This window comes from Triticum aestivum, chromosome 1B, assembly GCF_018294505.1.
Source record: "Triticum aestivum cultivar Chinese Spring chromosome 1B, IWGSC CS RefSeq v2.1, whole genome shotgun sequence".
NCBI lineage: Eukaryota > Viridiplantae > Streptophyta > Magnoliopsida > Poales > Poaceae > Triticum > Triticum aestivum.
Genome location: NC_057795.1, coordinates 463877116 through 464021294, shown reverse-complemented (window position 1 = coordinate 464021294; position 144179 = coordinate 463877116). Strand labels below are relative to the sequence as shown.

The window sequence follows — 144179 nt, the reverse complement described above, 5'->3', positions numbered from 1 at the left end:
GTTGACGCCGCATGCGGCGGCTCCAAGTTGTCGTAATCTGGATCGCAAGGAGCATCACACCCGGCTTAGTTGAGGATTTTTGTAGTTCTTAGTCTCCATGTGTTTCAGTTTTTCTCTCATTGATGGTTTAGTTTTTAGTCTCAGTTTCATACTTCTTAGTACCATTTTTAGAATTTTAGGATCAATTTTTACAATTTTAGTCCTTCATCCTCAGTACAAGTGTGAGACCTTCAGTTAAATTGTTCAATGTTCATTATTTCATTTTCAGTGTTAGTATTCATTTTTTAGTATAAGTGGTCAGTCAGTTATCAGACATTCAGTGTTAAGCATGTCTCAATTGTTGTAAGCATGTCTCCATTGTTAAGCATGTCTTGAGACGTTCATTGTTTTATATTTTAGTATCATTTCAGTCATCAGTCTATTTTTCTCTTCAGTAAGTCTCTCACTCTCAGTGTCCTTCTTTGTTGTCTCCCTATGTGTTCAATCTCTCTTTCTTCAGTTTTTAGTCTTCTCATTCTCTTTTCCCTTCTTCAGATTCATCACTGATTTTTTCAGTTCATTTGTTTTTCCTTTTTTTCCTTTTGATTTTTGTCGTGTTTTTTTCAACACGTCTCTATTTTTTCTCAGTACATGATGTATATGTTTAGTATAAGTGTTCAGACCTTCATCGTTTTAGTTTTTACTTCCATTTCAATTCATTAGTTTGTTTATCTTATTTCTTTATTTTATAATTCAGTGACCTTAGTTTCTTTCATCACTGATGGTTAAGTAGGTTAGTTATCATAGGTAGTGGAAGTCCCGTCAGCTATCATATCTATGCTTCTCTTATTTTGTTTTTATCAGTCTTCTCATTCTTCTTTCATATCAAATTATTATTTTACACATCACTTCCCAGTCTATCTTTTGCATTCATATTCTTGTTTCCTGCTAAAGCAGCTCTAGATAGGATTTCAATGCTGAGCTACTTTTGCATTGTTGTAGATAGGATTTCGACGCTTATCTACTGTGATAGCCTCTTTGTCTTGAGTACTCTTAGGCTATCTTTTATTCTTTTATTCAAGTTGTCTCTTTGTCCCTGAACTAGATCTATGGTGAATTGTATATTTTAGTTCAACTTAGTTTATCATTCCTTTGTCTGTTATTTTCTTTGTCATGGTTCACACTTCTTAGTCGTTTAGTATGTTATTTTTGCCCCTCAGTCATTCTGTGATAGACTCTTTATCTGTTACTTTCGTTCTTCAGTCACTCTTCTTAGTCCTTAAGTATGTTCTTATAGCCTCTCAGTTACCAAAGACAGACGGAAAATGTGTTCTGTAAGTTCCACCTAATTCGCTTGTTAGTTAGTTTTCTCGTATTTTTATGTCCTGTGTAGTAGTGAGTGCCTCTTTCATTCGCTTGTCTCTATAAGGTGGATATGAAGTTCAATTCAGCTCTACATGGAGAACAAGAATCCTTTTACATCCCTGTTTTCTGCAAATTCCATGCCTTGTCTGCAAGTTTTGTGATGGATGTCCTAGGTATATTCAGTCATTAGGTTTATTTACATGAGTTCTGCCAGCGGAAAGGTAAGGCGGCCTGTTCATTTTTTCCTATATAGCTACAAAATTTCTTTGAACATTTCAATAATACGGAACACATCAAGCTCATAGTTAGTTTATCTTTTTGTCTATGACATTTTTTTCAGCACTAACAAATCTCATTCAGCACACACGCACAAATGCGTGCCAAGTCTGCTTATCGGAAATTTCGGGAGATCATTTTAGCAGGAGACTTAGAGAGATCAGTGGAAACAATCTACACAAATACCCTTTCTTTTCTACTCCTGTTCTCTGTAGCTCTCTCTTATCGCTCTTTTGCTCATCCTTTTTTTGTTTGTTGCACAGATCATTCCATGTAATGCCAGGATTGGAGGCAATTTGTGCTTTGAGGCAAAAGAGCGGCCACATACGTTGTTGAGCTGAAGAAAGGGCTCACATCCATGGCGATAACTGGAAGAGCTTCACTGGGGTACGAGCTTTAAGAGGGATATTTGGTTCATTTCAACATGGATGGCCTGGTGCCAGCGAGGTTGACGAAGCCATGGAGTCTGCCGTGTTCACTAAGTCCATCGACATGAACGAACATGAGCTTTTCAAGTTTTTTTGTCCTTCTGACGTTCAGTCTTGTTACGTGAGGGTGCCTTTTGTTCACCGCATGACCAAGACTAACATCGATCAATAGACGATGTACATCACCCCTTTGTCAGATTATTTTGTTCATTTTTCCTTCATTATTTGTAGTAAATTTATTTTGTATTTAGCTTTTATATGTCTCCATATGTAGAGTTAAATAACTCCGTTTATCTCATTTTTCATGTGTTTTATACGTCCATACACAAGCAGCTATATATAGTCATCCTACTTTCGAATTCTTCATTTTATAGCTTTTCTTCACTGTCCATCTAATTTATTATTTTTGCGAAAACCATCTAATTGGGTTTTGTTTGAAAGAAAATTTATTTTCTTCATATGTGAAAACCATGAGGCACCTAGAAAATATCAAAAAAAAATTGAGACATAAATATCATAACAAGTGGCTTCTAGCTTGAACATCCGGCTTGGACTACACGTAGGAGTGAAGAGCTTTCAGTTAGGCTGTGTATGGACCAGAGTCCAGAGACCAACCGCAATCGGGTCCGGAAGATTTCCGTTCGAAGAAAACTGGCCCGTTAGTGCGTGGTGGCAGGGAGCTAGGCCGGTGAACACAATTTGACTGAGACCAGCGAACAAAATCAGTCACCTTTTTTGGCAGAGGAACTCAATACAAGCATTGACACGTGTTGTTGCACCATTGGAAGAAAAATTCGACTTGAAGTGAAATCAAAATCAGCCGTCTGATACTTAGTTCGAATATTATAGCTACAGCCGAGTTTATTAAGCCTTAGCAGGCCGAAAGAAATGCTCGCTGACGCATGCGAGCTTTAACGGATAGAGGCAACACGCTCATCACATTACACAGTAGAGAAGAGAACTCTTGGAATCACACCTACATGAATCACATGCTGACACTGGTACATGCCGGCGTTTTTCACTGCGCCGCGAGCCCAGCCGAGGCGCCGCTGGTGAACGGCCTCTGGCTGTTGCAGTCGAGGTTGCTCCCGTAGCCGACGCCGAGGACGTCGCAGTAGCGCTTGTAGAACCCGATCCGGTCGACCACCCGGGGGTCCTGCCCACGCCCGCACTCCAGCCCGCCGTTGATGATGTTGGTGATCACGCCGTACCCGGGCACCCGGCCCGCCGCGTTGTCCGCGCCCGTCGGCGTCCACCGCCCCGTGATCACCGCGTGCGACGACGGCTTGTTCGCCTGCGGGGTCATCCAGAACCACAGCGCCGTCTTGAACGCCACCACCGGGTCGGCCGCCACCAGGTCTGGGTTGTTGAGCAGGTCGACGCCGATCGCGCGCCCCGCCGGCCCGTAGTTGTAGTTGAAGGAGAGCTGCATGGGGCCGCGGCCGTAGTACCGCCTGCCGGGCGCGCACGGCCACTCCGGCCTCGGCTGGCAGTAGTCGGACGGCGGGTCGCGCTCCTGCTTGAAGCAGTAGCCCCACGAGAAGGGGCCGTCGGGCGCGGACGGCCACCCGCCGGTGGTCTCGTGGGAGGTCTGGCCCAGGAAGGCGGCCACCTCACGCTTCCGCGTCTCGACGCTCAGCCCCTCGGACGTGCCGGCGAAGGCCGGGAACGCGGCGGCCGCGGCGAGGAACGCATCGTAGGTGTAGAACCCGCGGGCCAGGCACGCCGCGTCGTTGCGGTGGAGGAGGAGCCGCTCGAAGAGGTCCCTGGGCACGATGGACGCCACGCCCTGGCCGCCGGGAGCGGGGCAGCCGCTGCACTGGCTCTGGCAGCCGGCTCCGCACCAGTCAGAGCCGCTGCCACAGAACCCGAAACGGCTGCAGCAGAGGCAGTTGGGGCACCTCGCGCCGCCAGCCTGCGAGCCGCAGGTCTGGGCACGAGCGGTCGTGGCGAGCGCCGCTGCCAGGACGGCCAGAATAGCCGTCGCCGCCGTGGCTATACCTAGACTCCGAGGAGCTCTCGGTGGCGACATGGTTTGGTGTTTGCTGCCGGATAAGGCGCGATGTGCCGTCCTTTTATAGACCGATTCTGGGGTCAAACGACGAGAAAGTCGTCGGCTGCTAGAGTTTTTACGTTTTATTTAGTGACATCTGAGCTCGACCCGCTTCTGCCGCGTGCCACCTTCATCGAACATGCAACATCACTTCCTGTGCTTAGTTTGATCCAAAGACTTTCCTTCGATTCGCAGCCTGAAATCTTATCTTATATATTAGTATAATGGCAGGACAAAAGTGTTAGCAGCCGGTCACGTGAGAGAACTGGTGATCCATCTAGTGTACTGTGTATCCTCCGGTCTTTTTACTCCGTGTATTATAGTTGTCAAGTTAAATTCAACAAAAATTGATCAAATTTATATAAAAAAGTATTAATATCTACAGCACCAAGCATATATACTATTGAACTACATTTCATAATGAATCTAAAGTTGATTTTATATTGTGTTGATATTTTTTTTATAAGTTTGATCAAGATAGAGATGTTTTGACTTCCTACGAAACTTATACCCGTACTAAAAATGACCAGGGGAAGTAGTATACTAAAGTTTATTAGGGGCTGCGATCAGGTTGCGTACAAAGCAGTTAACAACGCGGCCCTGTTTTTAGAGGATTTTTATTGAACCGATATGCCATGTAGAGGTGGTTCTCAGAAGCTCTCGTGTTGAGCGGAACTCAACGAGCGTCAGCCCACTAAGAGCAGCTCTAGCAGACTCCGCAAAAATACGACCTGCAAAACGCGTTTGCAGGTCGATGAAAATCGTTTTTGCGGATCAAAAACATACGCGGCCGAGCAGAACTTGTATCTAAACCTGCATAATTTTAAAAAATTGTTTCGCGGGAGAAATTGCACGAACAGAGTTCATCACATACTACATTGTTCATAGCATACTACATAGTTCATCACAAACTACAAGCATAATTATACTACATACTACGTTAAACTACTACTAGGGGGTCGGATCTGACGGCGGCGAGGTCGCGGCAACTGGACGACGCCGGAGAGAAGCCGGACGCTCAATCCTCCTCGCTGGAGCTGCAGAGATCGACATACTTCTCCGACTGCTCCTTGCGGATGCGGCGCCACTCTTCCGCCTTCTCGTTGGCGGCGACCGCCTGCCGCCACTCGAGGGCTTCGAGCTCCTCGGCGTGGCACCGGCGCTCCTCCTCCTCGCGCATGCTCCGCTCGGCGATGGCGGCGGCAACGGCGTCGAACTCCGTGACGTAGTCCTCAGGCCCGATGATTCCGCAGTGGCCGAGCGGAGCGGGCTCCTCGGGCTCCTCCTTCACCGGGACGAAGGCGAACAGTGTCGGCGGCTCTGGTTCGTCCTCCTCGTCCGACCACTCCCTCTTCACGGGGAGGAAGCCCGCGGCGGAGGAGGAGGAGGATCCGGCGTACGAAGAACGCGCGGAGGAGAACAACGCGCGCCGGCGGTCGTACTCCACCGTCTCGCGGCGGTCGAAGCTCGCCACCGGAGAAAGCCCGCGGTTGGTCCACTTCCGCGCGCCGCGCTTCCTCGCGCCGTCGGACCGGTCCTTTTTACTCCGCGTATTATAGTTATCAAACTCAACAAAATTTAATCAAATTTATATAAAAAAGTATTAACATCAACAACACTAGATATATATACGAAAGTACATTTTGTAATGAATCTAAAAATGTTGATTTGGTATTGTGTTGATATTTTTTTATAAGTTTGATCAAAGTTGAGATATTTTGACTCGAACAAAATTTATATGCACGCTAAAAATGACCGAAGGGAGTACTATACCACAATATATTAGGGGCCGCGAGCCAGTTTCCTACAAAGCCGTCAACAATGCGGCCCTGTATTTAGAGGATTTTTATAGAACCGATGTACCATTTAGAGGTGTTTCTCGTGAGTAAAGAGCTCACAAGCGCTTTTTTTAGAGAACGAGGATTACCCCAGTCTCTACATTTGGGCGATGCATACAGTCACTTTATTAATTATTCATAGAGACATCAGAAAATAATACAACGGGTAATTGGAAGTCATCATCTTAGCAACAATTGCCGCGACTCCTGTTCACTTGATAAAGGAGTGCCGATAGTCCGAGTCTAATACCAAACAGACATCACATCAAAGCCTAACATCGTCTAAAGTCGGAGGCCCCGTCAAGTCACATACTAGGTTTGGGGTACAAACTGATCTGACGCGCTCTCATGTGTCGTCGCCATCGTCTTCCACCAATCCATCTTGAAAGCAAAAAACTAAGGCACCGACCTTGCCGGGCCTCTCTGCCGTCGACGCCACCATGACGTCAGACAACATCCTCCTCTTGTGCGAGTCCATCTCTGCGCATCGGATGCCGAGTCTCCACTACGCCACGCCGCCGAGATCCACCGCCATCAATGTGTAAGATGAGGCACCGCTCCACCAAAGAAGCCGTCCACTTGTCCCTCGAGCCCGTGTACACCTCCAAGAATGACGCCCCCAGGGGGGGGGACGACACCAGAGCGCCGCCGTCATCCGATCTACTGATCTAGGGTTTCCCCCGGAGGTAGCAGATAGAGATCTGGAGCTTCTCCACGGGCGATGCCTTCAAGAAGGTAATGGCACAAAAGAGTTGCGTCGTCGCTGGTCTTGGCAACAAGCTCAGAACGAGGTTTTCACCCTGATCCGCTCGACAAACCTCCATCAAGCATCGTGTGCATGGGTCGCCACCGATCTAAGCCGCAGGGCAGCAAGCAAGCCGCATCAGCGAGGTCAGATCTGTCTGAGGGCCAGACCACTCATGGCGCCTACCCGTCCACCAGGCCCTCCATGCCGCCGCCGCCGATTCTAAGGTCAAATGGCACATCGTCGCATATCCAATCGCCGCCGCCGAATGCCACCATTGCCGCAAGGCCAGCCGCCGCGCCTGCAACCATCGTCGCCGGAGGCAGAGTCGGCCGATGTTGTCGCGGTTAAGGCAGGGACGCTTGCCGCGCTGTCAAGGCCAGATCGGTCACGCCTCCTCACGCCGCGGGGCTCCGCACCACCCCCGTGGTGCAGGAGAGAGGGAGGCCTCCGCCACCACCATCGGCCCCCAAGCTATAGGCCAGCGGCGTCCTTCGACGACGACAGAGGAAGGAAGGGAAGGAAGGAGAGCCCCCGGCGGCCGGGGTTTTGTCCCCGTTCGAGTCGCCCGAGAAGGGGCGACGCGGGGGCAAGTTATACCAGGAAGGCAAAGAACTATGCACCAGTTCACTGCACTGCAAGTGCAAAAAATTAAACTGACTGGGGCGCAACTATGGAGTGAACTGAGCCCAACTATAAATATCAGCTCCCAAAACTGCAAATATCACATTTCGTTACAGTATAATACTACTTTCTTTGTTCACAAATATAAGATGTTTTGAATATTTCAATATAGACTACGTACGGACCAAAATAAGTGAATGAACGCACTGAAATGTGTCTATGCATTCGATTCACAAAAATATTAGAACGGAGGGAGTAAATTTCAGTGGATACAAAAGCAGACTCCCAAATTGGGCTGCTACTTCAGGTTCTCATTAAACCAACTGGTCATGTCCACCATGGCTTGCTCGGCCCGCTCGACAGCAGTTGCGTCATCGCTGTTGTATCTCACAACCCATGGGACACACCAGAGTAGATCTTGACAAAGTGACGAAACTGTAGGCCCAAATATAATGTCAGGATGTTTCTCCAAAATAAATCATATCCGGATGAAAGGGTTCGAACGCTAGTTCTGCAATGATCTCCTACCGATAATGTGTTTCTCCAATCAATCCATAACCCAAAGTACTTTATGGCATCTTTCTCCGTTTTCCATCATGAACATACACTTTCAAGAAACACTAGGTCACTAGCATATGGATCTAAAATTCATTTGGTCATAAAGTAAAAAAAAGTGACTTCTAGTTGTTGAGGCTTGATGACTCTTAATATGAAACGGAGGGAGTACATGATTTGGGAAGAAGCACATGATGCCGTGGAAATTAGAAGGTGCACCTGCTACGGGTTGAAAATAATAAGATCTCACAGCATTCTGATGAGATACAGTGTGGCACCGGAACAGTTTCAAATTTAACAGCATGGTTTAGCCTTGGCCATATGACATGTTATAGACCTCCAGTAAATGGTTGAATTGAAGATCGGGTTGTTTGAAATGAAAACTTACCCCTGAGTCGGATGAAATCTGCTCGAACTGCTTAACCAATTCAGGTGGGGACATTTTTTTTAGAAAAGGAGGAACACCCCCGGCCTCTGCATCTGGACGATGCATACAACCATTTTATTAATTATTAACACAAGACCTTACAAAGTCATACAACAGTAAGACTAAAGCCACCGTCTAACCAACATCTGTCGCTACTCCTATCCAGTTGATGAAGGGCGCTGATAGTCTGGGCCTAATACCAAACAGACCTTGCAGCCAAACCTAGCATCTAAGACCCGAGGTCCCAACTAGAACGCCTGACGGGTATGGGCACCCACCAGTCCAGCGTGCTCCTCAACCAGGACGCCTGCCGGGTATGAGGCCGCCGCCGTCACCTGCCACCAATCCATCTTCAGAGTTGTACTGATGCATCTACCTTGCCCGGTCTAGCTGCCGCTAGAAAATGGGAGAGATTTTCACTTTCCGGCCTCTGCACCAACCAGGAATGCATATAACCATTTTTAGGATGAGTACCAAGATAAACATGATCCTCAGAATTTTTTTAATGAGTATCAAGATATTCTTGATGAGAGGTTACACCACACACCAAGCTTGATGCTCAATAAACGGAGGAAAACCCCTATGCATCACCTGTCAATTCTAGGAATTGAACTCATGTTGCTAGGTTGCACAACCGCATGCCCAACCACTAAGCCAAGGCTCTCTTTGCAATGGGGACATAAAGTCGGTTTCAGCTCTAAGTATGGCAATGGGTCATTTCGTCTCCGACATATAGCACATGTCATAATGTAAGAATTTGAAGTGTTTCAAATAGAACAACATTAGTGCATCTCTAAAATTTACCTTTTATATCATCAACACTAACAAAGGAAGGGTGCGACATAGCAGCTGCCTGTACCACATTAGCTTTCGCTAACTCGGCGACTAGTTTTGCTTATATGTGAAGAGAAGAAACACAATGTTCAGAAGGTTAAAACTTCAAATTTTGAGTTCAGATATAAAGAAACACAGCAGTGCTTAGCTTACCACCCCGGCAATAACCCGGAGCCGCAACACTAGACGCTCCTTGCTCCTTTAGCGCGGCTATTATTCGTTTTGCCTCTTCGAATTCCTTTTCCTGCATAAAGGAACAATTTATTCATTTATGTTAGATAGACTAACATCAGAAAGAAAAACATTTTGACAAAAGAAGAATCAAAATGAGACCTATGGGAGGACACTGCCCGATTTTATTCCTATGAGGTGAGGAGGCTCATTCCCCGACAGGTTAAGTGGGAAGTCTCCAATTTAGCCATCTGACTGGCCAAGACAAAGAGAGTTGTTTCTCCACTTTGGAGATCTTCTTATGTAGTCATCTCAAGCTGCCAAATGTTGTTAGGCTTGTATCTATTGCTTTTATCATCATTTCTCACCCTTGGTTTACTTTAGCTAAGACTGTGTGAATGTAGTACTACGGCCAGCAATGTCATCGATGTAAACACGTATGATTTCACAACATACACCTTAAACATAAACTAAAATTAGGTGGCCTGAAGTACCGAACATTTGCAAAAATAAAAGGAGCAAGGTTGCAGGGAATCGGGGGATAACGAACTGGGGCATGATCCTTTATCCACGTTGGAAATGGTCTATCGGTGTTTTCGTGTGAATATGGCTACCCGTGTAAGAAATTTGGCACCACAACCAAGTATCCAGATGAAGCGACTTTTCAGCTATCTTCCTTCATGAGGTAAGAAATTTCATCAGAATCTTCTTTTTCTTTTTTTAGGCAATCAGAATCCGTTCACTGGTGAGATGTGTTAATTGGTTGCAGTAAATTGTCGTAGCCCATCATAATAAAAGGGTAAAAAGATGGTAAAAACTAGTATATTCAAATTTAACAAGAGTGCCAAAGGCATGTACAACGGTACTATCTTAGAAGTGCCACATAGAATAAATGATGAGGTGGAGGAGAGAGAACTTGTAAGAAAATGTTGTCTTCTGTTATTTAAGAGAAGAGAAGAGATGATCTCTTAACACAATATGTCTCATCATGTTTTTAGAAATAGCTTGTCATTGAAAATAAGGCAAAGATATGACCCATTGTAGACACTTTTTTTCATCTCTAAATTATATGCAACATTTAAGATAAGACTATCTTATCGAGAAGGCCAATTTGGCTCCCGGGCTCAGCTGCACCCGCACTGACGAAAAAATTCAAAACAAATACTAGAAAAATTCAAAAAGTTTCAATTTTTTTGTGTGGTAGATAATTCGATGCGTGAGGTTTGCTGCAAAATTCAACTCGTTTGGACATTTGAGCATCTCTCGGCAAAGAAGACAAAATCAGGGTCTGTAAAAAAGTTTACTTTTCACGAACTGTTTTGACCCGATTTGTCTTTTTTGCCGAGAGCTGCTCAAATGTCCAAATGAGTTGAAATTTGCTACGGTCCTCATGCAACAAATTATCTACTACACAAAAAAAGGATTTTTTTTGAATTTTTTAGTATTTATTTTAAATTTTTTCTGAGCAGGAGCATCTGAGCCTGGGCTCAAACGCGGATTTTCGTATCTTATCAACCATTGTACATGCCCTAAAATCCCAGCCCAAAACATGTGAAGAACACTCCGGTGATATGCTATTTGCCCAGAGTACAGGTAAATGTATACCTCAGATTCGGCGCTTCGAACCCTGCAAGGGAGAGGCCAAGCGCTGTTAGTTAACCCTTAATAAGCCAAGCAGAGGAGAGGAGCATTTGGGAGCTCTGGTCGAGGGGGGGGGGGGTACGTATTACCTAAGATATCAGAGACGAGGATGACTGCGGCCTTGGACTCGATGGAGCCAGCGACGTACGCCGCGATCCCGCCGAAGTTGTCGTCAACGACCCTGCCCTTCCCGCCGGTGGGGTTCAGCATCGGCAGGTTCGCGCACACCGCGGGCTCACCATCCTCACTCAACGCCTGTCTCCTGGCGGCGAGGCTGCGTGGAGTTGGGCGTGGGAGACTGGCCGCGAAGCGACACTTTGGTGGGTGCGTATTTGTTTCGAACCTGCTGGCGTCGAGGCGGGGGTTTGTTGGGTGATTCCATTTGATGCGATGCGATGCTTCCTTCATCGTCGGAGTCAGATGCTTTCTTATCGCGGGTCTACCTTCTACCTGCCGCGGCAACATTTCCCGCGATGGCCCAACCCGTTTGCTTTATTTTGGGTCTATTTTATGTCCACTTTCTCAATTTCTATGTTTAGTCAAGACGTATCAGGTGAAAAAAAAGAAATCAAGGGGTAAGCTGCACGTCCGTCGGACAATGATCCTAGAAGATCAATCGCCCGGGCAGCAGTTCGATGGAGCCCCGAACAACCGTCCAATCCCTCGTCATGAGCCGTTGGGCCTTTGCAACAAGGTTCATGTTGCCCTCATTGCGGCCTTGTTGCAATCCACACCGAGCTGTTTTTCTTTCTATGATTGCAACTAAATCCTTAAATCCCCTTCTTTGCAACAAAGGTTCATGTTACGATCAAGGCTTCACAACACGAATCTTGTTGCAATCCTCGCTGAATTCTATCTTTTCCAACGACTGCAAACTAGATCCTCAAATCCCTTTCTTTGCAATAGGGTTCATGTTGCGCTCAGCCTGTGCAATTTGTCGCAATACATACCCTTCTTTTTTTTGCAACCGAGACTACATGGATGCATGAGGAGAGATGCGTTGCGTGCCATCTGATCTAACTCGGATCCCACGGCCACATGTCGATATGCACCCAATTATCAGTCGGTTGGCTCCAAGTGTTGCCATTATTTAAACGTATCTTGCACGCTTAACTTGTTTCTCGTGGCAGCACGTGAAACATGACATGCTCAACCCAAGTAATATCCTACAACCCCGGCACTAGAGCTTATACAACATAACTTGACTATCCATTCTTAATACTAGTGCGGCTTCCGCACGACTCCGTGATCTTGATCACCAAAAAGATTTATTTTTATGAAAAGGAGGATAGCCCCAGAGTGATGCATGCAACCTATTTATTGAATTAAAGTACAAAAACAAGAATTCAGGTCCAGTACTACCTCACAAACAGAGCTCAGAAATAATAATAAAATAAAAAGATGTCATAGTCGGTGAAAGAAATAGGCTACAATGACTAAACACCTAGCCTATTGTCAGCTCACCATCCAAATAGATTGAAGATAACCCGTACTACCGTTTTCTACCGGTTTCACCCAGTAACCAAAAGCTCACTGGAGTCCGCATGAGTGAGTAACAACCACGTACGGATCCAAGCAGTGATTCTGAAGATAACCTGCAAAAAGGTGTTAAATTTTTTCCGGTTAAAGATCATATCATTTCTACAGTTTCATATAGCCCAAAATAGTGCACATATCCCTATCAGAATATGCCCCTCAATATTTAAATCCACTTCATGTAGCCCATCCCAAATAATGTGTTGATGCTCGTAGAAGGATTCACGTTGAAGGCTATATGAAGAGTACGCCAAAGAAGTTTGGCCAACGGACAATCTAGAAAGAGGTTTGAATCGTCTCATCCTGGTCACATCTTCGCTTTAGCAAGTTATATTTTGTTAATATCACTCCCTTGTGTACAAACCACATGTAATGTGGGCATGTAAGGTTGATCCAGGCCGCTTCATCCCACAATACCGCTAAATCAAAATAAGACGTTGGTGGTAAGCAGTATGACTATCACCGCCCACAACTCTTTGTGTTCTACTCGTGCATATCATCTACGCATAGACCAGGCTCGGATGCCACTGTTGGGAAACGTTGCATGGAAAACAAAAAAAATTCTACACACACACGCAAGATCTATCCATGGAGATGCATAGCAACGAGGGGGATAGTGTGTCTACGTACCCTCGTAGATCGTAAGCGGAAGCGTTTGACAACGCGGTTGATGTAGTCGATCTTTCTTCGCGATCCAACCGATCGAGTACCGAATGTATGGCACCTCCGTGTTCAGCACACGTTCAGCTCGGTGACGTCTACGCCTTCTTGATCCAGGAAGACGGCGAGGTAGTGGATGAGTTCCGGCAGCACAACGGTGTGGTGACGGTGATGGTGAAGTTATCTCCGCAGGGCATCGCCTAAGCACTACGAAAATATGGTCGGGGGTGTAAACGATGGAGGGGGGTGCCGCACACGGCTAAGACAATGTTGTGTATTGTGCTAGGCGCCCCTCCCACGTATATATAGGTAGGGGATGGAGGGAGCAACCAGGAGGCGCCCCAAGTAGGCCGAATCCTACTTGGGGTCTTCCCCCAAGTGGCGCCCCCCTTCCTTATTTGGAGTACGGGAGGAAGGAATGAGGAGGTGCCCCCCCTCCTTTCCTTTCTCTCCTGAGGAGGGAAATGCATGAGGGGCCACCCCTCCCCTTTCCTTCCCCTAGGGCCGACTATCCAAGGGAAGGGCGCACCAGCCCCCTTGTGGGCTGGTCTACCCCCCCCTTTTGGCCCATAATGCCCATACATTTGCGGGGGTGCCCGGAACCCCTTCCCGTGACCCGATGAGTACCCGGTGCACTCCGAAACTATTCCGGTGTTCGAATACCATTGTCCTATATATCAATCTTTACCTCTCGGCCATTTCGAGACTCCTCGTCATGTCCGTGATCTCATCCGGGACTCCGAACAACATTCGGTCACTGTCGTGGAAATATCACGTCAGATGTCCTAGCAGAAGGACTTAGTCGTGGAGCCATCGCAATGAGGTTAGCTTGAAGGGGTTAAACCGGACAAGGGACACGAGAGTTATACTAGTTCAGCCCCTTCGATGAAGGTAAAAGCCTATGTCTAGTTTGTGATGGGATTATTGGGGTTTCGATGACCAAGGAGCAAACACGCTAGCCTGGGTCTCGAGTTGTTGTCTGTTGTCCCTGAACCGCCGCCGGGTCGTCCGTTTATATACACAGGTTGACGCCCGGCCGGTTTACAGAGTTCCGAGGCCGACTCATACAAGTGTTCGGCTCGGTCTCTTCCTTTCCCTAACTTACAATACAAGTATACCGCTATGGGCCCTAATCCGCCTCTGGGCTTGGGCCTCTATGTTTCATCAGTAAAGCGCCATCTTCTTGTCTTCATGGACTTCAGTATGGTTGAGCGTGAACCGGCCCCTCCTGGGCGGTTTATACTCTGTAGTTATATCCTCAACATTAGGCCCCAGATTGATTTGAACCTGTTCATGTCAATCTTCAACACTTAGACAAATTCCACGGGCATCTTCTGATGACTCCTGTAAACTGCCATGTTGCCGTTTCCCTGTAAATTTTGGTAAACCGTCGTGACATCATCTTCTGTCACTGTAGTAAATCGTCATGATGTCATCTTCTGCATAAAAGATACCCTTCATTAATTACATCCCGAAGATCAAGGGGATAGCTGCGCCCCCTTTTGCCGCTTCAGGCTCCTCGATTTTCGTGCCTGTCGTTTGTCCCCTTTTCTTTATAAATAGAGCCGGGGGTCTTTCCAGTTTCCCCCCTTGCCTCTCGTCTTCCTCCTCGCGACCCGAAGAACTTCAGCGCCGCAGCCGCCGCCGCCGGTCCTCGAATCTGCACCAACCTAGGCCGCTGCATCACCCTGTTCATACCAGAGCTCCTACGACACTCCTCCGCTGTGGCGTGGTCCTGGTAAGCTTCCTTCCCTTAACCCTAGATCTCCATTAGTACTTCGTGTTCTTCCCTGTTCATCGGCGTTCATCAATACTAGTTCATTTTTCCCTTGGCATCGCTGCTGAACCTTAGCTAGGCCCGATTGTTTTCCTTTGCAGCTAGATCCATAACCTTAGTCTGCCGCACCACAGCATCTTGTTGTTCCTGAAAAAACTTGGATCTTCTCTGTTCTTTGTAGCGCCATTGTAGGGTTCAGTAAAAGTTTCTTTTATTAACCTCGGTAGATCCAAAATTATACTACCATATTGTGAAACATGTTTCTGTAAACACTTAGTAGATTTCAGCTCTGCCTCTTCTGTTTAGGGGCGGTTTAACCTTTAGTAGTTAGTAATCCGTCGGATACCATTAGCCCTCACTTAAACCGCCATTCTGACTTCGATAGTAGTATCCGGTTCAACTTCCAAATTTGTTTCTTTTGAATTTCCCGGTTTAACACCGGTTGAGAGCATCTCGACATTGATCTTAAACCGGACTTTCGCATTTCTTTTACAGTTTATCCTCCAAAATGACTAGGTAATTCTCAGTTTGCAACTGGGCTCCCTCCTGGATCATAGAGACTCAAATTAATGGATACGTTGTAACTGGCGCTTTAGCCTCCAAGAATGTCCTTCATTGGCGAGTCCCTGGCCCTGAGTGCCCTCCTGAACCTCAAGACGGAGAAGTGATTGTATTTATGCAGCACTTAGACCGGGGATTCAGCCCTCCCGGATCAAAGTTCTTCCGGGATGTCCTTGCTAGTTTTCAACTCCATCCTCAGGACATTGGACCAAATTCTGTGTCCAACATATGCAACTTCCAAGTATTCTGCGAAGTTTACCTTCAAGAGGAACGAACCGTTGAGCTCTTTCGAGATTTCTTCCACTTAAACCGCCGCACTGAGTTCGCTGAAGGCCCCAATACTAAACTTGGTGGTGTGTCGATTCAGAAAAGAAAAGAAGTTGATTTTCCTCATGCCAAACATCACAGCCATTCGAAAGACTGGAATCTAAGCTGGTTCTATTGTCAAAACACTGCCCCTGCTGGATAAAATCCTTTACGGGGTTACCGTGCTCACCGGCTCAGCAATGGCCATCCACTGCCTCCAGGACTCACCGCCAAGGAACGACAGGCCTATGCACCTCAAATCGCCTAGCTCCGAGCTCTCCTAGCCAACTGGTGTTGACCTCATTCACTGTTGGGTTGCGTGGCGTGTCCTTCCTTTAAGTCGCCACCCCGGATTGTTGCATGAGTACACCGGAAATATCAAGGATCCTCAGCGGTTTAATAAGATAGAAATGACTGATGATGAAGTCACCGAATCTGTGAAGAAGATGCTAGACGAACCAATCGCTGCATGCAGCCAAACCGGGCTGGCCCCCTTTTACACCGCCAACAAACCGCCAGCGGTAAAGATTTTAACCTCGTGCTTTCTTTATCCGCCTCCGCTTTAACATTGCTCTAATAAACCTTTGTTTAATTTTTATAGGCCAATAGCTCCTTCTGGAAAAGGAAGGCTTTAGATAAACCGGCAAGGGCTCCTCGTGCCAAGAGCAAAGTCATAAAGAGAGCAGCCAAGAAGAAGACCGGCGAAACTGCTGATCCGCCCGAAGATATTGAAGATTCAGATCAAGAGGTAGAACTTGACTCCCTTGGCTCCTTTTTCATACACCTTATTAACAATGACTATTATCATGATGATGTGGAAGCCAGCCGCGCTGATCATGTTGAGGTAATCTCCCTTTCCTCCGGTTCAGATCATGTGCCGGTTCAGAAATTTTGTCGTGCAGTTCAGAAAGTAAAACACTCTCACCCACTTGCTCATTTGGATCCACAATTTTCTTTGAAGACACAGCAACAGGAAGGTCGCCGCACAACTCGGCACAGTGGCCAACAGGTCACCTCCTCCAGTTTGCCAGACACTCCACCCCGGAAGCGTCGTCCGGAGGTCTCTTCTTCTTTTAGTAAGCCTTGTCCCTTGGCTGGTTGCTTCCGGAACCCACTTAATCCATCTGACTCGAATTATCAGGTGTCCTCTAATTCCTCATCTGGCGGTTCATCAACCACTCAGCTGCCTCCCCTTAAAACCGTCCCCGAGTAAGTATACTGCCCTTTAACTTTTTCCTTCGTGTATCGGTTTACCATACTAATCTTCTGTTTTGATCTTATAGTGCCAAGGGCAGGTTGAGCAAGAAAGCCAAGACCAGTGAACCTTCTGGTGAAGTTGAACCGGAAAAGACTCCAGAAGATGCCGGTAGAGATACTGATGTTATTATGGATGACTCTGCCCCACCGGATCCAGCCACTGATGCTAATCCGCCGGAAGCTGACCCGGACATACATGTTGATACATCAAATCCACATGTCACACCTCCAAGTCCAGCTGCAGATCCGCTGAGTCCTGCTGCTAATCCGCCAAGCCCTGCTGCTAATCCGCCGAGCCCAGCCAAAGATAATGTCAATCCACCGAGCCCATCAAAAGGTGGTGATGATGTTATTATCACTGGCACTGCTTATACCGCCCTAGGCAGTCTAGTTGCTTTACCGAAACATACTGCCAATGACGAATTTGCTGCTATGGGCAAGGGGAAAGGGAAGACCAATTTATCAAGCTATGTTAATCTTTGTGCTCAGGATCTTCATTCTGGATTCTTGAATCGGCTTTACACAAGCCGAGATTATGAGGCCGGTTTGGTGAATCCAATGAAGGAACGCTATGAGGTAATCTTCCAAACACTCTCATCCTTTATTATGTACCTTCACTGTATTATAGCCCCCAAGGGCCAGTTTGTCTCGTGAAGACAAACCGAGACTTTAAAGATAAAGAACACTTCGACTGAGTAGCCCCCAAGGGCCGGTTTATCTCTTAAAGATAAACCAGGACTTTTATATTCCATACCGTATTTTGTTAACTTCCCTTGCCTGTGTATTTTCTTGATCAAACACACATTAGCCCCCAAGTGCCAAGATTAAAACTTGTATTGACCCTTGGGACTTCAAACAATTAGTAGCAAAGAAGCAATTCGCATTAGCCCCCAAGTGCCAAGTGTATAACTGGTTATATGCTTGGGAATTTTGATAAAATATTTACATGTTCTTCATCTGACTGTGGCAGGCTGATATAAATCATCAAGGCTCTCAAAATGCTGATCTTCAAGAGAACATCAAGTCCCAACAAGCAGAAACTTCCAAGTCCAAAGATGAGCTCAAAACCGCTTTTACAGCCATGGAACAACTTAAAGAAGGGTTCAAGAATGAGTGTGCCAGCTGGGAAACAGAGAAGACATCATTATTGAAGCGAGATGAGGATGCCGAGTCAGCTCTTAAACCGGTGGCGGAAGAACTAACTGGGTTGAAGCGCCAAGTAAATGCCATGACCTCTGTGATATTTGGTAAATACTGCTATCATAATTTCTTGAATAACCATCTATGAAATTTGCCGGTTTAACATCAAAATCTTAAACCGTTGTAGGTGGCCGTGTTGCTCATTTGGGCTCTGACATGCGGATGAAGCTGAAGGCAGCCTATACGTTGATAGAGCAACTGTATACTGGTGCCCAACGGGTCATCTATGCGGAAACCGACCCCAACATTGATCAAGAACACTCTAGCAAGGTTATCCATGATGCCAGCGTAGATAGAAGAGATGAAGCGATCCGCTGCCAGGGTTGGCGCTCTGTTGGCACTTACTCGAGCCAAAGCATGGATAGCTGACCTGGATCCAGTTGATATTGCCAAGGGCTTTCCTAGTGAGCAAGAAAACGGGGCAGAGTTTGACAATGAAGCCCTCAAAGTTCTGACAAAGGAGATGCGTCCCCTGGTGAGTCAATTGGCGGAAGAAGCTAACTTGACTGTTCACCGGTCCTTTTATGATGCGAACAACCAACGAATTGATACTGCTGTGAAGGAAGTGCAAAATCTTATCCCGCCATTCCGTAAGCACACTTACGCCCCTGACGTTGATCCGTCCGAACTTATAAGTGAAGAAGATGTCTTTCAAGCTATAACCTGGATTGAATGGACCACCGTTGACTTCCAGCAACTGGATGGAGAGGAGGAGGCTGAACCGACGCCAGATGATCCATCAACTTCACGTCAACATGGTGATGAATCTTGATCCGGCAATCGGGTTGATGTTTCATAAACTTTGTTCTTTGGAAAGAACAATTCCTTATTTTGGGCTTTAAAGCACCTTGTAATAGGCTAGTTTGAAATACTTTGATCTGCTGCCATCGTGCACTGAGATATGACTTTGTTTGATCCGCCATGATAATTGCAATACTTGCTTATGTACCATTATAACATTATGCTGTCCTTATAACTGCATAACAAAAAATCTGTCCGGGCGGTTTACCGCTGGACGGTCATAATGCCCAATACATAACCTGGTAGGTAACCAAGGTTGTAAAAATAGCAAAAAATAAATCATACCTGTGATATGAAATTATGCTGTTGGTTTACCAACTTATTTGTAGTAAGGGTGAATACCCAACTTTCATCATGTAATGTTGATATTGTAAGAAGTAAACCGGGTTGTGATGAACACCGGATGATCATACTGGCGACAGGTAGTCAAAGCCAGACCGGATTGAAAGATGTCGGTTCACCATTGATTATATGCTTGAACAGATGATAACTATAAGCCATACCGGGTTAAAAAACACCGGGTTGAGATGAAGACATATAGCCTGGCCGGATCAAGAGATGCCGGTTTACCTTAAAAGGTGACCGAATAAGGATAAAACTTGCAAAAAACAAAGCAAATAAAAACTTGTAGTCGAGGCTTTTCGAGGGCTGCCAGGCCCAAATTCGAGGCTTTTCGTGGGCTGCCAGGCCGCTGAGTTAAACCATTTGACAAAGCCTTTTAAGATGGGCCTCCAACTAACCAATCGTCGTTTTAACTTTGACAACTTCAGGGTCTCAATGAGAGTAACTGTCAAACGTTCGACGGGTCATGCCAGGATTACCTGGATAGGAGTGGCTTACTTGATGAAGGCAGCTTAACCCGGGGTTTTAGGTGAATACACCAGGCTTCCAAGCCGTGGGTCGATACCCGGTTAAAAGGGTCCTTTCAAACTCTTTGTTACTTTACATAGAGAGCCCCCAAGTAACTTTGTGAGCTGTGCACAATGGGTGCCTATGTTTGAGTCGTGCTTATAGCAACAGATCTCTCTTTGGCCCCTTGGGTGTGAAGCTCCCAAGCTGTATGATGGCACAATAGCCGGTTTAATGGACAAAACAGGTCATCGCTCTGGAAGCAGAAGCCCCCTTGTAACCAAAAAACATTGGAAGAACGAAAGAGGCCCTGCTTGTAGCAAGGATGCCGGTTTATTCTATTGATCATAATATATACATTATCATAATATGTACACAGGAAGAGCCTATAACTCAAGTGTAGTAAGGCCGAAGGAGAGCTATGTTCCACGGCTGCCGGGTCTCCTCCTCAGAAGTGCGTGAGTCTTCTCGAACGTCAATGAGGTAGTATGATCCATTGTGCAGATTCTTGCTGACCATAAAGGGTCCTTCCCAAGGTGGGGATAACTTGTGCATATTGGTCTGATCCTGGATGAGCCGGAGCACTAAGTCGCCTTCTTGAAAGGTTCTTGTCTTAACCCGGCGGCTATGATAACGCCGCAGGTCTTGCTGGTAAACCGCCGAACGAGCCAAAGCCATATCTCGCTTCTCATCTAACAGGTCCAGTGCTTCTTGACGTGCTTGCTTGTTGTCCGCTTCAACATAATTGGCAACTTGAGGCGAGTCATGACGAATATCACTGGGGAGTACCGCCTCTGCTCCGTAAACCATGAAGAAAGGCGTATAACTTGTAGACCGGTTTGGGGTGGTGTTTATGCTCCATAACATAGATGGTAGTTCTTCCACCCAGCAACCCGGCGTCCGCTTCAAAGGGACCATAAGCCGGGGCTTTATACCCTTTAGAATTCCCTGGTTAGCTTGTTCAGCTTGACCATTGGATTGGGGATGCGCCACAGATGCTACATCAAGCCGGATGTGTTCTCGTTGGCAAAACTCCTCCATCTCGCCTTTAGATAGGTTCGTGCCATTATCTGTGATAATGCTATGTGGAAAACTGAAACGGAAGATCACCTTTTTGATGAACTGAACTGCCGTGGCTGCATCACACTTGCTCACTGGCTCCGCTTCAACCCATTTAGTGAACTTGTTAACCGCCACCAACAGGTGGGTCTTCTTATCTTTTGATCGCTTGAAAGGCCCTACCATGTCAAGCCCCCAAGTTGCAAACGGCCAGGTGATAGGAATCATCCGTAGCTCCTGAGCTGGCACATGAGCTTGTCTTGAGAATTTTTGACAGTCGTCACACCGTCTGACCAAGTCCTCAGCATCAGCATGAGCTGTCAACCAATAGAAACTATGACGAAAAGCTTTAGCAACCAAGGATTTTGAACCGGCGTGATGTCAGGACCGGATTTTTGGGATATTAATTTCCCAGAAAATGGCCCTTGTGCTCACCAGCCCCAGGATTACTGTTAGCTGGCGAGACACCAACTGGATACAGAAACTCCAAGCAAAATACATAATATGTGGTACAAGACCATTCTGGCCTATGAGTACAACAATTGATTTCTAGTGGCTGATGGCGGAAGCGGTTTGTGGTTCATCTGCGTCTATGGAACTCCATTTTCCCACAGGAACAGCTGACCTGGATAACTCCTATCTTCGCGAGGCTGCTATCACCATTGCTTAGGTTCTTGGGCTGTCATCGCAACGCTCCTCTCCAAGCAAGAAATCTGGCCAAGACAATAGCCAGGGACAAGCCAGTGAGTACTTTGAATGTACTCACAAACATTATGAACACGGGTATAATATACAAATGATAATGATGCTCTAAAATATTCTATGATCACAATGTCAGTCACAAAATAAAATCCTTGATGCATGCACGAAGGTATTTACATATAACATGAATATGCAATAATGGAGTAGAAATAAAATGCACCGATCGGGTGTCTGAAGCGACGCCTCGAAAGGATAATGATATAAAGCATGCCTCAGTCAGGCGTCTAAGCGACACCACATAAAGGGCTTATAAAGTAAATAAATAACAAACATTCCACAATCGGGCGTCTGTGCGACACCACATAAAGGGCTTATAAAGTAAATCAATAACAAACATGCCACAGTCGGGCGTTTGTGCGACACCACATAAAGGGCTTATAAGTAATTTAAATGACAAGCAGGCCATAGTCGGGCGTCTGAGCGACACCACATAAAGGGCTTATAAGAGAATAATCACAGTGAATATCCAGGAGGTAGAACCGTCCCAGGGATACTCAATATTTCAAATAATATAAAGGGTTAGTCCATAACAATAATAATCTCAATCATCATAAGTCACAAGTCATGATCCATGTTCTAGTTTAGCAGTCTCTCCTCCGAAGACCGACACTAAGACCGACACTTGACCCATCCCAGACTATAGTCCTTAACCATGGACACGGCTATTCGAATAGATTTAATCTCTGCAGAGGGTGTACTCTCACTACAAGAAATATGTCAACTAGTGACCTTCTGTCAGTGACCCTGGAAGAATTGGTCATAGATCTATGACCATTTCAGACCAATTGGTCAAAAGCTGTTCGGGGTGCTCCAAACCCTAAACCATTGCGACCATTTTGGTCAGAAAGGTCGTAATTTCCTTACACAAAAAGGTCATAAAGCAAATAGCGCTAGTCCGCTGCCTTACTTCTAGTTGTTAATGACCAATATAGATGGTCATAGCCTTGTAAATTGTGGTGGGTTGCTATGACTAGGCACCACCTCATCAGTTTTGCCTATGTGTCATGTCCATGCGGCAGTTTTTGCCCTAGGTTGTGAAGCAACCTATATTTCTGTCATTCCCAAAATTCCCAAAAAAATCTCATAAATTCTTTGGGTCATATCTTCGTCAAATATGTAAAAACATTCCTTGCCTAGTTCAAAAATAATTCAAAAATATTAATTTTCCTATTTTGTTCAGAATAACAGTTTGTGAAGGAAGTACCACTTTGGCATGTCCAAATAGTATCCATTTTCTACAGTGCTTTCCTATGCCCAAATAATTGTCCTCCACCAAATGCCAGCTCAATACATTCATTATTTTGAGCCGAGCTTCAACATTCGTATTTATGTCCAGTGTGGTAGTTTGCAAAGCAAGTACCATCTAGGCTCCTCCTTTTGAGCTGAAAATTTGTGAAGACGGTCTTCTTAGTAACTGATCATCCTCATCCAAAACTCACGCCCATAAGCCATGTACATTTCCCGTACCGCTAATCAAACACTTGGCTGCTAATTCATGTTTGAGCATCGACCGGTCTCCTCGTGAGAATCTTATGTTGTAATTTTCTTCCTAGCACCTACCTGGGGAGTGCCCAACCCACTAGACATGCCTAGGCCGCCCAGAACACATGGCAATGCCACGGTCACGCGATGACCACGCGGCGGGCATGCGAGTTTACGCGCTCTAGAGTTGGAGCCCTCGGCCGCCGTCCAGACCTCGATGAATTGCCACCAAACCATGTATTTATGATTAAATAGGTACTTATGTAACTAGAAATGATTTTTGGAAAAAATAAATAGCAAACTATGAGGCAGCTGCAGTTTAAATTTGACCCGCTTCCAACTGAATCGGCGGAAATTTGTCTTTTTCACGAGAGGTGGATCAAAACTTTTTACACTCAACCATTTTGTCAATTGTGCATTAAATATGTCCTAGTATTTTATAAAAATGATTTGGTCCAATTTTGCAACAATTATTTTGGAGGTCCTTCACAAAAAAACCTCCTTTTGGGCACTCGAAAAATGGAAAATGGTTTTTTCGTCCAAAGAAAATGAAAACTTCCTTAGGCAACATTGTTTGTCATTCCAATATGCACCCTTGTGCACAATATGAGATCATTTGAACAAACTATGCCATGAATGTGGCTATAAGATTGATCATTTGGCTTGAAAGCTATTGATCTCCACACGTGATAGCTCGTTTCTGAGAACACTTTTTAAAAAAAATTGCCGCATTACAAGTTTATCATTTTTCCTGGAAACTTGGTCATATATAATGACACAATGCGAAGGTTTTCCAATTTTTTGATTTTTTTAATTTTTTATGCCCATTTCAAAATGCGGTCAAAACGGCGGGAATGACCGTTCCTAGCTAGTGGCTGAATCTTGTAATTTTTTTGGTGTTTCTCTGATTAAATAGATACTTATGTACCTAGAAATGATTTTTTGAAAAAGTAAAGAGCAAACTATGAGGGAGCTGCAGTTCAAATTTGACCCGCTTCCAACTGAATCGGCGGAAATTTGTCTTTTTCATCAAGGGTGGATCAAAACTTTTTACACCCAACCATTTGGTCAATTGTACATTAAATATGGCCTAGTATTTTAGAAAAATAATTTGGTCCAATTTTGCAATAATTATTTGGTAGGTTCTTCACAAAAAAACCTCATTTCGGGCACTCGAAAAATGGAAAATGGCTCTTTTGTGCAATGAAAGTGAAAACTCCCCAAATCAACATTGTTTGCCATTCCAATATGCACCCTTTTGCACGATATGAGATCATTTGAACAAACTATGCCATGAATGTGGCCATAAGATTGATCATTTGGCTTGAAAGCCATGAATCTTCACGCATGATAGCTCATTTCTGAGAACACTTTTTTAAAATAATTTCTGTATTACAAGTTTATCATTTTTCCTGGAAACTTGGTCATATATAAAGACACAATGCGAAATTTTTCCAATTTTTTGATTTTTTTGAATGTTTTATGCCCATTTCAAATGCGGTCAAAACGGCGGGAATGACCGTTCCTAGCTAGTGGCTAAATCTTGTAATTTTTTTGGTGTTTCTCTGATTAAATAGATACTTAGGTACCTACAAATGATTTTTGGAAAAAATAAAGAGCAAACTATGAGGTAGCTGCAGTTCAAATTTGACCCGCTTCCAGCTGAAACGGCGGAAATTTGTCTTTTTCACCAGAGGTGGATCAAACTTTTGACACCCAACCATTTGGTCAATTATGCATTAAATATGACCTAGTATTTTAGAAAATTGATTTGGTCCAATTTTGCAATAATTATTTGGTAGGTTCTTCACAAAAAACCTCATTTCGGGCACTCGAAAAATGGAAAATGGCTCTTTTGTGCAATGAAAGTGAAAACTCCCCAAATCAACATTTTTTGGTGTTTCTCTAATTAAATAGATACTTTTGTACCTAGAAATGATTTTTGAAAAAAATAAAGAGCAAACTACGAGGTAGCTGCAGTTCAAGTTTGACCCACTTCCAGCTGAATTGACGAAAATTTGTCTTTTTCACGAGAGGTGGATCGAAACTTTTGACACCCAACCATTTTGTCAATTGTGCATTAAATATGTCATAGTATTTTTTAAAAATGGTGTGGTCTAATTTTGCAACAAATATATGACAGGTCCTTAAAGAAACATGTTGGACACTCGAAAAATGGAAAATGATTTTTGTGTGCAATGCAAATGAAGACCACAATATCATCATTGTTTGAAATCCTAAGATACACATATCAACACAATATTGGGTCATTTAAACATACAACATGAAGCTAATATATTGAGTGTTTACTTGAAATAAGAGTGTAAAAAATATAAAAGAAACAAAAGAGAAACAACACAATTACATAAGCTAGACTCTGATTGGGGGAACCACGTGTCACACGGATCGATGACATGGCAGACATCCTACCATCCATTGCTGGCAATCCCACCATCCATCCATCCATCCATCCATCTGAGGAAACCCACCGCACCAAACCCTACCCAGATCCACTAACCTCTCCTCCCTTCCTTCCGCCCGCCCGCCGCCTCCTCGGTCCAGATCGACGACGCCACCCCTCTCTAACCCTACCATCCCCTCGCCGTGGGCGGCGCCCTCCCTCCCTCACCATCTCCTTCTCCCCTCCTCACGGACGCCTCCACCACGCCACAAACCCCGACGATGGCCTCGTGTAGATCCCATCCTGCTCCCGTCCTGATCACAGCGCGGATCCCATCCTCTAATCCCGTATAAGCTAGTGTAGCCACCCCACCTGCTCTCCTTTTCTCCGGGATCCATCCATCCACTAGGTTTCTGCGGCCAGATCCGCCACCCTATCCCTCCATGCGTCCAAGCCGGTGACGGGCGCGGTCGACGAGACCGGTGACCCATAGCTCTGCGCTCCGTACGCGTCCGACATCTACTCCTACCTCCGATCCATGGAGGTACGCGTCGTTCTTCCTCGGTCACATCGGTTTAATCAATTTCCTCGTTCGTCGCAAGGTTCTAATGAGCTGCGTGACTGCGTTACAGCTCCAGGCGAGACGGCGGCCGGCAGCAGATTACATCGAGAGGGTGCAGGTGGACGTCACCCCCAATTTGCGCAACATCCTCGTCGACTGGCTCGTCGAGGTCGCCGAGGAGTACAAGCTCGTCTCCGACACGCTCTACCTCACCGTCTCCTAAATCGACCGCTTCCTCTCGTCCAACTCCCTCAACCGTCAGAAGCTGCAGCTCCTCGGCGTCTCTGTCATGCTCATTGCCTCGTAAGCCCCCGTTTTATCCTCATTTCTGTGCCGAGTGTTCAGTTAAATCAAGATATGAGCCTGACTTCAGATCTGTTGTGTGGATCCAGTAAGTACGAGGAGATCAGCCCCCCAAATGTGGAGGACTTCTGCTACATCACTGACAACACCTACATGAAGCAGGAGGTGGTGTGTACTTCTCTTGCTTGCTTGGTTCATTTGTGAGATCTTGCAATTGGTCGACCCTAGATAGAATGCTGATCTGGGTTCTTGTGGGCATGTGCAGCTATTAAGATGGAGAGGGATATACTAAACAATCTCAAGTTTGAGATGGGCAATCCTACCGCTAAGACCTTCCTAAGGTATATCACAAACCAAATTATTCTGAATTGCCGTTGCCAACCCTGCTTGTTGCTACGAATGTGTTCCTAAGTCTTGTGTTCTGTTTGCTTCCTTCCCTATTTGCAGGATGTTCATCAAATCTGGCCAAGAAGAGAAGAAGGTAATGGTCCACTACTCTCATACTACCTTTGAGCCACACTGCTGTTAAATTGGTTGATGTTCATCATGTGCATCGTTGTCTCCTCTGCTCCGGGTTCTATTCACTAAATAACTTCCCATGTTAGTAAAATTACAGCATAAATAACTTCCCATGTAGTTCTTCTATTTTTAGTTTGGGTTCAAGTGATTGGTAGGCCTAGTGGCTGATGGTTTATGGGACTGACTACAACACGAAGGATGGAACATGGGTATGTGCAGCAGTTTTCATAACCGACCACACATTATCAGGGGCAGAATGCACTTAATTTTAATCAGTTCCACTGACACCTAGCAATCCCTTCTTCTTTTCAAGTCTGGAATGCATTTTTTACTTGAATTCAGTAGACCACATGTGCACACTTTTGCTGGCGTATGTACTGCTATCTATCTCATTTGGCTATCAAAATGTGCATGTCTTCATAGAAAAGAGATAACTGTGTACTATGTCTTGCTGCAAACTGAGGTTGATATCTCCCATTCGCAAACAAAAGAGAGGTTGATGTTTCCCATTAGTGTTCACTGTTGTTTGGTACTACATCTTAAGACTGTTTGCTTATTGCCTTCCTCTAAGCTTAATTTAATTGGAGCTGCGCCAATTTAGAAAGGCTTCCGCATCTCTGTCTACCACATCTGTGAAAGTGTGAATCATGTCTTTATGCAATACCTGATATGATAACATGACCTGAATTAGGACTATTGGCTCCTTTACTTGCTCTGGTTTGGTTAAGACTAATGATGCCATGGATGCACATTACTATTAAGTTTAAAAGTTCTGTTAAAACAAGGTGGAAGCATGTTCTTTCTAGCAAATGTTCTAGGCGCTGCCACACTTATATTTTAATTTTCTGTTATTTTCATTGTTGCTGCTCTGTATAACAAATGTACTGCTATCTATCTCATGGTGATCACTAAACTAAGGAGGCTTAACCTGATAATAACTTATTTTATGTTAATAGCCTATAATGTTGTCTTGGAGCTTATTGTCCAAAATAATACCTCTACTTTTTATGTCCTTTAGGACAACTCAAGCCCCTCCTCTCCTGTACATGAATGTGAGATGCTGCGCATGCAAGATCTGAGCCAAATGGCATATTGTAATCTTTTTATTGCTGGTTTTTATGTACGATGTCATGAAGATGTATGTTTGAAATGTTGCTTTGATAGCAAAATTGTATTCCTGTGTACATGCTGCTTTGACAGCAAAATTATGAAAATTTCTCAACAATATATATGTGAAAAATTGTATTCCTGTGTACTGCGCCTGAAAAGGCTACAGCCAACTGATGATGACAACTGGGACCCATCTGACTAGTGGACCCTTCTTTTTAGAAAAAAAAAAAGAAAAACTAAATTCGTTTAGACAGAAAGGCCACAACCCAACAATAAAAAGGCTGCAATATTGGGCTTGGCCCATGAACCCAACAAAAAATTGACAGACAAAAAAACACAAATAGGCTGAATTGTTGGGCTAGGCCCATGTAGAAAACCGAATTGGACCGGGCTGAATCTTGTGCCACATCAGTTTGCCATGCTGGATACCTACATGGCCTGGGGAGGTTGCTAGTGACCAAAACGCCACAGTAGGAATATTTTGGTCGTAAACGTCCACGACCTTCTCACAGAGAAGGTCGCTATAGTCAGTTAACGACCCCCAGCTTTTGACCTTCTGTTTTTGGTCAGAAAAAGGTCGCAAATGAAAAATAATGACCTTTTAGTGACCAATAGTCAAGGTCACAAGTTGACATATTTCTTGTAGTGTCTTTACCCACGAGTAACGCATTCCTTTAGTCCATCGGAACTAATTCCATCTACGGTCTTTTAATTGAAAACACACCTGACCCGCATACACCAGCTTAACTTACCGGTGTCTGGAATCACCCACGACACCTGTCAAACAAAACTCTTAGTGGGGAGGCTACAGCCTCGATTAGCATGGGATCAAATTTAGACCGCGGGCTACTAAGGGGTGCCCCCCTCTCAGTCCCAACCGGAAACACCCATGCCCCCGGACCAGGTGGCATGCCTACCGGATGCATCCGGTATCTTCCACCATGGCCTCTCTATACGGTGTGTGCTAGGAAGGGGTTGACAACTTACTGAACCGTACCCTACCTACGACAGGGACAAGTGGTAGTACGAAACAAGTATGGGGGTTACTGGAACAAGACTCAATCTATGGTCTACTCAGGAGGTTTAAGTATTCCCTGCATGATTAGCATAACAAATGTATTTTCAACCAACAGACAGAATCACCACTCATCATACCCCGTCATGCCATACCGGACGCAACCGTCTCGATGAGGAACTATGGACAAGCTCGTGTCTACCCAAGACAGAGGCTTTCCCGGCTTCCTTCCGGTATGCATGAAAAGCATACGAGGGTGATTACTATCACAACGTATCAAATTTCAGTAGCACGGAATCATCAATATGCACTTATGAGTATGTTCATATCATCACATAAAATAACGAAAACTCCGAGACAAGGAGTGTTGTAACCGTATTCAAACGACACACAAAAATATTATGCCAGAGTTCAGAATGCTTGCCTTCAAATTGTGGAGAGGCAGGGTGCATTCCAAAACTTTTGAAAGTTTTCTTCACTCTCCAAAAATCCTATTTAAAAATTTGAATTAATACATAGTTTCAAACCAATACAAAAAAGTTGTCTGAATTTTTTTCAAATAAATCTGAAAATAAACTAGACAAAATTTGAGAGAGGTAGGAAAAATAATCAACTCTTCTGCAGTAATATTTTAAAAGTTATAGCTAGTTAAAGTTTAGTCAAATTCTGTTTTTAAAATAAAACAGAAAAAGAAAAAAACATTTCGAATAGATACACGTAGGAGACGTACTTTGCGTTTACGCCTCCACTTACGCCAGCGTGGACCGCCCCGTGGTCACTGACAGTGGGTCCAGGGGGCCCGCTGGTCAGGTTTGACCGGTCGCCCCCGCCTCCTTCCTCCTCCGGCCGAACACGGGCGGGGCTCCGGCGATCAACGCCGGCGATTGGCGGCTCCTCGCGGGCTCCGGAGGGCAGGGATGGATCCGCCAGTCCAGGGCGGTCCTCCCGGTGGTCGCTAGGTTGGTGGGGGTGGAGGGAGTCACCGGCGGCGAGCTTCATGGTGGACGGCAGCTTCGGGTGAATTGGGGGTTTGGGCTACGGTGGCTCCCCGTCAAAGTTGAGTGGTTGGGCAGCTCCACTAGATCGAGACGAGTCGAATGGCGGTCCTGGAAGGGCAGGGGAAGCTCAGCTTGCAACGCACGGAGCCGGAGAGTGGCGGCGGCCGAACTGGCCGCAGGCGAGGAAGAAAGCTTCCCGCCGTCGATGGCTGGCTAGGGGATCATCAGAGGGATGGCCTGAGGTTGCCTGGGTGCCTAGTCGAGCCCGTGGGCTCCTTTATAGGCAGTTGAGGTCGGTTTCGAGGCAGTCGGAGATAAGATCGACGGTGAACCGCCGTTCTGTTGCAGCAGGGCGACGTGGCGGCGACGCGAGCTAGCGAACGGGCTTGCGAATGAGATCGAGCCGTTCCAGGGGCAGCTGGCATGCGCGTGTGGCTCGGGCGGCGTCGTCTAGGGCAGGAGGCTACTGTGGCCGGCCGCTAGTGGCCATGGCCGACCTGACGGCGGTGGAGCTCCAGGGGTGGCTCTGCGGCGAGGGAGGGGGCGGGCTTGTTGGCTGCGAGTGGGAAGGGGCCAGAACGGGCGCGGGGAGGCGGCAGTGGGACGCGGCGACTCGGTGCGCGCGCGTGCAAAACGTGCGCTCTGGGCGCGCCCAGAGCATGCACGCTACGTGTTCGGCAAAATGCCACGGCATGCGAGAGGGCTCCAAATCACATGAGCTTAAGCAGGTTGGGGCTATAGACTATGGTAGAGCCATTAGACATGCTGGTTAGGCAAAGCAAGCAGGTCCAATGTACAAACCAGAAACTATGTCAAAACTGACCATGCACACAAGGTGTTTGACAGAATGCCATGTGCATCTAGGCAACTCTTGGGGTGGCCAAAAGCTCCAGATCAGTGTCTCTTTAGATGATAGAGAGGGTGGCAATGTTAGTTTGGCAAGACTAGAAACTAGTTAGTGCAAGTTTTTGAGAAAACCATTTCTGGACAGAAACTAAAAGCTATCATTTCATGGACCAAAAATACTCCAATGGGTCCATTCTCCTGTACTTAAGGGTTTTGTAGGATGGTTTATAAGTAGGAAAAAGAATCATGGGTAAAAGGGCAAGTTAAAGTATGGTTACAGTAGAAAATGCCAAACTGGACCAGAGAGCAAAAGAGGATGATTTGCTCAAAATTTTCAAAGAACATTAGTGGGTTTTTGCACAAAGATGAATAATATACTCCTACTAACATCCCCTAATTTTGGTGGAAGTTTTAAAGAAATATTTAAATAGGTTGTAGTGCAAAAGTACCAACTGGACCAGATTTGAAAACTTGGGGTAAAGCTCAAAATCTCCAAATGACTAAAGGATATTTTTGCATAAAAGTGATTTAGGAACATCACATGACATCCCCAAATTTTGGTGGGATTTTTAAATGAATTTATCAAAGGGTTGTAGTGCAAAAGAGGCTCCAAAACTTATGAAAACCATTTTAGAGGAATAAAGCTCAGGGACAAATAATTGCAGAAATTATTCCACTGATAAAAGAAATGTTTTATTGAGAGAGTATATAAGTCCAACAATACTTTTGAAAGGTTTTTACTTGGGGTGAAAACTCCACAATATCAAAGAAAAGAGAGGTTCTTAAATCAAACAAAAATCCAGAAAATAAAAAATTTAATTTCCTCGCAAAATTTTGATAAACAAATCATGGTTAAATTTTTGGGGTGTTACACGTGATGACCACAGTCTCCTTCATGGATCTCACGTAAAATCTCACGGCCTTCTTCAGGAGAAACACAACGCTGGAATGCCCCAGAAATGCTGCAGTGGTGTAACTCGCCGTTGTGAACAACCATGGACTTGGACCGCCGGACGATCTGTCTGGCCAAAATTTCATCATCGGGTAACTCGCCCCGATTTATATACGCCAAGTATGGAACTGTCCAATCCAGAATGATATGTAAAGCGGCCACCAACTGTGCCTCTGATCAGGAACAATGAGGTCCTCCTCTATGGGCAGTTGAACTGACGGGTTATGCAAGACGTCAAAAAAGGTATTGGGCGGCAACAGTTTACACTAAGATCCTAGCCGGCTTAAAGCGTTAGCTGCCTCGTTTTTGCGCCGATCAATGTGCTCCACTTGATATCCCTTAAAGTAACCAGCGACAATATCCACCTCTTGTCGGTAAGCCGCCATGAGTGGATCCTTGGAATCCCAAGTACCTGAAACTTGCTGGGCTACCAAGTCTGAGTCTCCAAAGCATCATACACGGCTTAAGTTCATCTCCTTAGCCACCCGAAGACCATGGAGTAAAGCTTCATATTGAGCTATATTGTTAGTACAAGGGAACATTAAGCGAAGAACATAATGAATTTTATCACCTCGAGGGGAAGTAAGAACAACTCCAGCCCCCGAGCCCTCCAATTGCTTGGACCCGTCAAAGTGAATAGTCCAGTATGTACTGTCCGGTTTGTATTCTGGTGCCTTCAACACGGTCCAGTCGTTGATGAAATCCACAAGAGCCTGGGACTTGATGGCTGTGCAAGGCATATACTTCAAACCGTGTGGTCCGAGCTTAATAGCCCACTTAGCAACCCGGCCAGTTGCCTCCCTGTTCTGGATTATATCCCCCAAAGGAGCAGAACTGACCACTGTGATGTGATGACCTTGAAAGTACTGTTTAAGCTTTCGACTTGCCATGAACACCCCATACACCAGCTTCTGCCAATGCAGATACCTTTGCTTTGACTCAATGAGCACTTCGCTGATATAGTAAACCGGCCTTTGAACCGGGTACTCCTTCCCAGCCTCCTTGCGCTCCACCACAATGGCAACACTGACAGCCCGGGCATTAGCAGCCACATACAGCAGTAGTGGCTCTTTATCAATGGGAGCAGCAAGAACTGGCGGTTCAGCTAACTGCCGCTTCAAGTCCTCAAACGCCGCATCAGCTGCGTCACTCTAGACAAAGTTGTCGGTTTTCTTCAACATCCGATACAGAGGAATTGCCTTCTCTCCCAAACGGCTGATAAACCGGCTCAAAGCCGCAATACAACCTGCCAGTCGCTGAACATCATTGATACACGCCAGTTTAGCCAAGGATGTAATTGCCTTGATCTTTTCTGGATTAGCCTCAATGCCTCTGTTAGACACCAGAAAGCCTAAGAGCTTGCCTGCCGGAACACCAAAAACACACTTAGCCGGATTGAGCATCATTTTATAGACTCTCGGATTATCAAAGGTTTCTCGCAAATCAGATATGAGTGTCTCTGCTTTCCTGGACTTGACCACAATATCGTCCACATAAGCATGAACATTGCGCCCAATCTGAGTATGAAGACAATTCTGCACGCAATGTTGATAAGTTGCCTGGGCACTCTTGAGCCTAAAGGGCATGGATACATAGCAGAACGCTCCAAAGGGAGTAATGAAAGCTGTTTCTCCTGGTCCTTAATTGCCATCTTGATCTGATGATAACCAGAATAAGTATCCAGAAAACTCAAACGCTCACAACCCATCGTAGTATCAATGATTTTATCAATACAAGGGAGGGCGAAGGGATCAGCTGGGCAAGCTTTATTCAAATCTATGTAATCCACACACATATGTCAAGTGCCGTTTTTTTAAGCACTAGCACCGGATTATAGCCAACCACTCTGGGTGAAACACTTCAACAATAAAACCAGCAGCCAACAAACGGGCTACCTCTTCTCCAATGGCCTTGCATCATTCCTCGTTGAAGCGGCGAAGGAACTATTTGACCATTTTAAACTTGGGATCAATATTGAGAGTGTGCTCAGCGAGTTCCCTCGGTACACCTGGCATGTCAGAAGGCTTCCATGCAAAAATGTCCCGGTTCTCACGGATGAACTCGATGAGCGCGCTTTCCTATTTTGGATCCAGATTTGTGCTGATACTAAACTGCTTGGATGAATCGCCAGGAACGAAATCAACAAGTTTAGTTTCATCAGCCGGTTTGAACTTCAGGGTCGGATCATGTTCTGTAGAAGGCTTCTTCAAGGAAGTTATGTCTGTCGGATCAACATTGTCCTTATAGAACTTTAACTCCTCCGTTGCACAAACCGATTCAGCATATGCCGCATCTCCTTCCTCACACTCTAGAGCAATCTTATGGCTGCCATGAACTGTAATGGTCCCTTTGTGACCCGGCATCTTGAGCTGTAGATAAACATAACACGGCCTTGCCATGAACTTAGCATAAACCGGCTGTCCAAATAAAGCATGGTATGGACTTCTGATTTTGACCACTTCAAAGTTCAGTGTCTCGGACCTTGAGTCATGATCATCTCCAAAAACCACCTCCAGAGCTATCTTACCAATTGGGTAAGCCGATTTGCCAGGCACCACTCCATGAAAAACGGTGTTTGACGGTCTAAGATTCTTATCTGTCAACCCCATACGGTGGAAGGTTTCATAGTACAAGATATTTTATACTGCTCCCTCCATCCATGAGTACCTTGGTGAACTTATATCCTCCCACCTGAGGTGCAACCACCAAAGCCAGGTGACCCGGATTGTCAACCCGGGGCGGGTGATCCTCCCTGCTCTAGACAATAGGCTGCTCAGACCAACGTAGATAACGGGGCACCGCCGGTTCAACAGAGTTCACTGCTCTTTTATGGAGCTTCTGATCGACATGATACTGTCCACTGTTTAACTGCTTTGGGTTGCTCTGATAACCCGACTGCTGTTGACTCCCCTGATTACCCTGTTGATGATTACCACCTTGTTTGTTCTGATTGCCCTGATTATTCCGGAATCCTGAGCTTGAACCGCCACCACCGTAACCCGGCCCATGGAATCCTGGACCGGAACGGCCAGATGGACCCTGATCATACCGAAAAAGATCAGAATTTTTGAACTCCTTCATGATCTGGCAATCCTTCCAAAGGTGTGTGGCCGGAGCCTCCTTTGTCCCATGCTTCGGGCGGGGCTGGTTTAACAGGCGTTCCAGATTCATTCCTCCACCGCGCTGGGGCGGTTTACCCCTACGACGCTGCATATTACCCTGCACATTGGAGTTAGTGATACGTCCATTTTGCATCATGCTTTTATATCAATATTTATTGCATTATGGGCTGTTATTTCACGTTATGTCACAATACTTATGGCTATTCTCTCTTATTTTACAAGGTTTACATAAAGAGGGAGAATGCCGGCAGCTGGAATTCTGGGCTGGAAAAGGAGCAAATATTGAAGGCCTATTCTGTGCAACTCCAAAAGTCCTGAAACTCCACGGAATATATTAAAATAAATAAAGAAAAATCGTCGCCAAAGATGAAGGCCAGGGGGCCCACACACTGCTCACAAGGGTGCCCCCCTGGGGCATGCCCCTCTACCTCGTGGGCCCCCTAGTGGCTCTCCGACGCCCATCTTCTCCTATATGAAGTCTTTCGATGAGAAAAAAATAGAAGGCAACCTTTCGGGACGAGACTCCGCCGCCACGAGGCGGAACCTTGGTGGAACCAATCTAGGGCTCCGGCAGAGCCGTTCTGCCGGGGACACTTCCCTCTGGGAGGGGGAAATCATCACCATCGTCATCACCAACGCTCCTCTCATCGGGAGAGGGAAATCTCCATCAACATCTTCACCAGCACCATCTCATCTCCAAACCCTAGTTCATCTCTTATATCCAATTCTTGTCTCCAAGTCCAGGATTGGTGCTAGTAGGTTGCTAGTAGTGTTGATTACTCCTTATAGTTGATGCTAGTTGGTTTATTTGGTGGAAGATCATATGTTTAGATCCTTTATGCATATTATTACCCCTCTGATTATGAACGTGAATATGCTTTGTGAGTAGTTACGTTTGTTCCTGAGGACAAGGGATAAGTCTTGCTATTAGTAGTCATGTGAATTTGGTATTCGTTCGATATTTTGATAAGATGTATGTTGTCTAACCTCTAGTGGTGTTATGTGAACGTCGACTACATAATACTTCACCATTATTTGGGCCTAGAGGAAGGCATTGGGAAGTAATTAGTAGATGATGGGTTGCTAGAGTGACAAAAGCTTAAACCCTAGTTTATGCATTGCTTCGTAAGGGGCTGATTTGGATCCATATGTTTCATGCTATGGTTAGGTTTACCTTAATGCTTTTGTTGTAGTTGCGGATGCTTGCAATAGAGGTTAATCATAAGTGGGATGCTTGTTCAAGTAAGAACATCACCCAAGCACAGGTCCACCCACATATCAAATTATCAAAGTACCGAACGCGAATCATATGAGCGTGATGAAAACTAGCTTGACGATATTCCCATGTGTCCTCGGGAGCGCTTTTCCTATTATAAGAGTTTGTCCAGGCTTGTCCTTTGCTACAAAAAGGATTGGGCCACCTTGCTGCACTTTATTTACTTTTGTTACTTGTTGCTCGTTACAATTTATCTTATCACACAACTATCTGTTACCACTTATTTCAGTACTTGCAGAGAATACCTTGCTGAAAACCGCTTATCATTTCCTTCTGCTCCTCGTTGGGTTCGACACTCTTACTTATCGAAAGGACTACGATAGATCCCCTATACTTGTGGGTCATCAAGACTCTTTTATGGCGCCGTTGCCGGGGAGTGAAGCGCCTTTGGTAGGTGGAATTTGGTAAGGAAAAATTTATTTAGTGTGCTGAAATTTTCTGTTACTTGTTACTATGGAAAGTAATTCTCTGAGGGGCTTGTTTGGGGTATCTTCACCCCGTCTAGTAGAGCAAAGAGTTGCTCTTCAACCTACTAAACCTACCGAACCTATTGAAAATGAATCTCCTTTTGAGATTCCTTCGGGTATGATGGAAAAACTGCTAGCTAACACTTTTACAGGAGATGGAACAAAGCATCCTGATGAACATCTATGCTATGTGGATGATGTTTGTGGACTATTTAAGCTTGCAGGTATACCGGATGATGTTGTTAAGAAGAAGGCCTTCCCTTTATATTTGAAGGGATACGCATTGACATGGTATAGGCTATGTGATGATATGAGATCATGGAACTATAAAAGATTGAAATTGGAATTTCATCAAAAGTATTACCCTATGCATCTTGTTCATCATGATCGCAATTATATATATAAGTTTTGGCCTCGCGAAGGAGAAAGCATCGCTCAAGCTTGGGGGAGGCTTAAATCAATGTTATATTCATGCCCCAATCATGAGCTCCCAAGAGAAGTAATTATGCAAAGTTTTTATGCTCGGCTTTCTGATAACAATCGCACCATGCTCGATACTTCTTGTGCTCGCTCTTTTATGATGAAGACTATTGAATTTAAATGGAATTTATTGGATAGAATTAAACACAACTCTGAAGATTGGGACCTCGACGAAGGTAAGGAGTCAGGTATAGCACCTAAGTTTGATTGTGTTAAATCTTTTATGGATACCGATATTTTCTGTAAGTTTAGCACTAAATATGGACTTGACTCTGAGATAGTAGCTTCCTTCTGTGAATCTTTTGCTACTTATGTTGATCTCCCCAAGGAGAAGTGGTTTAAATATCATCCTCCCATAGAAGTAAAAGTAGCTGCACCTATTAAAGTTGAACAAAAGACTGTCACTTATAATGATCCTATTGTTCCTACTTCTTATGTTGAGAAACCACCTTTCCCTGTTAGAATGAAGGATCATGCTAAAGCTTCAACTGTTGTTCGTAAAAGCAATATTAGAACTTATACACCTCCTGAGCAAGTCAAAGTAGAACCTAATATTGCTATTGTTAAAGATCTCTTGTCTGATAATATTGATGGGCATGTTATTCAATTCCGCGGAGAAACTGCTAGAATTGCTAAACCTTGTGCTAGAGATAAACATAGACCCGTGGTAGGGGTGCCTGTTATTTCTGTTAAAATAGGAGATCATTGTTATCATGGGTTATGTGATATGGGTGCTAGTGCTAGTGTTATACCTATTACCTTGTATGAAGAAATTATGCATGATATTGCACCTGCTGAGTTAGAAGATATTGATGTTACAATTAAACTTGCCAATAGAGATACTATATCTGCAATGGGAATTGTTAGAGATGTTGAAGTCTTGTGTGGAAAAACCAAATATCCCGTTGATTTTCTTGTTCTTGGTTCTCCACAAGATAGCTTTTGTCCCATTATATTTGGTAGACCCTTCTTGAATACTGTTAATGCTAAGATAGACTGCGAAAATAATGTTGTTACTGTTGGCTTAGATGATATGGTTCATGAGTTTAATTTCTCTAAATTTAGTAAACAACATCGTGAGGAAGAATTGCCTAGTAAGGATGAAATTATTGGTCTTGCTTCTATTGCCGTACCTCCTAGTGATCCTTTAGAACATTATTTGCTAGACCATGAAAATGATATGTTCATGAATGAAAGAAGGGAAATAGATGAAGTATTCTTTAAACAGGAACCTATTCTGCAACACAATTTGCCTGTTGAAATCCTAGGGGATCCTCCTTCACCCAAGGGTGATCCCGTGTTTGAGCTTAAACCACTGCCTGATAATCTTAAATATGCTTATCTTGATGAAAAGAAAATATATCCTGTCATTATTAGTGCTAACCTTTCAGAGCATGAAGAAGAAAGATTATTAAAAACTCTGAAGAAGCACCGTGCCGCTATTGGATATACTCTGGATGATCTTAAGGGCATCAGTCCCACTCTATGTCAACATAAAATAAATTTGGAAGCGGATGCCAAACCAGTTCGTGATCCTCAACGACATTTGAATCCTAAAATGAAAGAAGTGGTAAGAAAAGAAATACTCAAGCTTCTGGAGGCAGGTATAATTTATCCCGTTGCTGATAGTCAATGGGTAAGTCCTGTCCATTGTGTCCCTAAGAAGGGAGGTATTACTGTTGTCCCTAATGATAAAGATGAATTGATTCCGCAAAGAATTATCACAGGTTATAGGGTGGTAATTGATTTCCGCAAATTAAATAAGGCTACTAAGAAAGATCATTACCCCTTACCTTTTATTGATCAAATGCTAGAAATATTATGCAAACATACACATTATTGCTTTCTAGATGGTTATTCTGGTTTCTCTCAAATACCTGTGTCGGCTAGAGATCAATCAAAGACTACTTTTACATGCCCTTTTGGTACTTTTTCTTATAGACGTATGCCTTTTGGTTTATGTAATGCACGTGCTACCTTTCAAAGATGCATGATGGCTATATTCTCTGACTTTTGCGAAAAGATTTGTCAGGTTTTCATGGACGACTTTTCCGTCTATGGTTCCTCTTTTGATGATTGCTTGAGCAATCTTGCTCGAGTTTTGCAGAGATGTGAAGAAACTAATCTTGTCTTGAATTGGGAAAAGTGCCACTTTATGGTTAATGAAGGTATTATCTTGGGGCACAAAGTTTCTGAAAGAGGTATTGAAGTTGATAAAGCCAAGGTTGATGCTATTGAAAAGATGCCATGTCCCAAGGACATCAAAGGTATAAGAAGCTTCCCTGGTCACGCCGGATTTTATAGGAGGTTCATTAAGGACTTGTCAAAAGTTTCTCGGCCTCTAACTAATTTATTACAAAAAGATGTACCATTTGTCTTTGACGATGATTGTGTAGAAGCATTTGAAATACTTAAGAAAGCATTAGTCTCTGCACCTGTTGTTCAGCCACCTAATTGGAATTTACCCTTCGAAATTATGTGTGATGCTAGTGATTATGCTGTAGGTGCTGTTCTGGGGCAAAGAGTTGATAAGAAATTAAATGTTATCCATTATGCTAGTAAGACTCTAGACAATCCTCAAAGAAATTATGCTACTACCGAAAAGGAACTTTTAGCAGTTGTGTTCGCTTGTGATAAATTCAGACCCTATATTGTTGATTCTAAAGTAACTATTCACACTGATCATGCTGCTATTAAATATCTTATGGAAAAGAAAGATGCAAAACCTAGACTTATTAGATGGGTTCTCTTGTTGCAAGAATTTGATTTGCATATTGTTGATAGAAAAGGAGCTGAGAACCCCATCACAGATAACTTATCTAGGTTAGAGAATGTTCTTGATGACCCACTACCTATTGATGATAGATTTCCTGATGAACAATTAAATGTCATAAGTACTTCTCGTAGCACTCCATGGTATGCTGATTATGCTAATTATATTGTTGCTAAGTTTATACCACCTAGCTTCACATACCAACAAAAGAAAAAGTTTTTCTATGACTTGCGACATTACTTTTGGGATGACCCACATCTTTATAAAGAAGGAGTAGATGGTGTTATTAGACGTGGTGTACCTAAGCATGAACAGGAACAGATCCTATGCAAGTGTCACTCTGAGGCTTATGGAGGACACCACGCTGGAGATAGAACTGCACATAAGGTATTGCAATCTGGTTTTTATTGGCCTACTCTCTTCAAGGATGCTCGTAAGTTTGTTCTGTCTTGCGATGAATGCCAAAGAATTGGTAATATTAGTAGACGTCAAGAAATGCCTATGAATTATTCACTTGTTATTGAACCATTTGATGTTTGGGGCTTTGATTATATGGGACCTTTTCCTGCCTCTAATGGATATACACATATTTTAGTTGTTGTTGATTACATTACTAAGTGGGTAGAAGCTATTCCAACTAGTAGTGCTGATCATAACACTTCTATTAAAATGCTTAAGGAAGTTATTTCTCCGAGGTTTGGAGTCCCTGGATATTTAATGACTGATGGTGGTTCACATTTTATTCATGGTGCTTTCTGTAAAATGCTTGCTAAATATGATGTCAATCATAGAATCGCATCTCCATATCACCCTCAGTCTAGTGGTCAAGTAGAATTGAGCAATAGAGAGCTCAAATTAATTTTGCAAAAGACTGTTAATAGGTCCAGAAAGAATTGGTCCAAGAAACTGGATGACGCATTGTGGGCCTATAGAACTGCATATAAGAATCCTATGGGTATGTCTCCATATAAATTGGTTTATGGAAAAGCATGTCACTTACCTCTCGAACTAGAACATAAGGCATATTGGGCTATTAAAGAGATCAACTATGATTTCAAACTTGCCGGTGAGAAGAGGTTATTTGATATTAGCTCACTTGATGAATGGAGAACCTAAGCCTATGAAAATGCCAAGTTGTTTAAAGAAAAAGTTAAAAGATGGCATGACAAAAGGATACAAAAGTGTGAGTTTAATGTAGGTGATTATGTATTGCTATACAACTCTCGTTTAAGATTTTTTGCAGGAAAACTTCTCTCCAAATGGGAAGGTCCCTCCGTTATCGAGGAGGTCTATCGTTCCGGTGCCATAAAAATCAACAACTTCGAAGGCACAAATCCGAAGGTGGTAAACGGTCAAAGGATCAAACACTATATCTCAGGTAATCCTATAAATGTTGAAACGAATATTATTGAAACCGTAACCCTGGAGGAATACATAAGGGACACCTTCCAGACCGTTCCAGACTCCAAAAAGGAATAGGTATGTGGTACGGTAAGTAAACCGACTCCAAAACAATTTTTAAGGCAATATTTCTCCGTTTTGGAATATTTAGAAAAATAGAAAAATAAGTGGCAGTCCGGGAAGGAGGCGAGGCCTTCATGAGGGTGGAGGGCGCGCCCTACCCCCCTGGGCGCGCCCCCCTACCTCGTGAGCACCTCGTGTGCCCTCCAGACTCCGTTTTCTTGCATGATACGTATTTTGGTCGGTAAAAATTCATTATATATTCTCCCGAAGGTTTTGACTCTCGTATCACGCAAATATCCTCTGTTTTTGTTTCGAGTTGTTGCTGCTGCAGATTAGAGCAAGTTGTCTTCTCAAGAGTCAGTCAGGGAGAGCCGGGTATCTAACTCGGCACCGGAACCAAGGGCAAACAGCGACGCTGACCACTTTGGGCCAGCAACAGAGGAAGAGATGGAGGCTGACCTGATGAGGGTAGATGCCATGGAAGGTGGACGACAAGCCTGCATCATCAACAACACCTCCATCACCTACGAGGAAATAATCACATGGGTATGGGCACTCCCCTTGGCAACTGCCAAGCTTGGGGGAGGTGCCCTGGTATCGTATCACCATCACAACTCCTATCTTTACCGTTTTTCTTAGTTCAATCCTTTTAGTAGTATCTTGATTTAGTAGAATAAAGTCATGGCATGATCTAGTTTTGAGTTTTGCTTTATGATCCTTCTTTGTAATCGAGTCCGTGCGCTATATAATAAAGATTAGTGTTGAGTCAGGGGCTTGATTATTTTGCCATGATCTTGGGTGAATAGAAGAAAAAGAATAAAAAGAATCAAAGAGTTCATATTGATCTTATTGAAAGTAATGACTTCACATAGAAAGAGTATGATGATTAAAAGTTGTTGAGAGTTGGCAAATATAGCTTTGGTCATCATTGCAATTAATAGGAAGTAATAAGGAAAGAGAGGTTTCACATATAGATATATTGTCATTGACATCTTTTATGATTGGGAGCACTCATTAAAATATGACATGCTAAAGAGTTGAGGTTGGACAAGGAAGACAACATAATAAGTTATGTTTTCTTATATCTAAGATAAAGTATGTTGTCATGGATCCTCTAACATGTTGAGCTTGCCTTCCCCCTCATGCTAGCCAAATTCTCAGCACCAAGTAGAAATACTACTTGTGCTTCCAAATAACCTTAAACCAGTTTTGCCATGAGAGTACACCATATATACCTATGGATTGAGTAAGATCCTTCAAGTAAGTTGTCATTGGTGCAAGCAATAAAAATTGCTCTCTAAATATGCATGACTTATTAGTGCAGAGAAAATAAGCTTTGTACGAACTTGTTGTGGACGTAATAAAAGCGACGGACTGCATAATAAAGGTCCACATACAAGGGGCAATATAAAGTGACGTTCTTTTGCATTAAGATTTTGTGCATCAACCCTAAACGCGCATGACAACCTCTGCTTCCCTCTGCGAAGGGCCTATCTTTTATTATTATCTTCTACCTTATGCAAGAGTCATGGTGATCTTCACCTTTCCTTTTTCATTTTATCCTTTGGCAAGCTCAGCATGTTGGAAAGAACATGATATATATATCTAATTGGATGTAGGGGAGGGTGAATTATTATTGTTGACATTACCCTTGAGGTAAAAGGTTGTGGGGCAAAATTATAAGCCCCTATCTTTCTCTGTGTCCGATTAAAACTCCGTAACCACAAGTATTGCGTGAGTGTTAGCAATTATGAAGGACTAAGTGATAGTTGAGTATGTGGACTTGCTTTTAAGCTCTAACATAGACTCTTTCCGATGTTATGATAAATAGCAATTGCTTCAATGACTGAGGTTATAATTTGTTGGTGCTCAATAAGGTTTCTGATTCATACTTTTGCTTTGTGAAAAGATCATCACTTGAACATAAGTAATCATATGACAAAATCTATATATGTTGCTGTTATGGAAATAATCATGATGCCTTCATGTTCGTATTTTATTTTTATCGACGCCTCTACCTCTAAACATGAGGACATATTTATTGTTATCGGCTTTTCGCTTGAGAACAAGCAAGGTCTAAGCTTGGGGGAGTTGAAACGTCCATTTTGCATCATGCTTTTATATCAATATTTATTGCATTATGGGCTGTTATTTCACGTTATGTCACAATACTTATGGCTATTCTCTCTTATTTTACAATGTTTACATAAAGAGGGAGAATGCCGGCAGCTAGAATTCTCGGCTGGAAAAGGAGCAAATATTGAAGGCCTATTTTGCACAACTCCAAAAGTCCTGAAACTCCACGGAATATCTTAAAATAAATAAAGAAAAATCGTCGCCAAAGATGAAGGCCAGGGGGCCCACACCCTGCTCACGAGGGTGGGGGGCGCCCCCCCCCCTAGGGTGCGCCCCCCTACATCGTGGGCCCCCTGGTGGCTCTCCGACGCCCATATTCTCCTATATGAAGTCTTTCAATGAGAAAAAAATAGAAGGCAACCTTTCGGGACGAGACTCCGCCGCCACGAGGCGGAACCTTGGCGGAACCAATCTAGGGCTCCGGCAGAGCTGTTCTGCCGGGGACACTTCCCTCCGGGAGGGGGAAATCATCACCATCGTCATCACCAACGCTCCTCTCATTGGGAGAGGGCAATCTCCATCAACATCTTCACCAGCACCATCTCATCTCCAAACCCTAGTTCATCTCTTGTATCCAATTCTTGTCTCCAAGTCCGGAATTGGTGCTAGTAGGTTGCTAGTAGTGTTGATTACTCCTTGTAGTTGATGCTAGTTGGTTTATTTGGTGGAAGATCATATGTTCAGATCCTTTATGCATATTATTACCCCTCTGATTATGAACATGAATATGCTTTGTGAGTAGTTACGTTTGTTCCTGAGGACAAGGGAGAAGTCTTGCTATTAGTAGTCATGTGAATTTGGTATTCATTCGATATTTTGATAAGATGTATGTTGTCTAACCTCTAGTGGTGTTATGTGAACGTCGACTACATAACACTTCACCATTATTTGGGCCTAGAGGAAGGCATTGGGAAGTAATAAGTAGATGATGGGTTGCTAGAGTGACAAAAGCTTAAACCCTAGTTTATGCGTTGCTTCGTAAGGGGCTGATTTGGATCCATATGTTTCATGCTATGGTTAGGTTTACCTTAATGCTTTTGTTGTAGTTGCGGATGCTTGAAATAGAGGTTAATCATAAGTGGGATGCTTGTTCAAGTAAGAACAGCACCCAAGCACCGGTCCACCCACATATCAAATTATCAAAGTACCGAACGCGAATCATATGAGCGTGATGAAAACTAGCTTGACGATATTCCCATGTGTCCTCGGGAGCGCTTTTCCTATTATAAGAGTTTGTCCAGGCTTGTCCTTTGCTACAAAAAGGATTGGGCCACCTTGCTGCACTTTATTTACTTTTGTTACTTGTTGCTCGTTATAATTTATCTTATCACAAAACTATCTGTTACCACTTATTTCAGTACTTGCAGAGAATACCTTGCTGAAAACCGCTTATCATTTCCTTCTGCTCCTCATTGGGTTCGACACTCTTACTTATCGAAAGGACTATGATAGATCCTCTATACTTGTGGGTCATCAGTTAGCCACAAAATTGGAATTATCCGCCTTACGCTTACCACTGTTTCCCTGGCTTGCCTGATTATGCTGTCCTTTTGAATCGGCATTCTTCTTTCCCTTCTCTTGTTTCTCTTCATCAGAATTAGGGTCCTTGTGCTATCAGAATCATCATACTTAACCAGAGCCGCCATAAGTGTTCCCATATCATTGCAGTGGCACTTGAGTCGTCCCAACTTCATTTTCAATGACTTAAACCGGCAATTACGCTCCAATGTTACGATCGCCGTGTCAGCATTGATACGGTCCGACGAATGCAAAACTTCTGAAACCCGGCGCACCCAATGAGTCGTTGACTCGTTCTCTCCTTAGACACATGCATCTAAATCCACAATGGACATAGGTTGTTTGCACGTATCTTTGAAGTTCGCTATGAACTTGGCCTTCAATTGGTCCCATGATCCGATGGAGTTGGCGGGCAAGCTTTTTAACCAAGTGCGGACCGTTCCTTCCAACATCATGGTGAAGTATTTTGCACATGCCGCTTCATCTACATCCAGCATCTCCGTTGCCATCTCATAACTTTCAACCCATGCCTCGGGGGGTTGATCAGCGGTGTAGTTAGGCACCTTGCGCGGCCCTTTGAAATCCTTGGGCAGCCGCACATTACGGAGAGCCGGGATGAGACATGGCACTCCCCTAGAGCTGAAGGCAAGCTCTGTCCCTCGCTCTATGGATGCTGTCGGCTGAACCGGGGCGGGTTGATGATGACCCGCGTATTGTGCTGCTAAAGCGGCCTCCCTTCGTGCTCTGCCAATATCCACTACGTCCTGAGCATTCCGACCACCATTCGCCGGATTAGCCCCTCGAGGCGCATCTCGACGCCGCGCACTGCTTGACACGGCCGGCTCGTCCATGTGCCTGCTATAACTCTTGCTCGGATGGGGGGTTGAGTGTATTCTGTCTCGGCTGTAGGAATAAGCCTGTTGCTAAACAACGGCGGTTTGAAGAAGATCCCTGGCTCGCCGAGTCTCGATCGCTGCTAAGGAATCACCCTCCATCGGAATAGCCGCCAAACATGACGCTGTTGCAATCATGTTGTCTAAAGGACTGGAAAAGTGACCCGACGGCGTTGTGACATACTATGGCGGGTTGTCCGTTCGTCAAGGCGGGTCCATCGCCCGTGGCTGATCCGGCGCCGCCCCCGGTGCCTCTGTCTGATTTACTCCTGCCGGATTGCTAGGCCCAGCTGCTGGTGTGCTGAAGAGATTCAGACCCTCGTAAATTTGCGGCAGTCGAGACCGGTACTTCCTTCTCATAACTTCGTTTGATGCATTCTGATCCAACGTAAGCCGGTAATTCTGCACTTGGATTTCCTGTGATCGGGCATCTAAAGCGGCCCGTTCTTCATCCATCCTGGCCTCCTCAACCGCCAAGTCCGCCTTGGCCTGAACTATCTGATCCTTAAACTTCTCAACATCCGCATTGTGCTGAACTTGAGTCTCCGGAGTTACCGCTGTGGTGAACAGTGCTGTCCAATCGTCCAGTAAACCGACAAGAACTTGAGCTGGCAGGCGCACCGGGCCTCCTACCGCGGCTACCGATCTGGAGACCATTGCTACTGTAGATGAAGATTGCACGGTGGGCTGCGTACCGGCCATGAAGATCGCGACCCAGTTTGGCGGTTCAAGGGGACCCGGAATACTGTCGCCATCGGAGTATCCCTCGAACCGGCCATCGTGCAATCGGTATAGCGACTCGGTTTCGCCAGTGGACGATTCACCATCTGAGAAGATGGCCGTCTCACCGTCGAACACCGATTCAGATGTCGCGGCATGGATGAATCCTATGAACGCACGCTTCATGGCAGGCTGAACCTGGGCAGGACTTGCACGCTGAGCCGTCTCGATGAGGTCGGTGGAGATGTCCGGCTCAGGGCCCGGTTCGCCGATCTTGCCGATGAAAACGTGAAATCCGCCAAAGGGGACCCGGTACCCGTACTCGATTGAGCCGGCCTCGGGGCCCCAGCCTGCGTCGTCGATGTAGAGCTTGCCGCGACGACTCTTGGTCATCCGGCCAACCACGTACCCTTTGAGTCCTTCAAAGCTGCTCTTCAAGAACTCGAAACCATCGTGCGATAGCCCCACGGTGGGCGCCAACTGCCGTGGAAATATCACGTCAGATGTCCTAGCAGAAGGACTTAGTCGTGGAGCCATCACAATGAGGTTAGCTTGAAGGGGTTAAACCGGACAAGGGACACGAGAGTTATACTAGTTCGGCCGCTTCGATGAAGGTAAAAGCCTACGTCTAGTTTGTGATGGGATTATTGGGGTTTCGATGACCAAGGAGCAAACATGCTAGCCTGGGTCTCGAGTTGTCGTCTGTTGTCCCTGAACCACCGCCGGGTCGTCCCTTTATATACACAGGTTGACGCCTGGCCGGTTTACAGAGTTCCGAGGCCGACTCATACAAGTGTTCGGCTCGGTCTCTTCCTTTCCCTAACTTACAATACAGGTATACAACTATGGCGGTTTACCGCTATGGGCCCTAATCTGCCTCTGGGCTTGGGCATCTAAGTTTCATCAGTAAAAGCGCCATCTTCTTGTCTTCATGGACTTCAGTATGGTTGAGCGTGAACCGGCCCCTCCTGGGCGGTTTATCTCTGTAGTTATATCCTCAACAGTCACCAAATCATATAACTCATATAACACTATATCGTCAACGAACATTAAGAGTGCGGACCCTACGGGTTTGAGAACTATGTAGACATGACCGAGACACCTCTCTGGTCAATAACCAATGCCGGAACCTGGATGCCCATGTTGGTTTCTATATATTCTACGAAGATCTTTATCGGTCGAACCGTTATGACAACATACGTAATTCCCTTTGTCAATCAGTATGTTACTTGCTCGAGGTTCGATCGTCGGTATCTCTATACCTAGTTCAATCTCGTTACCGGCAAGTCTCTTTACTCATTCCGTAATACATCATCTCGTAACTAACTCATTAGTCATTTGCTTGCAAGGCTTCTTATGATGCGTATTACCGAGAGGGCCCAGAGATACCTTTCCGATACTCGGAGTGACAAATCGTAATTTTGATCTATGCCAACTCAACAAACACCTTCAGAAATACCTGTAGAGCATCTATATGATCACCCAGTTATGTTGTGACGTTTGATAACACACAAGGCATTCTTCCGGTATTCGGGAGTTGCATAATCTCATAGTTGAAGGAATATGTATTTGACATGAAGAAAGCAATAACAATAAACTGAACGATCATTATGCTAAGCTAACAGATGAGTCTTGTCCATCACATCATTCTCCTAATGATGTGATCCCGTTATCCAATGACAACACATTGTCTATGGTTAGGAAATCTTAACCATCTTTGATCAACGAGCTACTTTAGTAGAGGCTTACTAGGGACATAGTATTTGTTTATGTATTCACACATCTCTACTATCAAAGGAGGATCTGCCATCGTCGTGATGGTTCGACCGTATCCCACCCCCTCGATGGCAGGCGGTAAAATAAATCGCTGGATCCCGCACGCACGAGAGAGCGGAAAACCACCCCCACGATCCCGCACATCGTGGCTCAATAAACCTCCCCACCTCTCCCCGAGACCTCGCTCCCTATCTCGTCTCTCTCCTGCCAAATTTTGTCACAGCCAGAGAGAGGAAGGAATGAAGCGGAGGCACCGAGGAGGAGGGGATCGCCTCGCTTGCTTCTGCTGACCATCGCCACCCCCACCGCTGTCGACACTGCGGTGGACGCGGTGAGCCCCAATCCGCGGGACACTGGGCGCGGCCACCCTGCCGCAGGGACAGGAAGAGCACAACCGCGAGTGCCAGCGACGGCTAGCTCCGGCATGCCCTGAACCTGGTCTCCGCCCCCAAGCGAGCTCCGATTCCACTACCGCATAATCCGCTCGAGTCGCTCCTGACGCCATGGTTTATTGTAGGTGGAGGTGGAGTATGTGCCGGAGAAGCCCGACCTCGGCACCGGCGACTCCCTCCCCGTCGGCGCCTTCACAGTCGTCCCTGCCCCCAGGCGAGCTCCAGTTCCTCGCCCCGTAATCTGCTGGAGCCGCGTCTAACGCCATGGCGGCGAGAGCATGGGCGATCGCGGAGGTGAGGACTAGCTCGGAATAGGGGTCCGCCACTATGAGGACCTTGCTGAACAACACTACTCGGGCCACCAGCAATGGCAGGTTGGGGATACCTGAGATGTGTCCTCTTGGCCTCGAGTAAAGATTTTGTGTGCTTGTTTGTTTTGCAATATAGTAGGCAGTGTTATTTCTTCATGTTATTAGTTGCCCATTTGAGACGTGAAAGAACAGCAGCGATGCACAACCCTACACAGCGCAAATCATTGTCATCATATCGGTCAAGTAGGCGCATCGGCGGCTGCTCCCCACCTCCACCATGGAATCAAATGGGTGCGGTCTTTTGCCCCTTTCCAAATTCTGAAACCTCCCACTTCTATGTATATGAACTTGTTCTTACTTGTTACTCCAATGTTTTTAATTAGTATCAGGGTGCAGCAGTTGTTCTATTCATTAGTTGGTCCATCTCCAACTTTATATTGGCCCTCATCTCCCACTTTTTCGATCACACAATGCAGCAGAATTTCTTTTCAGGCGAATCTTGCCAAACTGAAGTAATAAATTCAAGCCAAAGACTGTACTGGCAACAATTGTAAATTCAGAAAACATGAAGAAAATAAACTTGCCGATAATGCAATCAGAACAGAGAGTTATGGACACTTTACTTTTCGCGTTCTTCTGCACCATCAATTATCAGTTGTGATCACTCAGTTCACTAATATAGTTGCTTGTTGACCTTGGTCGCCGTTTCCAGTTTGCCCTGTCATCTTGCTCATAACAGTCAACTTTATTTCGCTTTTCAGCATCATGGATCATTCGATCCTTCTGCACACTCAATGAAAAGGGAGCTAGAGAGATGAAACTTCCTGCATTTTTTGTTTGTTCATGCATGTCTGTTTTTTCTTGCTATCATTGTCATGACAATGACTAGCTAGGATTTACTGATGTATTTTTCATCCATGTTAACCACTAACCCACAGCTTAGCTAGACAGAGTCAAACTCTGAATCTTGTTTGTAGTTCTTTTAGGACAAGTATTTAAATTTAAATGAAAAACACTATGAACTGGAGTTGTACTTAACTTTAAATTGACATGAAAAATGCTCTGAACTTGAGTTGTATGTAACTTTAAATTGACATGACATATGCACTATGAGGTGGAGTTGTACGTAACTTCAAATTGACATGACATATACACTTGTGGTGAAACATTTTCTCTAGGTACCACATTAATGTGTATGTGAATTCTATGTGATACTGTTGTGGCCCATGGAAAATCCGAATTACCGCTGGCTTCAATTGTGGTTCACTGACATATACAAAGTTAAATAACTCCGTTTATCTCATTTTTTTCATGTCTTTTATACGTCCTTACACAAGCAGCTATACATAGTCATCCTACTTTCGAATTCTTCATTTTATAGCTTTTCTTTATTGTCAATCTAAATATATTTTTTGGCGGAAACCATCTAATTGGGTTTTGTTTGAAAGAAAATTTATTTTCTTCATATGTGAAAACCATGAGGCACCTGGAGAATATCAAAAAAAAAATTGAGACATAAATATCAAAACAAGCGGCTTCTAGCTTGAACATCCGGCTTAGACTACACGTAGGAGTGGAGAGCTTTCAGTTAGGTTGTGTATGGACCAGAGTCCAGAGAGCAACTGCAATCGGGTTCGGAAGATTTCCGTTCGAAGAAAACTGGCCCGTTAGTGCGTGGTGGCAGGGAGCCGGGCCGATGGACACAATTTGACTGAGACCAACGAAGAAAAACAGTCACCTTTCTTTTACAGACAAACTTAATACAAGCACTGACACGTGTTGTTGCATCATTGGAAGAAAAATTCGACCTGAAGTGAAATCAAAATCAGCCGTCTGATACAGCCGAGTTTATTAAGCCTTAGCAGGCTGGAAGAAATGCTCGCTGACGCACGCGAGCTTTCACGGATCGAGGCAACACGCTCATCACATTACACAGTAGAGAAGAGAACTCCTGGAATCACACCTACATGAATCACATGCTGACACTGGTACATGCCGACGTCTTTTCACTGCGCCGCGAGCCCAGCCGAGGCGCCGCTGGTGAACGGCCTCTGGCTGTTGCAGTCGAGGTTGCTCCCGTAGCCGACGCCGAGGACGTCGCAGTAGCGCTTGTAGAACCCGATCCGGTCGACCACCCGGGGGTCCTGCCCACGCCCGCACTCCAGCCCGCCGTTGATGATGTTGGTGATCACGCCGTACCCGGGCACCCGGCCCGCCGCGTTGTCCGCGCCCGTCGGCGTCCACCGCCCCGTGATCACCGCGTGTGACGACGGCTTGTTCGCCTGCGGGGTCATCCAGAACCACAGCGCCGTCTTGAACGCCACCACCGGGTCGGCCGCCACCAGGTCTGGGTTGTTGAGCAGGTCGACGCCGATCGCGCGCCCCGCCGGCCCGTAGTTGTAGTTGAAGGAGAGCTGCATGGGGCCGCGGCCGTAGTACCGCCTGCCGGGCGCGCACGGCCACTCCGGCCTCGGCTGGCAGTAGTCGGACGGCGGGTCGCGCTCCTGCTTGAAGCAGTAGCCCCACGAGAAGGGGCCGTCGGGCGCGGACGGCCACCCGCCGGTGGTCTCGTGGGAGGTCTGGCCCAGGAAGGCGGCCACCTCACGCTTCCGCGTCTCGACGCTCAGCCCCTCGGACGTGCCGGCGAAGGCCGGGAACGCGGCGGCCGCGGCGAGGAACGCATCGTAGGTGTAGAACCCGCGGGCCAGGCACGCCGCGTCGTTGCGGTGGAGGAGGAGCCGCTCGAAGAGGTCCCTGGACACGATGGACGCCACGCCCTGGCCGCCGGGACCGGGAGGAGCGGGGCAGCCGCTGCACTGGCTCTGGCAGCCGGCTCCGCACCACTCAGAGCCGCTGCCGCAGAACCCGAAACGGCTGCAGCAGAGGCAGTTGGGGCACCTCGCGCCGCCAGCCTGTGAGCCGCAGGTCTGGGCACGAGCGGTCGTGGCGAGCGCCGCGGCCAGGACGGCCAGAATAGCCATCGCCGCCGTGGCTAGACCTAGACTCGGAGGAGCTCTCGGTGCCGACATGGTTTGGTGTTTGCTGCCGGATAAGGCGCGATGTGCCGTCCTTTTATTAACCAATTCTGGGGTCAAATGACGAGAAAAGTCGTCGGCTGCTAGAGTTTTTACGTTTTATTTAGTGACATGCGAGCTCGATCCGCTTCTGCCGCGTGCCACGTTCATCGAACATGCAACATCTCGTCCTGTGCTTACTTTGATTCAAAGACTTTTCTTCGATTCGCAGCCTGAAATCTTATCTTATATATTACGTATAATGGCGCAGGACAAAAGTGTTAGCAGCCGGTCACGTGAGCGAACTGGTGATCCATCTAGTGTAGTGTGTATGCTCTAGTTCTTTTTTACTTCGCGTATTATGTTTATGTCAAATCAAACTCAACAAAATTTGGTCAAATTTATATAGAAAATTATTAACGTCCGCAACACCAAATATATATACTATGAAACTACATTTCATAATAAATCTAAAAATGTTGATTTGGTATTGTGTTGATGTTTTTTCTATAAGTTTGATTAATGTAAAGATATTTTAACTTCGGATAAAACTTATTCGGAAACTAAAAAGAGCCAGAGGGAGGGAGTACTATACTACAGTTTATTAGGGGCTGCTTGCCTACAAAGCAGTTAACAATGCTGCCCTGTTTCTAGAGGATTTTTATTGAACCGGATTTTTATTGAACTGATGTGTCACAAGTGGCTCAGAAGCTCCCCTGTTGAGCAGAACTCAACGAGCGCCAGCCTAGTAAGGCAAAGAATAGTGCACCAGTTCACTGCACTGCAAGTCCAAAAAAAATGAACTCACTGGGGCGCAACTGTGCAGTGAACTGAGCGCAAGCATAAATATCAGCTCCCAAAACTGCAAATATCACATTTCGTCATTACAGTACAATACTATTTCCTCTGTTCACAAATATAAGATGTTTCAGATATTTCAATATAAACTACTTCCTCTGTTCACAAATATAAGATGTTTCAGATATTTCAATATAAACTACGTACGGACCAAAGTAAGTGAACAAACACGCTAAAAGGTGTCTATATACATTCGATTCACAAAAAAATTAGAATAGAGGGAGTACATTTCAGTGGATACAGAAGCAGACTCCCTAATTGGGGCTGCTACTTCAGGTTCTCGTTAAACCAGCTGGTCATGTCCACCATGGCTTGCTCGGCCCACTTGACAGAAGATGCGTGGTCATCGTTGTTGTATCTCACAGTCCACCCATGAGACACACCAGGGTAGATCTTGACAAAGTGACGAATCTGTAGGCCCAAATATAATGTCAGGTTGTTTCTCTAAAATAAATCATATTCGGATGAAAGGTTTCGAGCTCTACTTCTGCAATGATCTCCTACCGATATTGTGTTTCTCCAATCAGTCCACAACCTACAGTATTTTATGACATCTTTCTCCGTTTTCCATCATGAACACACACTTTCAAGAAACAGTAGGTCAGCAGCATAATAACACTAGGTCACTATTATATGAACCTAAAACAAGTTCATTTGGTCACTAGCATATGAACCTAAAGCTCTAGAGGCTTGATGGCTCTTAATATGAAACAGCGGGAGTACATGATTTGGGAAGAAGCATTTTTCTTTTTTTGAAAAAGAGGTTATCCCCGGCCTCTGCATCAGAAGAATGCATACGGCCATCTTATTAATAAGTAAAGGTTCAACAAAGTCTTCAGGTCTCAAGCAGGAAAAAATGCTCACAAAGAGCAAAAACACAAAAGAACAGGACAGCCACAACCGGCAGGCAAAAAGAAGATAGGAAACTAAACACCTGTCCTATTACATGACCGTCATCCAAACCGGTTGAAGATAGCTTGTGCTACCGTCTCCCACCAGATAGACCCAGTAACCATACGCTCCCTGGCATCCGTCGGAGTGAGTAGCGACCACATACGGATCAGTGTAGTGGCCCGAAAAAATAACCTGCAAGAAATGAATATGTGTTGTTATGTTAAAAAATAAACCATTCTTGTAGTTCCAAACTGCCCATAATAAAGCACATACTCATACACGGATATGTCTCATCGTTTCTGAATCTATTCCATCTAACCACATCCCAAATAACGTGTTGATAGTATTCGGAGGAGTAATATTAAATGCTATGTGGACAGACCGCCATAATTTTTTTCCGAAAAAGGCTTTGCCCCGCTTTATACATAAAGCACCAAACAACAGCACCCTGTACAAACTCACGCCCCTACCACACACACACACACCCAACGAAGGATACATAGGTACTGAGCACAGCAACACCAACCCAAGCACTACGCGAAGAGGTGAAGCCACATATGACAAACCGTGGGCTCCTAGGCGGCGCCTTTAGGAAGGGGACGACACCGGAGCGCCGCCGCTGCCCGATCCGAAGATTAGAGTTTCCCCTGGAGCAACACAATGGGCAAAGAGGGTCGCGACGACACCTTCAAGAAGGGAACGACCTTCGCCGCCGCCGGTCCGTCCGAAGATAAAGCAGGTTTTCACCCCGGCCACCATTCACCGCCACCGAACGCCACACCCCGGCTACCATGCTGTCCACACGGCCATGGCAACCGGGCAACACCAAGCCACGGGCTCTGCCCATGAGCACCACGGACCCACCACCAGGGTCGCCGCCCTGGCATCCAAGACCTTGACACCACCTCACCTGAGATCCGCCGCTACCCCAACCAAAGACACGAGCGGAAAGGACCCGTCTTTCGCAACCCTGGGCTGCCCCCAGTGCCGAGACCCGGTAGCAGGCCGGCCAAAACTGGCCTCCATCGCCTCGTCCTGCGGCACCGGGCGCGAGATGAGCACGGTCCTGCTGTCGGGCGCGAGACGAGCATGGTCCTGCTGCCGGGCTGATGTCTACTACGCAACCTTCTCCTTATAGACGTTGTTGGGCCTCCAAGTGCAGAGGTTTATAGGATAGTAGCAAATTTCCCACAAGTGGATGACCTAAGGTTTATCAATCTGTGGGAGGTGTAGGATGAAGATGGTCTCTCTCAAACAACCCTGCAACCAAATAACAAAGAGTCTCTTGTGTCCCTAATACACCCAATACAATGGTAAACTGTATAGGTGCACTAGTTCGGTGAAGAGATGGTGATATGATGACCCACAAGTGTAGGGGATCTATCATAGTCCTTTCGATAAGTAAGAGTGTCGAACCCAACGAGGAGCAGAAGGAAATGACAAGCGGTTTTCAGTAAGGTATTCTCTCCAAGCACTAAAATTATCGATAACAGATAGTTTTGTGATAAGGTAATTCGTAACGGGTAACAAGTAACAAAAGTAAATAAGGTGCAGCAAGATGGCCCAATCCTTTTTGTAGCAAAGGACAAGCCTGGACAAGTTCTTATATGAAGGAAAACGCTCCCGAGGACACATGGGAATTATTGTCAAGCTAGTTTTCATCACGCTCACATGATCCGCGTTCGTTACTTTGATAATTTGATATGTGGGTGGACCGGTGCTTGGGTACTACCCTTTCTTGGACAAGCATCCCACTTATGATTAACCCCTATTGCAAGCATCCGCAACTATAAAATAAGTATTAAGGTAAACCTAACCATAGCATGAAACATATGGATCCAAATCAGCCCCTTACGAAGCAACGCATAAACTAGGGTTTAAGCTTCTGTCACTCTAGCAACCCATCATCTACTTATTACTTCCCAATGCCTTCCTCTAGGCCCAAATAATGGTGAAGTTTCATGTAGTCGACGTTCACATAAAACCACTAGAGGAGAGACAACATACATCTCATCGAAATATCAAACGAATACCAAATTCACATGACTACTTATAGCCAGACTTCTCCTGTGTCCTCAGGAACAAACGTAACTACTCACAAATCATATTCATGTTCATAATCAGAGGGGTATTAATATGCATAAAGGATCTGAACATATGATCTTCCACCGAATAAACCAACTAGCATCAAGTACAAGGAGTAATCAACACTACTAGTAACCCACAAGTACCAATCTGAGGTTTTGGGACAAAGATTGGATACAAGAGATGAACTAGGGTTTGAGAGGAGATGGTGCTGGTGAAGATGTTGATGGAGATTGACCCCCTCCCGATGAGAGGATCGATTGTGATGACGATGGTGATGATTTCCCCCTCCCGGAGGGATGTTTCCCCGGCAGAACAGCTCCACCGGAGCCCTAGATTGGTTGCGCCAAGGTTCCGCCTCGTGGCGGCGGTGTCTCGTCCCGTAAGCTTGCTTATGATTTTTTCTAGGGTAAAAGACTTCATATAGCAGAAGATGGTCACCGGAGGGCTGCCAAGGGGCCCGCAAGGCAGGGGGCGCGCCCAGGGGGTAGGGCGCGCCCCCCACCCTCATGGCCATGGTGTGGGCCCCCTCTGGTACTTTCTTTGCCCAATGGGCGCCCTCACCCTCGTGGCCAGGGTGTGGGCCCCCTCTGGTACTTTATTCGCCCAATATTTTATATTAATTCCAAAAACAACTTTCGTGGAGTTTCAGGACTTTTGGAGTTGTGCAGAATAGGTCTCTAATATTTGCTCCTTTTCCAGCCCAGAATTCCAGCTGGCGGCATTCTTCCTCTTCATGTAAACCTTGTAAAATAAGAGAGAATAGGCATAAGTATTGTGACATAACGTGAAATAACATCCCATAATGCAATAAATATCGATATAAAAAGCATGATGCAAAATGGACGTATCAACTCCCCCAAGCTTAGACCTCGCTTGTCCTCAAGCGGAAGCTGAAATCGAAAAATATGTCACATGTTTAGAGATAGAGGTGTCGATAAAATAAAATACGGACATGAGGGCATCATGATCATCCTCATAATAGCAACATATATATATATATATATATATTGTCATATGATTTCTTATGCTCAAGTAATAATCTATCCACAATGTCAAGTATGAATCAGAAACTTCATTGAAAACTAACAAACTATAACCTCGGTCATTGAAGCAATTGTAATTTATCATAACATAGGAAAGAGTCAATATAAGAGCTTTTCAGCAAGTCCACATACTCAACTATCATTTAGTCTTCCACAATTGCTAACACTCATGCAATACTTATGGTTATGGATTTTTAATCAAACACAGAGAAAGATAGGGGCTTATAGTCTTGCCTCCCAACCTTTTACCTCAAGGGTAGTGTCAACAATAATAGTTCATGCTAACTTACATCCAATTGGGTATATATATCAGGATCTTTCCAACACAAGGTGCTTGCCAAAGGATAAAATGTAAAAGGAAGGGTGAAGATCACCATGACTCTTGCATAAGGTATAAGACAAAAGTAAAAGAGAGGCCCTTCGCAGAGGGGCAGAGGTTGTCATGTGCTTTTATGGTTGGATGCACGAAATCTTAATGCAAAAGAACGTCACTTTGTATTGCCACTTGTGATATGGACCTTATTATGCAGTCCGTCGCTTTTATTGCTTCCACATCACAAGATCATATAAAGCTTATTTTCTCCACATTAATAAGTCATACATATTTATAGAGCAACTTTTATTGCATGCAGCATGACAACTTACTTGAAGGATCTTACTCAAGCCATAGGTAGGTATGGTGGACTCTCATGGCAAAACTGGGTTTAAGAATATTTGAAAGCACAAGTAGTATCTCTACTTGGTGCAAATAATTTGGCTAGCATGGGAGGGAAAGGCAAGATCAACATGTTGGATGATCCATGACAATATAATTTATTTCAGATATAAGAAAACATAACCCATTACGTTGTCTTCCTTGTCAAACATCAACTCTTTAGCATGTCGTATTTTAGTGAGTGCTCACAATCATAAAAGATGTCCAATATAGTGTATTTATATGTGAGAACCTCTTTTTCTTTATTACTTCCTATTAATTGCAACGATGACCAAAACTATGTTTGTCAACTCTCAAAAACTTTTATTCATCATACTCTCAATATGTGAAGTCATTACTCTCCATAAGATCCATATGATCTCTTTATTTCTTTTTATTTTTTCTTTTATTCCCTCAAGATCATAGCAAGATAGCAAAGCCCTTGACTCAAGACTAATCTTTATTATATATAGCTCACGGACTCGATTACATAGAGGGATCATAAAGCAAAACTCAAAACTAAATCATACTAAAGCTTTATTCTACTAGATCAAGATATTACCAAAAGGATCAAACTAAATAAAACGGTAAAGATAGGAGTGTGATGGTGATACGATACCGGGGCACCTCCCCCATGCTTGGTAGTTGCCAGGGGGTGCCCATACCCATGTGATTATGTCTCCTTCTTCGGAGGTGGTGGTGTGATATTCTTGGCGATGATGCCCCTCAGGATACGATTCTCCTCCTCGAGCTTATTGACTTGCTGCTTGAGGTCCATTATTTCCTTGCGGAGCTTACCCGTGACGGCTAAAGCTCCTTTCACCCATGGATGTTGCATAGCTGCTGGAGAACAAGTGACACTCTTTTTCATATTTTTGTAAGAAAGAAATCTAACATTGGAAGGGATGAGCGAGTTTGGAATAGTTGAGCTATGTAGTCTCCCCATCGTGAATCCGGCTCGTAAACGAGAGGTAACTTCTTGATCTTCCTCCATGGCATCTATCCTTTTCAAGTCGGCCTCCATCTCCTCCTCCGTTGATGGCCCAAAGTGATAGGCATCGCTGTTTGCTCCTGGACCCGGTGTCGGATGAGACACCCGACACTCCCCGACTGACTCTTGAGAAGACATCTTGCTCTAAACCTGTTGCAGAAACAGCTCGAAACAAAAATAGAGGATATTGGCATGATACAATGGTCAAAACTTTTGGGAGATTATATAATGAATTTTTACCGACCAAAAGAAGTATCGTGCAAGAAAACGGAGTCCGGAGAGCACACGAGGTGCCCACGAGGTAGGGGTGCACGCCCTCCACCCTCGTGGATGCCTCGTGCCCTTCCCGGACTACTTCTTATTTTCCTATTTTCTTAAATATTCCAAAACAGAGAAAAAATTGCTATTATAACTGTTTTGGAGTCGGTTTACTTATCGTACCACATACCTATTCCTTTGCAGAGTCTGAGATGTTCTGGAAAGTGTCCCTTATGTATTGCTCCGGGGTTACGATTTCAATAACATTAGTTTCAACATTTATATGATTACCTGAGAGATAATGTTTGATTCTTTAACCGTTTACCACCTTCGGATTCGTGCCTTCGAAGTTGTTGATTTTTATGGCACCGGAACGATAGACCTCCTCGATAACGTAAGGGCCTTCCCATTTAGAGAGGATCTTTCCTGCAAAAAATCTTAAATGAGAGTTGAAAAGCAACACATAATCACCTACATTAAACTCATGCTTTTGTATCCTTTTGTCATGCCATCTTTTAACTTTTTCTTTAAACAGTTTGGCATTCTCATAGGCTTGGGTTCTCCATTCATCAAGTGAGCTAATGTCAAATAACCTCTTCTCATCGGCAAGTTTGAAATCATAATTGAGCTCTTTAATGGCCCAATATGCCTTATGTTCAAGTTAGAGAGGTAAGTGACATGCTTTTCCATAAACCATTTTATATGGAGACATACACATAGGATTCTTATATGCAGTTCTATAAGCCCATAATGCATCATCAAGTTTCTTGGACCAATTCTTTCTAGATCTATTAATAGTCTTTTGCAAAAGCAATTTAAGCTCTCTGTTACTCAGTTCTACTTGGCCACTAGACTGTGGGTGATACGGAGATGCAATTCTATGATTAACATCATACTTAGCAAGCATTTTACGAAAAGCACCATGAATAAAATGTGAACCACCATCAGTCATTAGGTATCTAGGGACTCCAAACCTCAAAAAAATAACTTCTTTAAGCATCTCACTACTAGTTGGAATAGCTTCTACCCACCTAGTAACGTAATCAACAACAACTAAAATATGTGTATACCCATTAGAGGAAGGAAACGGTCCCATATAATCAAAGCCCCAAAGATCAAATGCTTCAATAACAAGAGAATAATTCATAGGAATTTCTTGACGTCTACTAATATTACCAATTCTTTGACATTCATCACAAGACAAGACAAATTTACGGGCATCTTTGAAGAGAGTAGGCCAATAAAAACTAGATTGTAATACCTTATGAGCAGTTCTATCTCCAGCGTGGTGTCCTCCATAAGCCTTAGAGTGACACTTGCGTAGGATCTGTTCCTGTTCATGCTCAGGTACACAACTACTAATAACACCATCTACTCCTTCTTTATAAAGGTGTGGGTCATCCTAGAAGTAATGTCTTAAATCATAGAAGAACTTATTCTTTTGCTGGTATGTGAAACTAGGTGGTATGAATTTAGCAACAATGTAATTAGCATAATCAGCATACCATGGAGCAGTACGAGAAGCATTTATGATAGCTAATTGTTCATCAGGGAAGCTATCATCAATAGGTAGTGGGTCATCAAGAACATTCTCTAACCTAGACAAGTTGTCTGCAATGGGGTTCTCAGCTCCCTTTCTATCAATAATATGCAAACCAAATTCTTGTAGCAAGAGAACCCATCTAATAAGTCTAGGCTTAGCATCTTTCTTTTCCATAAGATATTTAATAGCAGCATGATCAGTGTGAACAATTACTTTAGAATCAACAATATAAGGTCTAAACTTATCACAAGCAAATACAACTGCTAAAAATTCCTTTTCAGTAGTAGCATAATTTCTCTGGGCACTGTCTAGAGTTTTACTAGCATATTGAATAGCATTTAGTGTCTTATCAACTCTTTGTCCTAGAACAGCACCTACAGCATAATCACTAGCATCACACATAATTTCAAAGGGTAAATTCCAATTAGGTGGCTGAACAATAGGTGCAGAAATCAAAGCTTTCTTAAGTATTTCAAATGCTTCTACACAATCATCATCGAAGACAAAAGGAATATCTTTTTGTAAGAGATTAGTCAGAGGCCTGAAAATTTTAGAGAAGTCCTTAATGAACTTCCTATAAAAACCGGCATGCCCAAGGAAACTTCTTATACCTTTGATGTCCTTAGGACACGACATCTTTTCAATAGCATCAACTTTAGCTTTGTCAACTTCAATACCTCTTTCAGAAATTTTATGCCCCAAGACAATACCTTCATTAACCATAAAGTGGCACTTCTCCCAATTCAATACAAGACTAGTATCTTTGCATCTCTACAAAACTCGATCAAGGTTGCTCAAGCAATCATCAAAAGAAGATCCATAAACGGAGAAATCATCCATGAAAAGCTCAACAATCTTTTCACAAAAGTCAGAGAATATAGCCATCATGCATCTTTGAAAGGTAGCAGGTGCATTACATAAACCAAAAGGTATAAGTGTATAGGCAAAAGTACCAAAAGGGCAAGTAAAAGTGGTATTTTCTTGATCCTCTACTGACACAGGTATTTGAGAGAAACCAGAGTAACCATCTAGAAAGCAAAAATGTGTATGTTTTGGATAATCTTTCTAGCATTTGATCAATAAAAGGCAAAGGGTAATGATCCTTTTTAGTAGCTTTATTTAATTTGCGGAAATCAATTACCATCCTATAACCTCTAGCAATTCTTTGCGGGATCAATTCATCTTTATCATTAGGAACGACGGTAATACCTCACTTCTTAGGGACACAATGGACAGGACTTACCCACTGACTATCAGCAACGGGATAAATTATGCCTGACTCCAGGAGCTTTAGTATTTCTTTTCTTACCACCTCTTTCATCTTAGGATTTAACCATCGTTGGCGATCAACAACTAGTTTGGCGTCTTTCTCCAATTTTATTTTGTGTTGGCATAGAGTGGGACTAATGCCATTAATATCATCAAGAGTATATCCAATAGCAGCACGGTGCTTCTTCAGAGTTTTCAATAATTTCTCCTCTTCCTGTTCTGAAAGGTTAGCACTAATAATAATAGGATATATCTTCTTTTCATCAAGATAAGCATATTAAGAGTATCAGGTAATGGTTTAAGCTCAAACACGAGATCACCCTTGGGTGGTGGAGGATTCCCTAGAATTTCAATAGGCAAGTTGTGTTTCAAAATAGGTCCCTGTTTAAAGAATACTTCATCTATCTCCCTTCTTTCATTCATAAACATATCATTTTCATGGTCCAGCAAATATTGATCTAAAGGATCATTAGGAGGCACGGCAATAGAAGCAAGACCAATAATTTCATCCATACTAGGCAATTCTTTATCATGGGGTTGTCTACGAAATTTAGCCAAATTAAATTCATGGGACATATCCCCCAAACCAATAGTAACAATATCCTTTTTGCAATATATCTTAGCATTAGCAGTATTCAAGAAGGGTCTACCAAATATGATGGGACAAAAGCTATATTGTGGGGAACCAAGAACAAGAAAATCAGCAGGATATTTAACTTTCCCACACAAGACTTCAACATCTCTAACAATCCCAACTGGTGAAATAGTATCTCTATTGGCAAGCTTAATTGTAACATCAATTTCTTCTATCTCAGTAGGTGCAGTATCATGCATAATTTCTTTGTATAAGGAATGAGGTATTGCACTAGCACTAGCACCCATATCACATAATCCATGGTAACAATGATCTCCTATTTTCACAGAAATAACAGGCATGCCTACAACAAGTCTATGTTTATTTTTAATATCCGGTATAGCAATTCTAGCAGCTTCATCACAGAAGTAAATAACATGCCCATCAATATTATCAGCCAAGAGATCTTTAACCATAGCAATACTAGGTTCAACTTTAATTCGCTCAGGTGGTGTAGGTGTTCTAGTATTACTCTTACGAACCACAGTTGAAGCTTTAGCATGATCCTTTATCCTAACAGGGAAAGGCGGTTTCTCAATATAGGTAGTAGGAACAATAGGATCATTATAAGTGATAGTCTTTTCTTCAACTTTAATAGGTGCAACTACTTTTACTTCAATGGGAGGATTATATTTAAACCACTTCTCCTTAGGGAGATCAACATGAGTAGCAAATGATTCACAGAAAGAAGCTACTATCTCGGAGTCAAGTCCATATTTAGTGCTAAATTCACGAAAAGCATCGGTATCCACAAAAGATTTAACACAATCAAACTTTGATGTTATACCTGACTCCTTACCTTCGTCGAGATCCCAGTATTCAGAGTTGCGTTTAATTCTTTCCAATAAATCCCATCTGAATTCAATAGTCTTCATCATAAAGGAACCAGTACAAGAAGTATCGAGCATGGATCGATGGTTGAGAGAAAGCCGAGCATAAAATTTTTGAATAATCATTTCTCTTGAGAGCTCATGATTGGGGCATGAATATAGCATTGACTTAATCCTCCCCCAAGCTTGAGTGATGCTTTCTCCTTCGCGAGGCCAAAAATTATATATATAATTACGATCACGATGAACAAGATGCATAGGATAAAACTTCTTGTGAAATTCCAATTTCAATCGGTTGTAGTTCCATGATCCCATTTCATCACATAGCCTATACCATGTCAATACCTCTCCCTTCAAAGATAGATGGAAGACCTTATTCTTAATAACATCGTCAGGCATACCTGCAAGCTTAAATAATCCACAAACTTCATCCACATAGATAAGGTGTAAATCGGGATGCAATGTTCCATCTCCTGCAAAGGGATTAGCTAGCATTTTCTCTACCATACCCGAAGGAATTTCAAAGTAAACATTTGCAGTAGGTTCAGTAGGTTGAGGAGCAACTCTTTGCTCTACTGGTCGAGGTGAAGATACCCCGAACAAGCCCCTCAAAGGATTATGTTCCATAGTAACAAGTGACAGTAAATTTCAGCACAATATATAAATTTTTCCTTACCAAGTTCCACTTACCAAAGGCGCTTCACTCCCTGGCAATGACGCTAGAAAAGAGTCTTGATGACCCAAAAGTGTAGGGGATCTATCGTAGTCCTTTCGATAAGTAAGAGTGTCGAACCCAACGAGGAGCAGAAGGAAATGACAAGCGGTTTTCAGTAAGGTATTCTCTCCAAGCAATGAAATTATCGATAATAGATAGATTTGTGATAAGGTAATTAGTAATGGGTAATAAGTAACAAAAGTAAATAAGGTGCAGCAAGATGGCCCAATCCTTTTTGTAGCAAAGGACAAGCCTGGACAAGTTCTTATATGAAGGAAAACGCTCCTAAGGACACATGGGAATTATCATCAAGCTAGTTTTCATCACGCTCATATGATTTGCGTTTGTTACTTTGATAATTTGATATGTGGGTGGACCGGTGCTTGGGTACTGCCCTTTCTTGGACAAGAATCCCACTTATAATTAACCCCTATTGCAAGCATCCGCAACTACAAAAGAAGTATTAAGGTAAACCTAACCATAGCATGAAACATATGGATCCAAATCAGCCCCTTACGAAGCAACGCATAAACTAGGGTTTAAGCTTCTATCACTCTAGCAACCCATCATCTACTTATTACCTCCCAATGCCTTCCTCTAGGCCCAAATAATGGTGAAGTGTCATGTAGTCGACGCTCACGTAACACCACTAGAGGAGAGACAACATACATCTCATCAAAATATCGAACGAATACCAAATTCACATGACTACTTATAGCCAGACTTCTCCCATCTCCTCAGAAACAAACGTAACTACTCACAAATCATATTCATGTTCATAATCAGAGGGGTATTAATATGCATAAAGGATCTGAACATATGATCTTCCACCAAATAAACCAACTAGCATCAACTAAAAGGAGTAATCAACACTACTAGTAACACACAGGTACCAATATGAGGTTTTGGGACAAAGATTGGATACAAGAGATGAACTAGGGTTTGAGAGGAGATGGTGCTGGTGAAGATGTTGATGGAGATTGACCCCCTCCCTGTGAGAGGATCGATGGTGATGACGATGGTGATGATTTTCCCCTCCCGGAGGGATGTTTCCCCGGCAGAATAGCTCCGTCGGAGCCCTAGATTGGTTCCGCTAGGGTGTGGGCCCCTCTGGTACTTTCTTCGCCCAATATTTTTTATTAATTCCAAAAACAACTTTTGTGGAGTTTCGGGACTTTTGGAGTTGTGCAGAATAGGTCTCTAATATTTTCTCCTTTTCCAGCCTAGAATTCCAGCTGCCGACATTCTCCCTCTTCATGTAAACCTTGTAAAATAAGAGAGAATAGGCATAAGTATTGTGACATAACGTGAAATAACAGCCCATAATGCAATAAATATCGATATAAAAGCATGATGCAAAATGGACGTATCATGATACTAGTGCAATATATGGATGATAGATATGAGCATTTGTAATCTGAATATATAAAAATAGCAAGGTAACAAGTGGTAAAAGTGAGCGTAAACAGTATTGCAATGCTAGGAAACAAGGCCTAAGGTTCATACTTTCACTAGTGCAAGTTCTCTCAACAATAATAACATAACTGGATCATATAACTATCTCTCAACATGCAACAAAGAGTCACTCCAAAGTCACTAATAGCGGAGAACATACGAAGAGATTATTGTAGGGTACGAAACCACCTCAAAGTTATCCTTTCTGATCGATCTATTCAAGAGTCTGTAGTAAAATAACATGAAGTTGTTCTTTCCGTTCGATCTATCATAGAGTTCGTACTAGAATAACACCTTAAGACACAAATCAGCCAAAACCCTAATGTCACCTAGATACTTCAATGTCACCTCAAGTATCCGTGGGTATGATTATATGATATGCATCACACAATCTCAGATTCATCTATTCAAACCAACACAAAGTACTTCGAAGAGTGCCCCAAAGTTTCTACCGGAGAGTCAAGACGAAAATGTGTGCCAACCCCTATGCATATGTTCACAATGTTACGGAACCCGCAAGTTGATCACCAAAACATACATCAAGTAGATCACGTGAATATCCCATTGTCACCACAGATAAGCACATGCAAGACATACATCAAGTGTTCTCAAATCCTTAAAGACTCAATCCGATAAGATAACTTCAAAGGGAAAACTCAATCCATTACAAGAGAGTAGATGGGGAGAAACATCATAAGATCCAACTCTAATAGAAAAGCTCGCTATACATCAAGATTGTACCACCTCAAGAACACGGGAGAGAGAGAGATCAAACACATGTTCTAGACGTTTCTGCATTTATAGGAATTTTTGGCATCGGGAATAAGTCGGGGAGGTCTCCGGACTGTCCACGAGACAGGGGGCGTGCCCAGGGGGGTGGGCGCGGCCCCAACCCTCGTGGGCAGCCCGGGACTCTTCTCGCCCAACTCTTTCACTCTAGGGGCTTCTTTTGGTCCAGAAAAAATCATCAAAAATTGGCACGCCAATTGGACTCCATTTAGTATTCCTTTTCTGTAAAACTCAAAAGCAAGGAGAAAATAGAAACTGGCACTAGGCTCTAGGTTAGTAGGTTAGTCCCAAAAATCATATAAAATAGCATATAAATGCATATAAAACATTCTAGATGGATAATATAATAGCATGGAACAATCAAAATTATAGATACGTTGGAGACGTATCAAGCATCCCCAAGCTTAATTCCTGCTCGTCCTCGAGTAGGTAAATGATAAAAACAGAATTTTTGATGTGGAATGCGACCTAACATAATTTTTAATGTAATTCTCTTTATTGTGGCATGAATGTTCAGATCCAAAAGATTCAAGATAAAAGTTTAATATTGACATAAAAATAGTAATACTTTAAGCATGCTAACCAAGCAGTTTATGTCTTATCAAAATAGCATAGCCAAAGAAAGCTTATCCCTACAAAATCATATAGTTTGGCCATGCTTCATTTTCGTCACACAAAATGCTCCCATCATGCACAACCCCGGTTTCAGCCAAGCAATTGGTTTATAATTTTTAACGCGCTTCAGCCTTTTCAACCCTCACGCAATACATGAGTGTAAGACATGGACATAGCACTATGGGTGGAGTAGAGTATGATGATAGGGATTATGTGAGAAAACAAAAAAGGAGAAAGTCTCACATTGACACAGCTAATCAATGGGCTATGGAGATGCCCATCAATTGATGTCAGTACGAGGAGTAGGGATTGCCATGCAATGGATGCACTAGAGCTATAAATGTATGAAAGCTCATCAAAAAGAAACTAAGTGGGTGTGCATCCAACTTGCCTGCTCACGAATACCTAGGGCATTTTGAGGAAGCCCATCATTGGAATATACAAGCCAAGTTCTATAATGAAAAATTCCCACTAGTATATGAAAGTGACAACATAGGAGACTCTCTATCATGAAGATCATGGTGTTACTTTGAAGCACAAGTGTGGTAAAAGGATAGTAGCATTGCCCCTTCTCTCTTTGCTCTCATTTTTTTGTTTGGACCTTTTCTCTTTTTTTATGGCCTCTTTTTATCTTTTTTTCCGTCCGGAGTCTCATTCCGACTTGTGGGGGAATCATAGTCTCCATCATCCTTTCCTCTGGGACAATGCTCTAATAGTGAAGATCATCACACTTTTATTTACTTATGACTCAAGAATTACAACTCGATACTTAGAACAAGATATGACTCTATATGAATGCATCTGGTGGTGTACCGGGATGTGCAATGAATCAAGAGTGACATGAATGAAAGAATTATGAATGGTGGCTTTGCCACAAATACGATGTCAACTACATGATCATGGAAAGCAATATGACAATGATGGAGCGTGTCATAATAAACGGAATGGTGAAAAGTTGCATGGCAATATATCTCGGAATGGCTATGGAAATGCCATAATAGGTAGGTATGGTGGCTGTTTTGAGGAAGATATAAGGAGGTTTATGTGTGATAGAGTGTATCATATCACGGGGTTTCGATGCACTGGCGAAGTTTGCACCAACTCTCAAGGTGAGAAAGGGCAATGCACGGTACCGTAGAGGCTAGCAAATTGCGGAAGGGTAAGAGTGCGTATAATCCATGGACTCACATTAGTCATAAAGAACTCATATACTTATTGCAAAAGTTTCTTAGCCCTCGAAGCAAAGTACTACTACGCATACTCCTAGGGGAAGGGTTGGTAGGAGTTAACCATCGCGTGATCCCGACCTCCACTCATAAGGAAGGTAATCAAAGAACACCACATGCTTCAAATTTGTCACACAACGTTCACAATACGTGCATGCTACGGGACTTGCCAACTTTAACACAATTATTTCTCAATTTCATAATTACCCAACTAGCATGACTCTAACATTACCACCTTTATATCTCAAAACAATCATAAAGAATCAAACTTTTCATAGTATTCAATGCACTTTATATAAAAGTTTTTATTATATCCCTCTTGGATGCCCATCATATTAGGACTAAATTCATAACCAAAGCAAATTACCATGATGTTTAGGACTCTCAAAATAATATAAGTGAAGCATGAGAGTTCATATATTTCGTCAAAATAAAATCACCACCGTGCTCTAAGAAGATATAAGTGAAGCACTAGAGCAAATGACAAACTACTCCGAAAGATATAAGTGAAGATCAATGAGTAGTCGAATAATTATGCAACTATGTGAAGACTCTCTAACATTTAAGAATTTCAGATCTTGGTATTTTATTCAAACAGCAAGCAAAACAAAATAAAATAAAATGACGCTCCAAGCAAAACACATATCATATGGTGAATAAAAATATAGCTCCAAGTAAAGTTACCGATGAACGAAGACGAAAGAGGGGATGACATCCGGGGCATACCCAAGCTTAGGCTCTTGGTTGTCCTTGAATATTACCTTGGGGTGCATTGGGCATCCCCAAGCTTAGGCTCTTGCCACTCCTTATTCCATAGTCCATCGAATCTTTACCCAAAACTTGAAAAGTTCACAACACAAAACTTAACAGAAAACTCGTAAGCTCCGTTAGTATAAGAAAATAAATCACTACTTAGGTAATATTATGAACTCATTATAAATTCATATTGGTGTAATATCTAATGTATTCCAACTTCTCTATGGTTCATACCCTCGGATATTACTCATAGATTCATCAAAATAAGCAAACAACACATAGAAAACACAATCTGTCAAAAACAGAACAGTCTATAGTAATATGTATCATCCGAATACTTCTGTAACTAAAACAATTCTGAAATAAATTTGTGGACCTTAGGAATTTGTCTATTAATCATATTAAAAAAGAATCAACCCAAAATCTCTCTCCAGTAAAAAATGGCAGCTAATCTCGTGAGCGCAAAAGTTTCTGTTTTTTACAGCAAGATCGCATAGACTTCACCCGAGTCTTCCCAAAGGTTCTACTTGGCACAAACACTAATTAAAACATAAAACCACATATAGACGGAGGCTAGATGAATTATTTATTACTAAACAGTAGCAAAAAGCAAAGAACAAAAATAAAATTGGGTTGCCTCCCAACAAGCGCTAACGTTTAACGCCCCTAGCTAGGCATGATGATTTCAATGACGCTCACATAAAAGATAAGAATTGAAACATAAAGAGAGCATCATGAATAATATGACTAGAACATTTAAGTTTAACCCACTTCCTATGCATAGGGATTTTTTGAGCAAACAATTTATGGGAACAATAATCAACTAGCATAGGAAGGATAAACAAGCATAACTTCAAAACTTTAAGCACATAAAGAGGAAACTTGATATTATTGGAATTCCTAGAAGCATAAATTCCTCCCTCATAACAATTTTTAGTAGCATCATGAATGAATTCAACAATATAACCATCACATAAAGCATTATTTTCATGATCTACAAGCATATAAAATTTACTACTCTCCACATAAGCAAATTTCTTCTCATGAATAGTAGTGGGAGCAAACTCAACAAAATAATTATCATGTGAGGCATAATCCAATTGAAAACTAAAATCATGATGACAAGTTTCATGGTTATCATTATCTTAATAGCATACAAGTCATCACAATAATCATCATAGATAGCAACTTTGTTCTCATAATCAATTGGAACCTCTTCCGAAATAGTGGATTCGTCACTAAACAAAGTCATGACCTATCCAAATCCACTTTCATAATTATCACAATAATATTCAACATCCTCCAAAATAGTGGGATCATTACTTACTAAAGTTGACACTCTTCGAAACCCATTTTCATCAATATAATCATCATAAATAGGAGGCATGCTTTCATCATAATAAATATTCTCATCAAAACTTGGGGGGCAAAAAATATCATCTTCATCAAACATAGCTTCCCCAAGCTTGTGGCTTTGCATATCATTAGCATCATGGATATTCAAGGAATTCATAATAACAACATTGCAATCATGCTCATCATTCAAAGATTTAGTGCCAAACAATTTATTGCATTCTTCTTCTAACACTTTGGCACAATTATCGGAAACCTTATTTTCACGAAAGACATTAAAGAGATGAAGCATATGAGGAAACCTAAATTCCATTTTTGTAGTTTTATTTTATAGACTAAACTAGTTATAAAACAAGAAACTAAAAGATTCTATTGCAAGATCTAAAGATATACCTTCAAGCACTAACCTCCCCTGGAAGGGCGCCAGAAAAGAGCTTGATGTCTACTACGCAACCTTCTCCTTGTAGACGTTGTTGGGCCTCCAAGTGCAGAGGTTTGTAGGACAGCATCAAATTTCCCTCAAGTGGATGGCCTAAGGTTTATCAATCCGTGGGAGCTGTAGGATGAAGATGGTCTCTCTCAAACAACCCTACAACCAAATAACAAAGAGTCTCTTGTGTCCCCAACACACCCAATACAATAGTAAGTTGTATAGGTGCACTAGTTTGGCGAAGAGATTGTGATACAAGTGCAATATGGATGGTAAATATGAGTATTTGTAATCTGAAAAAATATAAAAACAGCAAGGTAACAAGTGGTAAAAGTGAGCGTAAATAGTATTGCAATGCTAGGAAACAAGGCCTAAGGTTCATACTTTCACTAGTGCAAGTTCTCTCAACAATAATAACATAACTGGATCATATAACTATCCCTCAACATGCAACAAAGAGTCACTCCAATGTCACTAATAGCGGAGAACAAACGAAGAGATTATTGTAGGGTACGAAACCACCTCAAAGTTATCCTTTCTGATCGATCTATTCAAGAGTCCGTAATAAAATAACATGAAGCTATTCTTTCTGTTCGATCTATCATAGAGTTCATACTAGAATAACACCTTAAGACACAAATCAACCAAAACCCTAATGTCACCTAGATACTCCAATGTCACCTCAAGTATCCATGGGTATGATTATACGATATGCATCACACAATCTCAGATTCATCTATTCAAACCACCACAAAGTACTTCGAAGAGTGCCCCAAAGTTTCTACCGGAGAGTCAAGACAAAAATGTGTGCCAACCCCTATGCATAAGTTCACAATGTTACGGAACCCGCAAGTTGATCACCAAAACATACATCAAGTAGATCACGTGAATATCCCATTGTCACCACAGATAAGCACATGCAAGACATACATCAAGTGATCTCAAATCCATAAAGACTCAATCCGATAAGATAACTTCAAAGGGAAAACTCAATCCATTACAAGAGAGTAGAGGAGGAGAAACATCATAAGATCCAACTCTAATAGCAAAGCTCGCGATACATGAAAATCGTACCACCTCAAGAACACGAGAGAGAAAGATCAAACACATAGCTACTAGTACATACCCTCAGCCCCGAGGGTGAACTACTCCCTCGTGGTCATGGAGAGCGCCGGGATGATGAAGATGGCCACCGGTGAGGGATCCCCCCTCCGACAGGGTGCCGGAACAGGGTCCCGATTGGTTTTTATTGGCTATAGAGGCTTGCAGCGGCGGAACTCCCGATCTAGGTTATGTTCTGGAGGTTTCTGTATTTATAGGAATTTTTGGCGTCAGGAACAAGTCAGTGAGGTCTCCGGGCTGTCCATGAGATAGGGGGCGCGCCCAGGGGGGTGGGCGTGCCCCCCACCCTCGTGGGCAGCCCGAGACTCTTCTGGCCCAACTCTTTCACTCCATGGGCTTCTTTTGGTCCATAAAAAATCATCAAAAATTGGCACGTCAATTGGACTCCGCTTGGTACTCCTTTTCTGTAAAACTCAAAAACAAGGACAAAACAGAAACTAGCACTAGGCTCTAGGTTAGTAGGTTAGTCCCAAAAATCATATAAAATAGCATGTAAATGCATATAAAACATCCTAGATGGATAATATAATAGCATGGAACAATAAAAAATTATAGATACGTTGGAGACATATCACGGGCGCGAGACGAGCTCGGTCCTGCTGCTGGGCGCGAGACAAGGTCAGTCCTGCTGCCAAGCACGACACGAGCTCGGTCTTGCTGCCGGGTGTGAGACGAGTGATGGATCGCAGCTGGGGAGGGGCCATCCTTCGACGAAGGTCGCGTCCGGATAACAAGGAGAGAGCTCAAAGGTCGCAACGGGCAGCCTACAAACGAGCTGACACCAGAAATCCAGTCGCCGCCGCAACCGACCCGCCAAGGGTAGCAGCCACGGTGGGCCACTACCCACCCGGCGAGCTGCAAGAATCGGAGCCGCCGGGCATACACCGCCACACCACCACGCCGCTGCTACCTCCACCGAGCTGCGAGGAGGAAACAGCCAACCATGGCCCAGGCCAAACGCAGCCCGTGGCACCAAGGAACTCGGCCTGCAGCAAGAACACCACCCGCCGCCGCCATCCCAGTCCATCCCACCACCACCGCCACCACAACCGACCCCTACAAGCGAGATGGAGAGGCCAGTTGTGGCCAATGCCGCCCACAGCCCCCGCCGAAGGACGAGCCGCCGGAGCCGAATCCGGCCGGATCTGGCCCGGGCCGCCCCACGCGCCACCACCTGGAGAAGATGACCCACCACAGCCGCCGCGTGCCGTCCAGGCCCCAGGACACCGGAGCACCGCCGTCAGGCCGCGCCGCCACTGTCCCACGCTACTAGCACCGCGCCGTGGGGCCCACGGCCACCCGATGCCCCCGCGCCACGCGCTGTCCCGCGGCAGCAACCGACCACGCCGAGGGGGAGAGACTCCCCGCCGCCACCCACGCCGGCCGACCTTTGCCTGGCGGCGCGTCATGTCGGCAGTGGGTGAGGGAGCCCGGGAGGAGGGGACGGGGAGGAGGCAATTAGGGTTTCCCCCGAGGTCGCTCGCGGGAGCGGCTCGGGGGAGTCTCCGAAACTGATTTTTTATCTGAATTTTGAACGGGGGCCATATTTTTTTTGCCATTGGGCAATCAAGAAAGAGGTGTTTGATGGATTCATCATGATCACAGAAGATACATCTTCTAGATCCTATCGAGTTGCGTTTTGCCAAATTATCCTTAGTTAGAATGACTTGTTTATGGAAAACCCAAATAAACACTTTAATTTTTAGAGGCACTTTGACTTTCCAAACATGTTTCGATCGAAGTATAGAGCCAGTATTGATAATGTCCAAATACATGGACCTAACCAAAAACTCTCCATCCTTAATTAGTTTCCAGTGCAACTGATCTGGCTGTTGAGAAAGGTCAACGTCCATCAATCTTCTCACCAGATGGAGCCAAACTTCCCAATAGTTTCCCACTAACATCCTCCTGAAGTGAATATTTAGAGGGTTGGACTGTAATACAGTTTCAACGTAAGCATCTCTTCGTTGATGCCGTGGAAGTCCGAAGGCGCACCTGCTACAGGCTAAAAATAATAAAATCGCACAACATTCTGATGAGATACAGTTTGGCACCGGGATAGTTTCGAATTTAACAACTTGGTTTAGTCTTGGTCATATCACATGTTGTAGACTTTAAGATCGGGTTGTTCGAAATGAAAACTTACCCCTGAGTCAGACAAAATCTGCTCGAACTGCTTGACCAATTCAGGTGGGGACATAAAGTCTATTTCAGCTCCAAGTATGGCAATGGGGCATTTCGTCTCTGACATATAGCACATGTCGTAGTGTAAGAATTTGAAGTGTTTCAAATAGAAAAACATTAGTGCATCTCTGAAATTTACCTTTTATATTATCAACACTAACAAACCAAGGGTGCGACATAGCAGCTGCCTGGACCTCATTAGCTTTCGTTAACCAGCAACTAATTTTTTCTGATATGTGGAGAGAAGAAACACAATGCTTAGAAGGCTAAAACTTCAAAAATTTAGTTTAGATATAAAGAAACACACCAGTGCTTAGCTTACCACCCCAACAATAACCCGCAGCCCCAACACTCACTACAAAAGCAAGACACATCCGTGACATTTTGGGTCGAACGAATTTTTTTCTGTCATACATATGACACTTCTATGACGATAATTGTGACAAAACCCGGTATCATCATAGATGTGGTGGGCTCCTACTTCTATGACAAAAAATCATGACAGAAAATGGGCTTTTCGTCCTGGGCGGGCCGGAGACGCAGCTGCATGACATTCTTTGGGCCGTCCATGACGGAAAAAACCGTGGTAGAAGCGAGGGGGAGGAAAATTTTGGGGAGTTGCCGGTTATGGTGGGAGGTTGGGGGCCGAGCGATGCGCGTTTCTCTCGTACACGTATGTGCGTGTGTGCGAGGCGTTGGCTCTAGCTGAACCCGAGAGAGGCATTGGGCTCTAACTGAACCTGAGCGATTGCACTGCAGGCTACGCATTACTGAACCCGAGCGATCGATTCCTTCGCTACTGCTGCTAACTGAAGCTGATCGATGCTGCCTCTCTGGATGAACAGTGAGCGCTTGCGGGGGGGGTGGATGAACAGTGAGCGGTGGGAGTGGATGAACAGGACCCGTGGCGTTGCCTCTGGATGAACAGTACCCCGATCGATCGAGCCGGTTGGGGCTAATGAACAGGACCCCGTGGAGGGCTGGATGAACAGGACGACCCCGTGGAGGGCTGGATGAACAGTAGAAGGTGGAGGGTTGGATGAACAGTAGCCCGTGGAGGGGTGGTTGAACAGGAGACCCTGGAGAGGGGTGGTTGAACAGTAGCCGGTGGAGTAGCGAGCGATGGAGGCTGGATGAACAGGAGCCCGTGGATGAACAGTCGCAGGTGGAGGCTGGAGGAGGTCGACGGTGGATGAACAATAGCCCGTGGAGGCTGGAGGAGGTCAACGGTGGAGATGAACAGTATCCCGTGGAGTCCCGTTTTGTGGTACGCCACACCCCTCCCGATGAACAGGACCCCCGTTTCGACCGTAGGAGGTCTGTTTCCTCCGTTTTGCGGTACGCCACACCCCTCCCGATCAACAGGACCCCCGTTTCGACCGTAGGAGGTCTATTTCCTCCGTTTTGCGGTATGCCACACCCCTCCCGATCAACACGACCCCCGTTTCGACCGTAGGAGGTCCGTTTCCTCCGTTTTGCGGTACGCCACACCCCTCCCGATGAACAGGATCCCGTTTCTAACGTGGCCGGTCGAACACAAGGCCGTTTCCTCCGTTCTGCGGTACGCCAGGCCTCGTTTCCATCGCCTGTTCCGTCCAGGCCCTCCAGATGAACACGACCACGCATTTCGTTCCGACCTAGCCGGTTGGCTCCCCATGAACATGACAATGACGTTGTTTCTCTGTTCCGACCCAGCCAATGTACACGAGCCCTGGCCGTACGTATATATGCGCGAGTAGGCGTTCGAGACCCCGCCCGTATGTACACATACGCGGCTGTATTTTCTTTCTTGCACCCTGGATGCTGTACGTACGTGTACATGCTACATGCGCGCCTCTACTACGACACGTGCGCGCCTCTAAATCCACCAGTATGTACGTACACGTTCGCGACCAGAATGACAACGCTACGTACGCTTCGACCAGGTGGGTCTCGACTGTCAGGTAATTCCTTGCGTGCGAAGATGTAGCTGGTGGGTCCCAGTAGTCAGGGGGGCGAATCATTTTTTTTGCCCGGACGCACTTCCTTGCATGCGAATGTGTAGCTGGTGGGACCCAGCAGTCAGCTGGCGAATCGTTTTGTTTTTTTTCGGACGCACTTCCTTGCGTGCGAAGGTGTAGCTGGTAGGTCCCAGTAGTCAGGGGGGAAACGTTTCTTTTGCGAAATACGATGGCCTGTCCGGCAGGTCCCCGTTGTCAGGTGGAGGAATAATTATTTTGCGCGTAATAAGGAGGCACTTCCTTGCGGCCGCCATGGACCCAGCTGTCAGCCTCTCGACGTACAGTACTCTTCCGATGGAAGTCGGTCGTTGACCACATTGACCACGCCGCGCCAAGAGCACCAGGGCGGTTGACGACGGTGAGGCCTATGAAGGGGACAATGCGGAGCCGGGGAAGACGCGGCAGGGATGCCCACACGGAGAGGAGTACGACTGTACGAGGCTTTACTGGTTCGTCTGCCATCGCCGGAGAATAACAATAGGTGTGGGTCAGTAGAGGGATGGCTAGGCCAGCGATGGGAGTACGGTGGGGTGGTGAGGCCTGCGCGGCAGCACAGCCAGCCGCGGGAAGGAGGGAGCAGGCAGTCCCGCCGGCGCTTATTTGAGCGGCTAGAGCATGAAGAGCAAAGATTGAAGAAGCACGACAGCCGTTGGATGGACATCCAACAGTCACTACTCTCATGTGTTGACTAAGTTGACAGGGCGTTGCGTGTGCGTCAACCTTTTTTTTATGAAAGCATACACGTCAACCTGTAGTAGGCGCACAAGTCAGCCTCAAATCTGTGGAAAACAGCAGATAGCCCATCTGCCATTATTTCTAATAATGTACAACCCATTTGCTAATTCTTAAGAATTTTTTTGGAGCCCATCTTCTTTTTGTTAGCATTACACCCCATATTGTGGCCAAATGTTTTTAATCCAGAAATATCGATTCACATTCAAACTATTTTGAAAAATAATTTATATAAATATAAAATCCAAATAATTGTCCACGCATAAAAATCAATGGAATTTAAAATGTTGTAATGAAAAAAATTGAAACTAATTCCCGATTTGATGTGGTTTAAAAATGTACAACCCATTTCTGGGCAAACCGAATGAAACTCTCCTCATCTTGAAAGATTTGCAGCCCAGCAAGTCTGATAAAGCAAGTAGACCTTGTTTGGGTATTTCTTTTAAAAAATAGAACCGGGCTAGCCATTTTCAGCAAGAAAAAAACACAACTGGGCTCATGATGTGGTAAACATAAATAAAACCCTAGCTAGACGGGCCACGGCCCCCGCACAGCCCCGTTGTTACCCTGATCTGTCGCTAAAACTACTATAAATAACAATTGCTTGTTCCTCACAAAAAAAACTGCGCGACCTGCTGGGTCCCTGGTGTCAGCCGCTCGTAGTGTAATTCTCTCGTTTATTGACTATGTTGACAATGTCGTGAGCCCCAGATGTCCAACCATTAGGAGGAACCATATTTTTGGGCTTGTAATACAGAGGCACTGGCTTGTGTACTGCCATGACGCTGGTGGGTCCCTACTGTCATCCTCTCTACGTACAGTCATCTCCTTGTTCCTCTCGATTGTTGACAATGTTGACAACGCAAGAGGGCGGCGCACCACGCACGGCGAGCGAACCAAGGCCGCAAGGCAGAGGACGACGGCGAGGCCTCGGACGGAACGAACAGGAGCCGTGGAAGATGCACCGGTCCAGTCGCAGGCGGAGGGGAGTACGAGGGTTGACTAGTTCGGGTGCGGGAGTGTGTTGGGGCTGACGTCGCCAGAGAATAACAGGATGTGTGGGGGAATAGAGGGAGGGACTGGCCAACGTTGGAGGGTACATACGGTAGGGCGGCGGAGGCGCAGCCAGCCATGGGATGCAGGAGCAGGCGGAACCGATGGGGTGGTTCGGTTTGGGCGGCTGGAGGTAGAAGACAAGAGATAGAAGATACACGACAGATGTTGGATGTCAATCCAACGGCTGGTAGGCAGAATCGTTTGTTGACTGGCTAGGTTATTTCCTCGTGGGTCCCAAATGTCAGAATCCAAATCTGTCACGGTCATGCAACCTTTCCTATGAAAATTTACAGCCCATTTGATGTGCTAATTCGAAATAAGTTTGTGGGTGCTGGTGGGGGTTAATCACTTGGCTTCTGTAATGCACAGTGAGCTCAAGCAGCCGGCGAGAGTGATGTTATGTCCCTTGGTTGGGATTTGTTACAATATTTCACTCTAAATTAAACGAATGGCAAGCCATGCCTTGTTTCAAAGAAAATATGACCGTCACAGCCGAGTTGAGAAGGGCAGGAACATCTAACTCTAGCTTACAAACTATACAAAAGCACGAGGGTTAATTGTTCATCAGGTTTACAAAAAAAACCAGGTTGAAAAGGGCAACAACATCTAACTCCAGCACTGTTTTCGGCAGTCACAGTCAAATGGATCGGTCAGGTCCATAGAATGAACATCCTTGGTCATAAAATTTACTGGATTATGACCACAATATGTTGTAAATAGAAGCCCGGCACGTTCAGATGCTCTTTTGCCCACGTAAAACTCCTTTTTTTGCTCTTCGACATACCCATCCGTCAAAACCATGCTGCTGATAAACTTAAGCCTGATGGACAATAGTAACCTCGCATTCAGCAGGAAGAATGTGACAAATCTAGTGTTTGCACAGTTGGCTACATATCGTTCTAGCGTTATTGTCTTCAATCGAATCTCATGAGAAGTGAGAAAATCCCGATGCTTACGAATCCACCGATTGGTTATAACTTTCTTACCCTGTCTTGTGGCCTAAATAGACATGAAGATTGAAAACAGTTAAGGTCTAAAAAAAGAGTGTCGAAAGAGCAACAGCTGAACGGTAAAATCTTCATTGAGCATAGAACATAATATTAGTACAAAATGTGTACTCCAAGATGATATATAACTTATGGGCAGAAATTTAAAATGCAACTTATGGTTACAAGTGTAGATGGTAATACAAAGTACCTGAAGAACTGTGGAGCCAAACACCATATTGAAATGAGCACAGAGATCATGTATTACACCCAAGGTCTCCAGTTTAGGCGCAGAGAGCATGATTATTTGCAATGGTGAATAACTAGAATCAAGGATCAACCTTTGAAGTGAAGGGGAATCTTGGATGATGAGCTGCCTTCTGTCAAAAGAAATTTCAATTCTTACAAGGTTAGGCGACTTTATTTGGAGACAACCGATTCTAACTGTGAAAACAAGAACCAAGCACTCCAGGGCAGGGCAACTGGAGTGGATGATGCTGTGCAATGAGGCCTCCGATATACGAACCCGCACAAGTGAAAGTTTCTTGAGAAATGGGAGTCGAAGATTTAGTACCAAATTGTCTGGTAGGTAACACAGCACAAAGGTGGCGGTGTGGAGAGAGGAGGAAAACCACGATATGGACATCGGTGCTGAGGGCACAAGTTCATGGCGTTCGGTATGTGGTATGTGATTTCCAGGGGAATAGTAGAACTCAAGCAGATGTAGTTCTGTGAATTCAGGGGATTTCCGCCAGGCATCCACCGTGCAGGGCATGGTATGCTTGCTCAGGTAGCATGACGGGATGCAGAGGCTTTGAACGGAGCCCTTGTGGGAGGAGATGATGGCTCTAGGGATTTCAAAATCATTGAAGAGAGATAGCTGACGACAGTCGAGGTTAAGGGGCACGGCGCGCCATAGAGGGCGCCACCGAATGGAGAGGACTTGGGTGCGGCAGCAATCCTTGGTGGGGAGAAGCGAGATGATCTCCCGAAGGACGGCGTCCGGGAGATCGCTGATGCGGTCCACCCGAGATTCTACTGGTTCCTGGGATCCGGTGGGGGCGGGGTCGCCGCTTCTCCCCGCACTACCGGGTGCGGGATCTACAACAGGCGTCGCCGCTGGCGGGAGCCTCATCTTCTTGGCACTGGGGTCATCCGACTCCATTTTCCTCGAGGGCGTCGCGTCGCGCTCACGGATTTGAGCAGAGTAATGAGTGACGAGCCTAGTTGTAGTGCGAGTGAAGAAGAAGGGGAGCTAAGGTTTTTTCTGTAGGAGTGAGGAAGAAGGGGAGCTGGGGTTTTCTGTAGGAGTGAGGTGAGGAATTTGGGGGTATGAGTGGAGCGAGCTGACGTGAGGTGGGTGGGAGCGAGGAGGAAGAAGAGCACCCAGGTTTTTTGGGGGACGGTGTGCTGGGTGTGGGTAGCGCCTCTCATTCAGTAAATATAGAGCTTTTGAATTGTGCTGGGTGTGCTGGGCTGTTTTGTCTTGGGCCCGGAGAAACAATTACTACTAGTACAGTGGAGACACTCTACAGCTACCCAGAAAAACAATTACTACTAGTACAGTGGAGACACTCTACTACTTCTGGCTCCTCCTAGGTCATTGAAATGTCTCCCTCTACTGAATGTCATTATACTTCTGTTCACCGACATGCGGGCCATGCAGCGCGCGGGCCCAAATGCCATCCACCAAATTATAAGGCAGTATGCAGGCGGAGAGTCACCCCGGTCGTAGCGCGGCAGTAACGAGCCATCGTATCACAACCCCCCCACCCCCCGCAGTCTAAGTTTGACGGACGAAGAACCATCATTTCACTCTTTGCTGAATCCCCTTCTCCCTCACCGTCTTCAAGAAAGGCAACACTCGCATCTGCCACTGTTCTTCTCTCCCAACGAAGGGAAGGTAAGCGGATCCGTGATGTTGGTATATCTTCGTTCAGAGAAAAAAAAGAACTTTTGCAAAGCAGTAACCGATCCTCACTCTCTTTTTTGTTTCATTGTCCTTGCGATTGTGTTTTCCTTTCAGTGGTCTCCTAGTATTCGTCAGTTTCATGATGGACCAAGGAGAACCAGGCAAAGATCTACCGATATTGGAGCAGACGCGGGAGGCTGATCCCCACGAGACAGAGAGCTCCAAGAAGATGGAGGCAGCCACCGAGCCGACCCCAGATACGCTCACGGCTACTACTGAGATGGTCAACGCCCCGTTTGAGGTTACAACCCCCGTGGCACTTCAGGAGCAGTTTTCCCCCTTCGAGGATGTGTCCCCCCCCCCCCCCGCTGAGCTGCCTAAGGTGATTTTCTTCTTTGCCGGTCTCGATTGTGGTTTTTCATCTAAGTATGTGGTGATTAATAATGCAAAATTTTATTAGCTTCGATGCCATGCTATACATAGTGGTTTAAATAACTTGTGTTTCTTATACTGAAAAGTAATTCAGAATTTGTTTCTGGTTCAATTAGAACCCTGATGCAGACAAGGATTGTGTGGTTGTACATGTCACTCGCTATGAGACGGATGACCTGAATATACGCACTGGAAAAATAGAGTTCTTAGGCTGTTGGATCCTGGAAGCCATTTGCGGTTATACCAATGAAGAGTTGTATTCCAGCCTCACTATTGTCAGGCGTGTTGTCCAGGGTGTACTGAAGCACAAGAATTTCAAAGCTACTGAGGCATACTGTTCTTGTCAAGCTTACGCAGGAAGATGACGTGGTATGCCTCCACAAACAAGTTTATTAGTGGCAAGGACACAAGGTTGTCTTCATGAAGGTTCACAGGATTGAGCTACTGCGGGACGTCCTCGATGATGTTCATGGCAAGGTTCGTCTTATGTCCAGCCCAAATTAGACCGAGGCATGAAATAGTTGCCCCAGCTAGTGTTTAATAGTAGTTTGGATTGTGTCTAATTATCCGAACCTTGCCTGTTATCGACCCCTCTGGGGCTAGTACTCTGTTTGAATCCGTCTATGGAAACTGCTGCTACTTTTGTGTGCCCGTGCACTACAACAAGAACCCCCTTATAGCAACATATGTGTAGAAATGATGATGACATGTGTTGCGGTCACCACGGCAGCAGACCTCGGCATCGTTCGGCTTGAACTGGAGACGGACTCGCAACTCCTAGCTGAAGCTATGGATCCGCAAAGAGTGGATTCCTCCGCATATGCTGCTATCATCGAGGACATGAAGTACCAGCTGAAACTTTGGTTTTCCAAGGTTATAATCACCATTTGTAGACGTTCGGCTAATTCTGTAGCCCATGAACTTGCCACGATTGGCTGTAGTTGTGACCCCAACCAATACATAGATTGGGAATCGGATGTACCTGCCCAAGTGGACGCCTCTGTAATAGGCGATATGGCTAAGCTCAGTTAAGTAATGAAGCTTTGCTTTGCTCTAAAAAAACGATGATGACATGTGTTGCGTTCAACCTCCCACCTCCCCACGGGAACCAGATCCTCTAACATCCTCAAGGGATGTCACGTAAGCTACAGTAACCGTGACATCCCTCCTTCACATTCATATGATTAAGCCTAAAATAATAATAATTATTTTGTAAATTACAAATCTACTCTATACATTTACAAAAATTACATACAAACAAAATTATGGTGCAATAAAATGATTTTTTATTTATTTTTGTACATGCTACAGTAAATCTGCACAGTGGTTGCTACAGTAACCCTGACATCCCTTCTTCGTTTTACACATGCATTTTACTGTAGCTTCGTGACATCCCTTGAGGATGTTAGAGGATCCACTTCCCTCCCCGTACCCCCACCTCTACCTCTGTACCTGCTTCCTCCTTATACCACACAGCTAAGGATAAATAAACAATTATTTTTCGCTGCCACATCTCTCCCCCGATTCCCCTTTCTCACGCGAGCTCCATCGCCACAACGTTTCCGCCGCCCCCGAATCCGGGCAGTTCCGGCGCAGTTGTGCACCGCTGCTCACCGGCCTCCTCCCCCCTCACTGTTCTTCTCGTATTTTCCGCTGTCGGAACGACGTCCCCGCCCCCGCAGCAACCCTAGTCGCCACGGTATGCCGGCTACCCCCGCGTCTCGGCACCCATGGCTGCCAACTCAGGCTCAACGGTGCTGCTCTGCCTCGGTTACCTCGACTCCAACGCCGACGATTCTGTAAGTCACTCCTCCCCTCTGCTGGTTTGTGTGGCATGGCCATTGTGCCATGGCTGATTCCTTGCTATCCATCATGATGATGATCCTAATAAACCAAATATTACTCTATAGAAGAGTTACTTTTGTTGAGGAGTGCTACCTGAATTTGTTCTTCTAGTCATACATAATTGTGGTATATCTTTCTAGTAAAAGTTATGTCAGCTGTGGTGTTCTAGCATGTACTGCTATGAACCCCAGATGGCCAGAAGCAGGGGCGGATCCATAATTCTGGTGGCACTGCGTGCGTTTGCCTGCTGATGCGGGCGTGCTTGGCTCACCTGCCTGCGTGCGTGCGTGCTTGGCTCATGGAAAGTACATCTCTTGGTGACACTGATTGTTTGCTACTGCAGCTACATGCTATTGCCACAGCTACTTATTTTGCTGCTCCTTAGTACCTATACATTAGATAGAAGATGATTGCCGCTAACACTAATTGTTTGCTACCGCCGCTGGTTGCTATTGCTGCTGCCGCTGACAGATATTGCCGCTGCTGCTGAATCTGCTGCTCCTTATATAGTACCTATATATATACAGTAGATAGAAGATAATATGCATGCCCAAATAAAAAATATAGAAGATAATATGCATTCCCAAATAAAAAATATAGAACATTTGTATGTTTTACAATGCGTACAATAATAATCATGGAACCTTTTAGCTCCTTATTGATTCCATGGTCCCTTTTCCTTCAATTGTTAGTATTATTTGTTCCACATGTATCTCATCATGTGTTTATTTCCCTTGCATTTTTTGTGCAAGCTAACAATCTGTTAGTCTCTAAACACTTGCAGTAACCGTGATGTTGGTATGAAACTGTCCTACAAGTCAGGTTTTGAACTGTTAACAATAGATGCGCAAATAGATAAGATTGTGTTAAAATCTTTAACTTGCCTTGGATGATTGCTTAAGGGATAAGCTTGTCCAACATCGTCTGAGATGGTTTGGGCATATTCAGCGCAGGCCTCCAGAAACTCCAGTGCATAGCGGACGGCTAAAGCATGCGGAGAATGTCAAGAGAGGGCGGGGTCGACCAAATTTGATATGGGAGGAGTCCGTTAAGAGAGACCTGAAGGATTGGAGTATCGACAAAGAGCTAGCTATGGACAGGGGTGCGTGGAAGCTTGCTATCCATGTGCCAGAGCCATGAGTTGGTTGCGAGATCTTATGGGTTTCACCTCTAGCCTACCCCAACTTGTTTGGGACTAAAGGCTTTGTTGTTGTTGTTGTTGTTGCCTTGGATGATTGCGTAAGGGATTAACTTGCTTTAATGGCATGCAGCTTCAGGGGAAAATGGAAATGTAGAGCTTACATCATCACAGAAAGTGGGGAAACCCATTCGCTTACTAAGGTGTCCATTTCCTTATCTTCTCATCATGACATAACATTCTTATTTATTCCATGTCCTTAATTTTTACACTGACTTGTCCAACGAGTCTCCGTTAGTTAAGTGTGCCAATATATTGTCTATTTTTCTGGTCTTAACTTTTGTCCAGGCCCATATTTTGTAGATTCATATAGGTATTCATATTCAGTTATGTGATGACATGGAAAATGGTACATGATGGAGCTGAGTTGTGATAAAGATCAAATTCTCTTGGTTATATGATATGCCACATCATCAGCAAAGGCAAATGGGTAGCGTTTCTTAAAACTGGGTAAGTACTGATATACAATTGTTCATCCATTACTTAGGTTTGCTTTGTTTCAGATTGTTTAGCCATTACATAGGTCACCCCTAATGCATTTTCATAAATATGTATTCATCTTTCGTGCTACGTTGGTCTTGAAGAATTAAATAGAGCCACATTAAATGATTTTTATTTCCTTGTAAACATCTTGGATCCTACCTTTTCTAGAAACAGAACGCCACTACTTTTGTGTGATGTAGATTAGTTAATGATTTTTTAGCTGTTGCCACTGAGTTTTTTGCTCCTAATACATCATACCAAGTATGTGCAGTACGTGAGTACTGGTGACACAAAACCATTTAATACCAAGACCTTTGGAAAACAGAAATATCCAATTTGTATAGTCAATATTATTGCTTACCTACTCATCATTTAGTTTGTTACTGAATCCATCTCACTGTTGATATAATATAATCTTTGTATAATTGTTAGTAGCGAATACATGGTGATGGTTATTAACAGTGAACAGGCACATCCGATTGGTCAAAGATAATCAGTGTTTTAACATGTACTCCTACAAATTTATTTGTTAGACATACATAAGCTTATGCCCCCCTCCCCAACAATCTTTTCTTGCACATCTGGTAATTTGATGTGGATCCTTTTAGGTATTGTGTATACTATGTATGTTTTTAAACTTCATTTTGAAATTATGCCTAAATAGTATTATAATTTTTTGTAGGTCGAGAATTCAAATACTGGATGATTACATGGATCTTGGAGAATGTATGATGATTAATGATACTTGGAAGAGAAACAAGACAGTTCTTTGAATGTTTAGAAATTTTGTATTCCCTCCGTTTTTATTTAGTTCGCATATTAGCTTTGGTCAAAGTCAAGCTTTACAAATTTTGACCAAGTTTATAAACAAAAATATTAAGATATACAATAACAAATCAATAACATTAGATTTATTGTTGAATGTACTTTCACGTCGTATAGATTTATTATGATAAATGTAAATATTGTTTTCTACAAACTTGGTCAAACTTTAGTAAGTTTGACTTCAGTCAACCCTAATATGCGGAGTAAATAAAAACGGAGGGAGTATTTTATATTTTTTATAAGGAAGTGATGTACTCCTAAATGATGATACTTGCATTGTAATGTAACAGATTGTTCCATTGAATCAATATATCACTTTCATTTCTACTCTATCTAACTTTACTAAAGTTGTGCCTTGTACTGCCATTCAAACTACATGGAGGTTATTCTATTTTGCAAGCACCAGTGCATAGAACAACGGTGTTATAAATGATTATATGGAGGTATTCTATTTTGCAAGCACCAACACATAGAAGCGTTGCATGAATTCATTGTATCCTAACACATTATTTCCCAGATTACCAACGGATCTATATACGTTGTTATAGACCCTTACAATGCCACCAACGACAACACATACAAATCCATTGGTGTAGACCTTAGCAGCGCTTATAAGGACCAACGACAACGCATCGATGCATTGCTGAAGGGGGGTTCCTGTTGTAGTGGTGAATCATGTGAGAACCATCGTAATTGTTGCCGAAACAGATGCGTCCTCACTAGTTTTTTCATGAATATGGCATGGTAAGACATAAGTTGTCACGGTTTATCATACGAGCAATGTGTGTTTTGATGAAATAGAGCACTCATTCGAGAACTGTGCGCCAACGTATACACAAGTACTTGTAAACATTGTTGGTGCTACCCCACTTGTAAGCAGTTGTGCAAAACATGGCACATTGGCTCAGCTCGCTTCAACACTAGGCTATCGACTAGCTAACAATCAACAATCTGCTGTCTGACATATAAGAAACTATGTATCTTGTTACAGTGGTTCATGCAGTTAATTGAGGCCACAATGTAATAAACGTTCACACGCTAGTCCAGCGCTCATGTGGAACACTCACATTAAACTTGTCTTCATAAAAAAACTTGAAAAGCATAAGTGTCGGTGTCAAAACCGGCGGATCTCGGGTAGGGGGTCCCGAACTGTGCGTCTAGGCGGATGGTAACAGGAGACAAGGGACACGATGTTTTACCCAGGTTCGGGCCCTCTTGATGGCAGTAAAACCCTACGTCCTGCTTGATTGATATTGATGATGTGGGTATTACAAGAGTAGATCTACCACGAGATCAAGGAGGCTAAACCCTAGAAGCTAGCCTATGGTATGATTGTTGTTATTGTTGTTGTCCTACGGACTAAAACCATCCGGTTTATATAGACACCGGAGAGGGCTAGGGTCACACAGAGTCGGTTACAATGGTAGGAGATCTACATATCCGTATCGCCAAGCTTGCCTTCCACGCCAAGGAAAGTCCCATCCGGACACGGGACGAAGTCTTCAATCTTGTATCTTCATAGTCTTAGAGTCCAGCCGATGATGATAGTTCGGCTATCCGGACACCCCCTAGTCCAGGACTCCCTCAGTAGCCCTTGAACCAGGCTTCAATGACGATGAGTCTGGCGCGCATATTGTCTTCGGCATTGCAAGGCGGGTTCCTCCTCCGAATAATTTGTAGAAGATTGTGAACACCAGGATAGTGTCCGGCTTTGCAAAATAAATTCCACATTCCACCGTAGAGAGAATAATATTAACACAAGTTCAATCTGCTGACGTATTTCGTGGCGTGACATCACACCACAACCAAGCCTTTGCTTGAATTGTTTTTATTATACCACCTCAGCGCGTTTAGCGAAGCGGTTTCCTTGGCACGTCTTGTCGAAGCAGAGATCGTGTTCCCCTTATTTCGGGATTCTCATCAATATGGACGTGGGTAACCCAACCGCACTCGTTGCCACGCCCCCTCCATCGAAGGCGAGTTCCAAACGGTCACGGAGACGGCTCTTGGTATTATACCCCTTTATAATGAGACCAAGGCCCGTTCCTTTTCTTCAATCCTCAATCGAATCCGCCCCTCGCCCTGAGTTCCAACACCCAGGGCTCCAGATTCGGGCACTTTGGACCTTCGGCAATGTCCGGCTTCGACCTACAGGGTCGGTGGATGCCCTCCTCCGTCACGGAAGAGGACGTGCTAAAGCTTAGGGACGCCAGGTACTTAACCTACGAGATTTCACATAGGTTGCCTGCCCAAGGGCAAGTCATTCCTACCCTTGATCCTGGCAAGAGCGTCGTGTTCGTGTCTCACCTCCGTCGGGGTTTAGGCTTCCCGATGGATCCCTTCGTGAGGGGGCTTCTGTTTTACTATGGGCTGGAATTCCACGACCTGGCTCCGGAGTCTATCCTCCATATCTCATCATTTATTGTCGTCTTCGAGGCCTTCCTCCGCACTACCCCTCACTTTGGTTTGTGGCTCAAAACCTTCAATGTGGAGCCGAAGATGATTGAGGGGCGTCAGGTAGAGTGCGGCGGGGCGGTTATAAGCAAGAGGGCCGATGCTCCATGGCCCGAGGACTCTTTTCAGGAGGAGCTTGGTTTGTGGCAATAGGAGTGGTTCTATATCACCGCTCCCAGGGGCAGCAGGCAAAGGCCGCCCGCCGCCTTTCGCCCGGGCCCTCCACCATGACTGACATCGTGGGTCAACAAAGGGTTCGACTGGGGGCCGTCCAAGGACGTACCCCTATTGGAGGGCTGGATTCGAGGTCTCCAAGAGAGGGAGATCAATCTGGTCATAGTGACGCAGGTTATGCTGATTCGGCGTCTTCTGCCCTGCAAACGTCACCCCCTCCGTCTGTGGGAATTCAATCCGGAGGGACCACGAGCTCTCCAACACTTTATGGGTGCAAAACCCGTGGAGATGTACAAACTGTTCTTCGGATCACAAGAAGTGTGTCCGGACTTGATCAAGGATGCTGGCCTAAGCTGCAATCGCCCGGATACTCAAGTAAGTAGCCCTTTGACCGGGCATATCATCCATTTATTTATCATGGATTTGCCTTTTAACCAGCTATCCCTTGAACATGAGTGGATAGCGCAAGCAAAACTGATACGGTGTCCGGCCCCCCTCCCTGAGACCACGCCGGATCCCGTGTTAATCAAAATGTTGGAGGTTGCGCCTTCGGAGGAAGGCGGAGGGGGGAACAGGAAAACTACCACCTCTGTTAAGGAGGCTATCAGTAAGGGGGGAATCAAGAATCCCTCCCTCCAGGGGGAGAAGAGGACCGCTTCCGAAAACCGGGAGGTCAAAGCCTCGAAGCGGGGAAAGAAATCTGCACCAGAAGGTCCTGGGCCGGGAGGAGTCCCGGCTGTACAATCTCCCCAAAGGAATCAGCCCTCCAGCGAGCCTTAAGTAGAAAAAAGGGAAGTTTTATAATAAAGGACATCCCTATTTTATTTCTAAGGATAACCGAAGTTTTTACCTTGTAGTTCGGATCTCAGCCCTTCCCAGCAGAGCTCATCCTCGGGGGACCTTCGTCCGGAGATGATGGAGAGCGAAACGCCTCCATTTGCCGTCCCATCAGGCAGGGCAGACGACCCTGAGGTGTCGTCACGGAGGGTCTCCCCGAGTCCGGCGGGGCCTGGGAGTTCGACACCCACTGGAGTGCGGCCGGTGGAGCTGCAGGGTTTGCTCGAGAGGGCGTCCCTCTCAGAAGATCACCGCACATTAATGAGTGTGGTGATTGCATGGATATCATCCGCCGAGAGCGGGTTGCGTGAGGCCGTCGGAAGTTTACTGACGGGGTTTGAGGTACGCAAAAAATGACATACCTTTTGATAGTTTGGCACATAGAGTGCGCCCTGTATAGATAGTAGCCCCTGAGACTCGGTATGTTGTCAAAAGTGACAGCATGCCGAGGATCATAATCTCAGTTATGAAATGTCGCCTTTCCTATGCAGGTGGCGGAGCGTTCGGTGGCCAGCCGGACTGATGGACTTGCCGAACTAAAGCGGCAACTCGACGTTGCGAATGTGGACATCGCGCTGGTCAATAAACGGCTTGACGAGTCACAAGGTAGGTGGTTTCTCCGTGATTACCTGGTAAGGGAGCTGATGCCCACTCCTTACAACATGTATGCTTGATGCAGATGGTGCCGCTACTGTGGAAGACCTCCGAGCAGAACTTGCCCGAGCCAAGGAGCAGACCAGAAGAAGTGATGCGGCTGCCTCGAAGGCAGCGGAGGAGCTAAAAGCCGAGAAGGCTGCTCACTGCCGAAGCAGGGAGGAAATGGCCGTAATGGCCGTGAAATTAAAAGATGCTACCGACCGCTATGAGGTTCTTGAAAGAGAACGCCAAGTGGAGCAAGAGGGCCTGAAGAAGGCCACCGCCAAAGCCAAGGATGCTCGTTCTGCAATGCGGGCTATAAAGGAGGAGCTGCGTCAGGACGGAGACATTGTGGCTGGAAAGCCCTTTCTGTTGCGTAGGAAATTCATGGATCTGAAGTATGCTCAGTTGGGCCAGTTGTGGAGTGCGGAGGATCCTTATCTAGATTTGGCAGTGAGTGCGGCGGACGCAGTTCGGCACTTCCGAAGTCAGAAGGGTCATGAAATGGAAGAGTTGTTTTGGTCTCAGTTCCATAGTCCGGAGCGTCCACTGCCGTTGACCGATCGGTTAGCTGAATGGGCTGAGCTGAATAGATTGTCTGGACTAGCCATGACGGATGTGGTGGCTCATCTGTGGCCGGAAAGGTCCAAGCCGAAGAGTTATTTTGGTTTATTGTAGCAATTCCTTGGGGCGGTGCCGCATATCAAGGCGATGAAGCAGTCGGCCTGCATAGAGGGTGCGCGGATGGCTCTTGCCCGTGTTAAAACATACTGGGCGGAGATGAATGCCACCGATGTTGCGTCCCGGGGTTCGGACGAGAGCCGATTACCCACCGAGCACTATTTTGAGGAAGTCCTGTAGGGCGCTCGTTTAATAGAGTCGCAGTGCTCGAAAAATGTCATGTTCAAATGACGTGTATGATTTGTGAGATCATATTTATAATATAACGACTTTTTATACTTGTGCGTTCAAGTATTGAAATATCTCCTGTGCGGCTGTTAATGTATATGTATTTATAACCTGAAAGATGACAGTCTTTGGCTTCAGCCCCCACGCACATGGTGTGGGGGTGTTTGCAAAAAAAATGCATTTTCACACTTAATCCAACGTATTGGTCCTTTGAAGGAGGTGATAGCATAGCAAACTAGGCAACCGGACTATAATGTTTTATCACTTTCACTTAGCCATAGGAGCTCGATGGTGGGGCTACAATATAGCCCCTAGAGGCACCGCGCTCTCCGAACTCGGGGCGCGTGTGTGCCTGACCGGGAAGCGGTCCTTCGTCAAAGCGGAGGAATTCTAAACATTCCAATAGTCGATCGAGTGGTTGACCAGTCTCTCGCTGTATCATGACAGTCAGTTTTCGGCTTTCTCTACTGAGGTGCTCACCCGGCCGAACCAGGGCACAATCGCAGTAGTTCTCCTGGTGCCGCGTTAGCCGATGCAGCGGAACATAAGGCAGCAAAACACAGGAGCCGGGCAAACCCAACATTTGACCAAAGACATGATTCGGAGCTGATGCATATAAGGCCTAACTCGAGACGCCGAACACTCCCTAAGGTATTACGACTTTATGATAACGGGAAAAACAGTGCCCTAAGCCCCTAATGTCCAGGCACAGGCGAAAACTTCTGACGCGGACGATGCCAAAACGCCAGCCTCCTCCTCGGTTATGGTAGGAAACCGGGGGATGAGTATCAACAAGAGACAGTAAGAAAGGTTTACGCAGGGTCCTAATCTGAAAAGAATCCTTGTAACGGGTCCCTGCTGCACGTCTGTGCCTGTTTCTCCGTTGTGCTGCATCCTGGACGGGTGTAGCACGTGATTCATCTGTAAAAGAGAAGAACTTAGTTTGGAAAAAATATCGTGCGAAAGATGTATTAAAACAGAGTATGATTTGGAGAGATTGAGCTTTATTGGCTCTCATTGTTTATACGTGAAGCCCCTTGTAAAGAGGTATACGGCTGGGAAGCCCCTTGTTTATTTATGCCGGACTCGCCTAACCATGTCCGAGGTCTAAATGACCTGCTTTTAGGGGCTTTGATCAGCAAGGCTGGATTAATGTGCGGCTGTCAAGGCAGTCTCACGCTTTCCGTGGTCGAGGAACACTCGGAGTTTCCCTTTAACGGGATTATGCCGCGTGGACCGGGCAGTTTGAGTGTAAGAGACGCGTAATGCGGTATTGCGTTAAAGCTGGCGAAAGCTTCGCATCCCAGTAGTGCTTGATGGCCGCTTTTGAATGGGGCGATATGGAAGATTAGCTTGTCGCGACGGAAGTTGTCAGGTGAACCGAACACAACTTTTAGTAGTACAGAGCCTGTACACTTGGCATAAGGGCCTGGCGTCACTCCTTTAAAGGAAGTGTTGCTATGGCGAATTTTGGTAGGGTCTATCCCCATTCTGCGGATGGTGTCCTAGTATAGCAGGTTTATATTGCTTCCCCACAATTTATCACATGAAGTGAGTTTACTGTTTTGACCTCTGGCGGGAAAGTCTTCTGTGCTCCGGTCTGCTGCTTGTGGGATTCGTCATCGTCTTCGCTTGGTGTGTCGAGCCCCTTGTGTTCGGCGTTAAGTCAGCCGGACTGCTTGAAGACCCAACAATCTCTATGGATATGATTTGCAGGCTTCCCAGGGGTACTGTGGATTTGACATATCCTATCCAAGATTTTGTTTAGGTTGGATAGCTCGTCACTGTTGTCCTTAAGGGGCAGTGTTTTGTTATTCGGCCGAGAGCTTTTGAATCCGGCGTTGACCGCCGTGCTATTTGGGCCGTTTTCCTTATTCCTGCGCTGATCTTTTCTGTGTCATGATTTCCCATTTCCATCCCTGACCTCGGATGTACTCGGGTCGCCGGTGCTGCATTGTGCTAGCCAGCTATCTTCTCCCGTGCAAAAGCGGGTCATGAGGCTTGTTAGTGCGACCATTGTTCTTGGTTTTTCCTGGCCGAGGTGTCTGGCGAGCCATTCGTCTCGGGCGTTATGTTTAAAGGCTGCTAAGGCTTCGGCGTCCGGACAGTCGACTATTTGGTTCTTTTTGGTGAGGAACCTGTTCCAGAATTTGCATGCTGACTCTCTGGGCTGTTGAGTTATGTGACTTAAATCGTCTGCGTCCGGAGGGCGGACATAAGTTCCCTGAAAATTTGCTCGAAACACATCCTCAAGCTCTTCCCAACTTTCAATGGTATTTTCTGGGAGGCTTTTGAGCCAATGCCGAGCTGGCCCTTTGAGTTTGAGGGGTAGGTATTTTATGGCGTGGAGATCATCTCCTCTAGAGATATGTATATGTAGGATATAATCCTCAATCCAGACTCCGGGGTCTGTTGTTCCGTCATATGCCTCTATGTTTACGGGCTTGAATCCCGCTGGAAATTCATGGTCCAACACCTCGTCGGTGAAACATAGTGGTTGTGCGGCGCCCCTGTATTTAGGTGTGCCCTTATCTTCAGACACTCGGCGGGTTGTGTTGCTTTCCGGAGTCTTCTTTTTTGGCCCATAGATAGACCTGACAGGGCCATCCTTTTTGCGCGGGTCCTTATTTGGATTGTGTGCCGGATTGTGTGCCGTTATTTGGTCATCTATCCGGCCAGTCGGCCTCTTTCTTTTTTGACTGTGGGGGCTCTACGGCCTCATCGTCAAATTCGAGCAACAACTTGTGCTTCGGGTAGCTTTTTGCTTGGTGACTATCGCCGTATTTATCTGCGGTCTTGAGTACTTTGCTCCATCTCATTCTGAGTACGTCTTCCGCCGTTTTGAGCTTCCTTTTTTGCTTCTTCAGATTCCTTGCAGTGGCGACGAGCCTTCTGTGAAGGTTCTTATGCTCCGGTGATGTGTCCGGCGTGAGATCGTCTGGACTATTGTTTTTGCCGGGAATGGGATGCTCGTCCACTGGTTCGCCCTGCTCTATAGCTGGGTCAGCATGGGCGCCGTTGTTATCGAGGCGGGACTTCGGGCGGTGCTTGCGTCGCCGTTTTTGTTGTTTTTCGGGGGAATTATCCTTCGCCACGTCCCGTTGTTCCTCGTTATCGCTTCCTTTTGGTGTATCCACAATGCATACGTCGTGTGTTGGGGTGGCTTTCCAGTGCCCAGTAGGCGCTGGTTCTTGGTCGTCTCCGGCATCGTCGTCCATACCGTCGATGTCTTCGGAGTCGAAGTCTAGCATGTCAGTTAAATCGTCAACAGTGGCTACTAAGTGGGTGGTGGGTGGGCCTTGAATTTCTTCGTCGTTCGCATCCCAACCGTCCAGACCGTAGTCCGGCCGGGGCTCTCCTGATAACGAGAGATATTTTAGCGAACTCAGGATGTCGCCAAAAGGTGAGTGTTGAAAGATGTCCGCAGCGGTGAACTCCATGATCGACGCCCAATCGGATTCGATCGGAGGGGGCGCGGGGGGTTCAGAGTCCGGTAAGGAGTCCGGCACCTTGGAGTCACAAGCTTCAGAAGGGACAAAGTCAGTATTCGGCTCTATCGCCGTAGAGGTTGCAGCCCCCGAGGCGATGTCTAACCACCCGTCCTCGATCTGCACAGCCGGCTCCGAATCTAGGGTCGGAGCGGACTCGTGTGCGGCCTCCAGGGCGCTGTCCGGTAGCAGAGCTAAATCATGCCCATCGTGATAGTGCGGCGCGCTCGGTTGTGGCTCGAATCCATTGAAGATCAAGTCTCCACGGATGTTAGCCGTGGAGTTCAAACCTCCAAATTTGACCTGACGGCCAAGGGCATAGCTTTCGATCTGCTCCAGATGGCCAAACGAATTGGCCCGCAGTGCAAAGCCGCCGAATACGAAGATCTGTCCGGGGAGAGAAGTCTCACCCTGGACCGCGTCGTTGTTGATGATCGAAGGAGCCATCGAGCCTATCGGTGATGACACAGAGGAACTCTCAATGAAAGCACCAATGTAGGTGTCAAAACCGGCGGATCTCGGGTAGGGGGTCCCGAACTGTGTGTCTAGGCGGATGGTAACAGGAGACAAGGGACACGATGTTTTACCCAGGTTCGGGCCCTCTTGATGGAGGTAAAAGCCTACGTCCTGCTTGATTGATATTGATGATGTGGGTATTACAAGAGTAGATCTACCACGAGATCAAGGAGGCTAAACCCTAGAAGCTAGCCTATGGTATGATTGTTGTTATTGTTGTTGTCCTACGGACTAAAACCATCCGGTTTATATAGACACCGGAGAGGGCTAGGGTTACACAGAGTCGGTTACAATGGTAGGAGATCTACATATCCGTATCGTCAAGCTTGCCTTCCACGCCAAGGAAAGTCCCATCCGGACACGGGACGAAGTCTTCAACCTTGTATCTTCATAGTCTTGGAGTCCGGCAAATGATGATAGTTCGGCTATCCGGACACCCCCTAGTCCAGGACTCCCTCAATAAGTTAAGCAATTTTATACATCTCAATGATTCGTAGAACATAACAAACATATACTAGTTCACAGCAAAAGACAAAGTTGTGAGAAGGTTTACAAATCAGGAAAAAACAAGCAAGGCTTCTCTGAGCAAAGGGCCTCCCAGCAGGCTTAAATTTCCTGGAGTTCACTCTGGTTTTTTCTTGTTGCCACCATCCAGGGTTAGGTTCTCTCATTCCAGAATAACCAATTATAATTGTGGTCTCAGCTGGAATGCTGAAATGAACCATGCAGTGTACTGACCAGTTGAAATGCTTGTGCCTTCCACTAAATTTAAGCACCGTTATTTGCAGAAATAAGCAGACCATGATGCCTCTTGTCCGCCCACCTGTCCAAAAAACTGCCGTGCAGCCATGCCAGCTAGTTCTCGGTCCGTGGAAGAACTGGCAGGAAGTGCATTCCGGACTAGGATGCAGTTATTTTTGCTCGTCCCTGCACTACAATCAGGAAGTAAAACGTACGAATCAGCTTCTTTTAGATTGCCTTGGTCATTCTACCTTAGTTACTACCAATGTAGGAATACCTTGAAGACTAGAAGTTAGACAACGGCAACGAGGGATAGCCATCTCATTTTGCGCAGTTGTGCTAAAACTTAGGTGTGTGCTTTTGATTGCGCGGATAGAAACAATACGGAGACAGACATCTAGAAATGATATGGAGACAGACATCCCTGTTTGCGCAAATACGAAATATGGTTATTTAAACAATGCCAGATATTTGCAGTGGCGTATGATTAACAGCAGCATCTATTGTGTTATAATTGGCACTAGATTGACAGTATGAAGAGTCCTTAAGTAAGTAGCATCACATCACATCAACAATGCCACTAGATTAACATGCAGAACAATAGCATTAGTATTACTGTCATGAGAGTAGCACATGGTCAGTAAATGTGCAATCAAATTTGTTCAGTTCAACTGGGATGAAGGAATGTTAGCGGTGTGAGAGTTAAGTGTAACTGCAAAAACACAATTCAAGGGAAATAAAGCAAGACGGAAGCACTTCATAAAATGGTGGTGGCATTGCTTCAATTTATCGATGGCACTAGACCATTACTTATAGTGACATTAGGTGGCATTGCTTAATGCTTCATGTGATTTTACATTAACGGTAGCAATATGGACGTAGGGACAGCAGGGGCATAAAGTGGTGAGGCAGATGTGGCTACCGAGAGCTGGAAACACTCAGGCAGCATGTCTGCATTTGTCCCATTTTTTATCTCCTCGGCGACATTTTCCTATGTGAGCACAGGAAATCTAGATCTGCTCATTCTCATTTGTGTTGTCCCCCAACACCCGTCACTTTCTTTCCTTTTTCAACCAAGAGATAGGTCCACTTCCCCCCACCCTTCTCCATCCACCATGCTTTCTTCGTCTTTTCAACCAAGAGACCGATTGGGTAGCCAGTATCTACTACTTTCCCCCGTTTCCTCTTAGAACCAAGTCCTAGATTCATGCTATAGCTTTCCCACTTTCTTCCCTGTTTGAACCAACTCTTAGAGTCGACTGTATGAACTAGCTTTACCTCTAATAATAGTAAAAGTCTAGGTGCCTTTGGAACAGCGGACGGAAGTAGAAAAAGATCCACACGAAGGGAGCTGGGGCAGTAGAGCAAGGCAGGTTTCGAAGGAATATATACCTGAGGGTCGTTGGCATGTGGCAAAGACGGCGTCGGGAGGCCGCATCTTGGCCACAATACCGCAGGGAGGAAGAAGGGGCCGGAGGCACTCCTGAGCCGGCGCTCTCTCGGAGAGAACGACACGGCCGCCGATCGGGACGTGCGGGCAGCCGTTGGTCTCCTCCCTCACCGCCGACGACAGCGTGAACAATGCACCTACACCCCTGCCCCGGTCGAGGTTGTCCGGCCGGATTTGTAACCAGCCGTGAGCTGCGAGAGAGTGTGGCCACCTATGTCTTGCTTAGATCTAGAGAGCATGAGAGAGTGAACGAGAGGAACCCTAGTAAAGCAAGCGCTAAGGCTCCTGCTTATATATATAGTGGAGTGATTTTGTTGTACCAGCTTCAAAAAAATGCGCTCCTACGTGTACCAGTGAGTGGGTGTGAGAGAACTAGTGCGTGCGTGCACCACTTCTCTTCGTGAGAGTACAATATTCTATGCCCAAAGAATGTTCGCCGCAAGAGTAATAGTATAAGTGTGTGACGTGTGAGCTAAAATAAAATGTGCGCGACGTCTTTTGTTTTTTAGAAGTTCTGAGGGTAGGGTGTGAAGAGCACATATGTGGGTGACATCTACCTGCAGATAGACGGTAGGTGCGACGTGCGAGTCTGCGAGAGGACTCGGGAGAGTCGTGACTCGTGAGGGTGCGTGTGCATGAAAGGGAGGGGGGCACGTATCAATGCAATGCATGTGTACGTAAATCATTATCTGACAAACATTCGCCACAAGCCTTTTCCTGACGAACGCTGTAGGAACCGTTAGATCGACATCCGATAGTGTCAGTTTTGCCATGTCATTTAACAGAACAGACACTCCTCCTACACACAAATCTTCCACGCGAGTGTTAGGAATTGCCGTATGCTCTCTCCGTTCCGAAATGCAGTGCATATAGCTTTATTGAAATTTCGAACCTCGCAAATTTTTACCGAGTTTTCGTGTACCAAATTGCACATGTAGAATACCCTGTATATATCATTTCATTCATCTTCGAGAGGTAACTATAAAGATGGGGGAGGAGTCTACAAAATAAGACCATCGTATCACCCGCATCAATTTCAACCATCCTTTGGTGTCGAGGAATATCATAGGAACTCTATATGATATGATTTTTATAGGATTTTTTCCTTTAGAGCCAATTGGTTCATAGGAATAGATTCATATACTCCACATTTCAAAGGAAATAAACATGATATCATTTCTATAGCTTTAGAGCCACTTGGTTCAAATGAATGGATTCCTATACTCCCTTAATTTCAAAGGAAAATAAACATTAGCGTATATTCAATAGAAAAGTTACTATGATCTGAACCAAATTACATATCTTTTCTAATCCCTCCTCATAGGAATTGAGATACATGTCATCTCTAGATTCAATAGAAAAGTTCCTATGATGTGAACCAAATGACATCTCTTTTCCAATCCCTACTCATAGGAATTGAGATGCCCCATGTCATCTCTTTCCCTACAACTTCCATGTATACATCTTTTATTCCTAAATAGATAGTACAACCCACTAGTAGCTTTTTTCCAAAACATGCAACTATGGCACAAGAACTATATAGTGTGCCAATAACTTTGAAAGATGGTCGCTGGATGAAGCTAATCCGACAGTGCAGAGATGGCGAATCCGAGCACTACTGGCCGTTGGATATCATCAACATTCCACTAGATCTGCCACATGTACAATTTAGAAGACTCCATGGTTGAACTTAAGCATAATGCACAAACCTCAAAACACAAGCACTTCTCCTTTGTTCTAGAATCTTTTGTATCATAATTGTTTTTTTTCTAAATGAATTGCCATTATTTGTTTTTTACTTTATGCTTTACAATGCACAACCCCACAAATCTTAACATTTTTATAAAACTAATTGATTTTGAATGAGATGAACTATAAGAACTAAACGAACATCTACATCATGCATATATGACTCAAAGCTTTACATGCTATAGTGTGTATTTATTCATAATTTGGTTTCAAAATCTCATGCGTTCAATGCATCATTGCCTTTCGGTCGAACCTACGTCCACAATTTTTTGTACGTACTATATCTCCACTGGTCCCCGAACCCAAAATGCTGCCTCGTTCCCGTAAAACCAAGCGGCCCACACATATTTAAGGCGTCGACTCGAACCCGTTTACTACAACGTGGCCCCGCATGCCGTAGTACTCCTACAAACCCTACCGCTGCACTCATCATCGGTTTTCTTCAAGAGGGCGAGGGAGAAGCCGATTTGTAGTGGAGGCACTTTCAAAAAAAAGGATCTGTAGTGGAGACCCCTACCCTGGGGTGCCCTAGGTAGCTGCCGCACGCATCATTGTTTTCTCTTTTCTTTATGCTCTTGCGCCCTAGAGTGAAATGATGGTTGCTTCGTCCGTCCAGCTTAATGCGGGAAAGGTGGGGCTTTGTGATTTGACCCCTCATCGCTCATTTTCTACTACTGTGGCGCTACGACCGGGGTGCCTCCAATTCCAACCGCTGCTCCGAACTGTAATTTGGTGCATCGCACGTGGAACAAGATGGTGGATGAGCCACATGTCTGCCAAAGGGGTCCTGTTAAGTGTGTCGCCATTTCGTGTGCGGACTGACCCTGCTTGAGTTGCTACGCCAACACGACAGGAGCAGCCTACCACTTGGTTTTGCTCCTTGGTGAATCCCGACTATATTGATCTAAAAAGATACGTGCTGAACTACCCTCTCCGTCTCGGTTTTTTATTTGTAGGCGTCTCGGTTTATAGGGCCTGCACGTAGTTCTAGGTCATCCATTTGACTAACTAAATATGAGTTACTATGTCACAAAAAGTATATCATTGGATTCTTATTGGTTGATATGTGAAGAAACAAGAAACGAGGTAGAAGTTAATGCACCGCGCCTTAGTATTTTGGGATTATTTGGTTTTCGTAAGATGACTTACTCACCTAGACGGAGGGAGTAGTTGTATTTAAAAGTCGAGGGCGGGGCTTTTCCTGCGCGGTAGGCGGGGCAGTTCCGCCTAGTCAGTTCGACAGAGACGCGAGAAGACGAGGGAGTAGGCTGCTGCAAACGTAGGGCTATGTGATTTGACAGCGAGTTACTGCTGGACAGGTGGGGCCCCGTGATTTGACTTGCCATTATCATTTTAACTGCGGCGCTACGACCGGCGTGAGTCTCCCGATTCCTGACCACCTCCATACAGGTGCCTCTCCCAATGCTCCACCATGTAGTAGAGGCTGGCTCTTGCATGAGAGCCCACTTCTCCACTTTTTTCTTGCCTCTCTTTCCTCCACATATGCAAAAATGCCATGTAAAGCGCACTATTGTACATACTTTTACTTGCTCCTACAGGTGCTAAGCTTGCCACATAGGCATAAAGTCTGATGTGGCAAGTTAATCAAGAAGAGAGAGACTAGTTTGGTTACCCAAGGAAGAAATGGTGCTAAGCGCGTGTACCTAGGTGAAAAGACAATTTTGAGTCTATAGCTAATTAAATGAAGCAAACTTAGCAACACCATTTCATTGGAAGAGGTCACTCCTTGGCAAATGCAATAAATACTAGTACTCCCTGTGTCCTAGTGTCAAAAACGTTCTTATATTATGGGACGGAGGGAGTACGAAGAAAGAGATAGAGAGGAGTAAAAAAAATACACTTATAGCCAACCTTATTGCTAACCTTGTTGTAGTATGAGTGACTAAGTGATGACTATGTATGACATGCCAACATCAGATAGCCTAACGCACCGTGTTAAATCTCCAAGGGCGTGACCGCGCGAGCGACGCGACGGTCGTGGTAGGCGCGACCATGATACGGGCTGCTGGCAGCCCTTGGATCTGAGATCAAACGGTCGCATGCTAAGTTGCTGAAAAATTGCAGAATAACCCTCCAGGATAGGATATTCACCCATAGGTCTAGAATCACGCCATGCAACCGTTCGATCTCAGATCCAAGGGCTCTCGGAAGCCCGTATCATGGGAGAATGGAAAGGCACTACCCTGCCGTTCACATGCTGGCAGTTCGCTCCTACTCGTCCCCGCACGTCCTTCAATACTACGGCGGTTCGCTCCTAGTCGTCCCGTCCATTCACATTACGGCAGTTCCACTAATCCTAACCCTCCTCCCAAATCCATGGCGTCCCAAATCTCCACGATCGGCGGTGAGTACAAGGTTAGAACCATCACCGGCGATGAGTTCGACATCATCTACACCCGTTGTTCCGCGACGGTGAAAGGATGCCTTTCTCGCTTCAGACGCATGTTCGAAGACTCAGATGATGAGCGGGTCGCTGGGCTAGATGTTGAGTACACCACAGTCCTGGGATGAGAGAAGGATCTAAAGGACGAAGAGAGGAAGAAGCCCGCCGTGATCCAGGTTTGCGTGCATGAGTTATGCTTGGTCAACCACATATGCCATGCCGATGTTGAATGCCTAGATTTTAAGAACTTCCTCGAGAGCAACCTAGTCCAATTCGTTACTGTAGACTTTGGTAACGACAAAGAAGTCCTGCGTCGGATAGTCCTTGTTGTAGGCAACCCCTTAGACCTCCAGAAGAATCGGCTGCTGCCCTCCAATGGCCAGCCTTGAATGCTGACCCTGGCAGGAGCCATAGTTCATCCTTCGTACGGTAAACTGGAGAAACCTCATTACACGTTTCATCGTCATCCATGGCAGCGGAATGTACTAGATATAGACCACATCCACTACGCTGCAATGGATGGCTACCTTTGTTTCAATATCTACAAGGGTTGGATGAAGAGCAAGATCCAAGTGTGCGGTTCAAGCAAAGAAGTAGTATCGGCCAAGAGGAAGAGGGACAAGGACAAAGTCAAGGACGTGGACGAGGACTCCTTCGAGTGAGTAAGGTGTCAGCATCGTTGCTCATGGTGGTTCTAATGCAGTGTCTATCGGATTAGTTGCATGGTTTAATTTCAGGTGTGCTTACTTGAATTTGAGGGGTGTGTTGTGCTGAGCCCCAGCAGAACTATGTTATGTTTCTTCTCGTTACTTTAACTCCCTACTATGATACATACTACTAGTATTTCTTTAATAGAATTTAGCACCCCAATTAAGCACGTACTAGCTTTTTTAATAGTACTATATGCATAATTTGGCGACGAGCGCTCTCTATATGTACCACCTTTTTTTAATTTTAATTTTTGCTCCACGACGCAATCCATCGATAGTACTACTGTACAAAAGTATACATTTTTTAAAAGGCTGGAGTACTGTTCATCACATATATAGCCAGTTAAATTCTCAACCTAGAACGACGTGCATGCCATGTAGTAAACCGATACGGAGGAAGTATAGTAAAAATGAGGTGATTTTACCGAGCGATCGGCGGGGGAGCATGGCCTGTCATGCGGTCCCACGTGTCATGATGTACCAAGGCGATGCGCGTGTCCCTCTTGAGGTAGAAGCAATACTACGTGGTTTGAGATGATGGCGAACCGAAGTGTGAAATAATGGTTGCTTCGTCCGTCTGGGAAGGTGCGGCATTGTGATTTGACGTCTCATTGCTCATTACTACTACTGGGCCGGTACGAGTGGGGTGCCTCCCCCCTGCTGTTCTGCACTGTTATTTGGTGCTTGACACGTCGACCTGGTTGCTATATGTCCCACATGTCGGCGACAGGAAGTACAGAATTCATGAAAGGGAGCATTGACGGAGGAGTATACTATGAAATTCATGAAAGGGAGCGACTTAGTTTTGGAAAAATCTGTTTTTACGGAGTAGTACGTACCCACTAGGGTTTATAGGGCTCATCTAAAAAACATTCGTTTTTCCGTTTGACAAGTCTCAATTCTACTATACTAGTAGTAGTACCATTACATGTTGGATTCGAGGTGCGTTAGATCACCCGACGCAAGCAGTGTCAAGAGGAAACTAACCAATGCATGTACAAGTTCATGGAAATTTAGTGGGAGTAAAATTTTCTCCTCGTGCTGCGAGCCACCGCGCGCGTGGGCGAGGGAGCGGGCGTAAGGCGTACAGTAGTAGGAGTACTACTACTACTACTCGTAAGCAAGCTTCACCTCATCCTGCGAGCCACCACGCCCATGGGCGGGGGAGACGGCGTACTAAGCAAGCTTCTCCTCGTTCTGCGAGTTGACGGGACACATCAAAATTACTCCAGTGTATAGAGCCTTGCCTCTAAGGTAGGCCCCACATGGTTTGCCTCTTTTTTTAACATAACACGTCAAGTCGCAATTTGTTTGTTCACCCGTGGTAGACGATCCTCCCTCCACCAAGTGGACAACCAGTACACGTGCCAAATTACCACGTGGGCTGCCTTTTTCGTACAGAAATGAGCTCCACCGTGTACCCGCGCGGGTGTGGTTGGGAAAGAGACGGGAGTACGTGCACCGTGCGTGCACCTCTTCTCTTCGTGCACGTCCCCCACCTACGTAGTGTGTGTGAGAGAGATACAAACCTAGACATAATGCGCCGTCCATCCCCATGCCTCCGCCCAGTCCGACCACCAGTCACCACCACGCCCCACTCCTCCTCACCTTATCTCTCATCTTTCTCCCTCCATTTTTATATACAAGGGGCCACTATCAAAATTACTCTACAATTTTCAGATATACAAGGCCACTAGCACTAATCGATGCAATATTAATGGTGGTTGCCTTGTGGTACTAGCAAAGGAGGACATTAATTATCCCTTGCATGCATGCGGGAGTTTGTAAAAAAATGCATCTTGATGTTCCGTGCAATGCACGGGCATCTTGCTAGTCCATGAAAACAACACATGGCAAAATTCCACGGCGAACGAGGGATTTGAATCTGTTGGGAGGGGCTGTTTGGATCTTGCCCGGGGTAGCCAAAATATTGGCGACCCTTTTGTCCACCGGTGCCTTTGCCACCGATGAACGAGGAATGGCTCGGGTGCTCATGTTGTCATGCATCCTCCAGCGCGCACGTTGGAGACGAGCTCGCACGAGCTGTGTTTTTTTGTCCCACAACGCCGCCCGAGCCGCCCGCAGACCGACCGGCGACCCGCAAATTACGCCATCCAACCGGACGAAATTCACGCAAACACGTAGACAAACTGATATTTCATATAAACAACGACGGAAATCATATAAAATACCGGATTTTCATACAAACATGACGGATTTCATTACATTCAAATGAACTACGCGGTGCTAGTTCCGGATAGCACAGGTATATAATACCTGGCCGAAATGGTCGCCCGCCGATCGATTTGTGTTCCTCATGTCCGGCAGCACGATCACCGGACTGCCGGGAGCCCCGGAGGTATATGCTTCAGCGCAAAGGACGGCTCGCTTCCCCACTGCCCAACTGATATCATTGGCTGGTGCCGAAGATGATGGTGGCCGGCACCGGTTCGAGTTCATCACCGGCCACTACTTCGCCATGGCCGGCACCGGCTCGAGTTCATCCTAACATTCCCCTCTTCCGTGGAGCCCATGCAGGGTCGACGGAGGTCCTCGCAACAAAAGATCCGACAAGACACCTGTTGTGTACGCTGGCGTCGCCTCCGCGGTGGCCTTCATGGGACCCAAGCGGCGGCGGCCTCCCGTGTTCTACTTCTCCTCGATGATGGCGGCGGACGCGGAGGCGCTGGCCACCGACTCGTTGCTCTCCGCGCACCCGGCTTCTGTCGCTGCTTGCATGGCACGGCCGCCGGCATGGGAGTCTCGGCCACAGAAACGGGAGACGCGGTACGAGGCGGTGGCGTGGACGACAGCAATGACGCCCGTGCGCCGCTTCTCGTCGAGCTGGCCTGGAGCGGCGAGTTGCTGAAGTGCGCGCCGGCTTGGGGCGGCAATTGGCTCCGTCGGGCGAGGGAAGGGAGGTGGATCAGCGAGCTGCATAGCTCGTATCCGGCGGGCTACCCAGCCGGCTTGGATGCGGAATAACTACTCTTCGTAAGCCATTGTAAGAGTGGACAAAATGGTGGAGGAGATAGGGGAGCGGCGGAGGTGTGCGATTCTTGGCCGGCGTTTGGCCTCGTTTAAATAGGAGATTTAATAGACGGCGGACGGGAGGAGCTCGGCCGGCGTTGCGTTTAACGCCGGCCCGGTCATGAACGGACGTGTGTCCAGAGTGGGTTTCTCGGCTTCCACACGGGCGGGTTTCATGGAGGCGTTTGAATGCGGCACGGAGGCGTGTTCAGCCGGGCGTGCAGCGAGTGGCGCCCTCGACTCTGACCTAGGACACCGCGCCGTTCTTCCACTGACGTGTGGGCTCTTTGGGTGCATGGCCTGCATGTCAGTGACCCAACGCAGGCAGCGCACAGCAGAGGAACCTTTGGTGGGCCAGGGCGGTCAGAAGCGGGCATTTCATAAACCGATGATTGTTCATTGAGTGTGACGTCATCTTTTTCATGTAGATAAGCCTACTATGTTGATAGCCCGTTTCATACGTTGTGATTCATAAAGACCGCTGCAAACATCAATGTTCTGCTTATCACAGATAAGATTGATTAATACCCGTAACAATCCATGTCCTTAACAAAGGGTGCATGCACGTATAGGTTGAGCGTGTGTCTTGCGTTGTGTGCTGTGTGCATGCAGGCGTGCGAGTGTTGCGTGCGTGCAAGGGTACGTTTCAGTGTTGCATGCATGGGTGCGTACGTGCGTGTGTTCGTGAGTGCATGTGTACGTGTCAGTGTTGCACGCCAGCATGCGTGCGTGTGTACGTGTCAGTGTTGCACGCCTGCATGCGTGCGTGTCTTGCGTGCGTGCATGTGTACGTTATGTGTACGTGTCAGTGTTGCACGCCTGCATGCGTGCGTGTCTTGCGTGCATGCATGTGTACGTGCGGGGTGAGGCTACACGTCAGTCGACTGACTTTTTCATCTCTGGTCATTAGATTTTCCAGCCGTTGGATACGAAATCAAGGGCCTCCAGTTTATCATCAAACTCCACCCCCCTGAGCCGCCAGCCCCCGCCGCCCGCGGCCGGCCCACCGCCACGCGGCCCGCCCTCCCCGAAACCACTCCCCACCGCCGGTCCGCCGCCGCACCGGCCATCCCTCTAGCAGCCCCCCCCCCCCGCGCCGAGCTTTTTCTCCGGCGATCCCCACCCCACCGCCCAATGAACGCCCCCTCCAACCGCCGGTGACTGCCAACCAGAGGTCTCACGACTTCGAATACCCACCGACCACTAATTTATTACCATTTCTGTCCTTCATATACGCGCTGACGGGTGGGCCCTATGGTAATGTGCGCTGCTGAATGTGGACCGTTTGACTGGTCAATTGATCATGTTATCAACAAATTACGGAGCTGTATGGTGAGCCAGTGACCATATGCATGATCACCCTAAAATGTACTCCTATTTTATTAACACAGTACAGACTCAAACTACCATTTCTTTCTTTCATATACGGGCTGACAGGTGGGCCCCATGGTTACGCGCCCCGATGGTGCAACACTAGTTGCGCCGCGTGGAACGTTTGACTGGTCAATTGATTGTGTCATCAACAAAATACGGAGTTGTAGGGTGAGCCAGTGACCGTATAATCATGACATGTATTTGTTTAACACGGTACAGACGCAAGGGCTCATATATACACGCAAGCACTCACCGCTATAAGCGCACACACGCGAACCCTACCCCTATGAGCACCTTCGAGAGAGTGGGCCAGCATATATGATCTTGAGATTTTAGGAAGTCACCATAGGTGCCTCATAGTCGAGTGGAACGTCTCCTCCCACTGAACGTGCATCGCCGGAAAATACTGAAATTAACACAAGATAAATGCGAGCACCGGGACTTTAACCTTGGTGGGCTCGAGAAACGACTGTCCTCCTAACCATCCAACCACATGTTGGTTAGCACGACAAAATGTATGTGGTGACCGTGATGAGCTTATTCTGAAGTCCAGTGACCATATCGTGCTTTCGCTTCAAATACAATGACCGTAAGTGTCGTCAACAAAATACGGAGCACGCATCAAATGCAAAGTCCGTCAGTGTCATCAACAAAATATGGAGACGTATCGTGAGCTAGATACCGTTGTACTATTGTATATGCTTATTTTCTTAGTGGCCGATTGCGTGTGTGGTGTGGTGGGCACATCATTTCTAGTTGTGGTGGGTCAACATGAAGACTCATGGGTCGGTTCCATCCTGCGCCACATATAGGTTGGACCGAGACGTGTTATACGAAGACCCATGTGGAGGACTCGGCGTACAACACGAAGCTACCAGAGTCGCGGAGGACTCTATCCCCACTGGTGATAAGCCGACTATATATGATTTGTAACCCTAGGCCCTTAGTATGTTATACAAGCTTGGGGGCTAGTTCGTCGATAGTATACACACACGCACAATGCCTGGTATTCACGTGTACTTTGTACACACCCCTATCACTAATATACAGTACCAGGAGTAGGCTCTTTCTTCAACTGCAAGGGTCCGATCCGAACTAGGGTAAAACTTTGCCTCGTATTACCATCCAGCCTAACAGCCAGGGATATCCTACCGAATGATATGATGAAATCATATCTGCCAACTACTAAGAGAGAGGTGTGTCGGGGGGGGGGAGCGAGAGAGGCCTAAAGATAATGTGCGTGCGGGAGACACGTAGGCACATATATGTGCGTATAGAGGGCTAGTAGAGACCGTGCGTGTGTATATATGCATGCGAGAGAAATAGTGTTTTCCAACTGAGATTAGTGAAAAGAGTGGTACATAGTAGTCAGAAAGAGAGAGAGAGAGAAACAGAGAGAGCATGTGCGTGAGACACCTCGACACCCTGAGAGAGATTGTGAGAATGTGTGAAAGAGAAATGCCGATGCATATAAAGTGTGTGCACTTATGCGTTATTTAGAGAGATATATAACATGTTTGTGAGAACGGGGAGAGGCATAGTGCATCTACGTGTAAAAGGCGGTTCTACGCATTAAATTAAAATATAAATGGCATTATTATTTTTGGATGAGATCATGAATTTTGCAAATTGCGTATGGACGAAAATCGGTCTATCAGACGCCCATACTCTATTGAATTCTAGCATGTGCATGTGTTTATTTCATATCATCGATCCATAGAGTGAGAGCGGTTTGAAATACAGGCAATGGATGCGTTTGCAATTCATATATAAACATTAATTAGTGCACTCCATGTTGTTAGTGTGAAGCACTTTATACATTTGTCACTTGCATGGATACATTCCAAATTGCTAGCTACGAAATAGAATACATGTCGAATTCAACATAAAGGGGGTTTCGAAGATTCGAATTCATAGGAAGTGCATTCATCTATTTGAACCCGAGATAATGGCATTTGTAAATCAGATGTAAAAGGGGGCATCAATCTTTGTTGTGAGTTTGAACATGCTATATATATTCATACGCATATCTAACTTTTTATTTTTTGCAACCAAGGAGATTATATCTGGAACCATGCATGAACTGAGGTAAGTTGCATATTTTTTAATATATACTCGTGTACAATGTATATTCAAATGTACCCCCTCCATTCCAAAATAATCGTAGCTTTAGGATTTTCAAGAGTAAAGATTTGTGAAGTTTGACAAATCCTGAAAGTTCAATTCAAGAGAACCGAAAACGTTAATGCTTCTGCTCCCAAATATTGAACGAAGCGCCAAATAGGCCTATGGTCACCCGAAACCGCGCGAGACTAATGTTTGGTGGTAGGAAATTACTGTCCTGACTCTGGCCCGTGTAGCCTATCGGCCCGATGTCCAAAGGTCTAAACCGGGGTAGGTTTGTAACTTCACCAAGACGCCAGTCTCAACCGCCTCCGAGAAGCATTCATACGCCGTGGGCGCCTAAACACCCATGCGCTCGGCCGAAATCTATCCCGCCCACATTTGGGACACCTGACATGACTGTCCTACCCCCAACCCGCAATATGTCCGAAATTTTAGATGGGGGCAAAGTTTGTAACTTTCCCCAAATTTCAAACAAGCGCGTCTCAAACCGAAACATTGTTCCCCCTTAGTTCCCCGCCTCCCTCCGTTTCCCCATTCATACTCCGTGGGCGCGAAAACGCCCTCTCCACCAGCCGCGAAACCCCAGCCTCCTCCGTCCTCCACCCCATAGCGGCCAATCCACCGCCGCCCTCCTCCATCACGCCGGAGCCGGTACCCCGACGTCGTCGTCCAACGCAACCGCAACCGCAACGCCCTCAAGGACTTAGCAGCTGAAGCCGAGGCAGAGCTGCCTCCACGACGCCGACGCCGACGTGCGCCGTACCAGAACCACTCCGACCACGCCGTCCTGCGCCTCACTGCTGCGGCTCCACTGTCGCAACCGTCCACCGCACCGGAGTTGTTCCCGCTACGCTATCGTTCGCCGCCTCGGATCTGCTTCCCCGCCGCCGACAGACGGCCACCGCACCACACTCAACAACTTGGCCATGGGTTCGTCCAAGGCTGCACCGTCCTCCACAACTTCTGGTTTCCGGTGAACAACAAGAAGATCGTCGGAAAAACAGAAGGAGGACACAGCACTGCCAGCAGAAAGAGGTACTCCTCTTCCCTTATTCGTGCAAATCTTACGTCTCCGCTCACACCGTATTCATCCCACGAAAGAAACTAGTTGAGCGCTTCTTATTGCATCTTCTTCGTGATACTAAATGCACAAGGTTTCCTCCCTTTTACTATTTCACCTTTGCTAGAGGTCAGTAGCCCGCCTGGATTTCAATTCAGGGTCAGTCGAACCGCAATTAAAAGAAGCAGCACCCGCTTAGGCGCGCGGAGCACCTAGTCCGCCTGTTCCCCGGGGAAGCGGCGCATCGGTGTCTATCATAGGGGTGTGGGGCGCAGGAGCTGCTTGCGCCCGATCTGGAGGTCGGCGGGGCTTGAATGGATGGCCGGGGGGCGGTGCCAAGCACGGCGGTGCGGTGAGGTCGAGGGGAGGGCGCAGGCAGGGGAGGAATACTGGGCCGGTGGTCGCTGGCGTTTCGAGGAAGATCGTCAACACTGACTGGCTGGAGGTAGATGAAGGCGATCTGCCCGTTCTTTGTACATCGGACGGTGCAGAAAAAATGGACTGACCTATTTGCTTTCAGTCGACTGTTATTTTCATAGAATCCTGTAGTAATTTAGTGTGCCATGCATGTTGTAGAGCTATCATATGTCTCCCGTCATTTATTTCTCACCGACCTGCTATCTGCTACCTTTACACTGTACTAATTGTGCACACACTTCACCCATACTCACACTATTGTTTTTTTATGCATGGGTATTTCAGACTCTGACGCAGTGTTGATGAATGCAGAAAAGAAAAGACAGAAGTCGCTCCAGTGTAATTCGAAGATAAGCACTAAGCGTTTCAGCGCTCTAATGGGTGCAGTGTCAGCAGTTGGAGACAGTAAACGTAGCTCTGCAGTTGATGATCTCAATTGCCACACACAACCATCCCAGGTGCTTGCTTTAACTTCGCGCTGTCAAATGTGGTTGCATGTTGCATATGGTGTCTAGCTTGTATTGCTTCCAATTTGGTTAAATTGCATCTGCTTACTTTACACATTATACCTTTCATAATGACATGCCTTCCTGTTTTTGATACATACTACATATGTCTATTAACCATGTTCGTACATCAAACTAATGCTCTTTTGTATCCCTCGTCAATCACTTATGATGAGACAGTCACCCGGGTGGGTTACTGTGAGACGCCCTACTCGTTTAAAGAGTGCAGTGTCATCCTCCCCACATGATTCTCAAGAAACAGCAAGGCTAAATGAAGATAGTCAACGTAGCTCTCTAGTTGATCACCGCAATTCCCCCACACCACCATCGCAGGTGCTTGCTCTTACTTGGCAGTGTGATATGTGGTTGCATGTTGCATATGGTGTCTACCTTGTAATGCTTCTAATTAGGGTAAATTGCATCTGCTTAGTTAACACATTATACCTGTGAATATGACATGCCTTCCTGTTTTTGGTACATACTACGTCTTTCTATTAACCATGTTCTTACATCAAACTACTTTTCTTGTGTATCCCTCATCAATGCTCCTAATTTGTTAAATTGCATCTCCTTAGCTTACACATTATACATGTGAATATGACACGCCTTCCTGTTTTTGGTACATACTACATCTGCCTATCACACCATGTTCTTACATCAAACTACTGTTCTTGTGTATCCTGCATCTATCGCTTATGATGAGACAGTCACGCGCGTGGGTTAATATGAGACGCAATACTCTTATAAAGAATGCAATTTCATCCTCTCCACATGATTCTCAAGAAACAGCAAGCCTAAATGAAGATATTGAACGTAGCTCTGTACCTGAAGACCGCACTTCCCCTACACCACCATCACAGGTGCTTGCTCTAACTTCGCAGTGTGATATGTGGTTGCATGTTGCATACGGTGTCTAGCTTGTAATGCTTCTAATTAGGGTAAATTGCATCTGCTTAGTTTACACACTATACCTACGAATATGACATGCCTTCCTATTTTTGGTACACACTGCATCTATGTGTTAACCTTGTTCTTACATGAAACTACCTCTCTTCTGTATCCTGCATCAATCACTTACTATGAGTCACCTTTATTTGTTGCATATTGCATATTATTTCTAGCCTGTTGCCATGTATGGCTTCTAATTTGGTCAAATACATTTGTTAGGGCACCCTTTTAATTTGGCAGAGTGATATTGGTTTCATCTTTCATATGGTTTCTAGCTTGCATCGATTCTAACAAGTTCAAGCACCTTGTGCTTAGTTTACACTTTATACATCATACATGTCAATATGTCATGTCGTCCTATTTTTCATACATAATCCAATCGTCCTATCATGCGGCTGCCTTACATGAAAGTAGTGTTCGTCAGTATCATGCATCAATGAGTTCTGAAGAGCAAATTTTATTCCTTTTTCTTATGGGTTTGACTTGACAAGGCAAAATCAAGAAAGAGGAAGGAAAAGAGTAAGGAAGGCGATGATGGTGGTCCTCTGCAGCAACGTAAACGGAGCATCTGTACCGATTCTCCTTGTACTGATAGTGCGTTACAAGGTCCAAGTCTCCGCTCCCCTACTCCACCATCCAAGGTGCTTGCTCTAACTTGGCAGTGTGATATCTGGTTGCATGTTGCATATGGTGTCTAGCTCGTATTGCTCCTAATTAGTGTAAACTGCATCTGCTTAGCTTACACATGATACATGTGAATGTGACATGCTTTCTTGTTTTTGGTACATACTATATCTGTCTATCACACCATGTTCTTACATGAAACTACTCTTCTTGTGTATCCTGCATCAGTCACTTATGATGGGACACCTTTAAGTTGGCAGTGTGATATTGGTTTGCGTCTTGAATATGATTTCTAGCATGATTCTATGACTTTTTGTACTTGAAACTGTTGTGTTGGATGCTTGGTGGTATGCTTTATAATATAAAGCATGGGGAAACCCTTTTTCGTAATATGATTTCTAGCATGTATTGCTTCTAGTTTGATGAACGCCACCTATGACAAGACAGTTTTAACTTGGCAGAGTGATATTGATTGCACCTTCTATATGGTGTCTTGCAGTGTTTCTAATTTTTTGAAGTGCCTTCTGCTTAGTTACCACATCATAGGTGTGAATATGTCAAGCCGTCCATTTTTTTGTACATATTCCATCCTCGTATCATGACTTTGCCTTTCATCAGAGTAGTGTTCGTCTATATCATGCATGAATGAGTTCTGAAGAGCGAATGATATTCCTTTTTCTTGTCGGTATGACCTCACAATGCAAAATCAATAAAGCTGAAGGAAATTGGCAAGGCATTGGATGATGGTGGTGCTTCTGAGCAACTGAAATGGAGGTTCTCTACAGATTCTACTCCGCCATCCTCCCAACAAGACTCGCAAGACAACGCAAGGCTAGACAGTCAATGTAGCTGTGTAGATGATGAGCACATCTCCCCTACTCCACCATCACAGGTGCTTGCTCTAACTTGGCACTATTATATGTGGTTGCATGTTGCGTATGATGTCTAGCTTGTATTGCTTCTAACTTTATTGAATTGCATCTGCTTACTTTACACATAATGCATGTGAATATGACATGTGTTCCTGTTTCTACATCAGACTACTATTCTTGCATATCCCGCATCAGTCACTTATGATAAAGCACCTTTAAGTCGCCACTGTGATATTGGTTGTGTCTTGCATATGATTTCTAGCATGTACTGCTTCTAATTTGTTGAAACTCCATACAGTTTGAACTTGGCAGGGTGATATTGGTTGCATCTTTCATATGGTGCCTAGCTTGCAGTGCTTCTAATTTGTTGAAATGCCTTCTGCTTAGTTACCACATCATAGGTGTGAATATGTCACACCATCCTGTTTTTCATACATATTCCATCCTCGCATCATGTGTTTGCCTTTCATCCGAGTAGTGTTCGTCAGTATCATGCATGAATGAGTTCTGAAGAGCGAATTTTATTCTTTTTTCTTATCGGTTTGACTTCACAATGCAAAATCATTACAACTGAAGGAAATTAGTCCGACAGTGGATGATGGTGGTCCTTCGGAGCAACTCAAACAGGGGGTCTCCATAGATTCTATCCCGCCATCCTCCCAACAAGATTCGCAAGACAACACAAGGCTGGACAGTCAACGTAGCTGTGTAGATGATGAGCACATCTCCCCTACTCCACCATCACAGGTGCTTGCTCTAACTTGGCACTATTATATGTGGTTGCATGTTGCGTATGATGTCTAGCTTGTATTGCTTCTAACTTGAATTGCATCTGCTTACTTTACACATAATGCCTGTGAATATGACACGTGTTCCTGTTTCTAGAACATATGTGTACATGCTGAGCACATCTCCCCTACTCCACCATCACAGGTGCTTGCTCTTACTTGGAACTGTTATATGTGGTTGCATTTTCTGTATGATGTCTAGTTTGTATTACTTCTGATTATGTTGAATTGCATCTGCATAGCTTACAACTTACACCTGCAATGATCACTTACCCATAAGACACATTTAACTTGGGATTGTGATGTAGGTTGCATCTTGCATTGTCTTCTAGGTTGTACTGCTTCTAATTTCTTGAAATGGCACTTACAACGAGACACTTTTTACCTGATAGAGTGATATTGGTTGCGTGTTCATATGGTGCCTAGCTTTCATTTCTTCTAATTTTGTTGAAATGCCTTCCGCTTACTGTTTTTTCATACATATTCCATCCTCCTATCGTACGTGTGAATATGAAATGCTGTCTTTTTTGTATATATTCCATCCTCCTATCATGCGCTTGCCTTACATCAAAGTAGTGTTCGTCTATATCATGCATCAACCAGTTATGCAGAGCTAATTTTATTCATCTTCTTGTGGTTTTGACTTCATAAGGCAATATCAGAAAATAGGAAGGAAAAGAGTAAGTTAGGGGATGTTGGTGGTCCTCTGCACCGACGCAAATAGAGACTCTCTAGATTTGCCACTGCTACTGCTAATGAAGTTGAAGTCTCAAGTTTACATGATGAGTTCATCTCCCGTACTCCACCATTGCAGGTGCTTGCTCTAAGTTGACAGTGTGATAATTGGTTTCATGTTGCATATGTTGTCTAGCTTGTATTTCTTCTATTTTGATTAAATTGCACCTGCCGAGTTTATACGTTATACATGTGCATATGACATGGCTTTTTGTGTCTAGAATACACTGCATCTATCTATCATACCATGTTCTTACATCAAAGTACTACTGTTGTGTATCCCGCATTAGTCACTCATGATTGGACGCTTTTAACATGGCAGTTTGATAGTGGTTGCATCTTGCATTGATTTCTATGTTGTACTACTTCTAATTTTTCGAATTGCCACTTATGACAAGACACTTTTAACTTGGCAGAGTAATATTGGTTGCATCTTTCATATGGTGTCTAGCTTGCATTACTTCTATTTTATTGAAAATCCTTCTGCTTAGTTTGCACATCGTAGCTGTGAATATGTCACGTTGTCCTGTTTTTCTTACATATTCCATCCTCACACGGTTGTCTTACATCAAAGTATTTCTTGTCTGTATCATGCATCAATGAGTTCTGAAGAGTGATTTTATTCTTTTATGTTGTGGGTACAGCTTGACATGGCAAAGTCAAAAAAGACCAAGGAAAATAATATAGTAGGGAGTGCTGTTACTCGTCGGGTGAAACGGAAAAGGATCTGTTATCAAGATTATGATGGTACTTATAGTGCAGTAGAAGGTCCAAGTCCACCGGCTAAATCTACAAACACAGTATCACCTGCTCCACCAGCTGCAGCATCCGCTTCAACTATACCAGCATCTCAACTAGTTACTCGTTCGTTTGCTCCGGAACTGGCCAGTTCCCAAGATGCCTTCACACCTAACACTACTTTTGAAGCACTATTGACACAACAAGACTTGGCAAGATCAGATGAACCTCATGAGCATCAACACCAAGACGGTACCTGACCGAGTCAAGTTGCAGTTGCATGCTCCTTTATATGCACTCTCACAGTTTGATGTACACTAACACTTTCCATATTCGTTGTTGAACTAGCACCATGGCGCAAGCGGAAACAGACATCAGGGATAATGCTTGACAGATTAACAAAATCTAAAGGAGGAAGAATGGAGATCCATTTTGAGGCAGGTTTAAAAAGGCCATGTGATGCTACAAAGTCAGCCAAGTTAGTATCAGAGGCAGCCATTGTCGTTAGGTGTTATGCACGTATCCTCCCAACGTGGATCCAGTACAGGAATGAGAAAGACAATACCCAGTTTAACACCTTCCTTGACCATTTATCCGTAAGTAATGTTATTCATCGCAATTAGTAATATTGTCTTGCTCTGTCCCATACTTTCTAGCTTCCTCCTAATAAGACTCACATTCTTTTTTCAACAGATGAGGTTCAAGTTGGATCCAAAAGATGATGAAACTAAACAAGCATGCACTCATGTTTTTCAGTCTGCTCTTCGACAGTATCGGTACCACCTTAGAAAATCTCACTTTGAAGGCAAGGCTAACAATGAAATCGCTCAAACATCTCCAATGGAATATATTACAGATGAAGACTGGACAGCCCTCGTTAAACACTGGTCTGATCCAAAGTATCAGGTAGGCTATATGTATTTGATCAGACCACATATTGAACTTGTATTTATGTATGTGCCTTACAAGTGTATCTTGTTCTAGGCTAACTATTTGAAGAACAAAACCAACAATTCTAAAGTGAAATTCCAATAGACAGCAGGATCTCGTAGCCATATTGCACACTGCGAGGCTCTTGTAAATAGCTGCTACTTCCTTCTTTTTTGTGTGCCATATTATCGTATCTATATTGACTTGTTTCAAATACAGAGGAAAGACCGTGCGGACCAAAAAGAACCTGAACCGAATGCAGTGCAAATCTTCAAGGATTGCCACACCAGCAAGATGAAGGGCATGAGCACACCAGTTCAAGCCGCTGTTGTAAGTCCTTACTCCTCCTGTCTTGAACTGATTGGTACTGCGATGTGTTCATTTAAGTACTTGGTTTGTATCCAATGTCAGTTACTCTGTTCACTTTTATACACAGTTGTCTTAACGTATCATTTCAACTTACATGGTTTAAAAGAGATGAAGGATATTCTTTTGGTCTTGATCTGTAATCTAGTTGTTATGTTCACGTGCGCACACAATGATAAAATAGAATGTTTGCTTTATATCTGTTTGCCCATGATATGGATCATGTCATACTATGTTCATCCTACTTGAAACCATGTCTCTTTATCCTTAGATGTCAACGAATGTGAGGAAATAGACAATACAGTAGGCATGCTACATGGACATATGTTCCGAAAGTGATTTTATTATGTAGTTGGAACTACAATACATGCTAATGTATTACAGTAGTTCACCAAAATAAGTTATGTATAAATGTTTAACCTACTTTGTTTGTTTTATTCTCATTAGTAAATTATCTAGTACACTAATCTACAAGTTTAAACTTTCAGGAAGCTATGAAACAAATGATTGAACAGCCACAACCACCTAAAGGTGACGAGGCTACTACAGGCACAATGTCACCTCTTGCTGCAGTGCGTCAGTATCTCTCCACTAACAATGCAAAAAGCACCTTCCTGCGTAATTCTGGGTTGGTTGTCAAGGTAACCTCGTCCAAATCGCCTTCTGAACAAAATTTCCTGCTAGACAGAGTGATATATTTGTGCTCCATACACAAGTCCAATCCCTAATGGACGTTGTTTCGGAAACAAGAATAGTGGTTGAGAAATGTCGTCAAGATATGAATGGTTTTGAAACCAGACTATTAGACATTCGCTTCATTGTTCAAGAGCAATGGCAGAAAAAGATGGAGATCGTGCTGCTCCATCAGATTCTACAGCCTGAAATATTAGCACTCAAGTCAAATGATCTGTGCTTCTATATATCTGATGGTGCTTTTATCTGGAAGGATTGTAAACTTTATGCCAATAGGCCTTTTGTTGTATGGTTGGAATTTATTTTGTTGTGATACAACATTTATGATGCTGCCATAGGCTGCAGTAATTACGACGCTATTTTTGTATAGTGTAGGTTTATCTTAGTAATGTATTCGGCCGAAAGCTTCGTAGCAGCCCAACATGCCAACATTCATCGGGCCCATTCCAATTGGGCTAAAAACGATTACGAGCCGAAATTGGCATGTAGCCCACTAAAAATATCTCGGTCTAAATCAGCATAAGCTTTCATATTTTTCTGGTAGGCCTGTGCCCATAGTGGGCCTTTAACAGGCCTAAACATAAGTTGGGCCCTCAGTAAAATTAGGCCGTTTACAGGTGTAAATATCTCGAGCCCATAAAAAACATGGGCCTTTACTAGACCGAAAGTGAGATTGGGCCCTGATTGTGCCAAATAACCCACTAGACTTAGCAGGCCGAAATGGTGGCTCATTTACGATGCGGATCTTTGACAGGCCGAAATTCGGACGGGCCGTAAATGCGCCGACCTAATACACGGGCCTTCAACGGGCCGGAACCTCGGTCGGGCTAGATTATCGTCATTTTTATATGGGCCATTAATGGGCCCGATATGATGTTGGGCCACATATGGCCCATGGTTTTACGTCCGGCGTTAACAGGCCGGAAATGACAACAGGCCGAAAGTGGCGCAAATCTATTGTGGGCCTCTAACAGGCCGAATGTCAGACATGGCCGAATATGACCAAAATCCTTCACGGTCGTTTATGGGCTGAAAGTTTTGATGGCCTGTAAATGGGCCCAAATGAAGCCGGACCTTTAACAGGCCGAAAATACACCGGGCCGTAATTCGGCCCAATTACTTAGCAGAGAGTTAATGGGCCAGAAGTGACCATGGGCCGCGTTGATGACAAGTTTAGGACAGGCCGTTGACGGGCCGATTTGACAGAGAATGTTGGGCCTTTAGCTGGGCCAGCCCACTATGGTCTGCAGAATCTTGTGGGCCTTTAGCTGGGCCAGCATATTGTGGTCCGCAAAATCTTGTGGGCCTTCTGCTGGGCCGGCCCATTATGGTCAGCAAATTCGTGTGGGCCTTTAGCTGGGCCGGGCCATTATGACCCGCTAAATTTTGTGGGCCTTTAGCTGGTCCGGCCCATTATGGTCCGCTAAATTTTGTGGGCCTTTAGCTGGGCCGGCCCATTATGGCCCGCTAAATCTTATGGGCCTTCGATTGGGCCGGCCCATTTAAACTTTGTGGGTCACTTTTGGGTTGGTCCACGTGTCAACATATCATAGGCCCATCTCGATCGTTGGATGAGTGGCACATGTGCCAATGCAGAGCTGACGCATGGATCCGTCAGCCAATGAGAATTTTACACGTGGAAAATCTGCATTGGTCGTGGCTGTTAACGGGTTACCGGGTCCAAAATTCGACCCGATAGCTTAACGGCGTTCCGTTACGATGGATGCCACGTGTCGGTCACCCTTGACGAAAGCACTTCTGTGACGCGCGATTTATCGTCATGAAAGTGGACACTTCCGTGATGATAATTTTGGTAATGCTATGAAACACTTCTACGACAACACAGGTATGATTATCTTGATTTTGTTATAAATTTGTCATGGATGTACATGCATGACAGAAAACGCGACCTACTGTGACAAACACGTATCATTATGGAAGTGTATTTTTTTTGTAGTGACTAGACGCTCCTTGCTCCTTTAGCGCGGCAACAATTCGTTTTGCCTCTTCAAATTCCTTTTCCTACAGAAAGGAACAATTTGTTCGTTTATGTTAGATGGATTAACATCAGAAATAAACATACTATACATTTTGACCGAAGATGAATCAAAATGGGACCGATGGGAGGATCCCCACCGGATTTTATTCCAATGAGGTGAGGAGGCTCATTACCCGACATGTTAAGTGTGACATCTCCAATTTAGCCATTTTTTTTTGCGAGGATCCAATTTAGCCATCTGACCGGCCAAGCCACGAGAGCTTCTCCACTTTGGAGAATCTGAACATGAAAATATCATACAAGTCATCTCAAGCTGCCAAATGTTGTTAGGCTTGGGTCTATTGCTTTTATCATCATTCCCCGCCCTTGGTTTACTTTAACTTTTTTTTTGACAAAGGGTGAATTTTATTGGCTCAAAATGAAGCATCAAGAGGATACATAACATAATGAGCACACACACGGCCTCTGCATAACTAGGATGCACACAGCCAATCCAACACATACGCAGAAACACACCAACAGCTAGCAAAGTCATAAGACCAAAAGCTATGCATAGGCGAGGAAAATGAAAAAGAAAAGCCCCATAATGATCAGATCAATGATCGACAAACTAAAACTGAGACCATATCCGCACCAACCATTGACACCACATTGATGATGATGATCTTCAACAGCAACGCCTTCAGGAAGGGAGCGACACTCAAGTGCCGCTGTCACCGGATCCAACCACAAAGGCCAGAATCTAAGTTTTCACCCTGAAGTATCACTCCAAGCGTATCCAAGCAATGCCTCCAACAAGGTAACAACGTAAAAGAAACATCACCATTGCCAGGCACAACCACTCGGGTCTGACCTAGGCTTTCGCCCAGGTGCTCGAGACCGGGTGCACGCAGCATCACCATCCAAGTCACACAAGTGTTGTCGCCACCGCTTTTCCGCAATCCCGACAGCTACAATTGGACTGTCGCCACCTCACAGCCATCCCTTTGCGTCAAGTCGTCATTCATAATTTGCATTCCACCACTGAAGTCATCCATTGGATCGAGAGCTAAACCTCCCGAAGTCTTTTTGATGACCTCCGCTATCGTGGATCCATAGGAAGTCGCTGCAGAACAATCTATAGCCACCACCATCTGGCCGATCGGATCTGGATCATCACCACCAATTGAAGATCACAGCGCCGTCACCCGGCACTGCACACGCGGAAGGCCAGCACGTCGCCGCAGCCCCACATGCCCAGCGCAAGGACCCTACGGGCCGCCGTCAACACCTCATGACGCCCGCGTCATCCCGACGACCGGTCCAGGTGGACGACCGGTCTCCAGCACCGCACGACACCGCCACCAACATGGGCTAGATCTAGCCGAGGCCAGCAACTCGAGACCGACTAGGCCTTAAGGCACTCGAAGGCCACCACCGCTCTAGCCCTTTGCCCGTGACACAGATGGGATCAAGGGAGGGGTAGGGGAAGGGTGAGCAGGGCCGCGATGAGGAAGACGACGAGGATGCCGCCATTCGCCAGACTGGGCGCAGCCGCCAGAGAGGGCCCCCTGAGCCATGCCACTATGAGATCTCGAGGAGGGGAGGGGCTCTCAGCACCAAGACGGGAATGAGTCCGCCCCGCCGCCACCATCCCGGGGCTAGGCACGGCTTCGCCTGCCAGCCCTCTGGTGGCGGCGATGCGGGAGCTGGCGGAGTAGGGCCTCCCGGCGGCGCGGCTGCGGGTCGCCGTGCCGCCCAGGAGGACGACGCGGGGTTAATTTCCCCCGTGCACATTAGCTAACACTGTGTAATGGAAGTACTAAGAAGGCCAGCAATGTCATGCGATGTAAACGGGTATGATTACACGACATATATACCTCAAACATAAACTTAAATCAGGTGGCCTGAAGTCCTGAACGTTTGCAAAAATAAAAGGAATAGGTTGCACGGAATCAGGGGACAACAAACCGGGGCATGATCCTTTATCCACGCTGGAAATGGTCTATCAGCGTTTTCGTGTGAATATGGCTTCCCATGTAAGAAATCTGGCACCACAACCAAGTATCCTGACGAAGCGACTTTATCAGCTATCTTCCTTCCTGAGGTAAGAAATTTCATCAGACCCCCTTTTCTTTTTTGAGGCAATCAGAATCCGTTCACTGGTGGGACAGTGTTGTTTGGTTGCGGTAAATTGTCGTTGCCCATCATAACAATAAAAGGATAAAAAAGGCGGTAAAGCCTAGTATATTCAAATTTAACAAGAGTGCTAAAATCCCAGCCGCAAATCGTGTGAAGAACACTCCAGTGATCTACCATTTGCCGAGAGTACAGGTAAATGTATACCTCAGATTCGGCGCTCCAAACCCTGCAAGGGAAAGGCCAAGCGCTGTTAGTTAACCGTTAATAAGTCAAGCAGAGGAGAGGAGCATTTGGGAGCTCTGGTCGAGGGGGGTACGTATTACCGAAGATATCCAAGATGAGGATGACTGCGGCCTTGGACTCGGCGGAGCCAGCGACCTACGCCGCGATCCCGTCGAAGTCGTCGCCGACGACCCTGCCCTCCCCGCCGGCGGGGTTCAGCGCCGGCGGGTTCGCGCAGCACTGCGGGCTCGCCATCCTCACTCATGCTTGTCTCCTGGCGGCGAGGCTGCGAGTAGTTGGGCATGGGAGACTGGCCGCGAAGCGAATGCCTTGGTGGGCACGTATTTGTTTCGAACCTGCTGGCGTCGAGGCGGGGGTTTGTTGGGTGATTCCGTTTGATGCGATGCTTCCTTCATCGTCAGAGTCAGATGCTTTCTTGTCGCGGGTCTACCGTCTACCTGCCGCAGTGACATTTCCCACGACGGCCCAACCCGCTTGCTTTATTTTGGGTCTATTTTATGTCCACTTTCTCAATTTCTATGTTTAGTCAAGACGTATCAGGTGAAAAATCAAAACGAAATCAAGGGGGACGCTGCACGTCCTAGAAGATCTACCGCGCGGGAAGCCGTTGGATGGAGTCGTGGACAGCCGTCCGATCTCTCATCATGAGCCCTTGGGCCTTTGCAGCAAGCTTCATGTTGCGCTTGGCGCTTTACAACACGGTCCTTGTTCCAATCCCCATCTAACGGTTTTTTTCTACGGCTGCAACTAAATCCTCAAATCCACTTCTTTGCAACAGAGTTTGTATTGCGCTTAGTGCTTTGAAACACGAGACTAGTTGTAGTCACGGACGAATAATTTTTTTCCCACGACTGCAAATTAGATCCTCAAATTCCTTTCTTTGCAACAAAGGTTCATGTTGCGCTCACGGCTTCACAACACAAACCTTGTTGTAATCCCCACAGGATTTTATTTCCGCGACTACAAACTAGATCCGCAAATCCCTTTCTTTGCAACAAGGTTCATGTTGCATTCAGCCAGTGCAACACAAGCCTTGTCGCAATCCATACCAAACGTTTTTTTTTTCCGTGACTGTGACTACATGGATGTGTGAGGAGAGATGTATTGTGTGCCTCCTGATCAACTCGGATCCCATGGCCACATGTCGATGTGCACCTTAGTTATCAGTCAGCTGGCTCCAAGAGTTGCCTTTAATTCATGACCCTGATAAGTGTCACACGTGTGGCACAAACACATAAGAACTTTGAACGTTTTTATGACAAGTTTAGTGAAGTAAGGATGGCAACTTTAGTTGTCAAGCATGACAACTTGTTTTCAGATGGCAGGTTTTAGTTTTCTTTTTTTTTTCTTTTCGGATGACAACTTTAATTATAAGAAACCTCGGAGCTGGAGTGCTTCGTGCCACACGTGTGATATTTATTATTTAGGTTAATTAAACGCATTTAACTTGTTTTTAGTGGCAGCACGTGAAACATGACATGCTCGACCCCAATAATATCTTACAGCCCCGGCACTAGAGCTTCTTAATAGTAGTGCGGCTTCCGCAGGACTCTGTGATCTTGATTACCAAAAAGATAGGAAATCTATGTTCTTCAAATCTTACGAAAGTAAACCATGAGCATAAAGTTTCTAAGCATGATCCTGTAATTCGACACAAATAAGTAGTATGTATTGTTGAAAATATTAGTAACTTTGCGACTAATCTAATCCACGAGTAAGCATCTCATACCAAAACTTAAGCATGTGAGCACGTACAGTACATAGAACTGAAACATCTATAAACAACATATATACAGCTAGCACATGTATGAGTAAACGAGGGATGAACAGTTCATACCCTTCGGTTGGCCAGGCCAACACGGTGGTGGCAGCAGCAGCCTCGGCGTCACCCGTGGCCTTCTTCTTGGCGGCGGCGTCTTCGACCATGGTGTTGATGCGGGGGGAGTAGTGGAAGCTAAGGCAGACGAAGACGGGGACGGATCAGGAGCAGTCGCGTCGAGACGCTCCCCAAAAACAACATAAGAAAGGACGATATCCAGAGACAACAAAATGAACTATGTGCCTGTATCAACATTCCAGGATTGTTATGATTGTTGGGCTGGTATGGATCCCCATGCAGGGAATCTGGCACTACATCAAAGTAACCAGACAAAGCAACCTCGTCCGCTATCTTCCTCCGTTAGATAGACATTTAAGCATTAGTGGCAATCCCATGAATGAAGGATAGCACTAGCTTAAGATAAATAAGCTTCCATAAAGAGAAAAGAGCATAGAAGCACAGTTGTAGATCATTCCCGATCTAGTTTTCCAGCATGGAGATTAACGAGGTCAGCATTTCTTTCATTATGTTCAAAATTTACTTACGCATTCCGTTCTTTTGCTGATATGTATGCAAGCAAATGTAAATGTCCTATTAAGTTGAACAAATATGAAGGTATGAAGCAGACAAGGGAGACAAATTTGAACCGAAAACTACAAACAGAAGATCGCCATTCTGTAATTCCAGCTCCCTTTCCTTCTCATAAGAAATATGTTTCATTAACACCATCCACAGCATGGTTGTATGGTCGTCAGGATGCAGTGACCGAAGGTCACCGTTTCTACATGCAGAATCACACCATTGACAAAATTAAGCAGTTGCTCCATGTTGAAGGAGATGCAAAGGGCAACTCTCACGAGAAAATAAATTCAGTGTACCTCAGTTTCGGCACGTCGAACGCTGCAAAGACAAAATGGTCCCCGTTACTCGGTATACATACACTATAGGCACCAGTGTCTGGAAAGCTGCAGGTGTTGGAGACCGACCAGTTGCCTTACCGGAGGTGTTGGAGATGACGGCGTGCGGCTTTGGAGTGAGCAGAGCCAATCATTTTATAATAACGAAAAATGAGAGAACAATAATCACCACACAGATTATATAGAGACAAACAGACAAGTGGGCCAACTCTCAAAACTACAAATATCACATTTTATTTCACTGCAATAATATTATAGTAATGTGTTCAATACAAGCAGAGACTGCTATGAGCAAGCACACAATGTACGTATACTAGCACATGAAAGACACCTGCACGACCATTGATACAGGCCCTATAGCTAGGACCATAGCATAAACCCTGGATGTTTTGAATGATGACCGGTGAAGAGTGACACTGGCTTATTACGAAAAAAGGACCACTAATTCAGGTTCACTTTAGGTTCTTGTTAAACCAGTCAATCATGTCTGACAGGGCTTCCTCGGCGCTCTTCACAGCACCTGCATCTTCACTTTTGTATCTCACAGCCCATCCATGAGAAACCCCAGGGAAAATCTTGACAAAGTGAGCAATCTGTAGGTTCATAAAGACCATATCAGGATGAAAGATTTTAAGCTCCGGTTCTGCAACAATGTCGTACCGTAATGTGTGTCTCCAATTTACCGACATTCTACTGTACTTTTTGGTTGCTTTTTATCAATCTTCCTTTTTTTTTTCTTATGATACTACACTTTCTGGTGAATATATGGTAATACCTTCTTACTTCCAAGAAACTGGTCATTCACATGGATAAACTAGTACTATAAAATGCTGCTAGGTCCAGTGACTCGTAAAGTAAAATATTGCGTGTAAAGGCTAGTTTGCCCTTAATTAAGGGATGATTGATAGCTCCTCTGATGTCAAAGCTAATTAAGATTGGGAGGAAGTAGCAACACATTATGCTGGAACAGTCAAACAGTATACTAATCAGATATGGCTTGGCACTGGGGCAGTTTCAAATTTAGTTTAACCTCAGTAATATTACGTATTCCATAACTTGCCAACATCATAAGTTGACTTGAAGGTTGCTCGAAATGAGAACTTACCCCTGTGTTAGAGGATAGAACCTGCTCGAACTGTTTGACCAATTCTGGTGGGGATGTTTTGTCATTTTCAGCTCCAAGTACAGCGATGGGGCATTTCACCTCTGAAATATAGCACATGTCATAGTGTAAGAATCTGAAGCCTTTCAAATGGAACAATGTTAAATTCTCAAGGTAGAGATCTTACCTTTGATATCGTCAACAGTAACAGCAGAAGGGTGCGACATAACAGCTGCCTGGATCTCATTAGCTTTCGCTAACTCTGCAACTACCTTTGCTGATATATGGGGAGAAGAAGCAGAATGCTTAGCAGGTTAAACCTTAGAATTTTGGGTTCAGATGTAACAAAACAAAATAGTGCTTACCACCCCAGCAATAACCTGCAGCCCCAACAGTAGACACTCCTTGTTCTTTTAGAGCAGCAATAACAGGTTTTGCCTCTTCAAATGCTTTTCCCTGTATAAAGGAACAGTTCATTCGTTTATTAGATAGATTAAAAACCATAATGCCGCATCACCTTCAGCTAGAAGTAACTTCAGAAATGGCTAAATCAACTCCATTGTCAAAAATTAAGTGTGCCTTCACCCTTAGGCGACACAGGGGCAACAACCCTTAGACCACCACCCCCTCCCCCCTCCCTTGTTGCCTCATCCTGCCGCCGCTGGGTTGGAGGGGGGATTCCCATTCTTAGGAGGCGAGGAGACTCAAACCCATATCACGCTTAGTAGGGCGTATCCACATTGGTGGAAGAGAAGGTGAACAATCAGCCAATATTCTACATATATTCTTACAAAGTCATATCAAGCTGACATATACATGCTGTTAGATTTGGACCTATTGGTTTTATTATCACATCCCACCCTTGGTTACCTTAGTTAACACTGTCTGAATCAAAGTACCAAAGCCAGCAATCTCATGCAATGGAAACTGGAAAGCTCCCGAAACATATACGTTAAACATAAACTAAGGCAAGTGACCTGAACATTTACAAGAAAAAAAAAGGAACAGGGTTTGAGGGAATCAGAAGACAACAAACCAGGGGGTGTTCCTTGATCCACACTTGTATTGGTCTGTCAGCATTTTCAGGTACAAATGGATCCCCATGTAAGAAATCTGGCACCACAACAAAATATCCCGACGAAGCAACTTTATCGGCTATCTTCCTTCATGAGGAAAGAAACTGCATCAGAAATTCATAGGTGACACTCGCTGGTTGCGATAAAGTAAAGTAGAGAGCATAGTCCGTCATAAAACAGAAGGCCACTAAAAACTATTCAAAATATATATATATTTTGCAGGAATAAAACTATTCAAAAAATTAACAGCCCGCCTAAAATTCCAGCCATAAATTGTGCGGACATTCCAATAGTACATTTTCCCAAAGCACTCCATCTGTTTCTTTTGACTCTATGTATAAAATTTGTTTGAAGTCAAACTACATAAAGTTTGACCAGATTTATCTTAAAAATATCAACACTTACAATACAAAAGTTATACAGTATGAAAATTAATGTCATGATGCATCATATTGTGAATGTTGATTTTTTTTTCTTACATAGTTGGTCAAACTTTACAAAGTTTGACTTCAAACAAATTTTATATGCAAACTAAAAAGAAATGGAGGGAGCATGTGTGAATACTGAATAATGAGAAACTTGTATGCGGTGACTGCGATACAAATATCCTTTGTCCTCCTCGTGCGGATACCAGGAAGATAACGGAAAAATCAACAGCAAACGCACTCGACTGACCCTACAGATATTAGCGCGAAACAGAGGTCGCAATATCAGGAAGCACAGCACAGAAACGTATACCTCAGAATCGGCGCTTCAAACCCTGCAAAGTGCAAACAGAAGAGGGGAAGCGCTGTTAGCAGGTCGTTACTAGCATCCCCAGCAGAGAAGCATTTGGTTCTGGTCGAGGGCGGGGGTTACCAAAGATGTCGGAGATGAGGACGACGGCGGCGTTGGACTCTCGGACGCCGGCGACGTATGCCGTGACCCCGCCGAGGCTGTCGACGACCCTGCCCTCCCCGCCGGCGGGGTTGAGCGTCGGCGGGTCCGCGCAGCACTGCGGGCTAGCCATCCTGCCGAGGCTGCTGGTGGCCGGGGGTTTGGGGCTGGGAACCAGAACAGCCGACGGAGGTGAGCTGAGGAGGAGGACAAGGCGACGGCAGCGCAGCGACCGGAGGAGAGCGGAACGCTTTGACTGCGAGTTGTTTCGAACCTGTTCGTGCAGACTGCGGAAGGTACGAGGCTTCTGGTTGGGCCTCTGTTTACTTATCGAGGCCGCGCACCAGGCCGGCAGGGTGACCTCACTGCTTTTTTTCTTTTTTTTATTAAGTGGTTGGCTGACTTCACTGCTGACCCACACTGATTACGTTTGTTGCTTTGCTTCCTGCGGAGGTGAATGTGATGTTTTAGTCTAAAATTTGCAGGGAATGTGATGTTTTGGTCCAAATATAATCATGACGCGACAATTGGTGCCACGTTGGCTAAGCTGGTCAACAATGCACATTTGCGGATAGCCCCCTGCCGTTTTCTGAAATCAACAACGGATTTTGGTTGCTTTGTGTGATGATTTGTGTAGGAGGCCGCTGGACATCGACTTTGCTCGAAAGATGTGGGAGAGAAATAAGTACAGTATGAGTGAATTATCCGAGTTCTCCATGTTCTCGTGGAAGGTACATATGGCATCTCCATGGCCTTGTTTTGGGTGCTGCCGCCTCGCCCGTTTCCAACACTCTTCTTCCCGTCACTAACCTCGCTCTAGCCACAAATTCGAGCCTAAAGAAAATGACACGCAGGAGCAATTCATTAGTGCTCGCCCAAAGTTTAATGCTAGACAGCAGGAGCCCTTTTTTTTTTGAACATGAGTCCAACTTAATTGCCCAAAGATAAGTGCAATGTCAGGATGTTGGGAACGTAGCATGCAATTTCAAAACATTTTCTAGGCTCACGCAAGATCTATCTAGGAGATGCATAGCAACAAGAGGGGGAGAGTGTGTCTACGTACCCTCGTAGATCAAAAGCGGAAGCGTTTGACAACGCGGTTGATGTAGTCAAACTTCTTCTCGTTCCGACCGATCAAGTACCGAACGTACGACACCTCCGAGTTCTGCACACGTTCGGCTCGATGACGTCCCTCGAACTCTTGATCCAGCAAAGTGTCGAGGAAGTAGATGAGTTCCGTCGGCACGACGGCGTGGTGACGGTGATGATGAAGTGATCCGCCAGGGCGAAAGCACCGCAAAAATATGACCGAGGGTGTAGTCTCTGGAGGGGGGCGCCGCACACGGCTAACGGATGTTGTTGTGTGTTCTAGGCGCCTCATCCCCATGTATATATAGGTGGGAGAGGGAGGGGAGCAGCAAGGGGGCGCCCCAAGTAGGAGGAATCCTACTTGGGCGCCTCCCCAATTCGGCCTCCCCCCTTCCATAAGTTCCGAAGGGGGAAGGAAGGAGGAGGGAGGCCGAATCCCTCCCATTCCTTCTCTCTTCTCCTTTTTCCTTCTCCTTTGGTTCGGCCCATATGGGGGGCGCAGCAGCCCCTGCTGGCTGCTGTGTTTAACATCTTGGCCGATTAGGCCCATAGGAACCCCTTCCAGTGACTCGATATGTACCTAGTACCCTCCGGAACACTTCCAGTTTCCGAATCCTATCGTCCTATATATCAATCTTTACCTCTCGACCATTTTGAGACTCCTCGTCATGTTTGTGATCTCATCCGGGACTCCAAACAACATTCGGTCACCAAATCACATAAATCATATAATACAAAATCATCATCGAACGTTAAGTGTGCGGACCCTACGGGTTCGAGAACTATGTAGACTTGACCGAAACACCTCTCTGGTCAATAACCAATAGCGGAACATGGATGCTCATATTGGCTCCTACATATTCTACGAAGATCTTTATCAGTCAAACCGTAATGACAACATACGTTATTTCCTTTGTCATCGGTATGTTACTTGCCCGAGATTCGATCGTTGTTATCTTCATACCTAGTTCAATCACGTTACCGGCAAGTCTCTTTACTCGTTTCATAATACATCATCCCGCAACTAACTCATTAGTCACTTTTCTTGCAAGGCTTCTTATGATGTGTATAACCGAGAGGGCCCAAAGATACCTCTCCAATACTCAGAGTGACAAATCCTAATCTCGATCTATGCAAACCCAACAAACACCTTCAAAGATACCTATAGAGCATATTTTTAATCACTCAGTTACGTTGTGATGTTTGATAGCACACAAGGCATTCCTCCGGTATCCGGGAGTTGTATAATCTCATAGTCGGAGGAATATGTATTTGACATGAAGAAAGCAATAGCAATAAAACTGAACGATCATAATGCTAAGCTAACGAATGGGTCTTGTACATCACATCTTTCTCCTAATGACATGATCCCGTTCATCGAATGACAACACATGTCTATGGTTAGGAAATTTAACCATCTTTGATTAACGAGCTAGTCTAGTAGAGGCTTACTAGGGACACGGTGTTTTGTCTATGTATCCACACATATATCAAGTTTCTGGTTAATACAATTCTAGCATGAATAATAAACATTTATCATGAAATAAGAAAATATAAAATAACAACTTTATTATTGCCTCTAGGGCATATTTCCTTTAGCCTCCCACTTGCACTAGAGTCAATAATCTAGTTCACATCGCCATGTTATTTAATACCAATAGTTCACATCGTCATGTGATTAACACTCATAGTTCACATTGCCATGTGATCAACACTCAAAGAGTTTACTAGAGTCAATAATCTAGTTCACATCGACATGTGATTAACACCCAAAGAGTACTAAGGTGTGATCATGTTTTGCTTGTGAGAGAGGTTTAGTCAACGGGTCTGTCATATTCAGATCCGTATGTATTTTGCAATTTTTTATGTCTACAATGCTCTGCATGGTGCTACTTTAGCTAATTGCTCCCACTTTCAATATGTATCCGGGCTGAGACTCAGAGTCATCTAGATTAGTGTTAAAGCTTGCATCATCGGATCCCTTTACGGCTAACCCTTTATCACCTCCATAACCGAGAAACATTTCCTTAGTCCTCTAAGGATAATTTTGACCGTTGTTTAGTGATCTACTCCTGGATCACTATTGTACACCCTTGCCAAACTCATTGGCAAGGCACACAACAGGTCTGGTACAAAGTATGGCATACTTTATAAAACCTATGACTGAGGCATACGGAATGACTTTCATTCTCTCTCTATCTTCTGCCGTGGTTGGGCTTTGAGTCATACTCAATCTTCACACCTTGCAATACAGACAAGAACCCTTTCTTTCAAAATGATGTGGTGTGGTGATGGTGATGATGAAGTTACCGGCGCAGGGCTTCGCCTAAGCACTACGACGATATGACCGAGGTGGAAATCTGTGGAGAGGGCACCGCACACGACTAAAAGATCAACTTGTGTGTCTATGGGGTGCCCCCTCCCACGTATATAAAGGAGAGAGGGAGGAGGAGGCTGGCCAAGTGGTGACGCGCCTGTCGGTGTCAAAACCGGCGAATCTCGGGTAGGGGGTCCCGAACTGTGTGTCTAAGGCTAATGGTAAAAGGAGGCGGGGGACACGATGTTTACCCAGGTTCGGGCCCTCTCTATGGAGGTAATACGCTACTTCCTGCTTGATTGATCTTGATGATATGAATATTACAAGAGTTGATCTACCACGAGATCATAGAGGCTAAACCCTAGAAGCTAGCCTACGATTATGATTGTTCTTGTCCTATGGACTAAACCCTCCGGTTTATATAGACACCGGAGGGGCTTAGGGTTACATAGAGTCGGTTACAGAGAAGGGGATCTGCATATCCGGATTGCCAAGCTTGCCTTCCACGCCAAGGAGAGTCCCACACGGACACGGGACGAAGTCTTCTATCTTGTATCTTCATAGTCCAACAGTCCGGCATAAGCATATAGTCCGGCTGTCCGAGGACCCTCTAATCCAGGACTCCCTCAGTAGCCCCTAAACTAGGCTTCAATGACGATGAGTCCGGCGCGCAGATTGTCTTCGGCGTTGCAAGGCGGGTTCCTTCTCCGAATACTCCAAGGTAGATTTTAAACACATGAATCGTGTCCGGCTCTGCAAAACAAATTCCACATACCACCGTAGAGAGCACAATATTCCACAAATCTAATCTGCTGACAACTTTTCATAGTGTTACATCACGCCGCGGCCCTGGTCCTTATGCGAACCGTTTTTCTCAACCTACTGCCGCACATCTTGCGAGGCGGTTTTATTGGCACGTCTTGTCGAAGCAGAGATCGTGTTCCCCTTATCACGGGATCCTCATCAATACGGGTGTGAGTAACCCAACCATGCCGTTAGTATGACTCCTCGGTTCTAGGCAAGTTCCAAACGGCCACGCAGAGGACGCTTGATATTCACCCTCTTTATAAAGAGGTCAAGACCTGTACTTTTCTTTCCACGCCCGATCCTTCCCTTCCCCTATCTCGAGTTCCAACACCCAAGGTTCAGGTTAAGCGCTCCGGACCTTCAACCATGTCCGGATTCAACCTTCAAGGCCGGTGGATGGCCTCTTCTGTCATAGAGGAGGACATCAAGAAGCTTAGGGAGGCCAGGTATCTGACCACCGAAATCTTCCATAGGCTGCCTGCTCAAGGGCAGGTTATCCCCACTCCCAAACCCAACGAGAGTGTTGTATTTGTTTCCCACTTCCTCTGAGGGCTAGGCTTTAGTCTTGATCCCTTTGTTAGGGGACTCATGTTCTATTACGGGCTTGATTTCCATGATCTGGCCCCAGATTCCTTCCTTCGCATCTCGCCGTTTATCATTGTGTGTGAGGCCTTCCTCCGCATTATCCCACACTTCAGCTTATAGCTCAAGACCTTCAATGTGAAGACGAAGATGATTGATAGACGACACGCGGAGTGTGGAGGTGCTATAATAAGAAAAGGTGCCGACGCCCTATGGCCAAAGGTTTCCTTCTCGGAGGTGTCCGATCTATGGCAGCAGGAGTGGTTTTACATCACAACTCCCCAGGTACAAAGCGGGCAGCCGCCCCAGCCTTTCGCTCTGCCCCTCCGCCCCAACTGGCACCATGGGTCAACAAAGGGCTGAAATGGGGGCCTGCTAATGACGTGCTGACACTGCAAAGCCGCATCCGAGATCTCCTCAAGAGGGATATCAGTCTAGTCAAAGTAATTCAAGTAATGTTAGTCCATCAGGTCCTGCCATGCCAACGTCGATCTCTCTGTATGTGGGAGTTCAACCCGGAAGGACCGTGAACCATTCAACACTTCTTCAGCATGATGCTCGAAGGAATGTATCAATTATTCTTCGAATCACGAATAAAGTGTCCGGACACCACCGAGGATGCGGGTATCAATTGCAACCGTCCAGATACCCAAGTAAGTAACCCCGCGACCGAACATGTTGTCGTTATATTTGTCACAACATTATCCTGAAAATTTATCCTCGGCCAGGACTGGATAAGAAAGGCGGAGAGGATCAGGTGTTCGGCCCCTCTTCCCAAAGGCTCACGGGATCCTGTACTAACCAGGATGCTGGCTCACGCACCATATCAAGTGCCATCAGGAGAAGACGAGGGGAGGCATAGGGAAGCCGAAAGCGGGCTTCATATGTTACCCATCCAAACCAGGGGAATTAGTGCCTCCGCGAAGGAGGACGATCGGGGAGGCGAATCTAGAATCCCCTCTCCCCACGGGAAGAAAAGGACTGCCCCTAAAGACTTGGAAAAGGAGGTTCCCAAACGAGGGAAGAAAACTTTGCCAGGGGGTCCTACCCTAGAGGGCGTCCTTACCGCATAGCACCCACAAGGGGGCCAACCATCAACCGAGCTGTAAGTGGACAAAGCCACATTACTAAATCCGCCCTACTCTTTTTCTGAAAACAACAACCGCGACATATGTTTGTAGTCCGACTCATAGCCCTTCTCAAAAATGTTCGTCCTCGGGGGATATTCTTCCGGAGATGATGGAGAGTGAAACGCCTCCTCTTGTTTCCCCGCCTCATGAGGCGGACGACCCTGAGGTGTCGTCCCGGAGGATTTCTCCTGATCCACAAAGGCCAGAAGGTAACTCTTCAGCCGCCCGAAGCCCGGAGTTCTCGGCTCCTAAGGAGACCGATAGAAAAAGCCCGGGAGTGTCCGGCGTACAACCAGACACATTGATGGGTCTTCTGGAGCAAGCGGCTATCTTAGAGGCACATTGTACCTTAATGGGTACGGTGGTTGAGAGGATTCCATCCGCAAAAAGCGGGTTGAATGAAGCTTTTACGAGCCTCCTAAAGGCTTTGAGGTACGTAAAGTAATATGTATATTTTTTACTATACCGCATACGCAAGGTGTGCTTTGTATAGATAGTAGACCCTGAGACTCTGGTTGCCATCCAGACGCGGCGAGCAGGGGATCAATATCTCAGGTAATGATAGTGCTGCTTTGGTGCGCAGGCAGCTGCAGATCTGGTGGCTGACCAAACTGCTGAATTTGTCGAATTGGAGCGGCAGCTTGACGTGGCGGATGCGGACATCACGCTTGTTAACAAGCGGCTTGACGAGGCATAGGGTATGTATATTCGGGTGGTCAGCAAATATTAAGCATGATGCTAGTATTTATATTATGCTTTGACTGCAGATGGAGCTACCGCCGTGGAGACCCTTCGGGTAGAACTTGCCCGAGCCAACGAGCAAGCCAGGAGAAGTGATGCAGCCACCCTGAAGGCAGCCGAAGAATTAAAAGCCGAACAGGCTATGCATCGCCAAAGTGAGGATAAAATAGCCAGCATGGCTATAGAGCTAAGAAATGCCACCAGCCGATATGAGCTTCTCGAAAGAGAAAATCAAGGAAAAACGTCTGACCGGGAGAAGGCCTTGCAAGCAGCAAAGGAAACTCGCTCTGATATCAGAGCGGCACGGGAGGAGCTTTGGCAAGCTGGTGAGATCGTGGCTGGGAAGCCCTTTTTATTGCGAACGGTCCGTGATCCGAAATATGCCCCTCTTGATCAATTGTGGAGTTCTGTGGACGCATACTTGGATTTAGCAAAGAGTGCTGCTGATGCGATGGAGTATTTCAAGGATCGAGAAGATCATGAGGTGGAAAGATTATTCTGGTCGCAGTTCAGTGCTCCAAAGCGTCCGCTGCTGTTGAATGAGCAAATGTCCGAATGGGCCGAGCTCCATAGGTTGTCCGGACTTGCCATGAAGGCTGTCGTGGATCATCTGTGGCCGAAGGAACCGAGCCCAGGTAGTTATTTTGGTTTGGTGCAACGATTTCTTCGTGCTGTGTCGCATATCAATGCTGTCAAGAGGTCGGCGTGCATAAAGGGTGCGCGGATGGCTCTTGCCCGTGTCAAGACATATTGGGCGAAGATGGAGGCCACCGAAATTGCAACCAGGGGTCCACCTGGGGGTCAGTACTCGCCCGAGCACTATTTTGAAGAAGTCCTAGAAGGTGCCCGTTCAATAGAGGCTCAGTGCTCCAAGAATACCATGTTTCAGTGACATGTGCCTTGATTGAAAAAACAATTCTATTTTGATTATAAAGGCTATATTTATACTTTTGCCCGTAAAGTATTGTAGTGCCTCCTGTGCGACCGTTTATGTATGTATGCATATAACCTGAAAGTTTGCAGTCGTCGGCTTCAGCCCCCACGCATATAATGCGGGGGTATTCGGAAAAGTGCATAATCACACTTGATCCAATGTCTTGGTCCGTTAAGGAGGTGATAGCGCGGCGAACAAGGCAATCGAACTATATAGCTTTAACACTTTCACTTAGCCATAGGAGTTTGACGGTGGGGCTACTATATAGCCCCTGGTATGTCTGTGTTCATCCGAATACGGGGTGGGTATACGTGACTGGGAAACCGGTCCTTCGTTAATGCGGAGGAATCGCGAAGATTCTGCTGAGTCATCGAGTGGTTGACCAGTCTCTCGCCTTATCATGACAGTCAGTTTTCGGCTTTCTCTACTAAGGTGCTCATCCAGATGAACCAGGGCACAATCCCAGTAGTTCTCCCGGTGCCACCTTAGCTGATAGGGCGGAACATAAGGTAGCAAAACACGGGAGCCGGGCAAACCCAACTATTGACCAAAGACATGATTCAGAGATGATGAATATAAGGCCAAACTCGCGACGCCGAACACTCCCGAAGGTATTCGGACTTTACAACATATGCTGGGTTGACTACCACCCGCGATAATTAGCCCTGAATTTCCAGGTACGTGCATTAATCTGGCGGGATGACAGAGTTTTTCAGCAACGCCAGTGTCCCTCTCGGTTGTTTTAAGTGCGCGGAGGGTTTGAGGCAACAAGAGACGATAAAAAAGGTTTACACAGGGTCTTAATTTAAAAAGAAACCTTTGAACGGGGCCCTGCTGCACGTCTGCGCCTTTGTCTCCATTGTGTCGTATCCTGGAAGGGTGTAGCACGGTGATCATCTGCAAAAAGAGAAAACCGAGGTGAAAGAATCTAGTGTGATCGTGCGAAAAGTTGGTTATTCTTAATGAACCATGAAAATTCAATCTATTGTGTCTTAATAGGGTCGAGCCGAACTATGGACCCTTTTACATGCGGGCAACCCCTAGCACCACATATGGGGGCATATCTGTCGACCAAGCTCAGGTTTATCTGGGCTGCTGCAACTAGTGGTGCACCGGACACGTCTAGCCGTGGCCGTGGTCTCGACGACCGATCATTTATTCGGGCTGGAGAGGCCGTTCAGTGGTTCATTTGCTAGAGCTGCCACATATTCTTCCGCATGCAAAGAACGCTCTGACTTTCCACTGATTGTGATGAGCCACGTGGATCGGGCATGTTAAGTTTAAGATAAGCATACTGCGGTACTGCATTAAAACGAGCAAAGGTTGTTCTTCCAAGTAATGCGTGATAGCCGCTTCGGAATGGAGCGATGTCGAAGATTAGTTCTTCGCTTTGGAAGTTGTCGGGAGAATCGAATACAACTTCTAATGTTAGAGAGCCCGTACAGTGGGCCTCTACGGCTGCTATTATTCCTTTAAAGGTACTACTGCTTTGGCTAATTCTTGATGGGTCTATCCCCATTTTGCGGACAGTGTCCTGATATATCAGATTAAGACTACTACCACCGTCCATTAGGACTTAGGTGAGATGGTATCCGTCAATTATTGGGTCGAGCACCAAGGCAGCCGAACCTCCATACCAGATACTAGTCGAATGATCCCTGCGATCGAAAGTGATCGGGCAGGCCGACCATGGGTTGAATTTGGGGGCGACGGGCTCTACAGCGTATACGTCTCGGAGTGCACGTTTGCGCTTCCTCTTTGGATGTGGGTGATGTAGATCATGTTCACTGGTGGAAAAATTTTCTATCCCCCAGTGTTTGGCTGGCGAGGTTCATCCTCGTCTTCACTTGGTGGCTCCCTCCCCTTGTGTTCAGTGTTTAGTATGCCGGCCTGGTTGAAGACCCGGCATTCTCTGTTGGTGTGATTCGCAGGTTTCTCGGGGGTGCCATGAATCTGACATGATCTGTCCATAATTTTGTTCAGACTGGACGGTCCATCTCTGCTGCCTTTAAATGGCTTTTTCCGTTGACCGGGTCGAGAGCCCCTGAATCCGGCGTTTACCGCCGTGTTATCTGGGTTGTCTTCATTATTTTGGCGCTTGTTTTTATTGCGTTGTGGCTTCCCATTGCCGTCCCTAACTTCGGATGTGCCTGGGTCGCTGGTATCGCTGTGGGCCAACCAACTATCCTCGCCTGCGCAAAAGCGGATCATGAGGCTTGTTAGAGCTGCCATTCTCCTCGGTTTTTCCTGGCCGAGGTGTTTGGCAAGCCATTCGTCCCGGACACTGTGTTTGAAAGCCGCTAAGGCTTCAACGTTCGGACAATCGGTGATTTGGTTCTTCTTAGTGAGAAACCTGTTCCAAAGCTTTCGGGCTGACTCTCTGGGTTGTTGGATTATGTGACTTAAATCATCTGCGTCCGGAGGTTGGGCATAGGTCTGATGTCTACTACACAACCTTCTTCTTGTAGACGTTGTTGGGCCTGCAAGTGCATAGGTTTGTAGGACAGTAGCAAATTTCCCTCAAGTGGATGACCTAAGGTTTATCAATCCGTAGGAGGCGTAGGATGAAGATGGTCTCTCTCAAACAACCCTGCAACCAAATAATAAAGAGTCTCTTGTGTCCCCAACACACCCAATACAATGGCAAATTGTATAGGTGCACTAGTTCGGCAAAGAGATGAAGATACAAGTGCAAAATAAATAGTAGATAAAGGTTTTTGTAATCTGAAATAATAAAGACAACAAGGTAACAAGTGGTAAAAGTGAGCGTAAACGGTATTGCAATGATAGGAAACAAGGCCTAGGGTTCATACTTTCACTAGTGCAAGTTCTCTCAACAATAATAACATAGATAGATCATATAACAAGCCCTCAACATGCAACAAAGAGTCACTCCAAAGCCACTAATAGCGGAGAACAAACGTAGAGATTATGGTCGGGTACGAAACCACCACAAAGCTATTCTTTCAGATCGATCTATAAAATAGTTCGTACTAGAATAACACCTTAAGACACAAATCAACCAAAACCCTAATGTCACCTAGATACTCCATTGTCACCTCAAGTATCCGTGGGCATGATTATACGATATGCATCACACAATCTCAGATTCATCCATCCAACATAAAAGTACTTCAAAGAGTGCCCCAAAGCTACTACCGGAGAGTCAAGAACGTGTGCCAACCCCTATGCATAGGTTCCCAATGTCACGAAACTCGCAAGTTGATCACCAAAACATACATCAAGTGGCACACGATATCCCATTGTCACCATAGATAATCACGGCAAGACATACATCAAGTGTTCTCATAAAGACTCAATCCGATAAAATAACTTCAAAGGGGAAACTCAATTCATCACAAGAGAGTAGAGGGGGAGAAACATCATAAGATCCAACTACAATAGCAAAGCTCGGGATACATCAAGATCGTATCACCTCAAGAACACGAGAGAGAGAGAGATCAAACACATAGCTACTGGTACATACCCTCAGCCCCGAGGGTGAACTACTCCCTCCTCGTCATGGATAGCGCCGGGATGATGAAGATGGCCTCCGGTGATGGGATCCCCCTCCGGCAGGGTGCCGGAACAGGGTCCCGATTGGTTTTTGGTGGCTACAGAGGCTTGCGGCGGCGAAACTCCCGATCTAGGTTCTGTTCTGGAAGTTTTAGGGTACGTAGGTATATATGGGTGAAAGGAGAACGTCAGTGGTGCTTCGGGGGCCCCACGAGGCGGGGGGGGGGGGGCGCCCAGGGGGGTGAGCGCGCCCCCACCCTCGTGGACAGCTCTCGTATCTTCTGACGTGGGGTCCAAGTCCATCAGGTGGGTTTCCTTCCAAAAATAACTTCTTCAGTTGATTTTGTTCCGTTTTGACTTCGTCTGATATTCCTTTTCCTCGAAACACTAAAATAGGCATAAAACAACAAATCTGGGCTGGGCTTTCGGTTAATAGGTTAGTCCCAAAAATAATATAGAAGTGGATAATAAAGCCCATAATCATTTAAAACAGATAATATAATAGCATGAATGCTTCATAAATTATAGATACGTTGGAGACGTATCAACATCCCCAAGCTTAATTCCTACTCGTCCTCGAGTAGGTAAATGATAAAAGAAAGAATTTATGAAGTGTGAATGCTAGAGGTGCACAAATTTGATCAATGCTAATTTCAATAACCTTTTCTAGCATGATAATATGTCATAATCTCATAAAACTTTTCATGAACTAGTAACAACCAATTCACATGTCAAAGCATAGACCGTAAACATTCTTGAAAACTAGCAAACTTCATTCTTAGTCATCAAAACAATTGCAATTCATCTTATTTTCAGGAATAGCAAACTCCACATACTCAACTATCACATAGTCTTCTACAATTGCTAACACTCACGCAAAACTTGTGGTTATGAAGTTTTAATCAGACAAAGAGAAAGATTGGGGCTTATAATGTTGCCTCCAAACGTATTCACCTTTGGGTGATGTCAACAATAATAGTTCATGCTAACGTACATCCAATTGGATATATATATCAGGATCACCCTAACACAAAGTGCTTGCCAAAGGATAAAATGAAAAAGGGAAAGGTGAAGATCACCTTGACTCTTGCATAAAGTAAAAGATAGGCCCTTCGCAGAGGGAAGCAGGGATTTGCAGAGGTGCCAGAGCTCGATTTTGAAATAGAGATAAATATTTTTGAGAGGTATGATCTCATTGTCAACATAACAACCAAGAGTTCCCAATATCTTCCATACTACATACATTATAGGCGGTTCCCATGCAGAATGGTAAAAGTTTATACTCCCCCAACCACCAACAAGCATCAATCCATGGCTTGCTCGAAACAACGAGTGCCTCCAACTAACAACAATCCTGGGGGAGTTTTGTTTAATTATTTTGATTTGATTTTGATCTTTTTGATCATGGGACTGGGCATCCCGGTTACCGCCACTTTCTCGTGAATGAGGAGCGGAGTCCACTCCTCTTGAGAATAACCCACCTAGCATGGAAGACACTGACAGCCCCTAGTTGCTACATGAGCAATTCGGGCATACAAAACAGATTATAATTTGAAGGTTTAGAGTTTGGCACATGCAAATTTACTTGGAACGGCAGGTAAATACCGCATATAGGTAGGTATGGTGGACACTCATGGCAAAAACTGGGTTTAAGGATATTGGATGCACAAGCAGTATTCCCGCTTAGTACAGATATTTAGGCTAGCAACGGGAGAAAGGCAAGCTCAACATGTTTGAATGATCCATGACAATATACTTTAACTGAGATGCGAGAAAACATAACCCATTACGTTGTCTTCCTTGTCCAACATCAACTCTTTAGCATGTCATACTTAATGAGTGCTCACAATTATAAAAGATGTCTATGATAATATATTTATATGTGAAATCTCTCTTCCTTCAATATTCTTTCATGAATTGTTCAAATGACTAATACAATGCTTGCTAACTGTCAATAAATTTACAACCTCTACTTCTTAGATGTGAAGTCATTACTCCCCAAGGGATAAGCAAATGAAACATATATAATTTCAGATTTATGACATTCAACTCATTCAACAATTTACTCATAGGATATAAGTGAAGCACACGAGTAAATGAAAAACTACTCCAAAAAGATATAAGTGAAGATCAATGAGTAGCTAAATAATTATGCAACTATGCGAAGACTCTCCCATTTAATAATTTCAGATCTTGATACTTTATTCAAACAGCAAGCAAAGCTAAAGAAAACTACATTGCAAGGATAGCACAACTCATGTGAACAAGCAAAAACTTAGGCTCAACCGATACTAACAGATAGTTGTTGAAGAAGAAAGGTGGGATGCCTACCGGGGCATCCCCAAGCTTAGATGCTTGAGACTTCTTGAAATATTATCTTGGGGTGCCTTGGGCATCCCCAAGCTTGAGCTTTTGTGTCTCCTTAATTCCTCTCTTATCATGGTTTCTCTTTTTATCAAAAGCTTCATTCACAACAAACTCAACAAGAACTCGTGAGATAGGTTAGTATAAACGAATGCAAAACCTTATCATTTTCTACTGTAACAAATCACTAACATTATTATTCAACATTGAATACTAAATGCCTCTTCATATTTAATACTCCTATCCTCAAATATAATCATTAAACAAGCAAATATATGCAAACAATGCAACCATAACAGCAATCCGCCAAAACAGTACAGTCTGTAAAGAATGCAAGATTAACAATACTTCCCAGACTCCAAAAATTATGAACTAAAATTCCCACTATAATAAATTTATCATAGCTTAATATGCAAAAAAGATTCAACGTTATACCATTCTCTGACTTTTCTAGAGAATTTTTGCAACAGCGGTAAACTTTCTGTTTTCAAACAGCAACATGTATACTAGCAAAATAAGCATGGCAAAGGCTATCCTTGACTTTTTTATTGAAACTAAAGATGCAAAACATTATTCTAACTAACAGCAAGCAAAAACTAACAAAACAAAATGACGCTCCAAGCAAAACACATATCATGTGGCGAATAAAAATATAGCTCCAAGTAAAGTTACCGATAAACGAGGACGAAAGAGGGGATGCCTTCCGGGGCATCCCCAAGCTTAGGCTCTTGGTTATCCTTGAATATTACCTTGGGGTGCCTTGGGCATCCCCAAGCTTAGGCTCTTGCCACTCCTTATTCCATAGTCCATCGAATCTTTACCCAAAACTTGAAAACTTCAACCACACAAAACTCAAAACAAAACTCGTAAGCTCCGTTAGTATAAGAAAATAAACCACCACTTAGGTACTGTAATGAACTCATTCTAAATTCATATTGGTGTAATATCTACTGTATTCTAACTTCTCTATGGTTCATAACACTTAATACTAGCCATAGATGCATCAAAATAAGCAAACAACACAATGAAAACAGAATCTGTCAAAAACAGAACATTCTGTAGTAATCTATATCAAACGTATACTTCTGGAACCCGAAAAATTATGAAATAAATTGCTGGAACTGAGAAATTTGTCTATTAATCATCTGCAAAAAGAATCAACCTAAAAGCACTCTCCAGTAAAAAAATGGCAGCTAATCTCATGAGCGCTAAAGTTTCTGTTTTTTACAGCAAGATCATAAAGACTTCACCCAAGTCTTCCCAAAGGTTCTACTTGGCACAAACACTAACTAAAACACAAAACCACATATAAACAGAAGCTAGATGGATTATTTATTACTAAACAGAACCAAAAAGCAAGAAACTAGAATAAAATTGGGTTGCCTCCCAACAAGCGCTAACGTTTAACGCCCCTAGCTAGGCATGATGATTTCAATGATGCTCACATAAAAGATTGGAATTGAAACATAAAGAGAGCATCATGAAGAATATGACTAGCACATTTAAGTCTAACCCACTTCCTATGCATAGGGATTTTGTGAGCAAACAACTTATGGGAACAAGAATCTTGCATAGGAAGGTAAAACAAGCATAACTTCAAAACTTTAAGCACATAGAGAGGAAACTTGATATTATTGCAATTCCTACAAGCATATATTCCACCCTCATAATAATTTTCAGTAGCATCATGAATGAATTCAACAATATAACCAGCACCTAAAGCATTCTTTTCATGATCTACAAGCATAGGAAATTTATTACTCTCCACATAAGCAAAATTCCTCTCAGGAATAGTAGTGGGAGCAAACTCAACAAAATAACTATCATATGATTGAAAATTAAGATCAAGATGACAAGTTTCATGGTTATCATTATTCTTTAAAGCATACGTGTCATCACAATAATCATCATATATAGGAATCATGCTTTCATCATAGTAAATTTTCTCATCAAAGCTTTGGGGACAAAAAATATCATCTTCATCAAACATAGCTTCCCCAAGCTTGTGACTTTGCATATCATTAGCATCATGGATATTCAAGGAATTCATACTAACAACATTGCAATCATGCTCATCATTCACATATTTTATGCCAAGAATTCTATGTAATTCTTCTTCTAGTACTTGAGCACAATTTTCCTTTCCATCATACTCACGAAAGATATTAAAAAGATGAAGCGTATGAGACAAACTCAATTCCATTTTTTTGTAGTTTTCTTTTATAAACTAGACTAGTGCTAAAACAAGAAACGAAAAGATTCGATTGCAAGATCTAAAGATATACCTTCACTTACCTAGCCTCCCCGGCAACGGCGCCAGAAAAGAGCTTGATGTCTACTACACAACCTTCTTCTTGTAGACGTTGTTGGGCCTGCAAGTGCACAGGTCTGTAGGACAGTAGCAAATTTCCCTCAAGTGGATGACCTAAGGTTTATCAATCCGTAGGAGGCGTAGGTTGAAGATGGTCTCTCTCAAACAACCCCGCAACCAAATAACAAAGAGTCTCTTGTGTCCCCAACACACCCAATACAATGGCAAATTATATAGGTGCACTAGTTCGGCGAAGAGATGAAGATACAAGTGCAAAATAGATAGTAGATAAAGGTTTTTGTAATCTGAAATAATAAAAACAGCAAGGTAACAAGTGGTAAAAGCGAGCGTAAACGGTATTGCAATGATAGGAAACAAGGCCTAGGGTTCATACTTTCACTAGTGCAAGTTCTCTCAACAATAATAACATAGATAGATCATATAACAAGCCCTCAACATGCAACAAAGAGTCACTCCAAAGCCACTAATAGCGGAGAACAAACGTAGAGATTATGGTCGGGTACGAAACCACCACAAAGCTATTCTTTCAGATCGATCTATAAAAGAGTTCGTACTAGAATAACACCTTAAGACACAAATCAACCAAAACCCTAATGTCACCTAGATACTCCATTGTCACCTCAAGTATCCGTGGGCATGATTATACGATATGCATCACACAATCTCAGATTCATCCATCCAACATAAAAGTACTTCAAAGAGTGCCCCAAAGCTACTACCGTAGAGTCAAGAACGTGTGCCAACCCCTATGCATAGGTTCCCAATGTCACGAAACCCGCAAGTTGATCACCAAAACATACATCAAGTGGCACATGATATCCCATTGTCACCACAGATAATCACAGCAAGACATACATCAAGTGTTCTCATAACGACTCAATCCGATAAAATAACTTCAAAGGGGAAACTCAATTCATTACAAGAGAGTAGAGGGGGAGAAACATCATAAGATCCAACTACAATAGCAAAGCTCGGGATACATCAAGATCGTATCACCTCAAGAACACGAGAGAGAGAGAGAGATCAAACACATAGCTACTGGTACATACCCTCAGCCCCGAGGGTGAACTACTCCCTCCTCATCATGGATAGCGCCGGGATGATGAAGATGGCCTTCGATGATGGGATCCCCCTCCGGCAGGGTGCCGGAATAGGGTCCCGATTGGTTTTTGGTGGCTCTAGAGGCTTGCGGCGGCGGAACTCCTGATCTAGGTTCTGTTCTGGAAGTTGTAGGTTACGTAGGTACATATGGGTGAAAGGAGAACGTCGGTGGAGCTTCGGGGGCCCCACGAGGCAGGGGGCGCGCCTAGGGGGGGTGGGCCTGCCCCCACCCTCGTGGCCAGCTCCCGTATCTTCTGACGTGGGGTCCAAGTCAGGTGGGTTTCCTTCCAAAAATAACTTCTCTAGTTGATTTCGTTCCGTTTTGACTCCGTCTGATATTCCTTTTCCTCGAAACACTGAAATAGGCATAAAACAGCAAATCTGGGA

The 144179-nt window shown here is 45.1% G+C and overlaps 3 protein-coding genes and 3 pseudogenes across 3 annotated transcripts; 1 reads left to right on the top strand and 5 right to left on the bottom strand.

The window, feature by feature from the left end:
• Positions 1-2853: 2853 nt before the first annotated feature.
• On the bottom strand, positions 2854-4080 carry LOC123132012 (chitinase 2-like). The gene has a single exon (XM_044551764.1). It carries the CDS (start codon positions 4078-4080, stop codon positions 3067-3069), a length of 1014 nt encoding a protein of 337 aa, XP_044407699.1. The 3' UTR covers positions 2854-3066.
• A 3434-nt stretch (positions 4081-7514) lies between these two features.
• Positions 7515-11344, bottom strand: LOC123078970 (endo-1,3;1,4-beta-D-glucanase-like; annotated as a pseudogene).
• A 6770-nt stretch (positions 11345-18114) lies between these two features.
• Positions 18115-49169, top strand: LOC123078963 (cyclin-A3-1-like; annotated as a pseudogene).
• A 1865-nt stretch (positions 49170-51034) lies between these two features.
• On the bottom strand, positions 51035-52290 carry LOC123131995 (chitinase 2-like). The gene has a single exon (XM_044551741.1). The coding sequence runs from the start codon at positions 52247-52249 to the stop codon at positions 51227-51229; it is 1023 nt and encodes a 340-aa protein (XP_044407676.1). The 5' UTR covers positions 52250-52290; the 3' UTR covers positions 51035-51226.
• A 1069-nt stretch (positions 52291-53359) lies between these two features.
• Positions 53360-121623, bottom strand: LOC123092716 (endo-1,3;1,4-beta-D-glucanase-like; annotated as a pseudogene).
• A 2413-nt stretch (positions 121624-124036) lies between these two features.
• LOC123092707 (endo-1,3;1,4-beta-D-glucanase) lies at positions 124037-127169 on the bottom strand. Its single transcript, XM_044514530.1, has 7 exons — positions 126862-127169; positions 126742-126763; positions 125964-126090; positions 125293-125383; positions 125115-125204; positions 124931-125031; positions 124037-124418 (listed from the first exon to the last, which is right to left on the bottom strand). Exons 1-7 carry the CDS (start codon positions 127010-127012, stop codon positions 124278-124280), a joined length of 723 nt encoding a protein of 240 aa, XP_044370465.1. The 5' UTR covers positions 127013-127169; the 3' UTR covers positions 124037-124277.
• Between the last annotated feature and the right edge of the window lie 17010 nt (positions 127170-144179).

What these genes read in the sequence shown, in the direction of transcription:
- LOC123131995 (XM_044551741.1), bottom strand. Translation starts at nt 52,249, where the DNA reads ATGTCGGCACCGAGAGCTCCTCCGAGTCTAGGTCTAGCCACGGCGGCG.
- LOC123132012 (XM_044551764.1), bottom strand. Translation starts at nt 4,080, where the DNA reads ATGTCGCCACCGAGAGCTCCTCGGAGTCTAGGTATAGCCACGGCGGCG.
- LOC123092707 (XM_044514530.1), bottom strand. Translation starts at nt 127,012, where the DNA reads ATGGCTAGCCCGCAGTGCTGCGCGGACCCGCCGACGCTCAACCCCGCC. An exon ending in CCTCATCTCCGACATCTTTG is followed by an intron (nt 126,764 to 126,861) that starts GTAACCCCCGCC and finishes TGCACTTTGCAG; the next exon opens with GGTTTGAAGCGCCGATTCTG. An exon ending in TTCTATCCTCTAACACAGGG is followed by an intron (nt 124,419 to 124,930) that starts GTAAGTTCTCAT and finishes ATGAACCTACAG; the next exon opens with ATTGCTCACTTTGTCAAGAT.